General features: G+C 39.5%; 6 protein-coding genes across 6 annotated transcripts; all 6 read left to right on the top strand.

The window, feature by feature from the left end:
• Window positions 1-9,465: 9,465 nt before the first annotated feature.
• On the top strand, window positions 9,466-14,192 carry LOC148047770 (vomeronasal type-2 receptor 26-like). The gene is made up of 4 exons (XM_087708145.1): window positions 9,466-9,606; window positions 11,351-11,500; window positions 12,738-12,869; window positions 13,266-14,192. Exons 1-4 carry the CDS (start codon window positions 9,466-9,468, stop codon window positions 14,190-14,192), a joined length of 1,350 nt encoding a protein of 449 aa, XP_087564271.1.
• Window positions 14,193-51,719: 37,527 nt separating this feature from the next.
• On the top strand, window positions 51,720-86,977 carry LOC148047768 (vomeronasal type-2 receptor 26-like). Its single transcript, XM_087707773.1, has 4 exons — window positions 51,720-51,950; window positions 78,410-78,698; window positions 83,451-84,287; window positions 86,232-86,977. The coding sequence occupies exons 1-4, from the start codon at window positions 51,730-51,732 to the stop codon at window positions 86,556-86,558; spliced, it is 1,674 nt and encodes a 557-aa protein (XP_087563899.1). The 5' UTR covers window positions 51,720-51,729; the 3' UTR covers window positions 86,559-86,977.
• Window positions 53,782-67,739, top strand: LOC148047769 (vomeronasal type-2 receptor 26-like). Its single transcript, XM_087711141.1, has 4 exons — window positions 53,782-53,943; window positions 64,515-64,664; window positions 66,310-66,436; window positions 66,838-67,739. Exons 1-4 carry the CDS (start codon window positions 53,782-53,784, stop codon window positions 67,737-67,739), a joined length of 1,341 nt encoding a protein of 446 aa, XP_087567267.1.
• A 1,655-nt stretch (window positions 86,978-88,632) lies between the features above and the next one.
• On the top strand, window positions 88,633-89,541 carry LOC148047767 (vomeronasal type-2 receptor 26-like; the record flags this gene model as incomplete). Its single annotated transcript, XM_087708144.1, has 1 exon — window positions 88,633-89,541. A coding segment is annotated over one exon (909 nt), but the record flags the coding sequence as incomplete, so codon positions are not given.
• Window positions 89,542-94,959: 5,418 nt separating this feature from the next.
• Window positions 94,960-105,467, top strand: LOC148047766 (vomeronasal type-2 receptor 26-like). The gene is made up of 4 exons (XM_087708143.1): window positions 94,960-95,157; window positions 101,358-101,507; window positions 104,038-104,164; window positions 104,566-105,467. The coding sequence occupies exons 1-4, from the start codon at window positions 94,960-94,962 to the stop codon at window positions 105,465-105,467; spliced, it is 1,377 nt and encodes a 458-aa protein (XP_087564269.1).
• A 3,033-nt stretch (window positions 105,468-108,500) lies between these two features.
• LOC148047765 (uncharacterized) lies at window positions 108,501-141,130 on the top strand. Its single transcript, XM_087708142.1, has 12 exons — window positions 108,501-108,634; window positions 116,783-117,071; window positions 121,784-122,620; window positions 124,564-124,801; window positions 125,763-126,006; window positions 127,879-128,037; window positions 128,834-129,119; window positions 136,401-136,589; window positions 137,404-137,590; window positions 138,713-138,756; window positions 139,687-139,813; window positions 140,229-141,130. Exons 1-12 carry the CDS (start codon window positions 108,501-108,503, stop codon window positions 141,128-141,130), a joined length of 3,636 nt encoding a protein of 1,211 aa, XP_087564268.1.
• Window positions 141,131-144,179: the final 3,049 nt, after the last annotated feature.

Genomic DNA, 144,179 nt, shown 5'->3' with positions numbered 1-144,179 from the left:
TTGCTCCAAGGGCTCCAATTACAATTGAGACAACAACCGATTTCTTTTTCCACAGTCACTCAACTTCAATTTGCAAGTCCCGGTTCTTTGTGATTTTTTCTTGCTGTTTATCTTCCATTCGTGCATCTCAAGGTATTGTAATGTCAATGAACCATACTTTTTCTTCTTTTCAACTATTGTTATGTCAGGTGTGTTGTGGGCCAAGTGCCTGTCAGTCTGAATTCTGAAGTCCCACAAGATCTTGACTTTCTCATTCTCTAAAACCTTCTGAATCTGATGTTCCCAGTGGTTTTTGCTGTACTTAAATCCAAACTTTTGGCACAATTTCGTGTGAATGATCTTATCAACGTGGTCATGGCGTTGTAGGTAGTCAGTTTGTGAAATTTTGCTGCACCCACTGATCTAGTGGTCAACTGTCTCATCTTTCTCATTACAGAGGCAACATTTGCTGTTGGTGGTTACATGTTGAATTTTTGCCTTCATGCAGTTTGTGGCTGAGGCTTGTTCTTGAGCTTCCATAATAAAGCCTTCTGTTTCTTTTTTCAGTGCTTCTGATCTTAACCAGTTCCAAGTTAGCTTTTGATCAGCTTTGCCTTCAATACTTTTCAAGTATTGGCTATGCATAGCTTTAGTTTTTCAATTTTCAGCTCGCTTCTCAATTGCTTCTTCCTTATATTCAGCTTTTGACTTGTCTTTAAAAGGCCTCCTTTTTTTACTTAATCATTGGTTCTTCACTTTTCTGGATGTAATCATTCAAGCTGTGTCTTTCTTCTGCCACACTCTGCTTTACTTGTAGGAGTTGTCGACCACCCTCTGCTCTTAGTAGATATAATCAGTCAAAATCACTTTTAGGGTGCAAAGCATGATTCATTGTCATAGGTTTCCTTGTTTTTCTGTCCAAATTGTCCAACTCCGTCTGTGTCCAATAAATTATTCCTGCAGAGTATCGAATCACAGGTATAGCCCAGGTATTTATGGCTTTTATGATGTTTCCTCCATTCAGTTTGGACTTTAATATCTTGCAAATTCATTGAATGTACTTGGCTGAGGTTAATTTCTTGAGATGCATTAAGTTAGATGCCTCTAAAATCCCCAAGTAGTTGGAGCCTTCTTCTGGTTTTACTGTCTTTATCATTTCTTCATTCTCAAGTTCTATTCTTTTATCTTCTATGACCTTGCCTGCTTTGGTTGCCATTGTTGCACATTTGTCAATTTCAAACTTCATACCAATGGCTTGGCTAAATTATTTTGTTCCTTCAATTAATAAATTTAGTTCAGCTTCTGTTTTACCAAACAATTTCACATCATCCATGTATACCAAGTGTGAAATTTTCAGTCCTTTGCAAGTTCGTATCCACAGTTTTGGATCAAAAATGTCCTTCCAGTTGTCATCCATTCATCATTTTCAGGTGTTTTTATGATCTGGTTCATTTGGGCTGCCAATCTTCCATGCATACTTGTAAGTGCCTTTAGCCAGAAGCCATGTAGCTGATCTGGTTCAGGTGCACTCCAATTCTTTACTTTTCTTGACTGCTTTTGCACCATTTCTTTTGTTATTTTCACATCTTCCATTTTATGTACTTTAATAGAATTCTCAACTTGCTTGATCCATTTTGCATTTCTGTTGTGCTTCTTGTTGTTTTTCCACAAATTCTTCCAGAATTTCAGAACTTTCTCTTTATCACATTTTTCCTTTGTTGTAACTCTATCTCCACTTTCTAAGCTCTTATAAAACTTGTGCTGATTTGCTCTGAACTGGTTGGTAGCTGGTTGGTAGCTGAACAGCTCGAGTCCTAACCAAGGACCTAGAAACTGTTAAGGTAACATCAGAGGATGTTAACTGTTCCAAGTAGGGTGGTTTTTTGTAGTCAGAATGTTCAAGTGTGATAAATTTAGAATTTCCAAATAGTGAGGTAGCCCATTAGGTATTGCTCCAAGGGCTCCAATTACAATCAAGACAGCATTTGATTTCTTTTTCCACAGTCGCTCAACTTCAATTTGCAATTTACTTTGTGATTTTTTTCTTGCTGCTTATCTTCAATTTGTGCATCACCAGGTATTCCAATGTCAATGAATCATATTTTTTTTCTTTTCAACTATTGTTATGTCAGGTGTGTTGTAGGCCAAGTGCCTGTCAGTCTGAATTCTGAAATCCCACAAGATCTTGACTTTTTCATTCTTTAGAACCTTCTCAACCTCATGGTCCCAGTAGTTTTTGCTGTACTCAAATCCAAACTTCTGGAACAATTTCCAGTGAATGATCTTAGCAACTCAGTCATGGCATTGTAGGCAGTCAGTTTGTGAAATTTTGCTGCACCCACTGATCAAATGGTCTTTCTCATTACAGAGGCGACTTTTGCTATTGGGGGTAACATGCTGAATTTTTGCCTTCATGTAATTTGTGGCTAAAGCTTGTTCTTGAGCTGCCAAAATAAAGCCTTCTATTTCTTTTTCAGTTCTCCTGATCTTAACCAGTTCCAAGTTAGCTTTTGGTCAGTTTGCCATCAATATTTTTCAAGTATTGGCCATACATAGCTTTGCTTTTCCAATTTTCAGTTCATTTCTCAATTAGTTCTTGCTGGTATTCAGCTTTTGACTTAGTTGTCTTCAAAAGGCCTCCTTTATTTACTTCCTTAATCATTGGTTCTTCACTTTCCTGGATGAAGTCATTCAAGCTGTGTCTTTCTTCTTGACCACTCTGCTTTACTTGTAGGAGTCCTCGACCACCTTCTGCTCTTGGTAGATATAATCAGTCAACATCACTTTTAGGGTGCAGGGAATGATTCATTGTCATAAGCTTCCTTGTTTTTCCATCCAAATTGTCCAACTCCATCTGGGTCCAGTCAATTATTCCTGAAGTTGATTCCTTGACTTTATTATGCATTAAGTCAGAGACCTCTAAAATCCCCAATTACTTGTAACCTTCTTCTAGTTTTACTGCCTTTATCATTTCTTTCTTATATACTTTATTCATTAAACATGAAACTCAGCCAACTGAACATTCAAAAATGCATTACAAATACCAGTGACTAGTGCTAATGGTTGATACAGTTTGCTGGCAGCATCCTAGGTATCAACCAAGTACCAATTTGTTGATGTATCTTGTAAAATTCTTGGACATGGTGCCAAGTGCCCCAATACAACAGGTATCACAGCTTCATTCTTAGCTGTTTAGTTTTGATGGCCAGGTCGCGATATTTCATGATTTTTTCTAGTTTTCTTTGATGCTGGCATCTCCAGGAACAGTGATATCAATAAACTGTAAACTTCGTCCCTCTACAACTGTGATATCTGGCGTGTTGTGCTCCAAATGATGATCCGTTTGTATTTGAAAGTCCCACAAGATGTTCACCTTTTCATTTTCAATAAATTTTTCCACTTTATGTTCCCATGACCTTCTGGATACAGATAAATCATATATATTTTTTACATAAGGACCAGTGGATTAATTTCGCAACTTGGTCATGTCTAGCTTTGTAATCAGTTTGTGCAATTTTGCTGCATTCACATATTAAATGTGAAACAGTTTTGACTTTGTTGGCAAAAAGAACACAATTGCTTTTAAGTTGATCACATAAATCGTTGATATAGAGCAAAAAAAGCTGATGAAATTTCTTATGTTGCAGTGAAAACAACTTCTACTACATTCTGCCCTTCTGGTTGGCTGTTCATGAAGTCAACCAGAATCCTTGGCTCTTACCCAATATCACCCTGGGCTACAACATCTATCAGAACTTTTTCAGTGCAAGAATGACATATGAGGCCATGCTGGATGTGCTGTCTACAGGACAAGAGAACGTCCCAAACTACAGATGTGGAAGACAAAAGAACCTTCTGGCAGTTCTTGAAGAGATGGATTCCTAATTCTTTGATCATATATCTAATGTCATGAGCATCTATAAAATTCCACAGGTATAAGGGCAAATGAAATTAATTCCAAGTTGTAAATTGTTCAGATTTGCCTTGAAGGCATCACTTGTACATATTTCTTCAAAATAAATTTCTCCAAATAATTTGAAAGTCAGAGAGTAAATATTAGAAGAGCTGAAAGATTATAAATTCACAAAGTGTGTGAAGTGTTTGTGTGTGTCTGTATGTGTCTATGTGTGTGTGTACATACATATGTAGTTATGTAGTTCCTGTGATCAGTTGTCCACCCCACCTTCCCCCATCCTATTCTGTCTTAAATTTCTGCATTTTTCAGCTCAGCTGATTCATGCAGCACATAGGATTTTTATGCCTCAGCTGTTTTTGTTACTGGTGCTGCCCAAACGGTAAGCTGTAGAGCTTGAAATTGGTGCATATTGTACTAGTACTACAGACTCAGCAGAGGGCTAGTACTAGTAACACCAGAAAGTATGAAGCGGCTGGGTCAAAGGTAAAAGGATGCTCAGCTGTGGATGTATCTGGTGGTGAAAGGAAAGTCTGATGCTGTAAAGATCTACAGTCCATAGGAAGTTGGAATGTAAGATCCATGAATCAAGGCAAGTTGGATGTGGTCAGAGATGAGATGACAAGCAAGAGATAACAAGACTAAACATTGACATCTTAAGAATCAGCCAACTAAAATGGATATGAACAGCTGAATTTAATTCAGATGACCATCAGGTATACTACTGTGGGCAAGAATCCCTCAGAAGAAATGGACTAGGCTTCATAGTCAATAAAAGAGTAGGCAAAGCACAATCCCCAAAATGACAGAATGTTCTCAGTTCGAATCCAAGGCAAACCATTCAATATCACAGCTGTCCAAGTCAATGCCCCAACCACTGGTGCTGAAGTGGATGAAGTTGACCAGTTCTATGAAGCACTACAGTACCTTATAAAATTAACACCAAAATGATCTCCTTATCATCATGGGGAATTGAAATGCTAAAGTAGGAAGTCAAAAGATAACTGGAATAACAGGCAAGTTTGGCCTTGGAATACAAAATGAAGCAGGGCACAGGCTACAAACACTCTTTTACAACAACCCAAGAGATAACTCTACACTTGGACATCACCAGATGGTCAACACAGAAATCAGATTGATTATACAGACATTAAACATAAGACCAGTAAACATAAGACCTGACTGTGGCTCAGATCATGAGCTTCTTGTTGCAAAAGGTAGGCTTAAAATGAAGAAGATAGGGAAAAACACAAACCCACTCAGGTGTGGACTAAATCATATCCCTGATAAACATACAGTAGAAGTGACAAATAGATTTAAGGTACTAGATCTGATTCCTTACATCTATGGATGGAGGTTCACAACATTGTACAAGAGATAGCAACTAAAACCTTCCCAAAGAAAAAGAAATGCAAGAAAGCAAAATGGCTGTCTGAGGAAGCTTTACATATAGCTGAAGAAAGAAGGGAAGTGAAAGACAAGGGAGAAAGAGGAAGATACACCCAACTGAATGCAGAATTCCAGAGAATAGATAGAAGAGATAAGAATGCCTTCTTAAATGAAGTGGAAAGAAATAGAAGAAAACAATAGAACATTGAGGACCAGAGAACCTTTTGAGAAAATTGGAGACATAAAAGGGATATTTCATTCAAAGATGGGCATGATAAAGAACCAAAATGGCAGGGACTTAACAGAGGCAGAAGAGGTTAAGAAGTGGTGGCAAAATTACACAGCAGAACTATAAAAGAATGAGCTTAACATCTCTGATAATCACAATGGGGTGATCACTGACCTCAAGCCGGACATTCTGGATTGTGAAGTCAAATAGGTCTTAAGAAGTCTGAGAAACAACAAAGCTAGTGGAGGTGATAGTATTCCACCTGATATATTTATTTATTTATTTATTTATTTATTTATTTATTTATTTATTTATTTATTTATTTATTTATTTATTTATTTATTTATTTATTTATTTATTTATTAGACTTCTATACCGCTTAATATGGCTTTCAGCCCTCTCTAAACGGTTTACAAATTTTTTAGCAAATTGAGTCAGCAACTTGCCCCCACAGTCTGTGTCCTCATTTCACCCACCTCGGAAGGATGGAAGGATGAGTCGACCTTGAGCTGGTGAGATTTGAACTGCTGAACTGCAGATCACAGTCAGCTGAAGTGGCCTGCAGTACTACACCCTAAACACTGCGCCACCTCGGCACTTATTCAAAATCCTAAAAGATGATGTAATAAAAGTGCTACACTCAATTTGCCAGCAAATTTGGAAAACTCAACAGTGGCCAAAGAATTTGAAAAAGTCAGTTTAAATTCCAATTCCAAAGAACGGCAATGGCACATAATGTTCAAACTACTGTACCATTGCACTTATTTCACATGCTAGCAAAGTTATGCTCAAAATCCTACAAGCTAGGCTCCATCATTATGTGGACCGAGAACTACCAGAAGTGTAGGCAGGATTTCGAAGAGGCAGAGGAACTCGAGATCAAATTGTCAATATACGCTGGATCATAGAGAAAGCTAGCAAGTTCCAGAAAAAAATCTTCTATTGCTTCATTGGTTATGCTAAAGTCTTTGAGCGTGTGGATGACACCAAATTGTGGCAAATTCTTAAATAGATGGGAGTACCAGACCATATTATTGGCCTCTTGAGAAACAAATATGTGGGTCAAGAAGCAACAGTGAGAACTGGACTCAGAACCACTGATTGGTTCAAAATTAAGAAAGGAATTAGACAAGGCTGTATACTGTTGCCCTGCCAATTTAACTTGTATGCAGAACACAGCAGAGGTGAATTTTTGCCAGTTTGCCCCAAATCATGTGAACTGGTAGTGGCAGGGGCCGGAAGCGCTGCCTACCTGCCCAGACACTTCTTCGCATGCTCAGAAGCCTCATGTGCGAGCACATGTACAAGTGAACCTGTAGTAAAATAAATTGAAGCCCACCACTGGAACACATCATGAGAAAGGTGGGGCTAGATGAATCACAAATTGGAATTAAGATTGCCGGGAGAAATATCAACACCCTCAGATATGCAGATGATACCACTCTAATGGCAAAAAGTGAGGTGGAACTAAAGAGCCTCTTGATGTGGGTGAAGGAGGAGAGAGCAAAAGTAGGTTTGAAACCTAACATTAAGAAAACTAAAATCATGGCGTCTGGCCTTCTCAATTCTTGGCAAATAGATGGGGAAGAAATGGAGGTAGTGACAGATTTCATTTTCCTGGGCTCTATGTGTTCTCTGGGTCAGCAGCTGCTTCTCTCCATTGCTGCTCTTGGTGGGAGATCATCTTGTACAATTTAGCAGCTGTGAGCTGCATCTTTTCTCTAAGTCCCATCCAGAAAGCACTGCATCACAGAGAAGTAGCAGCCATGTTGAATGCTATTTCTCTCAGCCACAGCTCTTTCCGGATGGGACTTAGAGAAAAGAGTCGGCTCACAGCTGCTAAACAGTGTGGAGAGAAGCATCTGTTGCCCCAGAGAGCAGAGGTGGAGGGGAGCAGGCTCCCAAAGGCATTTTTGGTGAACTGGTGGTGGAATTATTTGAAACTCACCACTGCTGATACCTCATGCTCATTTACAATCCATTGGGGTCCACATAGTTCCTCCTCCCCCCCCTAAATCCCACCTTGAGTCTCCACAGGCATTGGGTCTGCTTTAAAGCAAGGTTATTAAACCAATTTGCATTTCAAATGTCTGAAAGAAATTCAGCAAATTAAAGGGTTTGTAGAGAAATATTTGAAATAAATTATATAAATGAAGACAATGAAATAATATACCAATATTAAACTATTACTGTGAGGGAGAATATAACAAACAATATTTCAAGCCCAACATATGAATGAATCAAATAAACAATATCTAGGAGAAATTAATGTGTTTGTCAGTTTAAAAAAATATTCCATGAGTGCATAGTAGTATTCTAGTTAGAGTGGCTGCCACAAAGAGGAGGATGTTAATTTATTTTCCAAAGCACCAGATTGTAGAACAAGAAACAATGGATGGAAACTAATCAAGGAGGGAAGAAACCTGGAAATAAGGCTTTGAAGGCAATTAACCATTGGAACAGGTTCCCTCCCGAAGTTGTGGTTGCTTCATCACTAGGCTTTTTTTAAAGAAAACACTGGACAGTCACTTGTCTGAAATGGTATTGGGCCTCCTGCTTGAGCAGGGGGTTGGAACGGGCAGGGGTGTCACTCGATTATATTGAGGGCTGCATCAGGGTTGTGTTTGACCTTGGGGGGAGGTGTGGTCAAGGTGGGTGTGGTCAGAATATCATCACTTGTTTCTGGGGCACCCATGGTATCCCAAATGTTCTGCCAACAAAACCAGGCTCTGGAGCTCTGTTTTCAGCTGGGATGGCCTCCTGCAACACTTTGTCAGCCAAAATGGAGCTTGAGGGGGCATGATCTAGCTCCCTTTTCGCTGGCAGAGGGACCATTGGCCGGTCTTTTGCTATTTCCAGGAGGGCCATGCGGGCCAGATCTAAGCAAGCTTTAGGCCGGATCCAGCCCCCGGGCCTTGAGGTTGATACCCTTGGATTAGGGTCTTCTGCTTGACTAGAAGACTTCCCAGCTCTATACTGATTGACTAATGGACTGAGTGGATGGGTGAATTATAATGTGACCAGGAGGGTGTGTTCTATGAGGAACACCCATGACCCTTACCCAAAGATAATTCAGAGCTCCCTGGTTTCAAAGGGAGCATAAAAAAACAACAGGACAGAACGTCAAGGGAACTAGCAAAATTCATGCAGGTATTGTTTGAAACTTCTCTCAGCCGTGGGGAAAGGCCCTTAGATTTACCATCTGACTTTTATCATTAAAACTGGCACAAACTACCAATACCTTCTCTTTTATCTTTAGATCAACTACAGTATCATCAACCAGATGACTGAGCAAAATCATCGTTTTCCTTTTTCATATCGGTTGACCCCAAACCAAGAACCTCCTTACTCAGCCATTGTCCAGCTGCTCCTGCATTTCCAATGGACGTGGATTGGCCTCCTTTCTCAGGACAATGAAAAAGGAGAAAAATTCAAAAGACGCTTGGAAATTCTTGCTCTAAAAAATGTCATTTGCATTGTCCTCTCAGGAACTGTCCCAGAAGCAAATCTGAAGACAAGTGCTGGAGAAACTGTCATTCAAGAAAAGAGAAAAATGTTCTATTCGCTTATCAAGAGTCAAATAAAAATTATAGTATGCCAACTGGATTCTCAGGCCTCAGGAATGTTAGCAGTAATAATACAAATAATTGATAAGACGAATACACCCGTTGTAGGAAGGGTGTGGATTGCAACAACTTTGACAGCTTTAAGTGTAAATATTTTTGACGTCTCGGTTGATCTCCAAAATAAATATGCTTTGTTTTCATTCCACATCCAGACAAAGAGAAGGGCTCAGTATTATGACTTTAATTTTTATTCCTCTATGGGCACATTGTATGAAAAGGAAGCATTCCAATGTTCCTATTCAAGCCCTCTTTTATCTAAGAAAGTTTGGAAGAAATGCAGAGAAAAGGAGAACTGGGAATTTCCACCCCATGATGTGATTGCAAGAATCATGTCTCAGGATTCCTCCAGTATTTCCCAAATAATTCAAATTGTGGCCTGGGTCCTCAGTGCTGCCTCTTCCTCCCAATGGAGTAACAGGAGAATGTGGGATGGATACCATCAATCACCCCAGATTGTACAGCCATGGCAGGTAAGTCTCCTCCTTTGAGGTTCCATTGATTCTCCATTTCCAATTGCTGAATATTAAATTACATGTAGAAAGAGGTGAGATATTCCAAAGACCAGTTGCTCAATTTGTGGTATTTGAGAGGGAGTGTCAACCCTGAAGCTGGCCTGACTGAGGCCATTTTGAAGGTTCAGTGTTGCCACACTTGAGTCGAGGGATAAGCGGGGTGGTGGTGGTGGTGGATATAGGTGGGGGTTTGTAGCCAAAACAAAATATTTTCTCCTTGTAACCAAGGGCATTCCCACCGATGGCTGGAGGGAGGATGGGTCTTGTTACCAGGCAACTAAATGATACCTTGATTGGACCATGTGACTGATTGTTTGGAAAGGGGAGGAAAACTTTTAATTTTAATTAGATGAAAACTGCAGGAGCTGTTAGAGTTCAGTTTTCACCAGCCTGTATGTTGATATGATATGTCCAATAAAACTGATATTTCAGGAACCTGCTTGCCTCAGAGTCCTGTAATATGGGATATTGGAATATTACTTGGAACACTGACATTAAACTTACTCTAATTTTCCCCCCATGTTTTTTTATGTTTTAATTTATTACAAACATATCAATGTGTGAACAGTGTGGCACCTGAGTGTCTTACATTTTGGTACAAATAAAATAATATTCATCATAGTTGCTACAGTTGGCAATCTTATATAGCTCCTGTAATAATACACATATTTTGTTGAATTATAATCTTTCATTATTTAGTTATTCGATATTTCAATATGTTATTTTTATGCCAATAATCATGTTCTGGGTATTGTTCCTTTTACCACCAATAGAATAGTGATAATCATATTTGTTATAATTTCAAAAACTTATATAGTTCTAATAATAATACACATATTTATGTTAAGTTATAATCTTCCATTATTTAATTATTCAATATTTCAATATGTTATATTATTCTTTTTGGATCTTGAGCTTGTCTTCTGGGGTGTTGTCTATTCCTGCCAGCTTAGTGTTGTATGCAAATTTGATGAGTTCACCTTCAATTCCCTCGCCTTGATCTTTTTTGAAGATATTGAAGAGTGCTGGGCCTAAAATGGAAGCTTGGGGTATCCCATTCCTTACTTCCTCCAAGTGGATGAGGTTCCCCAGAGGACTACATGTTGAATGTAATTTGTCAGCCAGTTACAAAGTCACTTGATGGTGGTGTTATCTATCCCATGTTTTCAAGAGTGTTTAATTTATTATTCATTTTTTATTTATTCATTCATTCTTTTTTATTGTCAAACCTGTACAAGATAGCAGATTTGGATCTGAACATGGATATGAATGAAAGAAATGAATACAAATAAATGGGGACAGTAGGACAGGGATGGTAGGCACACTGGTGTGCTTATGCACCCAAACTTTATGGACAATTTTTGGAATGCGGTGAGGTCCACATTAGACAGTTTAAGGTGGAAGCTGTGAAGGTTTGAGGATATAACAACAAAGACCACTCTGTTGCTGAAGTCATAGTTTCTGCAATTGAGTTTGGAGCTGTTTACCTTGAGTTTGTATCGATTGCTTCTCTGTTTATTATTGAGGTTCAAGCTGAGGAAGTCGTTGACAGATAAGATGTTGTAGCCAACAATTTTTTGTAATATGCTTAACTCAGAGGTTGAATTATTCAGAGAACCTCCATTCCAGAATAATAGCAAGAAAAACATTATATAAAGTCTCAAATTGTCAAATTGTCATGTTGTTTTCTATGTTTCTGCAGCTTCATAGGTTCCTGAGAAACTTCCAACATCACAATATTTCCAGAGATGGGATTTCTTTGGAAGAAAATGGAGTTCCTGTTGGTGACTTTGATATTATGCAGTGGACATCACTTTTGAACAAATCAGATGCGGCGGTGAAAATTGGATATGTAGAAAGACAAGCCTCCTCGGAAGTGAAGATTTCTGTCAATCAAAGCACCATCCAATGGCCAACATTATTTAACAATGTAGTTGAGGCTGCTTGGATTTTGCTCTTCTATTCATCTTGCACACTATCTATTTATCTAAAGCACACACAGACAACTTACTGGGAAGGGTAGCTGATGAGAGCTATATAGCTTGAAATAGATCTATACTAGTCTCCCTTTATTTATTTATCAGCACAAATAAAAAAACACAAATATAACAAAGGCAACAGTAAAAATATTGGGTTTCTGTCATGATGGACTCTTGTGACGAGCCGATAGACAGATGATGGAAGCATTTAGCTTCCTCCCATAATTGGGGCTTACCAGGGGTTGTAAAAAATCTAATAGATACCTTTCACCCTGGCTTCGCTGATGACCGATAAGAGCCTGTGGCCTAATGGCTAAGAAGTTTGCCTAGGATGTAATATAGCCCAGGTTCAAATCCCAGTAAGGGTATGGCTAGCTGATGAGAGCTAAATAGCTTGAAATAGATCTATACTAGTCTCCGTTTATTTATTTATCAGCACAAATAAAAAAACACAAATATAACAAAGGCAACAGTAAAAATATTGGGTTTCTGTCGTGATGGACTCTTGTGACGAGCCGATTGACAGATGATGGAAGCAGTTAGCTTCCTCCCATAATTGGGGCTTGCTTACCAGGGGTTGTAAAAAATCATATATATATATATATATATATATATGTATGTATGTATGTATGTATGTATGTATGTATGTATGTATGTACGTACGTACGTACGTACGTACGTACGTACGTACGTACGTACGTACATATATATATATATATATATATATATATATATATATATATATACACACACACACACACACACACACACACACATATGTACACGTAGACGTACACATACATATAAATATACATATACATATACATAAATCATTGATGAATTCTCATACATGCCCTAAGAAGAAACATTTTTTTTCAATGGAGGTACATTCCTTCGGAAGAAAGAATAAGGCAGAAAGTCTCTTTTGGGATCTACAATGGAGATTGATAGAAAAAGAGAATGGCCTTTCATTTGCCTCTTGCAAGTAGAGTAATTAAAGTTCTTGACTGATTTTGCAAAATGTGCTCCTGGGCTTCTGGAAGCAGTTGATTTCAGTAAACCCTCCGAAATCATACATTGCCCTGAAATAATCTTTCTATTTATGTTTAGATGGTGCCTTATTCAAGATGTACAGAAAGTTGCTCCCCAGGTTATGCCAAGCTTGTGAGGGAAGGTGCACCAGTTTGCTGCTACGACTGTTCTCTGTGTATGGAAGGAACATACTCTGTGCTAGAAGGTACAGTAGGTGGCTCCCAAAATAACAAAAGAAATTAGGATTTAATCAAAATTCTCTATTGCTTTTTGGGTGTATTTGATCAAGTAGCAAGATAAACATTACATTTCTTAAAGGAATCCACAACCTTTTCAAAGATTGGGCACTATCAGCAAATTTGGATGATGATGTGAGCATTAAAATAAATAATGAAATATTGCTGATATCTATTGACTTGCTTGGTTTTAGGAAAAAAGTTTGGAGAGCTGATAATAACATTCATCTTCAGTCTTTCAAAAGTGTTGATTCTATTAGCTAATGTTGTGTAATATGAATATCCCTGGGCAGAAATATTATTTTATTCCTTGAAAATGAAGTAATTTATTTCTGATGTGGTTTTCATGCTGCTACAGTTGCAGAAATAGATACATGCTAACCAATTTTTTCCAGATGCAGCCCATTGTGAAAAGTGTCCAGATGACCAGTATTCCAATAAGAAGCGAGATCAGTGTGTCCCCAAAAATATAAGCTTCTTATCTTACGATGAATTGTTGGGATTCATCCTGGCTTTCTTTGCCATTGGTTTGACCCTAACCACTGCCTTTATTCTGGGGATCTTCATTAAATACCGAGAAACTCCCATAGTCAAAGCTAACAACTGGGACCTCACCTACATTCTTCTGATCTCCCTCTTGCTTGCTTTCTTGACCCCACTTCTGTTTATTGGTCATCCCAAGAAAGTGACTTGCCTTCTTCGGCAAGTCACCTTCAGTTTTGTTTTCTCAGTTGCCGTCTCTTCCTTGCTGGCAAAGACGATTATGGTGGTAGTTGCATTTTTGGCCACGAAACCAGGCAGTGTCATGAGGAAATGGCTGGGGAAGAGTCTGGCCAACTCTATTGTTTTATCCTGCTCTGGTATTCAAGTATGCATCTGCATCATGTGGCTGGGATTCTTTGCCCCATTCCCAGATTCTGACTTTCATTCCCAACCAGGACAGATACTGCTGCAATGCAATGAAGGCTCTGTCACCATGTTCTACTGTGCTCTTGGCTACATGGGTTTGCTGGCTGCCATTTGCTTCTTTGTGGCATTTCTGGCTCGAAAGCTGCCAGGGACCTTCAATGAAGCCAAACTGATCACCTTCAGCATGTTGGTTTTTTGCAGTGTTTGGATCTCCTTCGTCCCCACCTACCTGAGCACCAAAGGGAAATATATGGTGGCCGTGCAGATTTTCTCCATCCTGGCCTCCAGCTTGGGTTTACTGGGCTGCATCTTTATCCCCAAATGCTACATTATTATCCTGAGACCTGCCCTGAACACCAAAGGACATCTGATGATGAAAACTCACTAAGGCTCCTTACATTGGGTTTTATTTTTGTTCAGTTTACATCCAGCATTAAATCACATAGTTTGAAGAAATGTTTTCTGTGTTGGTGCTTATCTTTCTTCATTCCATATGAATTTTGAATTATAATAATTCAGTAAAAAATTGCTTAAACAACTCAAACAATTTGAAATAACCGCATCCTTCAATGTGAATTCTGAATTCATATTAAATTATAATAATCGTCAATGAAATTAATAAAATTTCTAAAGCCAGGCCAGATAAACTCTGATCAGAGATGTTCTGATAAGGCTTTATATTAAATCAAAGACTATTGCTAATCATGGTGCGTGGTTTTTGTTACTATGTATTGGTGTGCTGGTGTTGTATATTATTTTCTGGGATGATGTTCTGACTTTGTTTCCAAAAATATTTAATTTTAAATACTGTATATATTTGATTGATCTCTTCTGGCTGGATAATGTTAGATCACTCATAGTTAGATAAATGAGATACATAGATACATGGGAGAGACCAGGAAAGAGAAAAACAGAGAAACAGATAACATTCTATATCTTAAGAATAGATGAAATATCAACATGCACTTCAGAGCAACTTTAACCCCCCTCCCCCGGGGGGGGAGGTTAGTAAAGGTAGAGGGGAAGCTCCAAAGACTATACGGAGAAAAGCAATCTCCTGATAGAACATAGAGAAACACCTTAGAGCCAACTGGAGAGAAGATGGTCATCATGGCCAACCCAAAGCTCTGACAGCTTGGTGAGAGACAGAAAGATAAAAATCAAAGAGCAACATGGCTGCCCTGGGTGAGAAATGTCTAATCTTCTGCAAATGAATTTACCCTGTTATAGCACTAGAAAACTGTGAAAGTGGGAAACAAAAAAAGGGGGTGGAGCAGGATTTTCGCTCCACAAGAGTAGCAGCAACTAAGCTTTCAGAGCTATTCAAATATCTGGAAAAGATTAACAGAGCAACTATAAAAAGAAACGGAGACTGTGCTAGAAAAAACTTAGACTAAGTTTTTTGAAAAAACTTTAAAAAAATTAAAGACTGCTAGGAATATGCTTTCTATTAGTGTTCTTGGACTGATGTTGGATTTCAAACACTTAAGGAGAAGCCTTTCCAGCTTTTAAAAAAGAACAAGATCACCATCTATACTGACCAGAAAAGTGCATACAAAAGGGAAGTGACTGATGCAATATTTATAAATACTCTTCCAATTTAAATGTGGAAAAGTGAAAAAAAGGGGAAAAACATTCTTGGTGAACTTAGAAACTATACATCTATCTATAATATTATTTGGGGGAAAAGCTTAGGGAGCTGATGGGTTTTGGGGCCGCAATGGATTATGAACTCTAATTTGCAAAAAGACTCCCAAAGGACTACAATAGTAACGGTGTGGATAAATTTAATGTGGATTATAAATTTGACTGCTGAATGAAGAAGAAATGGAGGAAGCGCTTACTCTTAAGATATATGAGTAATTCATTATTAATGAGTAATACTTAATTATTAATCATTAATGTTGTAATGTGTGTGTGTGTATATATGTGTGTGTGTGTGTGTGTGTGTGTGTGTGTGTGTGTGTGTGTGTGTTTGTGCTGATAAATAAATAAAGGGTGACTAGTATAGATCTATTTCAAGCTATTTAGCTCTCATCAGCTAGCCCCACCCTTACTGGGATTCGAACCTGTGCTGTATTGCATCTTAGGCAAACGTCTTAGCCATCAAGCCACAGGTCTCCTCCTTATCAGCTGAAGCCAGGGAAGAAGGTATATATTAGTGTCACAACCCCTGGTAAGCCCCAATTATGGGAGGAAGCTAACTGCTTCCAACATCTGTCAATCGGCTCGTCACAAGAGTCCATCACGACAGAAACCCAATATTTTTACTGTTGCCTTTTGTTATATTTGTGTTTTTTTATTTGTGCTGTTAAATAAATAAAGGGAGACTAGTATAGATCTATTTCAAGCTATTTAGCTCTCATCAGCTAGCCACACCCTTACTGTGATTCGAACCTGTGCTGTATTGCATCTTAGGCAAACGTCTTAGCCATCAAGCCACAGGTCTCCTCCTTATCAGCTGAAGCCATGGAAGAAGGTATATATTAGTGTCACAACCCCTGGTAAGCCCCAATTATGGGAGGAAGCTAACTTTAAATATATATATTTAATATATAGCTTTAAATATATATATATTTAAAGTCACAACCCCTGGTATGCCCAAATATGGGAGGAAGGTCACACTTCCACTCTCTGTCTTCGGCTTGTCACAAGAGACCATCCAGACAGAAACCCAATATTTTTTACTATTGCCTTTTTGTTACATTTGTTATATTTATGCTGATAAATAAACAAAGGGAGACTAGTATAGATCTATTCCCAACATAGGGTATGGTTCGATTCCCAACATAGGGTATGGCTAGCTGATGAGAGCTAAATAGCTTGAAATAGATCTATACTAGTCTCCCTTTATTTATTTATCAGCATAAATATAACATATATATGTATGTATGTATGTATGTATGTATGTATGTATGTATGTGTGTATATATATATATATATATATATATATATATATATATATATATATATATATATATATATATATATATATATATATATATATATATATATATATATATATATATATATATATATATATATATATATATATATATATATATATATATATATATATATGTAGGTCTCTAGTTGTTCGGGTTTTCTCCCACGTAGAATTGGAGATGTCTTGGCGACGTTTTGACGAAGTCACATTCGTCATCTTCAGGCTGCTGCTGACTACTTCAGGTTTGGTGTTTCCAGGAGTAGTGATATATATATATATATATATATATATATATATATAAGAGAGAGAGAGAGAGAGAGAGAGAGAGAGAGAGAGAGAGAGAGAGAGAGAGAGAGAGAGAGAGAGAGAGAGAGAGAGACTTTTGAGATTGTGGGCTTATCTTTACTGATATTTTTACTACTATAATATTAGAGAGTTGAAGGTGATACACTAGGGAGTCTAGGAAATAATTTTAAACTGTGTAAAAATAATTACTGTGTTTGCTATTTTGGAGAAGTACTTTTTGATTATCAGAGATGACAAGTACATTGAACCAGAGGTGGGTTCCTTCCGGTCCTGTCCGGTATGCCAGAAGAGGTAGTGAAAATCTGGCATACTGGACCAGTCCGGTAGTAATGGTGGTTTCCCCACACCCCCAAACCAAGAAGATGCTGAGAGATGAAATATAGAAAAGAACTAGAGATGAGCCTATGGAGTACAAAGGGAGAGAAATTCTGATCTTAAAACAAATACCTAGGAGAGTTAGAGAGAAGAGGAGAGCGGAGGAGACAATATCAATTCAGCACAACTGATTAAATATAATGTGATGTTCAATTGGCTGATACCAGAAGGAATTCTGGTTATCTGGCAAGATAAAAAAATTAGGGTAGATACCTTGGATTAATTGTAAGAATTGTAGAAGTAGAAGAAAATTTTTTAGGTCAAGAAGAAAGAGTGAGGGTGGGAAAAGGAGTGGGCAGAATGAGAAGGTGCAAAAGGACAGAAAGGACAGACAGAGATAAGAACAACTAGAAGCGTAAGACCTAAATATAAGTGAAAAGAATCCTGAAAAGAAAAAGCCTGAGAAAGACGGATCAACGGGCAACCATTCCCAAACATCCAATTTGCGCATTGGGCAGTTTTTCTCCCTCTGGAGGCATCAGAAAGCTTCCCTAAAGCCTCCAGAGGGTGAAAATCAAGACCAAAATCAGCTGGCCAGCACACATGTGTGCTGGAGCTGCCAGGGCAATGCTTCGTGTGCCCTCATAAATGCCTCTGTGTGCCACCTATCGCACGCATGCCATAGATTTACCATCACGGAAATAGAGTGATAAGTGTATAGAGTGTTATGGTATAACGATGAGATTAATGGTTATAACTATAACATTGAATATTCTGTATATTTAAAAGAGACTACATTGTATGACTATGAGTATAATGGTTATAATTATAGTGCATAATACTATATATATATTTAAAAGAGACTTGATAACGACCATAGCCTGTCATTGCAGAAATGGAAACATGATATATAATAAAGAAAAATGCATAATACAAATTATATTTTAAAAAACAAAGAAAAGACCAGGCAGTATGACAATGAGACAACCTTTAAAATAAATCTTTAAGGTTACATCTATACCACATTACAAAATTGTGGGGTTTGTGGGTTGCTTGTGTTTTTCAGATGCAGCCCATTATGGTTTTATGGTTTTACTATTTATAGGCCGCCCTTTTCCCTGAGGGGACTCAGGGCGGCTTACAATATATAGGGAGGGGAGTACAAGACAGTAAAACATAAAACAATACATAAGTAAAAATAGTACACAACATTCATCATTCGGGTGGGGACGGATTACGATCTTTATCCCCAGGCCTGACGGGATAGCCAGGTCTTGAGGGCTGTGCGGAAGGTCTGGACGGTGGTGAGGGTACGAATCTCCACGGGGAGATCGTTCCAAAGGGTCGGAGCTACTACTGAAAAGGCTCTCCTCCGTGTAGTTGCCAGTCGACACTGACTGGCGGATGGAACTCGGAGGAGGCCTAATCTGTGCGATCTAATAGGTTGTAAGGAGGTAATTGGCAGGAGGCGGTCTCTCAAGTACGCAGATCCACTACCATGAAGGGCTTTATGGGTGGTAAGTAGCACCTTGAAGCGCACCCGGAGATCAACAGGTAGCCAGCGCAGCTCGCGGAGGATAGGTGTTATGTGGGCGAACCGAGGTGCACCCACGATCACTTGCGCAGCCGCATTCTGGACTAGCTGAAGTCGCCGGGTGCTCTTCAAGGGCAGCCCCATGTAGAGCACGTTGCAGTATTCCAGCCTAGAGGTCACAAGGGCCCGAGTGACTGTTGTGAGAGCCTCCCGGTTCAGGTAGGGTCGCAACTGGTGCACCAGGCGAACCTGGGAAAATGCCCCCCTGGTCACAGCCGTCAGATGGTGGTTGAAGGTCAGCTGTGGGTCCAGGAGGACTCCCAAGTTGCGAACCGTGTCTGAGGGGTATAAAGTTTGGCCCCCCAGCCTGAGTGATAGAGCACTAGCCAAATTATTGGGAGGGAAACACAACAGCCACTCGGTCTTCTTTGGGTTGAGTACAAGCTTGTTAGCCCTCATCCAGTCCCTAACGGCTTCAAGACCCTAGTTCATCACGGTTCATTATGAAAAGTGTCCAGATGTTCCGTATTCCCAATAAGAAGCAAAATAAATGTGTCTCTAAAATTATAATTTTCTTATCTTATAAAGAAATTCTGGGGATCATCCTGACTCTTTTTGTCATAGCTTTATCCATAACCACAACTACTGCCTTTATTACAAATTTCTTAGCAAATTGAGTCAGCAACTTGCCCCCACAGTCCGGGTCATATTTCACCCACCTTGGAAGGATGGAAGGCTGAGTCGACCTTGAACCGGTGAGATTTGAACCACTGAACTGCAGATCACAGTCAGCTAAAGTGGCCTGCAGTACTGCACCCTAACCACTGCGCCACCTCGGCTGTTAGCAATGGCCCTGGGCTCAGCTCCTCAGATTTTATTTAGCCCTTCACCTTCAGCCATTGTAATTTGGTACTTCTATAGCATCATCTCCTGGTTCCCTATTAGGTCTCCTATGTAAGAGACAGGAAATATCACCACTTCATAAAGAAGTCGGTAACAAGCTATTTGTAAGATTAATGCCCCTGGAAATTTTGACCAGATCTTCTTTGTAACCATGAAGACAGGTAATCTTCCACATTCTGAAAGATATAAGACATTTAACAAAGGCCTCCAATAGATTATTCAATATTTCTTATCTGGAGTATTGAACCCACAGGTGGGTTTCACATAAATTTACCACCAGTTCGCCCTGTGTGTGCATGCTCGCTTTGTGAGCATATGCACCTTCCACACATGTGCACGACGTTCCATGCATGTGCTTTCCTCACGCACATGCCTTAAAAATTATGGCTAAATAAGACAGCATAGAGCCGGCACTGTTCCCTCTAAGGTGCGCGCTTGCGCGGCCGCTCACATGGCTGCAATACCCCGTGCAGTAGTTTCTAATTGCCGCGCAGAGGCACGTGAGGCACATTAGGTATCTGGACATGAACTACAGAGTGATCGCAATCAAAACCTCCTCCAGCTAAACCTTTTCTACTGCAGTACATTTTCATGGGGAATTAGAACAGTCAGAGAGCCCTGCCTGGAGTTTTGCGCCCCCCCTTCAGACCTGCTGCGAGATCGGCTAATTTTCTATTGCCTGGGCTGGCTCTCCCTGGTTACATTTAGCAAAAATGTAGCTCTTTTCAGCTCTTTTTCTCCATCCTCGCTTCTCGGGGCTCCACCAATGGGGGAGCAAAGCTCAGCACCAGGCTTTGGGCTAACACAGGGGTCTGCAAAGTTGGCTGTTTTAAGACTGGTGGACTTCAACTCTCAAAATTCTGGAAGTTGAAGTCCACCAGTCTTAAAAGAGCCAGCTTTGCAGATCCCTTGGCTAACATGATTGATGCCCTTGGAGTTGGAAAGAGGCGAGAGAGCCCGGCCACATGAATCATGACACGACATCAGCTTTGTGACCACATTGCTGAGTAATAAAAAGTCCAGTCCCACGTTGTAACGAAGGAGTACCTATATTTGATAACTCATTGGGATTTTCAAAGTCATTGAGAATATTTTTGCTTTTAATCTAATTAAACTTCCTATCTGTCAGTTTAAAATAGTGACTTCCATAGAGCAAACTAAAATCACTACTTTATAAACAAAAGGAAGGTGTTTTTTTCTCTTATTTGGTTATGGTAGAGCCATTTTAACAATCTATTTATATTTGCAAGTAGTATACAGTTTAGAAATTAGTTTTGCAGTAGTAGTAGGTTACTGAAACCCTCTGTACAGAGAGGAGCAAATTCCCACAAATTTTTAAACAATCAACAAGCATTGTTGAACATGCAGGCAATAAATCCTTGAGTTTACAAATTAATGATGGAAAAAAACTCTTAGATGTGAATGAGACTTTAATTATGGTGATTTTAATAATTTTACTCATTTAAAATAGCAAATTGCATATAATACATTCACAGAAGCATACAGTGTATAGACAACTTTTGCAATTGAATGTTAACTCATTAAAATGAAGTATATCAAGTGAAATTCATTAAAATGAAGTATATCAAACATTTACTATTTTAATACTAGTGGTATTAAGTGCCATTTATATATTCATTTCAAAGCTCTTTTTTATTTAATCCAAAATGAATTTGAAAAGATAATTGTAATAATTGATAAACCCTAACCCTATAGGTACATCATCAGTCAGTGCTGATGTCAAAACGTAAAGCTGGAGTAAATGTTGTTACGAAGAAAAAGTGCAGCTGGAAGTTTAAACTAGAATGGTTGGGACTCAGGCATGAAAATGTGCTGCTCAAACACTATACTTTTCCGCCCACACTGAAAAAAAATTAGAGGGAACATTGAGAGGTTTGCCTAAACCGGTCTGAACCAGCTGAATACCACCTCTGATCTAACCATTGATCTAACCTCATCCACGTGAGATAGAATAAGAAGGAAATATAGTGGCTCATTGCCTAGTTTAAGAATACTGAACTGTTTTTCCACATTTGAAGCTTTAGAATCTCAAGAATAAGTTTTCAGACTAAGAAAACAAGCAAACTTCCCCGAATTGATCCTTTCTTGATTTTCAAATTAGGATTATTCTCCTGAGTCAAATAAAACTCTTTTCTCCAACTGCACACTTTTGTGGCAATGCTCATTCCCAATTCCCCTTCTAATTTTTACAAGCATGTATTATTTATTCTCCTTTGGAATTTCCACCACCACAATTAGTTGCCAATCAATGTGACAACAAATAGGATAGACAGCACCTGATACTCTGATTTGTAACAGCCTCCTTCTGTGATGAGAGCAGAGGTTGGTGTAAAGCTGGGCAAATGCTGTAGCAATCTGAAATTGCAACTAAAACTTCCAAATCTGAGGGCAAAGTGGACTGTCTTCCCTGTAATTGTAGACTCTGAGATTTAACTCTGTGCTGAAGAAAGAACTATAGGAAGTATCTTTGCAGTCTATGTCAAATGTTGCTGATGCATATACAGCTTTTTCTGCTTCAGCTTCTGTCTCAAATACCCTGTGCCAGTATGCTGGTGAAATGCCCATTTAAGGTTATAATAGAAGAAAAGGAATGGTTCAATTACTACAAGCCAGGAGACTACTGGCTTACTGGAATAATGTCTGGAATCGTAGCTCGATTGTATGAATTTTCATTCTCAAAACCTCCAACCCACCAACTGAAAAGGTAATTGTCAGCATTTCCAGGATTCTGGTGATTGAGTTTACCTGCTCCAATGTCTTTTCTAGGAATGATTTCCATTCCCCGATTCCTCACCTTGAGAAAGGCAAATTCATTATTGCTTCTCCCAATTTCCTTTAGAGGAAAGGCTCCTGGGGAACATGATGATTTTGTAAAAAATCCTTTTAAGTTCTTCCACAAGTTTCAGCCTCAACACTGGGCATTGTCAACACTGTCCCATGATGACTCTGACCTGGATGGGGTTCTGCCTGCTTTCAAAATGATTACCTTGGTACTGTGGAGAGTCAGCAACCTGTTTATTCATACTTATTTTATTTATTTAGTAACAATAGTTAAACTTTAACTCCTATTGAACAAATACCTTAGAATAGAGGGAGATCTTGTGTATTTTCTCTCCACTGTTTCTTCCCCTTCCTTCCATTTATTCTATAATTGCTTCCACCCTCTCCACCCTTTTTGTTTCCACCCTTTATCACTTTTGCCACTTTTGTGGCTTTCCTTTTCCTTTTGGTTTAAATAAAAGGAATATCTTAGAATAGCAGAGTTGGACGGGACATTGGAGGTCTTCTTCGTTTTCCAGAAGGTCATTGAAGTTTCCATAAATTTTTGTATGTTGCTGCTGATGCCAAAGATTTTCAGGCATTTCTTGATCCAGCTGTGGAGAACTGAATCAAATGCTTTCTTATATTCTATCCAAGCCATGAACATGTTTGTTCATCTTTTCTTTGAATTCTTTAGGATTAACTTGTCAATCAGCAGTTGATCCTTTGTTCCTCTTGAATTTTTGCAGCATCCTTTCTGTTCTATAGGAAGCAAGTCATTTCTTTTCAAGTATCCCTAAATTTGATTTGCAGTGATGTGAATAAGGAGCTTGTGTGTTGTTAGCAAGCAGGTGATTGGCCTATGGTTTCCAGGGTCCTTTCCTCTTTCTTTATCTTTTTGGATCAAAAATCTCCTTCTAGTTGTCATCCATTATCATTTTTTTAAAAGATCTGTTTCATTTGGGCTGCCAATCGTTCATGCACATTTGTAAGTGCCTTTAACCAGAAGCCATGTAGCTCAACTGGTCCATGTGCACTCCAATTCTTCACTTTTCTTGACTGCCTTTGCACCATTTCTTTTTTATTTTCACATATTCCATTTTATGCACCTTAATAGACTCCTTAACCTGTTTGATCCATTTTGCATTTCTGTTGTGCTTCTTGCTGTTTTCCCACAAGTTCTTCCAGAATTTAAGAGCTTTCTCCTTATCCAGCTTTTTATTTGTTGTTACTCCATCTCCACTTTCTAAGCTCTTCTAAAACTGATGCTGATTTGCTCTGAACTGTGAGTTTTCCTTGAACTGAGTTACTCGATTTTCATATCTTTTAATCTTTTCAGCAACTGCAACAACCCTCTGCTTCAGCTCTTCAATTACTACTGCAATCTCCTTGTTTTCCAAATCGTATCTTGCTTCCAGGCTGCTTTTGACCTGTTTGTTCTTTAGCTGACCTTGCCTTAGGTTTTTCAAGTTGCTCGTCTCCCCCCAAAAAATGATCTTCAATTCCAACTGAATTTTCCACTTAGGCTTCCCCTTCTTCCCTCTTTGGTTTCTTTGTATTTTCAAATCCAATTCTTTGGTGGTTTTGAAGGCTTCTGCATACATCAGCTGGTTTGTTTCAGCTAATGTAGTGGTTTGAATGGTTTGCACAGCCTCGTTGACCTTCTTTATTACATTTCTTACATTTCCGGTTCACTTGGTTCAGCTTTGGCAAACATGTTCTTTCAGCATCTTCCATTTGATGCTTTATTTTCTCAGCTAATTGAGCAATATCTGTTGGTGCTTTTTGGTGCTACAATTACAGGGACTATAGGCCTGTTGGTGCACTTATGCACACTCCTTCTACTGACCATTTAAGTATAAAGTAAGGTCCACAGAAGTCAATTTGTGACTGAAACTGTGAAAATTTGTAGCTGAGACAACTGAATCAGGTAGGGCATGCCAGACTTCGACAACTCTATTACAGAAATCGTATTTTTTATATTCAAGTTTAGAATGATTTACATGTAGTTTAAAGCGGTTGTTTGCACGCATATCATTGTGATTAAAACAGAAGAGTGCAAGACTTTTCTCGCAAAGTACTTCTGAACCCGCTTAATTGTACTGATGTCATATATATGGTGGGGTTTCCAAACAGTTGAACAATACTCTAAAATTGGTCTAACTTAAATTTTATAAGCTCTAATAACAATACAATGTTTCCAGAAAAAAAGCTTGGCAAAATTAAGTTTACAACTCTTAATTTTTTTTTAGCAATGCTGTTATAGTGAGTTTTGGAGCATAAATCATCAGTGATAAATACACCTAGGTCCTTGACAAAGTGAGCGTAATCTGCTAGCTCAATGCCACCTAGCTTATACTTGACATTCTGATTACGTTTACCAATAGGTAAGACAGAGCATTTATTAATCAAAATTTGAAGTTGCCAAATAGATGCCATTCAGACACATAGTTGAGATCACTTTGCAAAACAACAGAATTATCTGTAGAATTGAATAATTTGATGTCATTGGCAAAAAGAACACAATTGCTGTTAAGTTGATCACATAAATCGTTGATATAGAGCAAAAAAGATGATGAAATTTCTTACGTTGCAGTGACAACAACTTTGACTACATTCTGCCCTTCTTGTTGGCTGTTCATGATGTCAACCGGAATCCTTGGCTCTTACCCAATATCACCCTAGGATACAACATCTATCAGAATTTTTTCAGTGCAAGAATGACATATGAGGCCATGCTGGATGTGCTGTCTACAGGACAAGAGAGCATCCCAAACTATAGTTGTGGGAGAGAAAAGAACCTGCTGGCAGTTCTTGAAGAGATGGATTCCGAACTCTTTGATCATATATCTAATGTCATGAGCATCTATAAAATTCCACAGGTATAAAGGCAAATGGAATTAATTCCAAGTTTTAAATTGTTCAGATTTGCCTTGAAGGCATCACTTGTAAATTTCTCCAAATAATTTGAAAGTCAGAGAGTAAATATTAGAAGAGCTGAAAGATTTTAAATTTACAAAGTATGTGAAGTGTGTGTGTGTGTATATACATACATATGTAGTTATGTAGTTCTTGAGATCAGTTGCCCCCCACCTGCCCTCATCCTAGCCTGTCCTAAATTTCTGCATGTTCAGCTCAGCTGATTCATGCAGCACAGTGGATTTCTGTGTCTTGGCTGTTTTCGTTACTGGTGCTGCCCAAACAGTAAGCTGTGGAGCTTGAAATTGGTGCATTTTGTACTAGTACTACAGACTCAGCAGAGGGCTAGTACTAGTAACACCAGAAAGTGTGAAGTGGCTGGGTCAAAGGCAAAAGGATGCTCAGCTGTGGATGTATCTGGTGGTGAAAGGAAAGTCTGATACTGTAAAGATCTACACTCTATAGGAAGTTGGAATGTAAGATCCATGGATCAAGGCAAGCTGGATGTGGTCAGATATAAGATGACAAGCAAGAGATGACAAGACTAAACATTGACATTTAAGGAATTAGTGAACTAAATGGACATGAATGGCTGAATTTAATTCAGATGACCATCAGGTATACTACTGTGGGCAAGAATCCCTCAGAAGAAATGGACTAGGCTTCATAGTCAATAAAAGAGTAGGAAAAGCACAATCCCCAAAATGACAGAATGTTCTCAGTTCGAATCCAAGGCAAACCATCCAACATCACAGTTATCCAAGTCCATGCCCCAACCACTGGTGCTGAAGTGGATGAAGTTGACCAGTTCTATGAAGCACTACAGTACCTTATAAACGTAACACCAAAATGATCCCCTTATCATCATGGGGAGTTGGAATGCTAAAATAGGAAGTCAAAAGCTAACTGGAATAACAGGCAAGTTTGGCTTTCGAGCACTGTTCCCTCTGAGGTGCGTGCTTGCACGGCCATGCACCTAACATGAAAACTCCACACAGCAGTTTCCAACGGTCGTGCAGTGAATTTCAATGTCATGCTTCCCGTTAGATGAGAGGCCACTCTCTGCTCCCGGAGCTAACTTTTGCGCTCCTGGGCTTTCTTTGCATAATGGCTGGAGTCCCTGCCGATTCTGCTCCAAGCTGCGGAGCACCCAGGGTGATTTCTGTCACAGAAGTTATACCTCTCCACTCTTGGGGTGGAGGCAGGGAAAGTTTTAGTCTGTGGTTGGTTGCGCAGCCGAACTTAGGTGGCGGGGAAGAGAAAGCGGGCGTCTCCCGCCCTCTCTTGCTCGCGCTTGCCAGTTCCCAGGAAAAATCTAGAGCCAGCAGGGAACAAGCGATGGCTGTTGGCTGCCATTCGAATTGGATTGTGCCCACCCCCTCCTGGCAGAGGCTTCACTTGACTGAAGTGGGGAAGCTCATTAACCGGCCGCTTTGGGGGGGTTCCGGCTGGCTTTTGGCGCACAGTGGTATGGGGCACCGTGTGGAGAAGGTGCCTCTTTCCCTGTTCCTCTTGATGTTGGTGGGTGAATCTTGGGGAGGGAGGAGGAAAAGTGGCTGTGGAAAGGGATAATGCTGGTATGCAGTGAGGCGGGACGGGGGGATTTTAGTGGGTGTGAGATCATGCTTTTTGCAAGACGGAGGGTGATGGTCTGGAGCCCTCAATAAACTAATAAACAATAAATACCCCTGCCCCCTCCCACCTTAGCAATGAATTAAAAACATTTATCTTGAGTTTTCACATTTCAGTAAAATGGTAGAAAATGGGTATTTGCAACGCCTCGTTTAAGAGGTGAGTGCATGTAATTATTATGAACTTTCCAGTTGAAAGATTTTTAGGAGAGGGGGAGGGAATGTTATCTTTTTTGTTCCTGCTGTGTCTCCCCCAGTTCCTGCTGTGTCTCCCCCAGTTCCTGCTGTGTCTCCCCCAGTTCCTGCTGTGTCTCCCCCAGTATGGAATATGCAGTTTTTGTGCACAACATGCAAAATACTAATTACTATAAATTACTTAAAGTCTTTAAAAAGCATAATCACTTACCGCATTTATTTGCCAACTGCAAATAGTTGTAAGATGTACTGAGTGTCAAGACAAATATTGAAATTAAGATGTACAAACAACAATAATAGCTTTAGAATAATTGGTCATCTTCTGCTGAAGCTAGCAGATATAAATATGAACTATTATTCATAAATACTAAGAAAATGTCCCTTCATGAAAAATTACTTTTTCAGTCAACTCTGCCTGGCATTAGTTGGGGGAACAGAAATATTAGTTGGCCAATTCAAAAAGAGAGCACCACAAAGAATTTAAAAGATTTTTAAGAGAGCTGGGTTTTTCATTTATATCATATGTATGAACAGAATTAACACAAATTGCAGATACCAATCAAAAATAAAGAAAAAGGATGAAATAATGCTCATTTTTAAAAACTTAATGAAAATAAAAGCAATTTACCAAGAAAGTGGCATACTGGTTGTGATTTGAACTCTTCGGGGGATCCAGGGGATCCCCTATACAAGTATTTTAATATTGCAGACTTCCAGTATTATAAGTGATACTGATATTATATAACACTTTTTAATTAAGCGGATCCCTTGAATAAACATAACTTTGAGTTTCAAATAACTCTGATTTCGTTGTTGTCTTGGGTTACATTGTGAAAAAAATTCAGGTGCTCAGGCATGAAAATATGCCGCTCAAACACTATACTTTTCCGCTCGCATTGAAAAAAAATTAGAGGGAACATTGCTTTGGAGTGAAACAGCATGGGGTCCACCATTGAACCCCAAAATACTTAATCAGGCTACTTGTCTTATTCTAATTCCAAAACTGAAAAATCAAAACTCTGCCTATGCTCTTTCACCTAACGAGCAAAAATGAGGAACATATTATTTTGCTTGAAACGCAGGAAGCGTGCTTTTCGCAAGTAGGAGAAACTTAACCACAATATCTTAGTAATAGGCACAGCTCATGCCAAGGCAAAGTTCATCTTGTAAACAAGCTATAGGTTAACCATATTTTTAGCAATATAGCTGGGTGGCATTCTGACATTTTCCTTTTTCTGCATGAGTAGCCAAGATTCACTTCTCTTTTAGCTTCACTTTACTTCCCTATTGTGGTTTGGGAATCATGTATTGTAATTTTCCTTTAATATTTGTAATTTTACCCGAAATAACTTTGTGCTGATTTAGGTGAGAAGTTATGACCTGTATTAGTGCACGCCTATATGACGTCTATATGATTTGTAATAACCATTTCAAAGGTATAAAACCTCTGTCAAAATGTACCTAAATCAGATCAGTTAGGTGCAAATCTACTGATCTCTTGAATGCATTCAATAAACCTTTCTTTTCTGGAAAAAGGCATTGTCTCCTATTCTTACGTAAGTAGAAAGGCAGACCCTGTTTTTGCCATTACATTTCTTGGCGAGCCAGCCAGGAGACGATAGGGTCTTTGGGGACCCTCTGGGACACCTAACCCGGGGGGCTGGGGGCTCATCGGGTCAGGAACCTCTCTGGCGCCAAACGGACCTTTTTGTTCCGAGGGAATTTCCCGGCAGCGAGGAGAGCTCAGCCTCGGCGGTTAAGTGGTCTCAAGAGCCTTGGAAAACCAGAGGAGAAAGGAGAAGTCTGGCCAGCACCAGAGGAGGAAAGCCACAGAAAACAGGCAAGTAATTGTGGGCTTTCTATTTAAGACCCGGTTTTTCTTTTAAACCGGAGAGTGAGGTCTGATCCACCTTGCTAGGAATAAAGGTTTTGGGAATTGGACTGTCCAGAATATATGTATGTGTTTAAAAGGTTAAAAGTGTTAAGAATTGTGTTATTCAGTATTTGGAAAATTATGGGTGGAGGTAGTAGTAGTCAGACTCCTCTGGATTCTATGTTAAAGCATTTTAAAGAAGGATTTATGAGTCAGGATTATGGAATTGTGTGGAGTAAACATGAGCTTAGGAGGTTTTGTGAATTAGAATGGCCCAAATATGACATTGGGTGGCCTGAAATAGGTACCTTTGATCCTCACTTAGTTTTGAAAGTCCATAGGTTGGTGTTTGATCCTAAGATAGGGAGCTCAACTCAGGCTCCATATATAGATGTTTGGAAGAAATTGGTTAATCAACCCCCAGCTTGGTTAAAGAAATGTAAACAACAATGTATTCTTATGGCTGTCAGAGTTACAGACCCCAAAAGTCCTAAGCAGAGACCACCAGTCTTGGCTAGTGCCCCCGAAGAATTGCCACAGCCACCTCCATATGTTGCACCTAGAGGGGTCAGTTTGCCAGTCACACCGCAATCCTTGTCCCTGACTTATTCCAGAAGAACTACACCCAGCACAAGGGGGTCTACAAGCCAGGTACCTCTTGAGGGAATTGAACAGGGATTGGATGCTGTAATTACTAGTATGGAACAAATCAGATATAAAGAGAAAGAAGAAAAAGCTCCTATAAGCTCACCTGACACCATGGGACCAGAGTTTTGGGAAAAGAAGGAGGAAGAGATGGACCAATTGTTGGGAGCTGTGGGTGGAGAAGTGGAACCAGTGTCAGCCAGAACCAGAGCAAAGATGGAGACTGTTTTTACAGCACCCCTCAGACGAGTTGACCAATTCTTAGTAAACCCAGATGACCCCTCCCAAGTTTCAACAGGGTCGTTGTTTCAGCATGTTCCTTTTACCACCTCTGATTTGCTTAATTGGAAAATGCACTATGGGCCTTATAGTGCTAAACCAAATGAAGTGGCAGAATTGGTAAAAACTATTGTGGATACTCATCACCCAACTTGGCTAGATTTACAACAACTTATGGCAACACTTTTCAATGCTGAAGAAAGGGAGAAAATCAGGAATGCAGTGTCTAATATTTTAAAACCAGATGTCCCTGCACGTACAACCTTAGCAGACTTTATTGAACAGCGTTTCCCCTCAAAAGATCCTAATTGGAGTCCTTATGATTCGCATCAATTAAACTTGTTGCTCAATTATCAACAGTTAATCATAAAAGCTGTGCGCATAGCAGGAAAGCCTGCAACAAACATGTCAAAGCCAAGTTTAATAACCCAGGAAGCTACTGAAAGTCCAGAGGCATTTTATTCTAGGTTGGTTGAAGCATATCAGATGTATACTCCTATCGACCCCACCCTTCCTGAAAATGCTCGCATGCTAGCAATGGCTTTTATTTCACAATCAGCTCCAGACATAAGGCATAAGCTTCAAAAGTTGGAAGGAGCGTTGGGAAAACCTCTTAGTGAACTCATGGAAGTTGCCAGGAAGACATTTGTCAACAGGGATTTGTTGGAGGAGAGGAAAAAAGATAAGCAGATGAAGAAAAAAGCAGAATTGCTAGCCACCGCTTTAATGACTGTGCCAGGGGGAAATAGAGGAAGTAGGGAGAGGACTGTGATCCCCTCCTTAGGTCAAAATCAGTGTGCCATTTGTCACAGGTATGGGCACTGGAAAAGGGATTGTCCCAGAAGAGAAGGAATTGAGAGAAGGGAGATTGAACAGCCAAGAGTAACTAGAAATCCTGTCCCTTTGCCAAGAAATTTCTCTCTTAGCCGACCCAACACCTTCAGGGGACGTGGAACATTCAGGAAGCCCATTAACAGCCTGCGAAAAAGAGATGCCAAGGGATTTTCCCCCGACACTCCTTTGATTGGATTGGCAGAAGCTGAGGAGTGGGATTGACGGGGCAGTGTAGGTTCGATTAGCCTCCCCGAACCTATGGTCTGTCTGAATGTGGGGGGCAAAGAAGTTTCTTTCCTTGTAGATACAGGAGCAACCCGTTCTGTATTAACTCAACCTTTGGGGCATATTTCTTCTCAATCTATCAACATTCAAGGGGCAACAGGAAAACCACAAACCCAGCCACTTTTAGAGCCTCTATTATGCACGGCGGGAGGAAAAATGTTGACTCACCGGTTTGTATACTTGCCCAGCTGCCCGCTTCCACTCATGGGTAGAGATTTACTCTGCAAACTTAGAGCACAGATATTTTTTGATGAAAAGGGATCCGTAGAAGTGAAATATGGAAATGTGAATTTGGAAATTCCTCGGGAAGAGGCTTGGAGAATCATGGTGATGCAGGAAGTCTCAGGAGACAAATGGAGGGAGTTCCGGGTTCCTGAGCTGTGGGCGGAAGATAACCCCCCTGGTTTTGCTGCTCACCACACCCCTGTCATTGTTGAGGAACTACCAATGAGTCGTCCTGTATGCATCCGCCAGAGGGGGTACCCAAGAGAAATTGTGCAGGCTATTCAGGAAGTCATACAACTGTATCTGACTTATAAGATTCTGGTGCCTACTGACTCACCATGGAATTCCCCGATTCTACCTATACCAAAAGGGGGAGGAAAATATAGAATGGCTCAGGATCTTCGTAGGGTTAATAATTCAACAGTCACAATTTATCCTACGTTGCCAAACCCTTATGTGTTGCTTGGACTAATTCCTCCAGAAGCTAAATGGTTTTCAGTTATTGACTTAAAGGATGCCTTCTTTTCTATACCCATTCATAAAAAGAGTCAGCACCTGTTTGCCTTTGAATGGGAAAATCCAACAACAGGAAGGAAACAACAATATACTTGGACACGCCTCCCACAGGGGTTTAAAAATTCGCCAACGCACTTCAGCGCGGCGTTAGCGACGGACTTGGAAATTCTGGATTTGCCCGCTCCTGATGTTGTGTTACAATATGTGGATGATCTTTTGGTGACAGGACAAACAGAAGAGGTTTGTCATGCCAATACTGCATCCCTTTTACTTCTGTTACAAGAAAAAGGCTATAAAGCTTCTAGGGCCAAAGCGCAATTGGTCCAATTGAATGTTAGGTATTTGGGATATGATATCCAGCAAGGGCAAAGAACTTTGGGACATGAAAGAAAGGAAGCCATTTGTCAATTACCAGCCCCAAGAAATAGGAAGGAATTAAGAGGCTTTTTAGGGGCAGCCGGATTTTGCCGCATCTGGATTCCTAACTTCGCCTTGTTAGCAAAGCCACTTTATGAAGCTACCAAAGGAAATGAAAAGGAACCTTTGCGATGGGAAAAAGAGGAACAGAAAAGTTTTTTAAACTTGAAACATGCTTTGACTCAAGCCCCGAGTCTGGGACTGCCTAATTTAGATAAACCTTTTCATTTATTTGTGGACACTAAACAGAATATGGCTGTGGGGGTGTTAACTCAGAAGATGGGAACGTGGTATCGACCAGTTGCATATTTGTCAAAACAATTGGATCAGGTAGCAAAAGGGTGGCCCACTTGTCTTAAGGCTGTAGCAGGCACAGCTTTACTTACTCAGGAAGCGAATAAACTTACTTTTGGACAGCAGTTGAATATCTACACCCCACATGCTCTTCGGGCTGTTCTGGATCAGAAAGGCCATTTGTGGCTTACCAATCCACGTATGTTGAAGTATCAGGGGCTTATTACCCATAACCCCCTCATCAAACTTCTTCAGTCATATGCTTTGAATCCTGCCACTCTATTACCTGAACCAGACTCTGAGATCTCTCACGATTGTCTGCAAACTATTGAGGAAACCTATGCAAGTCGCCCAGATTTGAAAGATGAACCCTTTTCCGACCCGGATGCAACTCTTTTTACTGATGGAACCAGTTTTATCCATGAAGGTGTAAGAAAAGCAGCTTATGCAATAGTTACTCTTGATGATGTATGGGAAGCTAAGCCCTTACCTGCAGGAACTAGTGCTCAGTTGGCAGAATTACATGCACTCACTAGGGCATTGGAATTAGCAAAAGGCCTACGTGTCAACATTTACACAGACTCAAAATATGCCTTTCTTACAGTTCAAGTGCATGGAGCTTTGTACAAAGAAAGAGGTCTTATTACAGCAGGAGGAAAGGACATTAAATATGGACCCCAAATTTTGCGTCTATTGGACAGTGTGTGGTCCCCCAAACAAGTTGCCATTATGCATGTACGAGGTCCTCAGAAGGGAATTTCAACAGCTGAAAGAGGAAACCACAAGGCTGACCAGGTGGCAAGAGCAACAGCTTTGGATCCATTCTCCCTGCAAGCTAACTGTCTTACTTTGTGGATCCCGAACCAGAAAGATGAACCCCCCCTCCTATAGCCACTCGGAAGTCCAGCAAGCGGAAGCTATAGGGGCAAAAACTGGTGAATGGGTGGTGGACTCTGCCGGACAACAGGGTGTTTGTACCTCAGCAGTTAGCATGGGAGGTTGTTTCTTCCCTGCATAGGCATTTACATTTAGGAAAGACAGCTTTGAGAAAGGCTTTGATAAGGGAAGTCTATATTAACAATTTGTCTAGTCTAGCAGCTGCTGTTTGTTCTCGATGTCAGGTGTGTGCTGCTAATAACCCACGTCAGGGCCCAAGTCTTCCCCCTGGGCACCAACCTAGGGGGGCTTATCCTTTTGATTATTTAATGATTGACTTTACGGACATGCCGAAAGTGGGAACGTATACTGCTATGTTAGTTGTTGTTTGTACATACACGGGGTGGCCTGAATGTGTTCCCACTAGAACGAAAAAAGCTTTGGAGGTAACTCGAACTCTGTTGAATGTAGTTATTCCACGATATGGGTTGCCCTCACGTATCTCTTCAGATAATGGGCCTGAGTTCATTCATGCAGCCACTCAGAAGGTTGCTCAGGTATTGGGGATTACCTGGAAGTTACACTGTTCTTTCCACGCCCAATCGGGGGGCGTCGTTGAAAGGGCCAATAGAACTATAAAGAATAAATTGGCTAAAATTTGTCAAGAAACTCATCTTAAATGGCCAGATGCCCTTAGCATGGCATTGCTAGCCGTGAGGTGCGCACCCACAGGAGAGTTGGGTGTCTCACCATATGAGTTAATGTATGGAAGAGTTCCTAATTTGGTTAGTCCACAGGTGTTGCCTACTACTCAAGTGGCAGACACAGTGAAAATCAAACAGTTGCAAGCTTTGAATACTGTTGTCCACCAATTACAAAAATATGTGCTGTCATGTCGTCCACATGTGATTGTAACTCCAGTACATAATTTCCGCCCAGGACAGGAGGTCTGGGTAAAGGACTGGAAAAAGGTGCCTTTGGAACCCAGATGGTGTGGACCATATACTGTTGTTATTTGTTCTCCCCTTGCTGTTAAGGTAGCTGAAATTAAGCCTTGGATCCATTGGACACGCCTGAAATTGGCTGCATCCTCGTGTGAGACTGTTTCCAAGGACTCTGTCCAGCCTCTACGCCCTGCCAAAAGGAGAAGAGAAAAGGAGGACGCCACCTCACCTGCTGATTCACGGGAGGCAATCGCTCTACGGCCAGGTGGTGAAGACCCCTCTGCAGGTGTCGCTCCAGGTGCCGCCGACACCCATCGCACAGGCAACGCATCGCGTCTCCCGTGGAACCTTCGTCCCCGTCCAACAAGGAGGACCAACCATGGAAACCAACCGCCGTCTACGCCAGACTGCCTGCATTAGGAATGGTCTGATCCCAGCAATCTTAGTCGTGATTTTTCTCTTAGCCATTTCTGTTCTTCTTAACTTTCTCTATTTCTATGCTGCCATGAAAAATGCTGCCATGAAGAATAAGATTGCTCCAGGGGCACCACCAGTGCAGATATGGGAGGTTTCCCCTGATTATGAAGACCCATTTCCTACAGGGGGGAATGAGATTAGGGGGAGTACCTCGCAGCCACCATATGTGAGGGAGGAGAGCACCCAACAAACACCAGGTGTCAGGGCCCTCACGGTGAAAAATGACTCCCCTGTAAAGGTAACTTCTGATCCACTACTAGAGGACATGGGACCAGGACCTTTTCCTCCTTGTAGGCATTGTTTCTATAAAGTCCCGAGTACACAGGGACTGGGTTTTGCCTATGTAAAGCGCTGGATAGTAGATTGTTATCCAGAGGAAGGGTTATCCCCCTGTTCCGAGGGATCAGGGAACTATTGGCAATGTAGATTGGATCCTAATGTTACTTGGGCACCAAGTGAATACTATAATTCAACCATAATGTGCCATACTTTGAGGCCTATTCAGAGACCATACCCAGAGCCCTATCCAGAAAGGACAAGGACTCGGGGTAAGCGGACACCCCTTGATTTTGGTTTGGACATGAAGTATGACATAACGAATGATCAGCTTCCGATCATGGTGAGGATATATTGTAAAATCATAGGGAATGTGAGACATGTGTGGTTGTTGCAATGGTGGTCAGGTGAAGAGAATTTGTCAAGTATGGAACCTCAGGTACTGAGCAAGACTCGGCACATGGGCGTAATACGTAACTATGATGAGAAATCTAGTTACTTGAAGGTCTGGATTACTCATTCTAATTACTCAGAATCATACCAGTGCCGAGCTGCAACAATTGGTGAGATCATAAGCAGAACGGCAACAGTCTCATTGACTGCAGAAGGAAAAGGGATGGTGGTTCTGGAGCCGCTCTTGCAACCAGGTAGGAACCTCCATCCTACACTCGTTCTTCCAAAAGATGGGAAGGATGGATTAGATGGAAAGGGACCTGTAACCCCTGCCCCATTGGAATGCACTGCATGCCTAGTAGGAACAAGAGGAAATACCTTAAAGTTCAAAATGGGAAAACCAAAATCCTGTCAGAACTTCAATCTTCCGAATTGCACTTTTGGAAGGAAGCAGCCCCGTCTCTATAGTCAATGTGAGGGATCTGAAGGGGTGGTATGTTATCTGCCTGCAACACCAGGGCTGGATGAGTGTGGCCCATGTCTTACAAAAGCTAAGGTGGGAACTCGTACCATTGTTACAATGATCTATCACACTCAGGCCCCAGTGGACTGCACCCCTCAGAAAAAGACATGTGTATCTAACGGTACCATGTATAACTATTGCATTCAGAAGAACCAGCTTGTTTGTTATCAGCCAACCACTCCAGTTCGCATCAAAGTCAGTGTATGGGCCGGCTTGGCCCTACTTGACAACCCCAAGGAATCCCAGCTTTACCACCTCACCACAGTTACTGCTTTAAAACAAGGACAAAAGCCCATCACCGTATCATTTGGTGTATGTGCTGCAATGGATAGGGTGGCATACAGAAGCTGTGGAAGTCAGGGATGGAGACAAACTTATTTCCACAATCATAAGTATCTCTGTCCCCGATCCCATGTCTACTGCCAAGGATGTAAGAATCCAAGTCGAGATATGTATTCTCCTTGTGCAGATCGCATGGATGAAAGAAACCCGTGCAGAGGATGGGATTGTGTTTGTCAACATACGGGAGGAGGGTATCCTACTTCTCCTCATCTGGGATGTCCATATATTTCCAATTTTCGCAGCCTCCATAATTCAAACTCAGTCGCTTTTGAAGTATCCCGTGATCACCCAGAGGAAGAAAGTTATGGGATAGGCATTGATGGAGATGGGGCTGACCCACTGGCGTACATTACAATAAGGGTGGAAACTTTGAAGGAAGGGGAGATAAAGTCATTAGGATGGTCTGTATATGATAACCTTAGGAAGTTAGAGGAACCTCTTCCTCTTAGCCCTAAGGCTGTGAATTTGTTTGTAGAAATGGCTGAAGAAGTAGCAAAAGCTTTAACTGTTAAAAATTGCTTTGTTTGTGGAGGAACTAACATGGGAGAAAAGTGGCCATGGGAAGCTCTCGAAGCAACCCCAGAGGTATATAACAATATGACCCAAAAAGACAACCTTGCTCAACGAACACAGCATACAGGTATTGTTTGGACCCTAACTACAAATTTGGTGGGCCACAGCTGTTTCTCTCGAAATGGATCATACCCTGTGGGTCATCTAATTTGTTTAGGGGAATGGGATGATACTTATACCAAGTGGTCATCGCCATCAAATCTCTCTCAACCCACAAAATTTGATCTCTCACTCTTACCATACCTAAAGGAGCCACAGTATTCATCTGGCCCATGGGAAGCCCCTGAGAACATGTATTGGATTTGTGGCACACTGGCCTATGAAATTCTTCCTGCAGACTGGGCGGGATCCTGTGTTCTTGGATGGATAAAACCTTCTTTCTTTTTATTGCCTCTCCAATCACGACAAGTGTTAGGAGTTCCGGTATATGACTCAATTGATCCCAGTCGTCAGAAAAGAGAGGTGAACACAGCTTTCTCTAACTTTCCTTGCAAGGAACTTACTGAATATGAGAAATCAGATACATGGAGTTCAGAGAGAATTGTATGCACGTATGGAAGAGCCACATGGGCTGAAGATGGGTCTTGGGGATACCGCACCCCGATCTACATGATAAACAGGATCATGAGGTTACAGGCAGTGTTGGACCTGGCTGGGGAGCGAATTGACAAATCCTTGAATATTCTCTCCACTGCCACGGACAAACTTCGTACTGCAGTATACCAAAATCGATTGGCTCTCGATTACCTCCTCGCAAGAGAAGGGGGAGTATGTGGGAAGTTCAACTTATCAAATTGTTGCCTTCAAATTGATGAAACTGGGAGTGTTATTAAACAGCTGACTACGGAAATGAGACAGCTCACTCATTTCCCAGGACAAGAATGGAAAGGGTTGAATCTCGCCTCATATTTTAGTTCTTGGTTGTCAAAATTGCCCGGATGGCAAGCTATCATTACTTTTGTTGGCCTGATTGCAGCAGGATGCATAATCATCCCCTGCATTATGCCTCTTTTTGTTCGTGCTATCAGCAGTACTTTATCTCTCCTAGTGGAAAAACGGGCCACTGCCAAGGTCCTAACGCTAATGGGACACACAGGAGAGGAACATGAGTATGTGGGGCTCATAGGCAATAGGGAGCCTGATACTTATGAAACTCCACAATAATCTAAGGATTGGGTGAAGTTTCAACAGGGGGGAATGAAACAGCATGGGGTCCACCATTGAACCCCAAAATACTTAATCAGGCTACTTGTCTTATTCTAATTCCAAAACTGAAAAATCAAAACTCTGCCTATGCTCTTTCACCTAACGAGCAAAAATGAGGAACATATTATTTTGCTTGAAACGCAGGAAGCGTGCTTTTCGCAAGTAGGAGAAACTTAACCACAATATCTTAGTAATAGGCACAGCTCATGCCAAGGCAAAGTTCATCTTGTAAACAAGCTATAGGTTAACCATATTTTTAGCAATATAGCTGGGTGGCATTCTGACATTTTCTTTTTTCTGCATGAGTAGCCAAGATTCACTTCTCTTTTAGCTTCACTTTACTTCCCTATTGTGGTTTGGGAATCATGTATTGTAATTTTCCTTTAATATTTGTAATTTTACCCGAAATAACTTTGTGCTGATTTAGGTGAGAAGTTATGACCTGTATTAGTGCACGCCTATATGACGTCTATATGATTTGTAATAACCATTTCAAAGGTATAAAACCTCTGTCAAAATGTACCTAAATCAGATCAGTTAGGTGCAAATCTACTGATCTCTTGAATGCATTCAATAAACCTTTCTTTTCTGGAAAAAGGCATTGTCTCCTATTCTTACGTAAGTAGAAAGGCAGACCCTGTTTTTGCCATTACAGGAGTACAAAATGAAGCAGGGCACAGGCTACAAACACTATTTTCCAACAACCCAAGAGATGACTCTACAAATGGTCATCACCAGATGGTCAACACAGAAATCAGATTGATTATGTGCTCTGCAGCCAAAGATGGAGAAGCGCTATGCAGTCAGTAAACATAAGACCGGGAGCCAACTGTGGCTCAGATCATGAGTTTCTTGTTGCAAAATTTAGGCTTAAAATGAAGAAGATAGGGAAAAACACTAAGCCACTCAGGTGTAAACTAAATCATGTCCCTGATGAATACACAGTAGAAGTGACAGATTTAAGGTATTAGATCTGATTCCTTAGATCTATAGATCGAGGTTCACAACATTGTACAAGAGGTAGCAACTAAAACCTTCCCAAAGGAAAAGAAATGCAAGAAAGCAAAATGGCTGTCTGAGGAAGCTTTCCAAATAGCTGAGGAAAGAAGGGAAGCAAAATGTAAGGGAGAAATGGGAAGATACACCCAACTGAATGCAGAATTCCAGAGAATACCTAGAAGAGATAAGAATGCTTTCTTAAATGAACAGTTGAAAGATATAGAACAAAACAATAGACTAGAGAGGACCAGAGAACTTTTTGAGAAAATTGGAGATATGAAGGGGATGTTTTATTGAAAGATGGGCATGATAGAGGACCAAAATGGCAGGAACTTAACAGAGTCAGAAGAGGTTAAGAAGAGGTGGCAAAATTACACACCAGAACTATAAAAGAATGAGCTTAACATCCTTGATAACCACAATGGGGTGATCACTGACCTGAAGCCGGACATTCTGGATTGTGAAGTCAAATGGGTCTTAGGAAGTCTGAGAAACAACAAAGCTAGGAGGGTGTGCTTTATGAGGAACACCCATGACCCTTACCCAAAGATAATTCAGAGCTCCCTGGTTTCAAAGGGAGCATAAAAAAACAGGACAGAAGATCAAGGAAACTAGCAAAATTCATGCAGTTATTGTTTGAAACTTCTCTCAGCCATGGGGAAAGGCCCTTAGATTTACCATCTGACTTTTATCATTAAAACTGGCACAAACTACCAATACCTTCTCTTTTATCTTTAGATCAACTACAGTGTCATCAACCAGATGGCTGAGAAAAATCATCATTTTCCTTTTTCATATCGGTTGACCCCAAACCAAGAACCTCCTTACTCAGCCATTGTCCAGCTGCTCCTGCATTTCCAATGGACGTGGATTGGCCTCCTTTCTCAGGACAATGAAAAAGGAGAAAAATTCAAAAGAAGCTTGGAAATTCTTGCTCTAAAAAATGTCATTTGTATTGTCCTCTCAGGAACTGTCCCAGAAGCAAATATGCAGACAAGTGCTGGAGAAACTCTCATGCAAGCAAAGAGGAAAATTTTCTCTTCACTTATCAAGAGTCAAATAAAAGTTATAGTATGCCAACTGGATTCTCAGGCCTCAGGAATATTAGCAGTAATAATACAAACAATTGATATGACTAATACCTCCCTTGTGGGAAGGGTGTGGATTGCAACAACTTTGACAGCTTTAAGTGTAGGTTATTTTCTCCACTTGGTTGATCTCCAAAATAAATATGCTTTGTTTTCCTTCCTCATCCAGAGAAAGAGAAGGACTCAGTATTATGACTTTAATTCTTATTCCTCTATGGGCACCTTGTATGGAAAGGAAACATTCCAATGTTCCTATTCGAGTCCTCTGTTATCTAAGAAAGTTTGGAAAAAATGCAGAGAAAAAGACAACTGGAAATTCCCACCCCATGATGTGATTGCAAGAATCCTGTCTCAGGATTCCTCCAGTGTTTCCCAAATAATTCAAGTTGTGGCCTGGGTCCTCAGTGCTGCCTCTTTCTCTCAATGGAGCAAGAGGAGAATACGAGCTGGATACCATCAATCACTCCAGATTGTGCAGCCATGGCAGGTAAGTCTCCTCCTTTGAGGTTCCATTGATTCTCCATTTCCAATTGCTGAATATTAAATTACATGTAGAAAGAGGTGAGATATTCCAAAGAGCAGTTGCTCAATTTGTGGTATTCGAGAGTGAGTGTCAACCCTGAAGCTGACCTGACTAAGGCCATTTTGAAGGTTCAGTGTTGCCACACTGGAGTCGAGGGATAAGAAGGGGGAAATAGAGATAGCTGGGGTTTTGTAGCCAAAACAAAATATTTTCTTCTGGGAACCCATTCCCACCCAAGGCTGGAGGGAGGATGGGTGTAGTTACCAGGCAACCAGATGATACCTTGATTGGATCATGTGACTGATTGTCTAGAAAGGAGGGGGAAACTTTTAATTTTAATTAGGTGAAAACTGCAGGAGCATTTAGAGTCAGTTTTCACCAGTCTATTTGCTGATATGATATGTCCAATAAAACTGATATTTCAGGAACCTGCTTGCCTCAGAGTCGTGTAATATGGGGATATTACTTGGAACCCTGACATTAAACTGACTCTTCATTCTTCCTTATGTTTATTTTTATGTTTTAATTTATTACAAACATATCAATGTGTGAACAGTGTGGCACCTGAGTGTCTTACATTTTGGTACAAATAAAATAATATTCATCATAGTTGCTACAGTGGGCAAACTTATATAGTTCTGGTAATAATACACATATTTTGTTGAATTATAATCTTTCATTATTTAGTTATTCAATATTTCAATATGTTACTTTTATATTATTCTTTTTCGATCTTGAGCTTGTCTTCTGGGGTGTTGTCTATTTCTACCAGCTTAGTGTTGTATGCAAATTTGATGAGTTCACCTTCAATTCCCTTGCCTAGATCTTTTTTGAAGATATTGAAGAGTGCTGGGCCTAAAATGGAAGCTTGGGGTACCCCATTGCTTACTTCCCTCCAAGTGGATGAGGTTCCCCAGAGGACTACATGTTGAATGTAATTTGTCAGCCAGTTACAAAGCCACTTGATGGTGGTGTTATCTATTCCATGTTTTCAAGAGTGTTTAATTTATTATTCATTCATTCATTCATTCATTCATTTATTTTTATTGCCAAACCTGTACAAGATAGCAGATATAGATCTGAACATGGATATGAATGAAAGAAATGATTACAAATAAATCGGGACAGTAGGACAGGGATGGTAAGCACGCTGGTGTGCTTGAGCACCCAAACGTTATGGACAATTTTTGAAATTGGGTGAGGTCCACATTAGACAGTTTAAGGTGGAAGCTGTGAAGGTTTGAGGATATAACAATGAAGACCACTCTGTTGCTGAAGTCGTAGTTTTTCCAATTGAATTTGAAGCTGTTTACCTTGAATTTGTATTGATTGCTTCTCTGTGTATTATTCAGATTCAAGCTGAGGAAGTCATTGACAGGTGAGATGTTGTAGCTGACAATTATGTGTACTATGCTTAGCTCAGACCACAGGCGGCGCAGTTCCAGATTTGCCAAGGCCAAAATTTCAAGCTATTCTAGGGATTCTATTATGAGTAGAGGAGTGGAGTACTCTTCTCATGAAATACCTCTGGACACGCTCAATCGTATTAATGTCCTGGCAGATTAGCTGTATTTGAGAATTGGTCTAGCAAAGGTTTTGTATGCCCTGGTTTGCAGTACCAAGTTACTGGAAAAGAAGCTTCACAAAATTAGGTTAACAACTCTTAATGCCTTGGGCAACATTTACCACATGAGAGAATTTTTTGAAAAAGAGCTTTAAATTCCTGGGAATGATGGAAAGAAACTTCTCATGAAATGCTGAATCAATCTTTTTCAGACGGTACTGGTGATTTGAATTATTCAGAGAACCTCCAATCCAGAATAATAGCAAGAAAAACATTAAATAAAGTCTCAAATTGTCATGTTGTTTTCTATGTTTCTGCAGCTTCATAGGTTCCTGAGAAACTTCCAACATCACAACATTTCCAGAGATGGGATTTCTTTGGAAGAAAATGGAGTTCCTGTTGGTGACTTTGATATCATGCAGTGGACATCACTTTTGAACAAATCAAATGCAGGGATGAAAATTGGGAATGTAGAAAGACAAGCCTCCTTGGAAGTGAAGATTTCTGTCAATCAAAGCACCATCCAATGGCCAACATTATTTAACAATGTAGTTGAGGCTGCTTGGATTTTGCTCTTCTATTTATCTCTCACACTATCTATTTATCTAAAGCAGTGGTCCCCAACCCCCGGTCCGCGGACCGGTGCCGGGCCGTGGAGTACCTGGCACCGGGCCGCGCAGCGACCGGGGGCCATGATCGCTGCAGCGGCCAGGGGCCATGATCGCTGCAGCGGCCGGGGGACATGATCGCTGCAGCGCAAAGGCTCCTGGGCCGTGCGCAAAGGCTCCAGGGAAGTTTAATCAAAACAATCTGATATATAAACAATCAATGTGTCGTCGCGAACAACGCCCCTCACCCCTGCGCGCGCTCAGCGGGCCACGGTAAAATTATCAAAGGCTGACTGGTCCGCGGCGATAAAAAGGTTGGGGACCACTGATCTAAAGCACACACAGATAACTCGATTCAGCTGGATTCATTAACTTCTTTATATACATAAGAATAGATGAATAAATGTATAAGACCAACAGGTGGTTTTTCCAAGTAAACACAAGGCAGGAGAGTTACAAGCAAACACAATATGAGCCGATAGACAGAGAAAGGAAGCAGTATGCCTCCTCCCATATTTGGGCATACCAGGGGTTGTGACACTTAATACATACCTATTTCCCTGGCTCAGCTGATAAAGGAGGAGAACCTTGTGGCTTAGTGGTTAACACAACTGTTTAATATGTAATACAGCACAGGTTCAAATCCCAGTAAGGGTATGGCTAGCTGATGAGAGCGAAATAGCTTGAAATAGATCTATACTAGTCTCACTTTATTTATTTATCAGCTCAAATACAACACAAACACACACACACACAAACATTGATAAAGACAATGGCCTTTCATTTGCCTCTTGCAAGTAGAGTAATTAAAGTTCTTGACTGGTTTTGTAAAATGTGCTCCTGGGCTTCTGGAAGCAGTTGATTTCAGTAAACCCTCCAAATTCATACATTGCCCTGAAATAATCTTTCTATTTATGTTTAGATGGTGCCTTATTCAAGATGTACAGAGAGTTGCTCTCCAGGTTATGCCAAGCTTGTGAGAGAAGGTGCACCAGTTTGCTGCTACGACTGTTCTTTGTGTATGGAAGGAACATACTCTGGGCAAGAAGGTACAGTAGGTGGCTCCAAAAGTAAAAATAATAATAATCTGGATTTAATCAAAATTCTCTATTACTTTTTGGGCGTATTTGATCAAGATGCAAGATAAACATTACATTTCTTGAAGGAATCCACAAACTTTTCAAAGATTGGGCACTATCAGCAAATTTGGAAGATGATGTGAGCATTAAAATAAATAATGAATCATTGCTGATATCTATTGACTTGCTTGCTTGGTTTTAGGAAAAAGGTTTGGAGAGCTGATAATAACATTCATCTTCAGCCTTTAAAAAGAGTGTTGATTCTTTTAGTTAATGTTGTATCATATGAATATCCCTTGGCAGAAATATTATTTTATTCCTTGAAAATGAAGTAAATTATTTCTGATGTGGTTTTCATGTTCCTACAGTTGCAGAAATAGATACATGTTAACCAATTTTTTCCAGATGCAGCCCATTGTGAAAAGTGTCCAGATGACCAGTATTCCAATAAGAAGCGAGATCAGTGTTTCCCCAAAAATATAAGCTTCTTATCCTTTGAAGAATTATTGGGACTTATCCTGGCTTTCTTTGCAATTGCTTTGTCCCTAACTACCGCCTTCATTCTGGGAATCTTCATTAAATACCGAGAAACTCCCATAGTCAAAGCTAACAACCGGGACCTCACCTATATTCTTCTGATCTCCCTCTTGCTTGCTTTCTTGACCCCTCTTCTGTTTATTGGTCATCCCAAGAAAGTGACTTGCCTTCTTCGGCAAGTCACCTTCAGCTTCGTTTTCTCAGTTGCCGTCTCTTCCTTGCTGGCAAAGACGATTATGGTGGTAGTTGCATTTTTGGCCACGAAGCCAGGCAGTGTCATGAGGAAATGGCTGCGGAGGAGTCTGGCCAGCTCTATTGTTTTATCCTGCTCTGGTATTCAAATATTCATCTGTATCATGTGGCTGGGATTCTTTACCCCATACCCAGATTTGGACTTTCATTCCCAACCAGGACAGATCCTGCTGCAATGCAATGAAGGCTCTGTCACCATGTTCTACTCTGCTCTTGGCTACATGGGTTTTCTGTCTGCCATTTGCTTCTTTGTGGCATTTCTGGCTCGAAAGCTGCCAGGGACCTTCAATGAAGCCAAACTGATCACCTTCAGCATGTTGGTTTTTTGCAGTGTTTGGATCTCCTTTGTCCCCACCTACCTGAGCACCAAGGGGAAATATATGGTGGCTGTGCAGATCTTCTCCATCCTGGCCTCCAGCTTGGGTTTACTGGGCTGCATCTTTATCCCCAAATGCTACATTATTATTCTGAGACCTGCCCTGAACACCAAAGAAAATCTGATGATGAAAACTCACTAAGGCTCCTTATACTGGGTTTTATTTTTGTTCAGTTTTACATTCAGCATTAAATCACATAGTTTGAAGTAAGTTTTTATGTGTTGTTGCTTATCTTTCTTCATTCCATATGAATTTTGAATTATAATAATTGAGTAAAAAGTTGTTAAAACAACTCAAACTATTTGAACTAACCATATCCTTCAATTGTCATAATCTGAAAAACATAACAATCATCAATGGCATTAATAAAAATTTCTAAAACCAGGCCAGATATACAGTTACCAGAGATGTTCTGATAAGGTTTTATATTAAATCAAAGACTATGGCTAATGATGGTGTGTGTTTTTGTTACTATATAGATTGGTGTGCTGGTGTTATATATTTTCTGCGTGATGTACTGACTTTGTTTTAAAAAAGAGTTAATGTCAAATGCTGTATGTATTAGATTGGTCTCTTCTGGCTGGATAATGTAATATCACTCATAGTTAGATAAATGAGAGAGATCAAAAAAGAGAAAAACAGAGAAATAGATAACATTAAATATACTAAGAATATATAAAATATGAAACATGAACATTAGAGCAGCTTTAATTCTGGAGGAGATAGCGAAGGTAGAGGGGAAGCCCCAAAGACTGCATGGATTAAGATAATCTCCTTCTAGAACATAGGGAAACCCTTTGGAGCCAACTGGAGATAAGATGGTCATCATGGCTGATCAGAAGCTGTGACAGCTTGGTGAGAGAGACAGGGAGATAAAAATCAAAGAGCAACATGGCTGCACTAAGTGAGAACTTTCTAATCTTCTGCAAATGAATTTACCCTGATATAGCACTAGAAAACTGTGAAAGTGGGACTCAAAAAAGGGGAGAAGCATGATTTTCACTCAACTAGGAGTAGCGGCAACTAAGCTTTCAGAGCTATTGACAGATCCAGAAAAAATTAACAGAGCGATTGTAAAAAAAACAACAACAAAGACTGAACTAGAAGAAAGCCTAGACTAATTATTTTGAAAGAACTTTTTAAAAAATAAAAGACTATTAAGAATATGCTTACTATTAATATTTATTAATACTGCTTACTGATGCAATATTTATAAATACTCCATAAAGACTCTTGTGATATTCAGAGAGGACATTAACCAATTTGAATGTGGAAAAGAGAAAAAAGAAGAGAAATATTCTTGGTGAACTTAGAAACTATACTAGATATATTTTGGGGAAAAGCTTAGGGAGCTGATGGGCTTTGGGGCCTCAATGGATTATGAACTTTAATTTGCAAAAAGACTCCCAAAGGACTACAATAGCAACAGTGTGGATAAATTTAATGTGGACTATAAATTTGACTGCTGAAGGAAGAAGAAATGGAGGAAGTGCTTACTACCAGTCTGGTAGTAATGGTGGTTTGGCCACACCCCCGAACCTCTGTAAGAAGCTTTTTTAAGTCCTTTTTCCCTGCCAGTTCAGTCAAGGGAAAAGAGGTTTTAAAACTAAAGGCGAAGGGAAAGGGAGGAAGGAAGGGAAGGGAGAAATAAAAAGAAATAAAAAGAAAGAAGGAATCCCACTTTTTAACTGGGATTCAGCAAAGTAGAAAAATGCTGTTGCTTTAAATCAGAACTGAGCATGCCTGGCTGTGGAATTCTGGGAGTTGAAGTCCACAAGTATTAAAGTTGCCAAGGTTGCTTTGCTGGCTGTGGAATTCTGGGAGTTGAAATCCAAAAGTCTTAATGCTGCAAACTTTAAATTGAAACCTTCTTTAAATTGAAAAGCTCAAAAGGACATTTGCAAAGTGAAATTCAGCAGTTTGTTTCTGGGTCAACTGAACAACAAACTGGATAAAAGGTAGGATTCTTATACGGTTCTATGTTTTTGAAGTTTAGGGGTTTGTGCAATAGGGACTTTGCGTTTCTAAAAGGGTTTGGATGATTTCCGGCTTGTGAATGGAACCAAACTTTCTATAGACGCATTATCACATTATCTATCTGGCAAGCTTGTGGAATGGGCCTTTCTGGGAGTAATATTTTATTGGGGGGTGTTGGTTGCTTCCCACAGAGGGAAGGGTAAAAAGAAAGAAAGAAAGAAAAACAGCACAGCAATTTAGGGCTAGAAGGCTACTCAGAGGTCATCTAGTCCAACTCCCTGCTGCAGCAAGAAACCTTACATTGTCTGGATTATTTTGGTGCCTCTAACAGACAGGAAAATTGCCAGAAAGGAGAAGGAGTTTACTAGCACAAGGCTGCCGTGCAGAGGAAGACAGAGATAGTCCTTGACTTATGACTACAATGGAGCCCAAAATTTTGGTTGCTAACCAAGAGCGTTGTTAAGTGGGCTTCACCACATTTTACCCAATCCATGACATCTCCTGGTGAGTGACATCAAGTTGGCCATGCCCACCCAGTCACATGACTGCTAAGCCATGGTCACAAAATAGGCCATGCCCCCAAAACAGGTGGTAAAAAAATTTGAAACCTACCCCTGCATCGAACATGTGAAAGATAGGACAGAAAACCTCATCTACATCCTCATAAGCAACATCATCGGAGGCATCAATCCCATCTAATCAACAATTGAGGCCTGTTAGTTAGGCCTGAAGAAGTCAAGCTCCATGCAGAGTATGCAAGCGAAGCTACTATCGATCCAAGTAGCCATGACCAAAAGTCAGGAAGTTATGTCAAAATGAGATCAAAAATGAAATTGGGGAGATGAAGAATGATATACGTAAAATGGATGAAAAGATAGGGAACTTCCAGCAAATGATAGCGCAGAATAAACAGAGGATACAGAAAATAGAAATAAGGGCTGAGCAAACAGGGGAAAAAATGGACGAAATGGACCCAAAGTTACCACAGGCTATTAGAAAATTAGAAGAGACAGTTATCTTTGTTGAGATGGAAAAGGCAGCTCATTCTCTGATATTTCAGAATATTGTGGAAGAGAAAGAAGAAGCTCTGGTTGAGGTGATGATAGAGCTGCTGGTTGGAGTATTACAGAAAAAGAAGCATGATGTACGAGAACTAGACAGAATATTCAGAATCCATACAAAATATACAAGAAGGCAAATATTGCCGAAAGAGATGCATGTGAGATTTACCAAGAAATGCTGAGAAATGAAATATACAAAAGAACTAGAGATGAGCCTATGAAGTACAAAGGGAGAGAAATGCTGATCTTAAAACAAATACCTAGGAGAGTTAGAGAGGAGAGGAGAGCAGAGGAGACAGTATCAATTCTTCACAGCACAACCGATTAAATATAATGTGATGTTCAATTGGCTGTTACCAGAAAGAATTCTGGTTACCTGGCAACACAAAAGAATTAGGGTAGGTATCTTGGATAAACTGCATGAATTGCAAGTAGAAGAAAAAGCTTTAAATCAAGAAGAAAGAGTGAGGGTGGAAGAAGGAGTGGGCAGAACGAGATGGTGCAAGAACAAAAGGAAAGAATGGACAGAAAGGACAGAAAGAGATAAGAATGACTAGAAGCGTAAGACCTATATATGTGAAAAGAAGCCTGAAAAGAAAAAGCCTGAGAATAACAGCCCAATGCGCAAACCAGAAGTCTGTTCCCAAATTTCCATTTTGCACGTTGAGTGGTTTTTCTCGCTCCGGAGGTTTCAAGAGACTTCCATAAAGCCTCAAGCAGGCGAAAAATAGCCAAACACACAACCCGGAACTCTATTCCCGAACTTCCGATTTGCACATTGGGCATTTTTTCTCCCTCTGGGGGCATCAGAAAGCTTCCCTAAAGCCTCCAGAGGGTGAAAATCAAGACCAAAATTAGCTGGCCAGCACATAGGTGTGCTGGAGCTGCCAGGGCAATGCCTCGTGTGCCCTCATAAACGGCTCTGCATGCCACCTATGGCACGCATACCATAGATTTACCATCACGGAAATAGAGTGATAAGTGTATAGAGTGTTATGGTATAACTATGAGATTAATGGTTATAACTATAACGTTGAAAATTCTGTATATTTAAAAGAGACAACATTGTATGACTATGAGAATAATGGTTATAATTATAGTGTATAATACTATATATATAGTTAAAAGAGATTTGATTCAGTCTGTAGCCTGTCATTGCAGAAATTGAAACGTGATGTATAATAAAGAAAAATGCATAATACAAAATATATTTTTAAACAGAAAAAAAAGACCAGGCAGTATAACAATGAACAACCTTTAAAATAAATCTTTAAGGTTACATCTATACCACATTACAAAATTGTGGGATTTGTGGGTTGCTTGTGTTTTTCAGATGTAGCCCATTGTGAAAAGTGTCCAGATGTTCCGTATTCCCAATTAGAAGCAAAATAAACATGTCCCTAAAATTATAATTTTCTTATCTTATAAAGAAATTCTGGGGATCATCCTGACTCTCTTTGTCATTGCTTTATCCATAACCATAACTACTGCCTTTATTCTGGGAATCTTCATTAAATATCGAGAAACTCCCATGGAAAAAGCCAACAATCGGGAACTCACCTACATCCTCCTGGTTTCACTCCTGCTTTCTTTCTTGATCTCCCTTCTCTTTATTGGTCACCCCATGAAAATGGCCTGTCTCCTTCAACAAACCATTTTCAGTGTTGTTTTTTCAGTTGCTGTGTCTTCCTTGCTGACCAAGACTGTAATGGTGGTGGTGGTGGACTTCCAAGTACAGAGTCCATTGTAGTAATAATTGTGGGTATGATTTTGGCATGGCACGCATGGTTTTCTATCAGTTTTGGGTGACACTGTCTTCAAACCTGACTGAAGTCTCATAGCACAGGGATCACCAATGGATTCTGTCAGGACCCACAGCTGGCCTGTATCTTTGGAGTCCATACTTTGGAGTCTACACCTTTGGAATCAGAGCTTCAGATTAATGTTCATCCTTGAAGCAACTGATTGTCCAGGCAATATATGTAGCTAATTAACTTATACTCCATTAAATAGTTTCAGAGGGTGCAATGGAGAAAGGTCTCAAATGCAGAATTAGCAAAAGGATTCATGCCTGCACATCACCTAGCAATGGCCCTGGGCTCAGCTCCTCAGATATTTTTTTAGCCCTTCACCTTCATCCAATGTGGTATTGTACTGCTATAGCATCATCTCTTGGTTCCCTATTAGAGCACCTATGTAAGAGAAAGCAAATATCACCACATCATAAAGAAGTCAGTAACAAGCTATTTTTAAGATTAGTGCCCAAGGAAATTTTGACCAGATCTTCTTTGTAACCATGAAGACAGATAATCTTCCACATTCTAAAAGATATAAGACATTTAACAGGTGCCTCTAATAGATTGTTCAATATATCATGATCTGGAGTATAGAACCCACAGGTGGGATTCACATACATTTACCACCAGTTTGCCCCATGTGTGCATGTTCACTTTGTGAGCATGTGCACCTTCCACAGATGTGCCTGACATTCCATGCATGTGCTTTCCTCACGCACGTGGCTTAAAAAATGTGGCTAAATAAAGCAGCATAGAACCGGGTGTGTGGGCGGGGCAGGGTGAGGCCGGCCCACCCACAGGTCACCATTAAAATGTGCCGCTCAAACACTATACTTTTCCGCCCACACTGAAAAAAAATTAGAGGGAACATTGAGAGCCGGGGGCGTGGGCAGGGCGGGGGCGTGGTGGGGGCGGGGCCACCCACAGGTCACCATTAACCGTTTACCTAAACCGGTCTGAACCAGCTGAATACCACCTCTGATCTAACCATTGATAAACATGGCCTCATCGACATCAGACAGAGTAAGAAGGAAATATAGTGGCTCATTGCCTAGTTTAAGAATATTTAACTGTTTTTCCACATTTGAAGCTTTATAATGTCAATAATAAGTTTTCAGACTAAGAAAACAATCAAACTTCCCCGAATTGATCCTTTCTTGATTCTCAAATTAGGATTATTCTCCTGAGTCAAATAAAACTCTTTTCTCCAACTGCACACTTTTGTGGCAATGCTCATTTCCAATTCCCCTTCTAATTTTTACAAGCATGTATTATTTATTCTCCTTTGGAATTTCCACCACCACAATTAGTTGCCAATCAATGTGACAACAAATGGGATAGACAGCACCTGATACTCTGATTTGTAACAGCCTCCTTCTGTGATGAGAGCAGAGGTTGGTGTAAAGCTGGGCAAATGCTGTAGCAATCTGAAATTGCAACTAAAACTTCCAAATCTGGGGGCAAACTGGACTGTCTTCCCTGTAATTGTAGACTCTGAGATTTAACTCTGTGCTGAAGAAATAACTATAGGAAGGATCTTTGCAGTCTATGTCAAATGTTGCTGATGCATATACAGCTTTTTCTCCTTCAGCTTCTGTCTCAAATACCCTGTGCCAGTATGCTGGTGAAATGCCCATTTAAGGTGATAATGGAAGAAAAGGAATGGTTCAATTACTACAAGCCAGGAGACTACTGGATTACTGGAATAATGTCTGGAATCGTAGCTCGATTGTATGAATTTTCGTTCTCAAAACCTCCAACCCACCAACTGAAAAGGTAATTGTCAGCATGTCCAGGATTCTGGTTATTGAGTTTACCTGCTCCAATGTCTTTTCTAGGAATGATTTCCATTCCCTGATTCCTCACCTTGAGAAAGCCAAATTCATTATTTCTCATTCCAAATTGCTTTAGAGGAAAGGCTCCTGGGGAACATGATGTTTTTGTAAAAGTTCCTTTATATACCAATATCTAGGCCTGACCGCAAGTGACACAGTTCTACGTTATCAAAAGTGAGAATTTCAAGCTTAGTAGTGTAAGGAATTCTATTGTGTACAGAAGTGTGCAAGACTTTTCTCGTGAAGTACTTCTGAACCCACTTGATTGTACTGATGTGAGACATATGGTGGGGATTCCAAACAGTTGAACAAAACTCTATAATTAATCTAGAATAAGTTTTATAAGTTCTAATTTGCAATAGAATATTTCCAGAAAAAAAGCTTTGCAAAATTTACCACTCTTCATACATTTTTTTAGCAACACTGATAAACTGAGCTTTGGAGCATAAATAGTCAGCGATAAGTACACCTAAGTCCTTCACAAAGTGAATGTCATCTACTACATCAATGCCACTTAGCTTATACTTGACATTCTGATTACGTTTACCAATAAAGACAGAGCATTTATTAATCCAAATATGAAGTTGCCAAATAGATCACCATTCAGACACATAGTCGAAATCACTTTGCAAAACAATAGAATTATCTGTAGAATTGAATAATTTTATGTGATCGGTAAAAAGAACGTAATTGCTTTTAAGTTGGTCATATAAATCGTTGGTATAGAGCAAAAAAAGATGTTGAAATTAATCTAAATTAGAGAGTAGAAGAATCAAGGGGCAGGCTTAAATTTGGAATGGTTTTGGACAGTGGTTACCTTACTTTTTAAATGCTATTTTTATGGATGGAATTTATGCAAGCCTTTTGAAATGGATGGATTAAGTTTTCTTCTTCTGTTTTTTCCTTTATTGTTCTCTGTAACCTATGGACTAAAGTTTCCCCCTTTCATTGCTGTGGGTATTTGTCTAATTCATTTAAAGATTGGACTCTTTTTTCTAACTTGAAATACAAAAAAGTTCCAAAAGGAAATTAGATTTTCAACAGTATTAACGCTCCTCAGAGGCTGGGAGGATTTGTTGATTGGAGTTTTGTGTATTGAAAATTGAACCCTTTTTTTTCTGTATGGATTGTTTTGACTTGGAAATACAAGGTTTTACTGCTTGGCTACAGAGAGTTATAAGAAGGGAAGCACACTGATGTCCTTTTGAAGTATATTTGTAATCAGAGAAAAGTGAAAACAACATTCTTTGTGAATCTATGCTTTAAAAAAACTTTTGCAAAATTAAGTTTATAACTCTTAATGCTTTTTTAGCAACGCTGATACAGTGAGCTTTGAAGCATAAATCATCAGTGATAAGAACACCTAAGTCCTTGACAAAGTGAGCGTAATATGCTAGATCAATGCCACCTAGCTTATACTTGACATTTTGATTACATTTACCAATAGGTAAGACAGAGCATTTATTAATCAAAATATGAAGTTGCCAAATAGATGACCATTCAGACACGTAGTCGAGATCACCTTGCAAAAAGCAACAGAATTATCTGTAAAATTGAATAATTTTATATCATTGGCAAAAAGAACAAAATGATCACATAAATAGTTGATATAGAGCAAAGAAAGATGATGAAATTTCTTATGTTGCAGTGACAACAACTTCTACTACATTCTTCCCTTCTTGTTGGCTGTTCATGAAGTCAACCGGAATCCTTGGCTCTTACCCAACATCACCCTGGGCTACAACATCTATCAGAACTTTTTCAGTGCAAGAATGACATATGAGGCCATGCTGGATGTGCTGTCTACAGGACAGGAGAACGTCCCAAACTATAGTTGTGGGAGACAAAAGAACCTGTTGGCAGTTCTTGAAGAGATGGATTCCGAACTCTTTGAACATATATCTAATGTCATGAGCATCTATAAAATTCCACAGGTATAAAGGCAAATGGAATTAATTCCAAGTTGTAAATTGTTCAGATTTGCCTAGAAGGCAGCACTTGTACACATTTCTCCAAATAAATTGAAAGTCAGAGAGTAAGTATTAGAAGAGCTGAAAGAATTTTTAAATCACAAAGTATGTGAAGTGTGTGTGTCTGTGTGTATGTGTGTATATTTGTGCATACATATGTAGTTATGCAGTTCCTGTGATCAGTTCGCCTTGCCCACCCGCACCTGCCCTATCCTGTCCTTAATTTCTGCATTTTTCAGCTCAGCTGATTCATGTAGCACAGAGGATTTCTGTGAGTCAGGTGTTTTACCTACTGGGGTTTCCCTAGAAGGTGAGCTGCAGAGCTTGAAATTGGTGTATTTTGAACGCTGCACATGCAAGCAAAATGCATGCTCACAGAACCGTTTGTTAAACGGGTTGCAGCTCACCACTCTATGTTCACACACACACATGTATTATATGTAGGTATGTATGTATATACATATGTTCCCTTCATGGATTACTGCCTTGACGTGACGAAGGGGCTTGAACAGCTCAATGAAGCTATGAGCTAGGCCATGCATGGCCACCCAATACAGACAGCTCATAGCAGAGAGATCTAACAAGACGTGATCCACTGGAGAAGGAAATGGCAACCCACTCCACTATCTTTGCCATGAGAACCTCATGGACAAAAAGCAAAAAGATACGACTCTGGAAGATGAGCCCTTCATGTCAGAAGGTGTCCAATATGCTACTGGGGAAGAGCAGAGGACTAATTCTAGTAGTGCCAGAAAGAGTGAAGCAGTTGGGTCAAAGCTGAAGGGATGTTCAGCTGTGGATGTATCTGGTGGTGAAAGGAAAGTCCAATGCTGTAAAGATCAACACTCCATAGGAATCTGGAATGTAAGATCCATGGATCAAGGCAAGCTGGATGTGGTCAGAGATGAGATGACAAGCAAGAGATAACAAGACTAAACATCGACATCTTAGGAATCACTGAACTAAAATGGACATGAATGGGTAAATTTAATTCAGATGATCAACAGGTATACTACTGTGGGCAATAATCCCTCAGTAGAAATGGAATAGCCACAGGGACGTGCAGTCACTAGAGGCAAGGGAGTCGGAGCCTCACCAGTCTCCTCAGGAAAAAGAAAGAAATATAAATATATTTTTTAAATAATTAAAGCCAAGATAGTTGCTACCAGATTCCAGCTCACAGTGGCTTGGTGTCTGCTTAGTGTTAACCAAAGCAGGAGGCGAGAGAACTCGGGGCCTCTTTTCCATAAGGAATTTTTCGCCTTCTAAATGTTAAGAAAGAGTTAAAAGGCAAAGAAGTTCAGATGGAAAAGAGGCACTAATTCTCCCGCCTCCTGATTTGGAAGCAGCCAATCGTGTCTTCTTGAGCACGCTTATGTTGGGCGGGGCGTGCTTCAGAGGAGAGAGGAGTGGGCGATAAGGAGGAGGCTGCCTCTTTGCTGCAGACCTGGGCGCTTGGCGGCTCCCGCAATGCAAAGTGCCCCACCATCCCCGATGCTGCCGCCCGCTGCCCTGGCCTGCTTCTCCAGGCTCCGCCGCTGGAAGTCCCAGATCGCCTCTGGGGGAAGTCTGGGTGAGAAGCGGAGTGAAGCTTCTCTGCGGCTTCCCGGCGCTGCCCAGAGGCTCTTGCAGGAGCACGTGTCAGCGGCCGGCGGCCTGGAGCGGCCCCAGCTGTGAGACAAGGGAGCACTTAAAGTAGCCGCTGCCAACACCGCCACTGCCCCTCCTTCGCCCGGTGGGGCGGTGGTGGCGGCAGCAGCAGTGGCTACTTTAAGTGCTCCCTTGTCTCACAGCCGGGGCCGCTCCAGGCCGCCGGCCGCTGACACGTGCTCCTGCAAGAGCCTCTGGGCAGCGCTGGGAAGCCGCAGAGAAATTTCGCTCCGTTTTTCAATCAGCCTTCCCCCAGAGGCGATCCGGGACTTCCAGCGGCGGAACCTGGAGAAGCAGCGGATGCAGGCTGGGACAGCGGGGGGGGGGGGACAGTGGGGCACTTTGCATCACGGGAGCCACCAACCGCCTTTGCTGCAGACCCGGGCGCTTGGTTGCTCCCGCGATGCAAATTCCCCTCCCCCACCGAGGCTGACCAGGTATCAACCTCACCGCACGTCACTAAGTAGCCATCATAGTCAATAAAAGGGTAGAAAAAGCAATACTGGGATACAATCCACAAAATGACAGAATTATCTCAATTTGAATCCAAGGCAAACCATTAAAGGTCACAGCAGTCCAAATCTATGTCCAAACCCCTGGTGCTGAAGAGGATTCTATGAAGCACTATGACACCTTATAGCACCAAAAAATGACATCATGGGAGCTTGGAATGCTAAAGTAGAAAGGCAAAACATAACTGGAATAACAGGCAAGTTTGGCTTTGGAGTAGAAAATGATGCAGGGCAAAGGCTCGTAGAATTTTGTCAAGAAAATACGATGGTCATAGCAAACACTTTTTTCCAACAACCCAAGAGATGATTCTACACTTGGACATCACCAGATGGTCAACACAGAAATCAGATTGATTATGTGCTTTGCAGCCAAAGATGGAGAAGCGCTATACAGACATTAAACATAAGACCAGGAGCTGACTGTGGCTCAGATCATGAGCTTCTTGTTGCAAAAGGTAGGCTTAAAATGAAGAAGATAGGGAAAAACACAAAGCCGCTCAGGTATGAACAGTAGAGGTGACGAATAGATTTAAAAAATTAGATCTGATTTCTTAGATCTATGGATGGAGGTTCACAACGTTGTACAAGAGGTAGCAATTAAAACCATCCAATAGAAAAAGAAATGCAGGAAAGCAAAATGACTGTCTGAGGAAGCTTTACAAATAGCTGAGGAAAGAAAGGAAGTGAAAGGCAAGAGAGAAAGGGGAAGATACACCCAACTGAAAGCAGAATTCCAGAGTATAGCTAGAAGTGATAAGAATGCCTTCTTAAATGAACAGAGGAAAGAAAAAGAAGAAAACAATAGAATATTGAGGACCAGAGAACTTTTTGAGAAAGTGCAAAGAAATAGAAAAAAAGACTAATAGAATAGGGAGGGCCAGAGATCTCTTCAAGAAATTTGGAAATATGAAAGGAACATTTCATGCAAAGATGTGCATGATAAAGGACCAAAATGGCAGGGACCTAACAGAGGCAGAAGAGGTTAAAAAGAGGTGGCAAAATTACACAGCAGAACTATACAAGAATGAGCTTAACACCCCGAATAACCACGATAGGATGATCACGGACCTCGAGCCAGACATTCTGGAATGTGAAGTCAAAAGGATCTTAGGAAGTCTGAGCAACAACAAAGCTAGTGGAGGTGATAGTATTGCAGCTGAGATATTCAAAATCTTTTTTTTATTCATTAATTTTAATCTTTTTCAGCCAATATCATATAATACTAAATAGTGATTACATCAGTTCCTCTTGTCCTCAACGCCCCAAAAAGATTAACACCCATTATTAGCTCTTCTACTCTCCCTACACCTCTTTCTTCTACCTCTCTCTTATTTCCTATCTTCCCTCCCTCTTCCTTTCCTACTCTATTTCCCCTTCCTTTCTCCTTCTTCTCTCTCTACATTCCACTCCTCCTTATCTTCAACCTCCTCATCTTCCCCCCTTACCCTCTCTCCTATCCCTCCCTTCCCACTTTTCTTCTCCCTTCTGCTTCCCACTCTTCCTTTCGTTGGTGTATTTCCACTTCCATACTACTCTATTTCCTCTTCCTTTCTCTTTCTACACTCTCCCGTTACCACTACTCCTTATACACCTCATCTTCCCCCTTCACCCGCTCTCCTATCCCTCTCTTCCTCTCTTCTACTCTTCTCTATTTCCAACTCTTCTATATCCTGACTTCCCTCCATCATTTTCTACTATACTTCCCCTTCCTTTCTCCTTCTCTTCTCTCCCTTTACCACTCCTCCTTATACACCTCATCTTCCCCCTTCACCCTCCCTCCTATCCCTCTCTTCCTATCTTTCTTCTCTCCTCTACTTCCCACTCTTCCTCTGATTCACTTAATGTGTTTCGGCATCTGAACAAAATCCCTTTTGTGTTGACGGTATTTATAATTCCATTTCAATATGCTTAAAAAGGAAAAAAAATAACAGTATACATGTACAATCATCCAACATCCCTCCTCCAGCTTCACTCCCTCCCACCCTCCCCCCAGGCCCCTAACCTTCCCCCACCCTGACTTCCCAGAACCAATACAAGGTATAGATCTTTAACTGTTTAATCTAAACAGTTTAAGATATACTTAAAAGAAAACGTAGAGAGTTAATAACATCTTTGAGTTCATATTAGCTCTCCTTGCTAGGCTAACTATAAATAATTTGTATCGTTTCTGAGCTTAGTCCTAAACTATCTAAAATTTCCTAGACCCATATTTATCCTGAATATAGTCAGTCCATTTTTCCCAGTCTGGTTTATACCTCTCATTTGAGTTATCCTTGAGATATGCAACTATTTTAGCCATCTCTGCTAAGTTTGTGATCTTCAATATCCATTCCTAACTAGTAAACAAATCTTATTTCTTCCAATATTGCACCACCAACAATCTAGCTGCAGTTATCAAATGCAAAGTCAAGTTAACGTTCTCATCCACCTCTTTATTATACAGCAAACAAGTAGCCATATACCAAATCAAACCCTTCAATACTGAGCACTCCATTTCCTGCTAAATTAATCCAATCGCTTAACATTCCATATTAGGGATTTAGTTACCATCCTTAGCCCCCTGAAACCTTTTAATAGCCATCTGAACATCTTGAAATTTAACCTTTGGCCTAGCTCCTCCCACTGTTTCTGATGTAACACCTGTATGCTCCTGAACGATGTCTTGTGTATGTTGCTTTCTTAATTCCTGTTCCATTCGCCTGGTAACCACACGGTTTTGTCTTTGTTCTTTAGCATCTTGTACCTCTGAAAGAACAAGTTGATCCTCCCTTGTTAAAACTTGAGTGGCTTGCTTTCCATCATATCCTTCTCTTTGTCTAGTTCTAGAGGAAGAGGGTTGTCCACCCATCAGTACGTTGGTGTAGAAATCTTGAGTTTTCCATACTGTATTAAGGTGATGTCTTTTTCCAAGACAGCTAAATGTGATGCCGGTTGATGCGTCCCATCTAAACTGTATCTGACGATTTTTGAGCTCTTCCACTAGAAAGGCATAATTTTTCCTCGATCTCAGCATTTTAGGTGGTATCTCCTTCAAGACAGTCACCTCCCAACCCCAGATTTGCTGATAATGGGCAAAAACCTTCGTTCTGCAACGATATTCAAAATCTTAAAAGATGATGCAGTAAAAGTGCTACACTCATTCTGCCAGCAAATTTGGAAAACTCAACAGTGGCCATAGGATTGAAAATGGCCAGTTTACATTCCAATCCCAAAGAAAAGCAATGCCAAAGAATGTTCAAACTACTGCACCATTGCACTCATTTCACATGCTAGCAAAGTAAAGGCAGGATTTCAAAGAGGCAGAGGAACTAGAGTTCAAATTGCCAACATAGACTGGATCATGGAGAAAGCTTGGGAGTTTCAGAAAAAACATCTACTTCTGTTTCCTTCACTATGCTAAAGTCTTTGATTGTATGGATCACAACAAACTGTGGCAAGTTCTTAATGAAATGGGAGTACCAGACCATCTTATTTGTCTCTGGAGATTATATGCAGGTCAAGAAGCAACAGTGAGAACCAAACATGGAACCACTGATTGGTTCAAAATTAAGAAAAGAGTTCAGCAAGGCTGCATACAGTCGCTCTGCCTATTTAACTTATATGCAGGAAACAGCAGAGGTGGGTTTCTGCCGGTTCACCCCAGATTGGGTGAACCGGTAGTAGCAGTAGCTGGGGGCTCCGCACATCTGCCTATATGCTTCCCCCCCAAACACACATCCTGCCCTGGGTCTCCACAGGAACTCGGTCTGCTTAAAAGGGAGATTATTAGACTGACTTCTGCATTTCAAATGTCTGAATGAAATTCAACCAATTAAAGAGTTTGTATAGAAATATTTGAAATCAATTATATGAATGAAAACAATGAAACAATTTCATCACTGGGGTTTTTAAAAAAGAGACTGGAAAGTCATTTGTCTGAAATGGTATTGGGTCTCCTGTTTGAGGACTAGAGCAGGGGTGTCACTCAATTTCATTGAAGGCTGCATCTGGATTGTGTTTTACTTTTGGGGTGAGGTGAGGCCAAGGTGGATGTGGCCAGCATGATGTCACGTGTGTCAGGGGGGTCTATGGTAGCCCAAATGCTCTGCCAGCAAAAATGGGCTTTCAAGCTCCATTTTCAGCTGAGACAGCCTCCTGCAATCCTCTACCAGTGAAAACAGAGCTCAATGGGGGGGGCATGCTCTAGCTCCCTTTTTGCTGGCAGAGGCATCGTGGGCTCTTTTCAGGGCAGCCCCACGGGACAGATCTAAGCACCCTGCAGGCCAGATCTGGGCCTTGAGTTTGATACCCCTGGTCTAATGTCTCCTGCTTGCCTAGAAGACTCCCCAGCTCTATTCTGATTAACTAATGGACTGAATGAATGGGTGAGTTATAATGTGACCAGGAGGGTGTGCTCTATGATTAACACCCATGAACCTTACCCACAGATAATTCAGAGCTCCCTGGTTTCAAATGAGCATACAAGGCAAAAATATAGGACATCAAGCGAACTAGCAAAGTTCATGAAGTTATTGTTTGAAACTTCTCTCAGCCGTGGGAAAAGGCCCTTAGATTTACCATCTGACTTCTATCATTAAAACTGGCACAAACTACCAATACCTTCTCTTTTATCTTTAGATCAACTACAGTGCCATCAACCAAATGGCTGAGCAAAATCATCATTGTCCTTTTTCATATCGGTTGACCCCAAACCAAGAACCTCCTTACTCAGCCATTGTCCAGCTTCTCCTGCATTTCCAATGGACGTGGATCGGCCTCCTTTCTCAAGACAATGAAAAAGGAGAAAAATTCAAAAGATGTTTGGAAGTTCTCTCTCTAAAAAATGGGATTTGCATTGTCCTGTCAGGAGCCGTCCCAGAACCAAATATGCAGACAAGTGCTGGGGATCCTGTCCTCCAAGAGAAAAGGAAAATGTTCATTTCTCTTATGAAGAGTCAAATAAAAATTATAGTATGCCAACTGGACATTCAAGCCTCAGGAATATTAGCAGCAATAATACAAACATTTGATATGACTAATACATCGACTGTGGGAAGGGTGTGGATTGCAACAACCTTGGCAGCTTTCAGTGTAGGTATTTTTGACCTCTGGGTTGATCTCCAAAATAAACATGCTTTGTTTTCCTTCCTCATCCAGAGAAAGAGAAGGACTCAGCATTATGACTATAAATCTTATGCATCTATGGTCACATTGTATGGAAAGGAAGCATTCCAATGTTCCTATTCGAGTCCTCTGTTAGCTAAGAAAGTTTGGAAAAAATGCAGAGAAAAAGACAACTGGGAATTCCCACCCCATGATGTGATTGCAAGAATCCTGTCTCAGGATTCCTCCAGTATTTCCCAAATAATTCAATTTGTTGCCTGGGTCCTCAATGCTGCCTCTTCCTCCCAACAGAGTAAGAGGAGAATGCGGGCTGGATACCATCAATCACTCCAGATTGTAAAGCCATGGCAGGTAACTCTTCTCCGTTGAGATTCCATTGATTCTCCATTTCTAATTCCGCAATATGGGCATTGTCAGCGTTCCAAGTATCATGTAGAATTAAATCAGAGTCCAAGGCAAAACGATCCTTAAAGTTCCAATTTAATAAAGCAGACATCTTAGCACATCTGTGTTAATCCAAATTCTGGAAATGACATCAGAATTCTACTCAGTTAAATGTTCATGATCTTGTCCCCACATCCACAATCCATCACATGGGCCAATCCTCTTCTTCCACAAACGCATCCACACCCAGCTGCTTCCAGTCAGGTGTAAAAGTGCGGAGACAAAAGATGACCTTGACTTCTAGAAAAGAATGAAAACAATACATTCCACCATTCTACTCCTGTCTATTCCACCTCCCATCAACTATACTAATGAAACAGCATAATGAAATAAGAGAAAGTGTGGCAGGCCAAAATTCTAAAAGGAATATAATTGTAGACCTAACAGGCATATTACTTGGAACCCTGACATTAAACTGACTCTAATTCCCCCCCCCCATGTTTTTATGTTTAAATTTATTACAAACATATCAATGTGTGAACAGTGTGGCACCTGAGTGTCTTACATTTTGGTATAAATAAAATAATATTCATCATAGTTACTACAGTTGGCAATCTTATATAGTTCCGGTAATAATACACATATTTTGTTGAATTATAATCTTTCATTATTTAGTTATTCAATATTTCAATACATTATTTTTATGCCAATAATCATGTTCTGGGTATCATTCCTTTTACTACCAATAGAATATTGATAATCATATTTGTTACATTTCACAAATGTATATTGTTCCCATAATAATGCACATATTTATGTTAGGTTATAATCTTCCATTATTTAATTATTCAATATTTCAATATGTTATTTTTATATTATTCTTTTTGGATGCTGAGCTTGTCTTCTGGGGTGTTGTCTATTCCTGTCAGTTTAGTGTTGTATGCAAATTTGATGAGTTCCCCTTCAATTCCCTCACCTAGATCTTTGTTGAAGATATTGAAGAGTGCTGGGCCTAAAATGGAAGCTTGGGATACCCCATAGCTTACTTCCCTCTAAGTGGATGAGGTTCCACAGAGGACTACATGTTGAATGGAATTTGTCAGCCAATTACAAAGCCACCAGATGGTGGTGTTACCTATTCCATGTTTTCAAGAATGATTTATTTATTTACTTGCTTGCTTGCTTGCTAACTTACTTCTTTATTTATTTATTTATTTACTTACTTACTTACATACTTACTTACTTACTTACTTACTTACTTACTTACTTACTTACTTACTTATGTATTAGTTTGTCAAACATGTACAAGATAGCAATATAAATATGAACCTGCACATGGACGAAGGAAATGGAAAGAATCAAGGTCATGTGAAGTGCTAATACCACTTGATAATGCCTTGGTAAGGCCACACTGAATACTGCATTCAGTTCTGGTCACCATGATGAAGAAAAGATGTGGAGACTCTGGAAAGAGATCAGAGAAGAGCAACAAAGTTGATTAGGGGACTGGAGACTAAAATATTTGAAGAACAGTTGCAGGAACTGGGTATGTCTAGTTTAATGAAAAGGAGGACTAGGGGAGACATGATAGCAGTCTTCCAATATCTCAGGGGTTGCCACAAATAAGAGGGAGTCAAACTATTCACCAAGGCATCTGAGGGTAGAACAAGAAGCAATGAGTGGAAACTAATCAAGGAGAGAAGCAACTTAGAAATGAAGAGAAATTTCCTGATAGTTAGAACAATTAATCAGTGGAACAGCTTGCCTCCAGAAGTTGTGAATGCCCAAACACTGCAAGTCTTTAAGATGATGTTGGATAGCCATTTGTCTGAAATGGTGTAGGGTTTCCTGCCTAAGCAGGGGGTTGGACTAGAAGACCTCCAAGATCCCTTCCAACTCTGCTATCGTATCATATCATATCATATCATATCGTATCGTAATACAAATAAATGGGGACAGTAGGACAGGGATGGTAGGCATGCTTGTGTGCTTATGCATGCCCCCTTTATGGACCTCTTAGGAATGGGGTGAGTTCCATGGTAGACAGTTTAAGGTTGAAGCTATGAAGGTATGAGGATATAACAACGGAGTCAGGTAGAGCATTGCAGGTGGTGACCACTCTGTTGCTGCAGTTGTATTTTCTGCAATTGAGTTTGGAGCGGTTTACCTTGAGTTTGTATCGATTGCTTGCCTCTGTATTGTTGAGGTTCAAGCTGAAGACGTTGTTGACAGGTAAGATGTTGTAGCCAACAATTTTGTCTACTATGCTTAGTTCTGGCTGCTCCTGGTGCAGTTCCAAATTATCCAAGCCCAAAATTTCAAGCCTATTCTAGGGATTCTATTTTGAGTAGAGGAGTGGAGTAGTCTTCTCGTGAAATACCTCTGGACCTGCTCAATTGTATTAATGTCTGATTTAGAGTGTGGATTTCAGGCAGACGAGCTGTATTTGAGAATTACTCTGGCAAACCTTTTGTATTCCCTTGTTTGCAGTACAATGTTACCGGAGAAGAAGCTTTGCAAAATTAGATTAACAACTATTAATGCTTTTTGGCAATGTTGTTAAAGTGAGCTCTGGGGCTTAGATCATTTGAGATGAGTTGTCCTTGGTCCTCGATGGAGTGAGAGTCGTGTACGAGGTCCTCTTTGCCCAACATGTCACTTTATAGGGCGAGCTTGACCATGTGACATAGGGTTTTTTTGAAAAAGATTTGTAAATTCCTGGGGAATAACTGAAAAAAACTTTCCATGAAATACTGAATCAATGTTTCAGATGGCAGTGGTGGTTTGAAGAGGTTGAATTATTCAGAGTATCTCCAAACCAGAATAATAGCAAGAATCACAGTGAATAAAGGCTCAAATTGTCATGCTTTTTCTATGTTTCTGCAGCTTCATAGGTTCCTGAGAAACTTCCAACATCACAATATTTCCAGAGATGGGATTTCTTTTGAAGAAAATGGAATTCCTGTTGGTGGCTTTGATATCATGCAGTGGACATCACTTTTGAAGAAATCAGATGCAGGGGTGAAAATTGGGACTGTAGAAAGACAAGCCTCCTTGGAAGTGAAGATTTCTGTCAATCAAAGTGCCATCCAATGGCCAACATTATTTAACAAAGTATTTGAGGCTGCTGGGATTTTGCTCTTCTGTTTATCTCCATATGTGGAATTGTTTCTGCTCAATAGGAAATAATACTTATTGAGGACAATTGAGATAACTTCCAAATAAGAGAATTTAAAGCCTCAATAATGTACTAAATATTATCAGAGTTTGTTGCACAAATTCATATTGAGAAACCACACACAGATAACTGATTCAGCTGGATTCATTAATTTCTTTATATACATAAGAATAGATGAATAAATGTACAATACCAACAGATGGTTCTTCCAAGTAAACACAAGGCAGGCGAGTTACAGCCAAACACAATTAGTTAGTTTCACAAAGTAGTTGAGGCTGCTGGGATATGTGGAATTGTTTCTGCTCAATAAGAAATAATACTTATTGAGGATGATTGAGATAATTTCCAAATAAGAGAAAGCCTCATTAATTTATTAGATATTGTCAGAGTTTGTTGCACCAATTCATATCCAGAAACCACAAACAGATAACTGATTCAGGCGGATCATTAATTTCTTTCTATACGTAAGAATAGATGAATAAATGTACAATACCAAGAGGTGGTTCTTCCAAGTAAACACAAGGCAGGAGAGTTACAGGCAAACACAAGCAGTTAATTTCATATCAGCAGACAAGCCCAGATAGACTGATAGTTTACTTCACAGAGCAGCAGACTGCTTAATACTGCTAAGCCATGCCCAGATTTCTTACTTAAGTTTACTTGCTTACTATAAGGATACAGATTCAGCAATTGCAAGAAAGTTCCACACCCATTTGCACTATTCAGATGACCCTGATGGTGGAAATAAATTCCAAGTGGCCTCAACAACTTTCAGAAACAACCAGATGACTGCAAGGAATATTATTCCTTCCATACTCCACCATTCAGTCAGAACTGAAAAAGCTTATGGAACTGAGAAGCAAAACATCTTCAATGGAAAACAAAGATCATTTGTCTGGGAGACAATCCAGAATATGAAGGGTTTAGTCCACTGAACTGCATAAGAGATGATTAAGGATGTGGTGAGGGAAATGAGGGCAGCTTAAAAAGCCATTTACATCTGTGATGGGTTTCACATTTTGTTACCACCAATTTGCCCTTCATGTGTCTGCTTGCTTTCTGGGCTCCCCTTCCATGCAAGCACCTGGCCTTGCGCGCTAGCACTTGCGTGCATGTGACGGGCCACAAAAACATGCCTAAATAGTATGGCATAGAGCCAAGGCAGGTGGGCAGGGGTGGCATATATATATAATATATATGTTATATATATTATATACATTACATATATTATATTTGTGCTAACAAAAAGGCAACAGTAAAAAATATTGGGTTTCTGTCTGGATGGTCTCTTGTGACGAGCCGAAGGACAGAGAATGGAAGTAGTGATGGGATGAAGCTTACTGCTTCCATTCTGTGTCTATCGGCTCGTCATAAATGTAATAAAGCAATATATATATATATATATATTGCTCAATGTGCTCCTGGCCTTCTGGAAGCAATTGATTTCAGTAAACCCTTCGAATTCATACATTTTCCTGAAATAATCTTTCTATTCATGTTTAGATGGTGCCTTATTCAAGATGTACAGCAAGTTGCTCCCTGGGTTACACCAAGCTTGTGAGAGAGGGAGCCCCAGTTTGCTGCTACGAATGTTCTCTGTGTATGGAAGGAACATACTCTGTGAAAGAAGGTACAGTAGATGGCTCCAAAAAGAATTTAAACAATCAGGATATAATAAATATTCTCTATTGTTTTGGGGGAATGTTGGATAAAGAAGCAAGAAAAACATAAACTTCCTTAAAGCATTCCCAAATCTTTCAAAGACACCAAAGGTTGTATGATAATGTGAGCATTTGACTTGTTACTTTCTTGTTTGGTTTTAGGAAAGAGGATAAGATTTGAGAGCTGATAATCACATTCATCTTCAGCCTTTAAAAACAGTGTAGATAATTTTAACTAATGTTGTATATTGTGGATATCCCTGGGCAGAAATATTATGTTATTTCTTGAAAATGAAGTAATCAATTTCTGATGTGGTTTTCATTCTCCTACAGTTGCAGGAACAGATACATGCTAACCATTTTTTTCCAGATGCAGCCCATTGTGAAAAGTGTCCAGATGACAAGTATTCCAATAAGAAGCGAGATCAGTGTGTCCCCAAAAGTATAAGCTTCTTATCTTATGACGAATTGTTGGGATTCATCCTGGCTTTCTTTGTCATTGCTTTGACTTTAACCACTGCCTTTATTCTGGGGATCTTCATTAAATACCAAGAAACTCCCATAGTCAAAGCTAACAACCGGGACCTCACCTACATTCTTCTGATCTCCCTCTTGCTTGCTTTCTTGACCCCCCTTCTGTTTATTGGCCATCCCAAGAAAGTGACTTGCCTTCTTAGGCAAGTCACCTTCAGTTTCATTTTCTCAGTTGCCGTCTCTTCCTTGCTGGCAAAGACGATTATGGTGGTAGTTGCATTTTTGGCCACGAAGCCAGGCAGTGTCATGAGGAAATGGCTGGGGAAGAGTCTGGCCAACTCTATTGTTTTATCCTGCTCTGGTATTCAAGTATGCATCTGTATCATATGGCTGGGAATCTTTCCCCCATTCCCAGATTCTGACTTTCATTCCCAACCAGGACAGATCCTGCTGCAATGCAATGAAGGCTCTGTCACCATGTTCTACTCTGCTCTTGGCTACATGGGTTTCCTGGCTGCCATTTGCTTCTTTGTGGCATTTCTGGCTCGGAAGCTGCCAGGGACCTTCAATGAAGCCAAACTGATCACCTTCAGCATGTTGGTTTTTTGCAGTGTTTGGATCTCCTTTGTCCCCACCTACCTAAGCACCAAGGGGAAATATATGGTGGCTGTACAGATCTTCTCCATCCTGGCCTCCAGTTTGGGTTTACTGGGCTGTATCTTTATCCCCAAATGCTACATTATAATCCTGAGACCTGCCCTGAACACCAAAGAACATCTGATGATGAAAACTCACTAAGGCTCCTTATATTGGGTTTTATTTTTGTTCAGTTTACATGCAGTATAAAATCACATAGTTTGAAGTAATGTTTTATGTGTTGTTGCTTATATTTCTTCATTCCATATGAATTTTTAATTATAATAACTAAGTAAAAATTTGTTAAAACAACTCTAACTATTTGAAATAACCATATCCGTGTTGTATATTATTTTCTTTGATGATGTTCTGACTTTGTTTCAAAAATAGTTTATTTCAAATACTGTATATATTTGAATGATCTCTTCTGGCTGGATAATATTAGATCACTCATAGTTAGATAAATGAGATAGATAGATACATGGGAGAGATCAGGAAAGAGAAAAACAGAGAAACAGATAACATTATATATATTAAGAATAGATAAAATATCAACATGAACTTCAGAGCAACTTTAACCCCAGAGGGGTTAGCAAAGGTAGAGGGGAAGCCCCAAAGACTATATGGAGAAAGGCAATCTCTTGATAGGACATAGGGAAACCCCTTGGAGCCAGCTGGAGAGAAGATGGTCATCATGGCCAACCCAAAGCTGGTGAGAGAAAGGAAGATAAAAATCAAAGAGGAACATGGCTGCCCTGGTTGAATAATCTCTAATCTTCTGCAAATAAATTTACCCTGATATAGCACTAGAAAACTGTGAAAGTGGGATTCAAAAATGGAGTGGAGCAGCATTTTTCCTCCATGAGAATAGCGGCAACTAAGCTTTCAGAGCTATTGAAATATCTGGAAAAGATTAACAGAGCGACTGTAAAAAAAAAAGGGAGACCAAACTAGAAAAAAGCCTAGACTAAGTTTTTTTAAAGAACTTTTAAAAAATCAAAGACTGCTAGGGATATGCTTCCTATTATTGTTGTTGGACTAATGTCGGATTTAAAACAGTTAAGGAGAAACCTTCCAGCTTTTAAAAAAGAACAAGGTCACCATCTATACTGACCAGAAAAGTGCATACAAAAGGGAAGTGACTGATGCAATATTTATAAATTCTCCATAAAGACTCTTGTGATATTCAGAGAGGACATTAAACAATTTGAATGTGGAAAAGTGAAAAAAGAAGAGAAATATTCTTGGTGAACTTAGAAACTATACATCTATCTAGATATTATTTTGGGGAAAAGCTTTGGGAGCTGATGGGTTTTGGGGCCTCGATGGATTATGAACTTTAATTTTGTAAAAAGACTCCCAAAGGACTACAATAGTAACAGTGTGAATAAATTTAATGTGGACTATAAATTTGACTGCTGAAGGAAGAAGAAATGGAGAAAGCGCTTACTCTTAAGGTATATGAGTAATTGATTAGTAATGATTAATACTTAATTTTTAATTATTAAATTTGCAATCTAATATATACATATACATATACATATACATATACATATACATATACATATACATATACATATACATATACATATACATATACATATACATATACATATACATATACATATACATATACGTATACGTATGTACATACATACATACTTTTGAGATTGTGGGCTTATCTTTCCTGAGATTTTTTTACTAATATAATATGAGAGAGTTGAAGGTGATACACCAGGGAGTCTGGGAAATATTTTTAAACTGTGTAAAAATAATTACTGTGGTTGCTATTTTTGAGAAGTACTTTTTGATTATCAGAGATGACAAGTACATTGAATCAGAGGTGGGTTCCATCTGGGCCTTTCCGGTATGCCATAAGAGATAGTGAAAATCTGGCGTGATGGACCAGTCCGGTAGTAATGGTGGTTTGGCCATGCCCACGAACCTCTGTCAGAAGTTTTTTAAAGCCCTGTTCAGGCAAGGGAAAAGAGGTTTTAAAACTAAAAGAGGGGGGGGGAGAGGGTGGAAGGAAGGGAAGGGAGAAATAAAAAGACATAAAAAGAAAGAAGGAATCTCACTTTTTAACTGGTATTCAGCAAAGTAGAAAAAAAATGCTATTGCTTTAAATTGGAACCGAGCATGCGTGGCTGTGGAATTCTGGGAGTTGAAGTCCATAAGTCTTAAAATTGCCAAGGTTGCTTTGCTGGCTATGGAATTCTGGGAGTTGAAATCCAAAAGTTTTAATGCTGCAAACTTTAAATTGAAACATACTTTAAATTGAAAAGCTCAAAAGGAAGTTTGTAAAGTGACATTCAACAGTTGGTTTCTGGGTCAACTGAACAACAATGGATAAAAGGTAGGATTCTTCTATGGTTCTATGTTTTTGAAGTTTAGGGGTTTGTGTAGAATGGGCTTTGCATTTCAAAAAGGGTTTGGATGATTCCCGGCTTGTGAATGGAACCAAACTTTCTATAGATGCATTATCTCATTATCAATCTGGCAGGCATGTGGAATGAGCCTTTCTGGAAGTAATATTTAATTGGGGGAGGGGTGTTGGTTGCTTCCCACAGAGTGAAGGAAAAAGAAAGAAAAACAGCACAGCAATTTAGAGCTAGAAGGCTATTCAGAGGTCATCTAGTCCAACCCCCTGCTGCAGCAGGAAACCTTACATTGTCTGGATTATTTAGGTCCCTCTAACAGGCAGGAAAATTGCCAGAAAGGAGAAGGAGTTGACTAGCACAAGGCTGCCATGCAGAGGAAGGCAGAGATAGTCTTTGACGTATGACTACAATTGAGCCCAAAATTTTGGTTGCTAAACAAGAGCGTTGTTAAGTGAGCTTCACCACATTTTACCCAATCCGTGACATCTCCTGGTGAGTGACATCAAGTTGGCCATGCCCATCCAGTCACATGACATCTAAGCCACGCCCAGGAAATAGGCCATGCCCACAGAACAGATAGTAAAAAGAATTGAAATCCACCCCTGCATTGAACATATCAAAGATAGGAAAGAAAACCTCATCTACATCCTCATCAGCAACATCATCGGAGGCATCAATCCCATCTAATCAACAATTGAGGCGTGTTAGTTGGGCCTCAAGAAGTCAAGCTCCATGCAGAATATGCAAGCGATGCTACTATTGATCCAAGAAGCCATGATCAAAAATCAGGAAGTTACGTCAAAATACCCTGATGAGACCAAAAATGAATTGGAGGAGATGAAGAGGGATATACATAATATGGATGAAAAGATAGGGAACTACCAGCAAATGATAGCGCAGAATAAATAGAGGATACAAAAAATAGAAATAAGGGCTGAGCAAACCGAGGGGAAATGGATGAAATGGACCAAAAGCCAACACAGGCTAATAGAAAATTAGAAGAGACAGTATCTTTGTTGCGATGGAAAAGGCAGCTTATTCTCTGATATTTCATAATATTGCGGAAGAGAAAGAGGAAGCTCTGGTTGAGGTGATGATAGAGCTGCTGGCTGGAGTATTACAGAAAAAAGAAGCATGATGTACAAGAACTAGACAAAATATTCAGAATCCATACAAACTATACAAGAAGGCAAACATTGCCAAAAGAGATGCATGTGAGGTTTACCAAGAAATGCTGAGAGATGAAATATACAAAAGAACTAGACATGAAAGGGAGAGAAATTCTGATCTTAAAACAAATACCAAGGGAGTTAGAGAGGAGAGGAGAGCAGAGGAGACAGTATCAATTCTTGACAGCACAACTGATTAAATATAATGTGACGTACAATTGGCTGATACCAGAAGGAATTCTGGTTACCTGGCAAGACAAAAAAATTAAGGTCGATACCTTGGATAAATTGCATGAATTTCAAGTAGAAGAAAAGCTTTAGCTCAAAAAGAAAGAGTGATGGTGGGGAAAGGAGTGGGCAGAACAAGAAAGTGCAAGAACAAAAGGACAGAAAGGACAGACAGAAATAAGAACAACTAGAAGCATAAGACCTATATGTAAGTGAAAAGAAGCCTGAAAAGAAAAAGCCTGAGAAAATCGGATCAACGGGCAACCCGGAGGTCCATTCCCAAACATCCAATTTGCGCATTGGGCAGTTTTTCTCCCTCTGGGGGCATCAGAAAGCTTCCCTAAAGCCTCCGGAGGGTGAAAATCAAGACCAAAATCAGCTGGCCAGCACACAGGTGTGCTGCAGCTGCCAGGGCAATGCTTCGTGTGCCCTCATAAATGGCTCTGCGTGCCACCTATCACACGCATGCCATAGATTTACCATGAGAGATATAGAGTGATAAGTGTATAGAGTGTTATGGTATAACTATGAGATTAATGGATATAACTATAACGTTGAATATTGTGTATATTGAAAAGAGACTACAATGTATGACTATGAGAATAATGGTTATAATTATAGTGCATAATACTATATATATTTAAAAGAGAGTTGATAACGACCGTAGCCTGTCATTGCAGAAATGGAAATGTGATGTATAATAAAGAAAAATGCATAATACAAATTATATTTTAAAAAAGAAAGAAAAGACTAGACAGTCTGACAATGAGACAACCTTTATAGTAAATCTTTAAGGTTATACCACATTACAAAATTGTGGGGATTGTGGGTTGCTTGTGTTTTTCAAATGCAGCCCATTGTGAAAAGTGTCCAGATGTTCAGTATTCCCAATTAGAAGCAAAATAAAAATGTCCCTAAAATTATAATTTTCTTATCTTACAAAGAAATTCTGGGGATCATCCTGACCCTCTTTGTCATTGCTTTATCCATAACCATAACTACGGCCTTTATTCTGGGAATCTTCATTAAATATCAAGAAACTCCCATAGAAAAAGCCAACAATCGGAAACTCAACTACATCCTCCTGATTTCACTCCTGCTTTCTTTCTTGATCTCCCTTCTCTTTATTGGTCACCCCATGAAAATGGTGTTTCTCCTTCAACAAACCATTTTCAGTGTTGTTTTTTCAGTCGCTGTGTCTTCCTTGCTGACCAAGGCTGTAATGGTGGTGGTGGTGGCCTTCCAAAGTACCGAGTCCATTGTAGTAATAATTGTGGGTATGATTTTGTCATGGCATGTTTTCCATCAGCTTTGGTGACACCTGTCTTCAAACCTGATGGAAGTCTCATAGCACAGGGATCACCAATGGATTCTGTCAGGACCCACAGCTGGCCCGTATCTTTGGAGTTCATACTTGGAGTCTACACCTTTGGAATCAGCGCTTCAGATTAATGTTCATCCTTGAAGCAACTGATTGTCCAGCCAATATATGTAACTAATTAACTTATACTCCATTAAATAGTTTTAGAGGGTGCAATGGAGAAAGGTCACAGATGCAAACTTAGCAAAAGAACTCATACCTACACGTCACATAGCAATGGCCCTGTGCTCACCTCCTCAGATTTTGTTTAGCCCTTCACCTTCAGCCATTGTGGTATTGTACTTCTATAGCGTCATCTCTTGGCTCCCCATTAGATCTTATTTATTTATTTATTAGAATTTATAGGCCGCCCTTTTCCCTGAGGGGACTCAGGGCGGCTTACATAAAATAAGGCGGGGAGGATCTCCTATGTAAGAGACAGGAAATATCACCACTTCATAAAGAAGTCAGTAACAAGCTAATTTACAGATTAGTGCCCCAGGGAAATTTTGACCAGAGCCTCTTTGTAACCATGAATACAGGTAATCTTCCACATTCTGAAAGATATAAGGCATTTAACAAAGGCCTCCAATAGATTATTCAATATTTCTTTTCTGTAGTATCAAATCCACAGGTGGGTTTCACATAAATTTACCACCGGTTTGCCCCGCATATGCATGCTCGCTTTTTGAGCATGTGTGCCTTCCACACATTGCACGACGTTCCATGCATGTGCTTTCCTCATGCACATGGCTTAAAAATTGTGGCTAAATAAGACAGCATAGAGCCGGGTTTGTGAGCAGGGCGGAGGCGTGGCAGGCGCATGGCAGGGGTATGGCGGGCCCACCCACAGGTCACCATTAATGATTTGCCTAAACATGTCAGAACCAGCTGAATACCACCTCTGTTCTTAACCATTGAGAAACATGGCCTCATCCACACCAGACAGAATAAGAAGTATATATAGTGGCTCATTGCCTGGTTTAAGAATATTGAACTGTTTTTCCACATTTGAAACTTTAGAATGTCAAGAATAAGTTTTCAGACAAAGAAAACAATCAAACTTCCGCGAATTGTTCCTTTCTTGAATCTCAAATTAGGATTATTCTCCTGAGTCAAACAAAACTCTTTTCTCCAACTGCACACTTTTGTGGCAATGCTCATTCCCAATTCCCCTTCTAATTTGTATAAGCATGTATTATTTATTCTCCTTTGGAATTTCCACCACCACAATTAGTTGCCAATCAATGTGACAGCAAATGGGAAAGTCAGCACCTGATACTCTGATTTGTAACAGCCTCCTTCTGTGATGAGAGCAGAGGTTTGGGTAAAGCTGGGCAAATGCTGTAGCAATCTGTAATTGTAGACTCTGAGATTTAACTCTGTGCTGAAGAAAGAACTATAGGAAAGATCTCTTGCAGTGTATATCAAATGTTGTTGCTGATGCATATACAGCTTTTTCTGCTTCAGCTTCTGTCTCAAATACCCTGTGCCAGTATGCTGGTGAAATGCCCATTTAAGGTGATAATAGAAGAAAAGGAATGGTTCCATTACTACAAACCAGGAGACTACTGGATTACTGGAATAATGTCTGGAATCGTAGCTCGATTGTATGAATTTTCGTTCTCAAAACCTCCAACCCATCAACTGCAAAGGTAATTGTCAGCACATCCAGGATTCTGGTGATTGAGTTTACCTGCTCCAATGTCTTTTCTAGGAATGATTTCCATTCCCTGATTCCTCACCTTGAGAAAGGCAAATTCATTATTGCTTCTCTCCTTTTCCTTTAGAGGAAAGGCTGCTTGGGAACATGATGATTCTGTAAAAGTTCCTTTTAAGTTCTTGCACATGTGTCAGCCTCAACACTGGGCACTGTGAACACTCTCCCACGATGACTCTTACCTGGATGGGGTTCTGCCTGATTTCAAAATGATTACCTTGGACAGTCAGCAACCTGTTTATTCATATTTATTTTATTTATTTATGAACAATAGTTAAACATTAACTCCTAATAAAGTGATTGAATGAATAGCTTAGAATAGAGGGAGATCTCATGTATTTTCTCCCCACTGTTTCTTCCCCTCCTTACATTTACTCTATAATTCCTACCACCCTCTCCGCTCTTTCTTTCCACCCTTTAACACTTTTGCCACTTTTGTGGCTTTCCGGTTCCTTTTGGTTTAAATAAAAGGAATATCTTAAAATAGTAGAGTTGGACGGGACCTTGGAGGTCTTCTTCGTTTTCCAGAGGTTCATTGAAGTTTCCATAAATTTTGGTATGTTGCTGCTGATGCAAAAGATTTTCAGGCATTTCTTGATCCAGCTGTGGGGAACTGAATCAAATGCTTTCTTATATTCTATCCAAGCCATGAACATGTTGGCTCGTCTTTTCTTTGAATTCTTTAGGATTACCTTGTCAATCAGCAGTTAATCCTTTGTTCCTCTTGAATTTTGCAGCACCCTTTCTGTTCTATAGAAAACAAGTCATTTCTTTCCAAGTATCCCTAAATTTGATTTGCAGTGATGTGAATAAGGAGCTTGTGTGTTCTTGGCAAGCAGGTGATTGGCCTATGGTTTCCAGGGTCCTTTCCTCTTTCTTTATCTTTTTGGATCAAAAATCTCCTTCTAGTTGTCATCCACTCATCATTTTCATTTTTTTAAAAGATCTGGTTCATTTGGGCTGCCAATCTTTCATGCACACTTGTAAGTGCCATTAGCCAGAAGCTGGTCCATGTTCACTCCAATTCTTCACTTTTCTTGACTGCCTTTGCACCTTTTTTTTTCACATATTCCATTTTATGCAATTTAATAGAATCCTCAACCTGTTTGATCCCTTTTGCATTTCTGTTCTGCTTCTTGTTGTTTTCCCACAAGTTCTTCCAGAATTTAAGAGCTTTCTCCTTATCCGGCTTTTTATTTGTTGTTACTCAATCTCCACTTTCTAACCTCTTATAAAACTGGTCCTGATTTGCTCTAAACTGTGAGTTTTCCTTGAACTGAGTTACTTGATTTTCATATCTTTTAATATTTTCAGCATCTGCAACAATCCTCCGCTTCAGCTCTTCAATTACTACTGCAACCTCTTTGTTCTCCAAATCATATCTTGCTTCCAGGCTCCTTTTGACCTGTTTGTTCTTTAGCTGACCTTGCCTTAGGTTTTTCAATTTCATTTTTTTTCTTTTTTCCTCAACTCTGGCATCTCCTGGAACAGCAATATCAATAAACTGTATGCTTTGGCCCTCTGCAACCGGGATATCTGCCATGTTGTGCTCCAAATGACGATCCGTTTGTATTCGAAAGTCCCATAAGAACTTCACCTTCTCATTTTCGATAACTTTTTCCACTTTATGTTCTACATAATGACCAGTAGATTAATTTAGCAGCTTGGTCCTGTCTAGCTTTGTAATCAGTTTGTGCAATTTTTCTGCATTCACATATTAAATATGAAACAGTTTTGACTTTGAAAGTTTCCTTCAATGTTTTTCAAGAGCTGTCCATGCAAAGCTTTGGTTTTCCATCTATTTAATCTGTCATCCAGCTGTTTTTCCTTATATTCTACCTTTGTTTCTGTTATTTTTATGCTGTTCTCCATTTTCACAGTCTGCAACAATTTTTCTGCACTTTGGTTCACATGATCATTCAAACTTCATTTTTCTTCTTCTACAGTTTGATGGTTTTTCAATAGCCCCCTGCCCTCTATTTTTCTTGGCAGGTACAACCTGTCGATGGCACTTTCTGGATGCAAAGCATGGTACACATTCAAAAATTTGTGTGTTTTCCAGTCCATGTTTTCCAGTTCAGCCAAAGTCCAGTTGATGATTCCAGCTGAGTAGTATACCACTGGAACTGCCCTTGTATTAATGCCTTTACTTATGTTTCCAGCATTCAGCTTTGATTTTCATATTTTGCGGATCCTCCTAATGTATTCTTTTGCGTTGACTCTTTGACTTTTCCATTCAAGATGTTATCTGCTTCCAATATGCATAAGTACTTGTAACCATCATCCTTTGCTAATGCTTTCAGTATATTTTCATTTTTATTTTATATTTCTATTTTCTGCTCCTTGGTAAATGACTCTCTCCAAACCGCAATACAATCCCCAGCTAGCTGTCAATAGCCATCAAAAATGCTTTTAATCCACAAAAAAATAGAATCAGATAAGAAGAAAAGAGACTTCCCCCTGGGCTCTTCCTTTTAGTTTTTAATTTTTCTTCACTTCCAAACTGCAGAAGACAAAATCCTCTGAGGCTTTGGTGTTTAACCTCCGCTGCTTCCTTTTCTCAATTTTTCAATAACATTCCCCGAATATCAGTTAGCCGCTAATTCCGCTCCAGGACTTTTTTAAAGAATAAGATCAGTTTTTCTCTTTCTCTGTGAGTTGGTCAATCACTCATTCAGTTTCAACACTCTGTTCCCAGCACCACTCCTGCACAATAACTTAGTCCAGTTGCCCCAGCTTTGTAGCGGTTATTCAATTATGACTGCTGCCCCCACTGCCAATTTAAAGGTTTTTTCTCTGACCTCCCAAGAAACTGACGGTTCCTCTAGGTCATCAGAGCCGTCCATTCTTCTCCCCAGTCTGAAGACTCCCCAACAGTGATTTGTCTGGCTGGGTTTCCGCAAGGCTCAGCAGAGCCTGCTTTTTTCCCAGCCGGTCTCGTGGCTTCTGGCTTTGCCTATTTATTTATTGGAATTGGTCAAACAAAAAGAAGAACAAGAATAAGAGAATAAAAAATGCAATTACAAGGACAATAGGCCTGTTGGTGCACTTATGCACACTCCTTCTACTGACTATTTAAGTATAAAGTAAGGTCCACAGAAGCCAATTTGTGACTGAAAACTGTGAAAATTTGTAGCTGAGACAACTGAGTCAGATAGGGCATGCCAGACTTCGACAACTCTATTACAGAAATCGTATTTTTACATTCAAGTTTAGAAACAATTTACATGGAGTTTAAAGCGGTTGTTTGCATGCATATTATTGCAATTAAAACAGAAAAAGATATTTACAGGTAAAACATTACTACGTATAATTTTGTATGGAATACCTAGATATGACTGCATGCAACGCAGTTCTAAGTTATTCAAGCTGAGAATTTTGAGCCTAGTAGCATAAGGAATTCTATTCTGTACAGAAGAGTGCAAGAAGAATGCAAGAAGCCTTTTCTCGCAAAGTACTTCTGAACCTGCTTGTTTGTACTGATGTCAGATATATGGTGCGGTTTCCAAACAGTTGAACAATACTCTAAAATTAGTCTAAGTTAAATTTTATAACGTCTAATAACAATACAATGTTTCCAGAAAAAAAACTTTGCAAAATTAAGTTGAGAACTCTTAATTCTTTTTTTAGCAATGCTGTTATAGTGAGCTTTGGAGCATAAATCATCAGTGATAAATACACTTAGGTCCTTGATAAAGTGAGTGTAATCTGTTACATTAATGCCACCTAGCTTATACTTGACACTCTGATTACATTTACCAATAGGTAAGATAGAGCATTTATTAATCAAAATTTGAAGTTGCCAAATAGATGCCATTCAGACACATAGTTGAGATCACTTTGCAAAACAACAGAATTATCTGTAGAATTGAATAATTTTATGTCATTGGCAAAAAGAACACAATTGCTTTTAAGTTGATCACATAAATCGTTGATATAGAGCAAAAAAGATGATGAAATTTCTTATGTTGCAGTGACAACAACAACTTCTACTACATTCTGCCCTTTTTGTTGGCTGTTCACGAAGTCAACCAGAATCCTTGGCTCTTATCCAACATCACTCTGGGCTACAATATCTATCAGAACTTTTTCAGTGCAAGAATGACATATGAGGCCATGCTGGATGTGCTGTCTACAGGACAGGAGAACGTCCCAAACTATAGTTGTGGAAGACAAAAGAACCAGCTAGCAGTTCTTGAAGAGATGGATTCTGAACTCTTTGATCATATATCTAATGTCATGAGCATCTATAAAATTCCACAGGTATAAAGGAAAATGGAATTAATTCCAAGTTTTAAATTGTTCAGATTTGCCTTGAAGGCATCACTTGTAAATTTCTCCAAATAATTTGAAAGTCAGAGAGTAAATATTAGAAGAGCTGAAAGATTTTAAATTCACAAAGTATGTGAAGTCTGTATGTGTGTGTGTGTGTATACATACATATGTAGTTATGTAGTTCCTGAGATCAGTTGCCCCCCACCTGCCCCCATCCTATCCTGTCCTAAATTTCTGCATGTTCAGCTCAGCTGATTCACGCAGCACATAGGATTTCTGTGCTTCAGCTGTTTTCGTTACTGGTGCTGCTCAAATGGTAAGCTGTAGAGCTTGAAATTGGTCCATTTTGTACTAGTACTAAAGACTCAGCAGAGGGCTAGTACTAGTAACACCAGAAAGTATGAAGTGGCTAGGTCAAAGGCAAAAGGATGCTCAGCTATGGATGTATCTGGTGGTGAAAGGAAAATCTGATGCTGTAAAGATCTACAGTCCATAGGAAGTTGGAATGTAAGATCCATGAATCAAGGCAAGCTGGATGTGGTCAGAGATGAGATGACAAGCAAGAGATAATAAGACTAAACATTGACGTCTTAGGAATCAGCGAATAAAAATGGACATGAATGGTGAATTTAATTCAGATGATCAACAGGTATACTACTGTGGGCAAGAATCCCTCAGAAGAAATGGAGTAGCCTTCATAGTTAATAGTAGAGAAGAAAAAGCACAATCCCCAAAATGACAGAATGTTCTCAGTTCGAATCCAAGTTAAACCACTCAACATCACAGTTGTCCAAGTCCATGCCCCAACCACTGGTGCTGAAGAGGATGAAGTTGACCAGTTCTATGAAGCACTAAAGTACCTTATAAAATTAACCCCAAAATGATCTCCTTATCATCATGGGGAGTTGGAATGCTAAAGTAGGAAGTCAAAAGGTAACTGGAATAACAGGCAAGCTTGGCCTTGGAGTACAAAATGAAGCAGGTCACAGACTACAAACACTCTTTTCCAACAACCCAAGAGATGACTCTACACTTGGACATCACCAGATGGTCAACACAGAAATCAAATTGATTATGTGCTCTGCAGCCAAAGATGGAGAAGCGCTATGCAGTCAGTAAACATAAGACCGGGAGCTGACTGTGGCTCAGATCATGAGCTTCTAGTTGCAAAATTTAGGCTTAAAATGAAGAAGATAGGGAAAAACACTAAACCACTCAGGTATGGACTAAATCATATCCCTTATGAATCCATACATCCAGTAGAAGTGACAAATAGATTCAAGGAATTAAATCTGATTCCTTAGATCTATGGATGGAGGTTCACAACATTGTACAAGAGGTAGCAACTAAAACCATCTCAAAGAAAAAGAAATTCAAGAAAGCAAAATGACTGTCTGAGGAAGCTTTACAAATAACTGAGGGAAGAAAGGAAGTGAAAGGCAAGGGAGAAAGGGGAAGATATACCCAACTGAATGCAGAATAGCTTGAAGAGATAAGAATGCCTTCTTAATTGAACAGTGGAAAGTAATAGAAGAAAACAATAGAATATTGAGCACCAGAGAACTTTTTGAGAAATTTGGAGATACGAAGAGAACATTTCATACAAAGATGTGCATGATAAAGGACCAAAATGGCAGGGACCTAACAGAGGCAGAAGAGGTTACGAAGGGTGGCAAAATTATACAGAAGAACCAAAGAAGAATGAGGTTAACATCCCCGATAACCACGATAGGATGATCACGGACCTCAAGCCAGACATTCTGGAATGTGAAGACAAAAGGATCTTAGGAAGTCTGAGTAACAACAAAGCTAGTGGAGCTGATAGTATTGCAGTTGAGCTATTCAAAATCTTAAAAGATGATGCGGGTGATCACTGACCATAAGCCAGACATTCTGGATTGTAAAGTCAAATGAATGGACCACACCAAATTGTGGTAAATTCTTAAAGAGATGGGAGTGCGAGACCATCTTATTTGTCTCTTGAGAAACCTATATGTGGGTCAAGAAGCAACAGTGAGAACTGGACTCAGAACCACTGATTGGTTCAAAATTAAGAAAAGAATTAGGCAAGACTGTATACTGTTGTCCTGCCAATTTAATTTATATGCAGAACACAGCAGAGGTGAATTTTTGCCAGTTTGCCCCAAATCGGGCAAATTGATAGTGGCAGGAGCAGGAAGCTCTGCCTACCTGCCCAGACACTTCTTCGCATGCTCAGAAGCCTCACTTGCAAGCAAATGTGTGCATGTACAAGAGAACCAGTAGTTAAATAAATTGAAACCCACCACTGGAACACATCATGAGAAAGATGGGGCTAGATGAATCACAAGTTGGAATTAAGATTGCCGGGAGAAATATCAACACCCTTAGATATGCAGATGATACCTCTCTAATGGCAAAAAGTGAGGAGGAACTAAAGAGCCTCTTTATGCGAGTGAAGGAGGAGAGTGCAAAAGTTGGCTTGAAACCTAACATTAAGAAAAGTAAGATCATGGCATCTGGCCCTCTCAATTCCTGGCATATAGATGGGGAAGAAATGGAGCTAGTGACAGATTTCATTTTCATGGGATCTATGTGTTCCCTGGGTTGGCAGCTGTTTCTCTCCATTGCTGCTCATGGTGGGAGAACATCTTGTACAATTTAGCAGATACAAGATACAATTTTGAGCTGCATCTTTTCTCTAAGTCCCATCCAGAAAGCACTGCAGCACAGAGAAGCAGCAATCATGTTGAATGCTGTTTCTCTCAGCCGCAGCACTTTTCGGATGGGACTTAGAGACAAGAGTTGGCTCACAGCTGTTAAATTGCACAAGACGCTCTCCCAACAGTGCGGAGAGAAGCATCTGTTGCCCCGGAGAGCAGAGATGGACAGGAGCAGGCCCCGAAACGCTGCTTGGCCAAGCTTTGCGCATGGTGGAAGCACACATATTAACATTTTTAGTGAACCGGTGGTGGAATTATTTGAAACTCACCACTGTTGATACTTCATGCTCATTTACAATCCATTGGGGTCCCCATAGTTCCTCCCCCACCCCAAATCTTCCCTTGAGTCTCTACAGGCACTGGGTCTGCTTTAAATAAGGTTATTAAACCAACTTCTGCATTTCAAATGTCTGAAAGAAAGTCAGCCAATTAAAGTGTATAGAAATATTTGAAATCAATTATATGAATGAAGACAATGAAATAATATACCAATATTAAACAATTGCTGTGGGGGAGAATATAACAAACAATATTTCAAGCCCAACATATGAAAGAATCAAATAAGCAATATCTATGAGGCCTTAATGTGTTTGTCAGTTTAAAAAGATATTCCATGAGTGTATAGTAGTATTCTAGTGTTTGAGTTGGTTCCCACAAAGAGGAAGATGTCACTTTATTTTCCAAAGCACCAGATTGTACAGCAAGAAACTAAAGCAGCCATAAAGTGAGATTTGGACATTAAGTGTGAAACCTACTGGGTCAGGCTGGGCAGCCTCTTAGAACCCCTTTACTTCTATATTAAAAGTCACATAGACAAGAGTTGGGACTTGCAATAGACAGGGACAGTTAGAAGTTACTTAAAGGAACTGTCCCCATTCACTAACCACAGGATGTTCTTGCCAACGTCCCTACTTGTGTTAAAAGTCCAAACCACAAAGTTCAATTAAAGTTCGTTAATAACACATAAGCCATACCTGAAACAAATGGAGAAGTAAGACCTTCATCTCCTTATAAGGTTTTCTCCTCAAGGTAACCACTAAGAAATGTGTTAAGTATTTCCATGTTGCAATGCTTTTGAGAATGTATAAGAATGCGTGCTTCGATAATTAAGGTTGTTCAGAACTTGCAATGCTAAGACATGGGCTAGCTTTTCTGAACCTGGCTGCCAAATAAACTTTTCCTGTATCCTGAGAAGTCTAACGCCTGTCATTTTCTGCAACAAAACAATGGATGGAAACAAATCAAGGGCAATTAACCATTGGAACAGCTTCCCTCCAGAAGTTGTGGTTGCTACATCACTGGAGTTTTTTAAAGAAGAGACTGGACAGTCACTAGTATGAAATGGTATTGGGCCTCCTGCTTGAGCAGGGCGTTGGAAAGGGCAGGGGTGTCACTTGATTATATTGAGGGCTGCATCAGGGTTGTGTTTGACATTGGGGGGAGGTGAGGCCAAGGTGGGTGTGGCCAGAATATCATCACTTGTGTCAGGGGGCACCCATGGTATCCCAAATGCTCTGCCAGCAAAACCAGGCTCTGGAGCTGCGTTTTCAGCTGAGATGGCCTCCTGCAACCCTTTGCCAGCCAAAACGGAGGTTGAGGGGGCATGCTCTAGCTCTCTTTTCCCTGGCAGAGGCACAATGGGCCAGTCTTTTGCTGTTTCCAGGATGGCCCTGCGGGCCAGATCTAAGTACCCTGAAAGCCGTTGATACCCTTGGATTAGGGTCTTCTGCTTGACTAGAAGACTTCCCAGCTCTATTCTGATTGTCTAATGGACTGGGTGAATAGGTGAGTTATAATGTGACCAGGAGGTTGTGCTCTATGAGAAACATCCATGAACCTTACCCACAGATAATTCAGAGCTCCCTGGTTTCAAAGGGAGCATACAAGACAACAGGACAGAACGTCAAGGGAACTAGCAAAATTCATGCAGATATTGTTTGATTCTTCTCTCAGCGTGGGGAAAGGCCATTACATTTACCATCTGATTTTTATCATTAAAACTGGCACAAACTACCAATGCCTTCTCTTTTATCTTTAGATCAACTACAGTATCCTCAACCAGATGGCTCAGCAAAATCATCATTTGCCTTTTTCATATCGGTTGACCCCAAACCAAGAACCTCCTTACTCAGCCATTGTCCAACTTCTCCTGCATTTCCGATGGACGTGGATTGGCCTCCTTTCTCAGGACAATGCAAAAGGAGAAAAATTCAAAAGCCGCTTGGAAGTTCTCGCTCTAAAAAATGGGATTTGCATTGTCCTCTCAGGAGTCGTCCCAATAGCAAATATGCCGACAAGTGCTGGAGAAACTGTCATGCAAGAAAAAAGGAAAATATTCATTTCTCTTATCAAGAGTCAAATAAAAATTATAGTATGCCCACTGGATTTTCAGGCCTTTGGAATATTAACCATAATAATACAAACATTTGATAAGACTAATACATCCATTTTGGGAAGGGTGTGGATTGCAACAACTTTGACAGCTTTAAGTGTAAATTTTTTTCAGCTCACAGTTGATCTCCAAAATAAACATGCTTTGTTTTCCTTCCTCATCCAGAAAAAGAGAAGGGCTCAATATTATGACTTTAACTCTTATGCATCTATGGTCACATCGTATGGAAAGGAAGCATTCCAATGTTCCTATCCGAGTCCTCTGTTATCTAAGATAGTTTGGAAAAAATGCAGAGAAAAAGAGAACTGGGAATTTCCACCCCATGATGTGATTGCAAGAATCCTGTCTCAGGATTCCTCCAGTGTTTCCCAAATAATTCAAGTTGTGGCCTGGGTCCTCAATGCTGCCTCTTCCTCTCAATGGAGTAAGAGGAGAATGCGAGCTGGATACCATCAATCACTCCAGATTGTGCAGCCATGGCAGGTAAGTCTTCTCCTTTGAGGTTCAATTGACTCTTCCCTTCCAATTCAACAATATTAAATTAGATGTAGAAAGGGGTGAGATATTCCATAGAGCAGTTGCTAAATTGATGGTATTTGAGAGTGAGGTCAACCCTGAAGCTGACCTGACTGAGGCCATTTTGAAGCTTCGGTGTTGCCACACTGGAGTCGAGAGATAAGCAGGGGTGGGGGTGGATATAGGTGGGGGTTTGTAGCCAAAACAAAATATCTTCTGCTGGGAACCAAGGACATTCCCACCAATGGCTGGAGGGAGGATGGGTCTAGTTACCAGGCAACCAGATGACACTTTGATTGGACCATGTGACTGATTGTTTGGAAAGGAGAGGAAAACTTTTACTTTTAATTAAGTGAAAACTGTGGAAACATTTAGAGTAAGTTTTCACCAGCCTATATGCTTATATGATATGTCCAATAAAACTGATATTTGAGCAACCTGCTTGCCTCAGAATCCTGTTTCCTATGGTCATATTACTTCCTTATTTAATTATTCAATATTTCAGTACATTATTTTTATGCCAAGCATCTGTTCTGCGTATCGCTCCTTTTACTACCAATAGAACATTGATAATCATATTTGTTAAAATTTGAAAAACTTATATAGTTCTAATAATAAAACACATATTTATGTTAAGTTATAATCTTCCATTATTTAATTATTCAATATTTCAATATGTTATTTTTATATTATTCTTTTTGAATCTTGAGCTTGTCTTCTGGAGTGTTGTCTATTCCTGCCAGCTTAATATCATCTGCAAATTTGATGACTTCCCCTTCAATTCTCTCGCCTAGATCTTTTTTGAAGATATTGAAGAGTGCTGGGCCTAAAACTGAAGCTTGTTTTACACATAGCTTACTTCCCTCCATGTGGATGAGGTTCCCCAGAGGTCTATATAATTTGAATATGATAAGTTGAATAAGTTGAATATAATTTGTCAGCCAGTTACAAAGGCACCTGATGGTGGTGTTATCTATTCCATGTTTTCAAGAGTGTTTTATTTATTATTTATTTTTTATTTATTTATTCATTCATTCTTTTTTTATTGTCAAACCTGTACAAGTTAGCAGATATAGATCTGAACATGGATATGAATGAAAGAAATGAATACAAATAAATGGGGACAATAGGAGAGGGATGGTAGACACGCTGGTGCGCTTATCCACGCAAACCTTATGGACAATTTTTGGAATGGGGTGAGGTCCACATTAGACAGTTTAAGGTGGAAGCTGTGAAGGTTTGAGGATATAACAACGAAGACCACTCTGTTGCTGAAGTTGTAGTTTCTGCAATTGAGTTTGGAGCTGTTTACCTTGAGTTTGTATCGATTGCTTCTCTGTGTATTATTCAGATTCAAGCTGAGGAAGTCGTTGACAGGTAAGATGTTGTAGTTGACAATTTTGTGTACTATGCTTAGCTCAGACCACATGTGGTGCGGTTCCAGATTTCCCAAGGCCAAAATTTCAACCTACTCTAGGGATTCTATTATGAGTAGAGGAGTGGAGAACCCTTCTCATGAAATACCGCTGGACACACTTAACCATATTCATGTCTGATATACAGAGTGGATTCCAGGCAGATTAGCTGTATTTGAGAATTGGTCTAGCAAATGTTTTGTATGCTCTAGTTTTCAGTACCAAGTTACTGGAGAAGAAGCTTCACAAAATTAGGTTAACAACTCTTAATACCTTGGGCGACCTTGACCACATGAGAGAATTTTTTGAAAAAGAGCTTTAAATTCCTGGGAATGAAGGAAAGAAACTTCTCATGAAATGCTGAATCAATCTTTTTCCCACGGTACTGGTGATTTGAAGAGGTTGAATTATTCAGAGAACCTCCATTCCAGAATAATAGCAAGAAAAACATTAAATAAAGTCTCAAATTGTCATGTTGTTTTCTATGTTTCTGCAGCTTCATAGGTTCCTGAGAAACTTTCAACATCACAACATTTCCAGAGATGGGATTTCTTTGGAAGAAAATGGAGTTCCTGTTGGTGACTTTGATATCATGCAGTGGACATCACTTTTGAACAAATCAAATGCAGGGATGAAAATTGGGAATGTAGAAAGACAAGGCTCCTTGGAAGTGAAGATTTCTGTCAATCAAAGCACCATCCAATGGCCAACATTATTTAACAATGTAATTGAGGCTGCTTGGATTTTGCTCTTCTATTTATCTCGCACACTATCTATTAATCTAAAGCACACACTGATAACTGGATTCAGCGGGATTCATTAACTTCTTTGTATACATAAGAATAGATGAATAAATGTACAAGACCAACAGGTGGTTTTTCCAAGTAAACACAAGGCAGGAGAGTTACAGGCAAACACAAGCAGATAGTTTTTATATCAGCAAACAGGCCCAGACAGACTTTACTTCACAGAGCACCAGACTGCTTAAAACTGCTAAGCCATTCCCTGACTTCTTACTTAAGTTTCTGTTTCCAATTCTTTGCACAGACTCAGATCTATTTAAGCTACCATTGCCTGACTTAGTTGCTATGCCTATTCATTGGCTGACTTTGTTCCCATGTCTCTCCCAGTCATGAATATTTTAACAGATATCATTTTACTTTAGACATTTTACAATAATCTATCACACACCGGAACCTGCTGCATTGTATTGAAGGATTTGCAATGTACATTATTAAACTGGAATATGTTTCTATTATTTATAGTACATCAACTCATCTTGTTTTCAGTAAGAGAAAATCCAGAATGTCTATTCAGATTCTCAGTCATGCAGGTCATGGTTGTGCCAAATGTGCTTTTTCAAAAGGCACATGGACTTTGCTTTCCCTTGAAGATGTTTCACTTCTCATCCAAGAAGCTTCTTCAGTTCTGACTGAATGGTGGAGGATGGAAAGATTTGGAACTGCTGAAAAGACTGTGTTGTAAACAGGATATAGATTCAGCAATTGCAGGAAGATTCCACACCCATTTGAAGTATTCAGGTGACCCTGATGGCGGAGACAAATTTCAAGTGGCCTCAACAATTTTCAAAAAGACTGCTAACGACCAGATGACTGCAAGGAACATAGATCCTTCCATACTCCACCATTCAGTCAGAACTGAAGAAGCTTCTGAAACTGAGAAGTGAAATGTCTTCAAGGGAAAACAAAGATCAGTTGTCTGGGAGACAATCCAGAATATGAAAGGTTTAGTCCACTAAATTGCATGACAGAAAGATATCATTAAGAATGTGATGAGGGAAATGAGGGCAGCTAAAAAAGTCATTTACATCAGCGGTGGGTTTCACATGTTGTTACTAACTATTTTCCCTACATGCATCCATTCGCTTTGTGGATGCCCCTTCCACGCATGGGCCTGGCCTTGCGTGCTAGCAGTTTGCATGCACGTCAGTGGTGCTCAAGTACGGGCATATCGGTGCTTCATACATGCACACACACACATACACACACAGAGACACAAATATTATATAAATCATTGATGAATTCTCATACATGCCCTAAGAAGAAACTATTTTTGCAATGGAGCTACATTCATTTGGAAGAAAGAATAAGGTAATAAGTATCTTTGGGAATCTACAATGGAGATTGATAGAGAAAGACAATGGCCTTTCATTTGCCTCTTGCAAGTAGAGTAATTAAAATTCATGCCACTGCGTCTTGACTGATTTTGCTAAATGTGCTCCTGGGCTTCTGGAAGCAGTTGACTTCAGTAAACCCTCCAAATTCATACATTGCCCTGAAATAATCTTTCTATTTATGTTTAGATGGTGCCTTATTCAAGATGTACAGAAAGTTGTTCCCCAGGTTATGCCAAGCTTGTGAGAGAAGGTGCACCAGTTTGCTGCTACGACTGTTCTCTGTGTATGGAAGGAACATACTCTAGGCAAGAAGGTAAAGTAGGTGGCTCCAAAAATAACAAAAAAAATCAGGATTTAATAAAAATTCTCTATTGCTTTTTGGGCGTATTTGATCAAGATGCAAGACAAACATTACATCCACAAACTTTTCAAAGATTGGGCACTATCAGCAAATTTGGATGATGATGTGAGCATTAAAATAAATAATGAAATATTGCTGATATCCATTGACTTGCTTGCTTGGTTTTAGGAAAAAAGTTTGGAGAGCTGATAATCTCCAATAGGGCGGCATACAAGTTTAATAAAATCAAAATCAAATCTTCAGTCTTTAAAAAGAGTGTTGATTCTTTCTAACTAATATTGTATCATATGAATATCCCTAGGCAGAAATATTATTTTATTTCTTGAAAATGAAGTAATTTATTTCTTATGTGGTTTTCATGCTCCTACAGTTGCAGAAACAGACATATGCTAACCATTTTTTCCAGATGCAGTCCATTGTAAAAAGTGTCCAGATGACCAGTATTCCAATAAGAAGCGAGATCAGTGTGTCCCGAAAAATATAAGCTTCTTATCCTTTGAAGAATTGTTGGGACTCATTCTGGCTTTCTTTTCCATTGCTTTGACCCTAACCACTGCCTTTATTCTGGGAATTTTCATTAAATACCGAGAAACTCCCATAGTCAAAGCTAACAACCGGGACCTCACCTATATTCTTCTGATCTCCCTCTTGCTTGCTTTCTTGACCCCCCTTCTGTTTATTGGTCATCCCAAGAAAGTGACTTGCCTTCTTCGGCAAGTCACCTTCAGTTTCGTTTTCTCAGTTGCCGTTTCTTCCTTGCTGGCAAAGACGATTATGGTGATAGTTGCATTTTTGGCCACGAAGCCAGGCAGTGTCATGAGGAAATGGCTGCGGAAGAGTCTGGCCAACTCTATTGTTTTATCCTGCTCTGGTATTCAAGTATGTATCTGTATCATGTGGCTGGCAATTTTTGCCCCATCCCCAGACTCTGACTTTCATTCCCAACCAGGACAGATCCTGCTGAAATGCAATGAAGGCTCTGTCACCATGTTCTACTCTGCTCTTGGCTACATGGGTTTTCTATCTGCCATTTGCTTCTTTGTAGCATTTCTGGCTCGAAAGCTGCCAGGGACCTTCAATGAAGCCAAACTGATCACCTTCAGCATGTTGGTTTTTTGCAGTGTTTGGATCTCCTTTGTCCCCACCTACCTGAGCACCAAAGGGAAATACATGGTGGCTGTGCAGATCTTCTCCATCTTGGCATCTAGCTTGGGTTTACTGGGCTGTATCTTTATCCCCAAATGCTACATTATAATCCTGAGACCTGCCCTGAACACCAAAGAATATCTGATGATGAAAACTCACTAAGGCTCTTTATATTGGGTTTTATTTTTGTTCAGTTGACATTCAGCATTAAATCACATAGTTTGAAGTAATGTTTTATGTGTTGTTACTTATATGTATTCATTCCATATGAATTTTTAATTATAATAACTGATTAAAAATTTGTTAAAACAACACAAACTATTTGAAATAACCATATCCCTCAATATGGTCATAATCTGAAAAACATAAAAATCATCAATGACAATAAAAATTTCTGAAACCAGGCCAGATAAACAGTTACCAGAGATGTTCTGATAAGGTTTTATGTTATATCAAAGACTATGGCTAATGATGTTGTGTGCTTTTGTTACTATATAGATTTGTGTGCTGGTGTTATATATTATTTTCTGTGTGGTGTTCTGACTTTGTTTTTAGAAAGAGTTAATGTCAAATGCTGTATGTATTTAATTGGTCTCTTCTGGTTGGATAGTGTAAAATCACTCATAGTTAGATAAATGAGAGAGTTCAAGAAAAAGAAAAACAGAGAAATAGATAACATTCCATATACTAAGAATAGATAAAATATGAAACATGAACTTTAGAGCAGCTTTAATTCTGGAGGAGATAGCGAAGGTAGAGGGGAAGTCCCAAAGACTGCATGGAATAAGATAATCTCCTTCTAGAACATAGGGAAACCCTTTGGAGCCAACTGAAGAGAAGATGGTCATCATGGCTGATCAGAAGCTGTGACAACTTGGCGAGAGAAAGGAAGATAAAAATCAAAGAGCAAAATGGCTGCCCTGGGTGAGAAATCTCTAATCTTCTGCAAATGAATTTACCCTGATATAGCACTAGAAAACTGTGAAAGTGGGACTCAAAAAAGGGGTGGAGCAGGATTTTCACTCAACGAGAGTAGCGGCAACTAAGCTTTCAGAGCTATTGACATATCTAGAAAATTTAACAGAGTGACTGTAAAAAAAAACAGAGACTGAACTATAAGAAAGCCTAGACTAAGTTTTTTGAAAGAATTTTTAAAAAAATCAAAGAGTCATAGGAATATGCTTACTATTAATATTTATTAATATTTCTTACTGATGCAATATTTATAAATACTCCATAAAGACTCTTGTGATATTCAGAGAGGACATTAACCAATTTGAATGTGGAAAAGTGAAAAAGAAGAGAAATGTTCTTGGTGATCTTGAAACCTATACATTTTTCTAGATATTATTTTGGGAGAAGCTTAGTGACTTGATGGGTTTTGAGGCCTTGGTGGATTATGAACTTTAATTTGCAAAAACACTTCCAAAGTACTACAATAATAACAGTGTGGACAAATTTAATGTAGACTATAAATATGACTGCTGAAGGGAAAAGAAATGGATTAAGCAATTACTCTTAATATGTATGAATAATTAATAATTAATTATTAATACTTTTAATCTAATTATTAATCTAATTATTAAGTATTAATCATTAACTTTGTAAATATATATATATACATCCTCATCAGGAACATCATTGGTGGCATCAAGCCAGTCTAATCAACAAATGAGAGAAAGCATGTTAGGCCTGAAGAAGTCAAGCTCCATGCAGAGTATGCAAGTGATGCTACTATCGATCCAAGAAGCCATGACCAAAAGTGAGGAAATTATGTCAAAAAACCATGATGAAATCAAAATGAAAGGGGGAAGATGAAGGGGATATATGTAAGATGGATGAAAAGATAGGGAACTTCCAGCAAATGATAGTGAAGAATGAACAGAGGTACAGAAAATAGAAATAAGGGCTGAGCAAACAGAGAAAGAAATGGAGGAAATGGACCAAAAGCCACCACAGGCTTATAGAAAATTAGAAGAGACAGTTATCTTTCTTGAGATGGAAAAGGCAGCTTACTATTGTAGAAGAGAAAGAGGAAGACCTGGTTGAGGGGATGATAGAGCTGCTGGCTTCAGTACTGCAGAAAAAGAAGCATGAAGTACAATGAGAAATGGATAAAATATTCAGAATCCATACGAACTATGCAAGGAGGCAAACATTACCAAAAGAGGTGCACGTGGGGTTTACCAAGAAGATGCTGAGAGATGAAATATAGAAAAGAACTAGAGATGAGCTTATGGAGTACAAAGGGAGAGGACTTCTGACTTTAAAACAAATACCTAGGAGAGTTAGAGAGGCGACGAGAGCTGTGGAGACAGTATCAATTCTTGACAACACAACTGATTAAATATAATGTGATGTTCAATTGGCTGATACAAGAAGGAATTCTGGTTACCTGACGAGACCAAAAAGGTATGGTAGGTACCTTGAAAAAAACACATGAACAAAGGGGGGGGAATGGACAAAATGGACCAAATGCTACAACAGGGTAATAGAAAATTAGAAGAGACTGACCTTTCTCGGGATGAAAAAGTTGGTATTGTACTGCTGTAGCATTATATCTTGGTTCCCTATTAGATCACCCATGAAAGAGACAGCAAATATCACCACATCATGAAGAACTCTGTAATAAGCTATTTTTTAGTTTAATTCCGCAGGGAATTTTGATTAGATTTTCTTTGTAGCCATGAAGACTGATAATCTTCTGCATTTTGAAGATACAAGACATTTAACAGGGGTCTCCAATAGGTTGTTCAATATATCATGATCTGGAATTAACCATTCTGGACTATATAACCCAGAGATGGGCGTCACATAAGTTTCCCACCGGTTCTCCCAGCAGGCACATGCCTGCTTTGTGAGCATCTATGCCTTCCACGCATGTGTGCGAACTTCCACACTTGTGCTTTGCTCACGCACATGGCTTAAAAAACATGGCTTAATAGGATGGCATATAGCGGGGGTGGGGGACTGGTTACCATTAATGGTTTGCCTGAACCAGTCTGAACCCTCTGAAAACCACCTTTTATCTAACCATTGAGGACAATGACCTCATCTACATCAGACAGAATAAGAAGGAAATATAACAGCTCATTGCCTAGTTCACGAATCTTGAACTCTTTTTCCACATTTGAAGCTTTAGAATCTCAAGAATAAGTTTTCAGACTAATAAAAACAATCAAACTTCCCTGAATAGTTCCTTTCTCGATTCTCAAATTAGGATTATTCTCCTGAGTCAAACAAAATTGTTTTCTCCAACTTCACTCTTTTGTGACAATGCTCATTCCCAATTCCCCTTCTAATTTTTATAAGCATGTATTATTTATTCTCCTTTGGAATTTCCACCACCACAATTAGTTGCAAATCAATGTGACGACAACTGGGATAGACAGCACCTGATACTCTGATTTGTAACAGCCTCCTTCTGTGATGAGAGCAGAGGTTGGGGTAAAGCTGGGCAAATACTGTAGCAATCTGAAATTGTAGACTCTGAGATTTAACCCTGTGCTGAAGAAAGAACTATAGGAAGGATCTCTTGCAGTGTATGTCAAATGTTGTTGCTGATGCATATACAGCTTTTTCTGCTTCAGTTTCTGTCCCAAATACCCTATGCCAGTATGCTGGTGAAATGCCCATTTAAGGTGATAATAGAAGAAAAGGAATGGTTCCATTACTACCATCCAGGAGACTACTGGATTACTGGAATAATGTCAGGAATCGTAGCTCGATTGTACCAATTTTCATTCTCCAAGCCTCCAACCCACCAACTGAAAAGGTAATTGTCAGCACATCCAGGATTCTAGTGATTGAGTTTACATGCTCCAATTTCTTCTCTAGGAAGGATTTCATTTGTCTTATTCCTCACTTTGAGAAAGGCAAATTCATTATTTCTCATTCCAATTTGATTTAGAGGAAAGGCTCCTGGGGATTATGATGATTTTGTAAAAGTTCCTTTATATACCAATACCTAGGCCTGACCACAACCGACACAGTTCTAAGTTATCAAAAGTGAAAGTTCCAAGCTTAGTAGCATAAGGAATTCTATTTTGTACAGAAGCGTGCAAGACGTTTCTCATGAAGTACTTCTGAACACATTTGATTGTACTGATGTGAGACATATGGTGGGGATTCCAAACAGTTGAACAAAACTCTATAATTGATCTAGCATAAGTTTTATAAGCTCTAATTAGAAATACAATGTTTCCAGAAAAAAATCTTTGCAAAATTAAGTTTATAACTCTTAATGCTTTTTTAGCAACGCTGATACAGTGAGCTTTGAAGCATAAATCATCAGTGATAAGAACACCTAAGTCCTTGACAAAGTGAGCGTAATCTTCTAGATTAATGCCACCTAGTTTATACTTGACATTCTGATTATATTTACCAATAAACACACAGCATTTATTAATAAAAATTTGAAGTTGCCAAAAAGATAACCATTCAGACACATAGTCACCTTGTAAAAAGAAACATAATTATCTGTAGAATTGAATAATTTTATATCATCGGCAAAAAGAACACAATTGCTTTTAAGTTGATCACACAAATCGTTGATATAGTGCAAAAAAAAAACAAAGATGTTGAAATTTCTTACGTTGCAGTGAGAACACTTTCTACCATATTCTGCTCTTCTTGTTGGCTGTTCATGAAGTCAACCGGAATCCTTGGCTCTTACCCAACATCACCCTGGGCTACAACAACTATCAGAACTTTTTCAGTGCAAGAATGACATATGAGGCCATGCTGGATGTGCTGTCTACAGGACAAGAGAGCATCCCAAACTACAGGTGTGGAAGTCAAAAATATATGCTGGCAGTTCTTGAAGAGATGGATTCTGAACTCTTTGATCATATATCTAATGTCATGAGCATCTATAAAATTCCACAGGTATAAAGGCAAATGTAATTAATTCCAAGTAGTAAATTGTTCAGGTTTGCCTAGAAGGCAGCACTTGTACATTTCTCTCAAAATAAATTGAAAGTCAGAGAGTAAATATTAGAAGAGCTGAAAGAATTTTTAAATCACAAAGTATGTGAAATATGTGTCTGTGTCTGTGTGTTTGTGCATACATATGTAGTTATGTAGTTCCTGTGATCAGTTTGCCTCGCCCACCCGCATCTGCCCTATCCTGTCCTAAATTTCTGCATTTTTCAGCTCAGCTGATTCACGTGGCACAGACGATTTATGTGAATCAGCTGTTTTATTTATTGGGGTTTCCCTAGAAGGTAGGCTGTAAAGTTGAAATATTTTGAACACTGCACATGCACGAAAAGCATACGCTCACCAAACCGGTTGATAAATTGGTTGCAGTTCACCACTGTATGTTCACACACACACATGTATTATATGTAGGTATGTGTGTATATACATATATTCCCTTCATGACTTACTGCCTTGACATGATGAAGGGGCTTGAACAGCACAATGAAGCTATGAGCTAGGCCATGCATGGCCACCCAAGACAGACAGCTCATAGCAGAGAGATCTAACAAGACGTGATCCACTGGAGAAGGAAATGACAACCCACTCCACTATCTTTGCCATGAAAACCCCATGGACCCTACCAAAAGGCAAAAAGATATGACTCTGGAAGATGAGCCCTTCACTTCAGAAGGTGTCCAGTATGCTACTGGGAAAGAGCAGAGGGCTAATTGTAGTAGTGCCAGAAAGAGTGAAGCAGTTGGGTCAAAGCTGAAGGGATGTTCGGCTGTGGATGTATCTGGTGGTGAAAGGAAAGTCCAATGCTGTAAAGATCAACACTCCGTAGAAACCTGGAATGTAAGATCCATGGATCAAGGCAAGCTGGATGTGGTCAAACAAGAAATGACAAAACTAAACATCGCCATCTTAGAAATCAGCGAACTAAAATGGTCATGAATTTCTGAATTTAATTCAGATGATCACCAGATATACTACTGTGGGCAAGAATCCCTCAGAAGAAATGGACTAGCCGACATAGTCAAAAAAAGGGTAGAAAAAGCAATACTGGGATACAATCCATGAAATGACAGAATGATCTCAATTTCAATCCAAGGCAAACCATTAAAGGTCACAGCAGTCCAAGTCTCTGTCCAAACCACTGGTGCTGAAGAGGATTCTATGAAGCACTACGACACCTTATAGCACCAAAAAATGACATCATGGGGGATTGGAATGCTAAAGTAGGAAGGCAAAACATAACTTGAATAACAGGCAAGTTTGGCTTTGGAGTAGAAAATGATGCAGGGCAAAGGGTCGTAGAATTTTGTCAAGAATATACGATGGTCATAACCAACACTCTTTTCCAACAATCCAAGAGATGACTCTACACTTGGACATCACCAGATTGTCAACACAGAAATCAGATTGATTATGTGCTTTGCAGCCAAAGATGGAGAAGCGCTATACAGACATTAAACATAACACCAGTAGCTGACTGTGGCTCAGATCATGAGCTTCTTGTTGCAAAATGTAGGCTTAAAATGAAGAAGATAGGGAAAAACACAAAGCCGCTCAGGTATGAACTAAATCATACCCCTTATGAATATACAGTAGAGGTGACGAATAGATTTAAAAAATTAGATCTGATTTCTTAGATCTATGGATGGAGGTTCACAACGTTGTACAAGAGGTAGCAATTAAAACCATCCAATAGAAAAAGAAATGCAGGAAAGCAAAATGACTGTCTGAAGAAGCTTTACAAATAGCTGAGGAAGGAAAGGAAGTGAAAGGCAAGGGAGAAATGGGAAGATACACCCAACTGAAAGCAGAATTCCAGAGAATAGCTAGAAGTAATAAGAACGCCTTCTTAAATGAACAGTGGAAAAAAATTGAAAACAATAGAAAAGGGAGGACCAGAGATCTCTTCAAGAAAGTTGGAAATATGAAAGGAACATTTCATGCAAAGATGGACATGATAAAGGACCAAAATGGCAGGGACCTAACAGAGGCAGAAGAGGTTAAGAAGAAGTGGCAAAATTAAACAGCAGAATTATACAAGAATGAGCTTAACATCCCTAATAACCACGATAGGATGATCACGGACCGCGAGCCAGACATTTTATAATGTGAAATCAAAAGGTTCTTAGGAAGTCTGAGCAACAACAAAGCTAGTGGAGGTGATAGTATTGCAGCTGAGATATTCAAAATCTTAAAAGATGATGCAGTAAAAGTGCTACACTCATTCTGCCAGCAAATTTGGAAAACTCAACAGTGGCCATACAATTGGAAATGGTCAGTTTACAATCCAATCCCAAAGAAGGGCAAATAATATTCAAACTACTGCACCATTGCACTCATTTCACATGCTAGCAAAGTAAAGGCAGGATTTCAAAGAGGCAGAGGAACTAGAGTTCAAATTGCCAACATAGACTGGATCATGGAGAAAGCTTGGGAGTTTCAGAAAAAACATCTACTTCTGTTTCATTCACTATGCTAAAGTCTTTGATTGTGTGGATCACAACAAACTGTGGCAAGTTCTTAAAGAAATGGGAGTACCAGACCATCTTATTTGTCTCTTGAGAAACTATATGCAGGTCAAGAAGCAACAGTGAGAACCGAACATGGAACCACTGATTGGTTCAAAATTAAGAAAAGAGTTCAGCAAGGCTGCATACAGTCGCTCTGCCTATTTAACTTATATGCAGGAAACAGCAGAGGTGGGTTTCTGCCGGTTCACCCCAGATCAGGTGAACCGGTAGTGGTGGTGGCTGGGGGCTCCGCCCATCTGCCTATATGCTTCCCCCCAAACACATATCCTGTCCTGGGTCTCCACAGGAACTCGGTGTGCTTAAAAGTGAGATTATTAGACTGACTTCTGCATTTCAAATGTCTGAACGAAATTCGGACAATTAAAGAGTTTGTATAGAAATATTTGAAATCAATTATATGAATGAAAACAATGAAACAATTTCAAATGGGCTTCCAAGCTCCATTTTCAGCTGAGACAGCCTCCTGCAATCCTCTACCAGTAAAAACAGAGCTCAATGGGGGGGAGCATACTCTAGCTCCCTTTTTCCTGGCAGAGGCACCGTGGGCTATTTTCAGGGCAGCCCCACGGGCCATGTCTAAGCACCCTGCATGCCAGATCTGGGCCTTGAGTTTGATACCCCTGGTATAAGGTCTCCTGCTTGCCTAGAAGGCTCCCCAATCTATTCTGATTGACTAATGGACTGAGTGAATGGGTGAGTTATAATGTGACCAGGAGGGTGTGCTTTATGAGTAACACCCATGAACCTTACCCACAGATAATTCAGAGCTCCCTAGTTTCAAAGGGAGCATACAAGGCAAAAATACAGGACATCAAGCGAACTAGCAAAGTTCATGAAGTTATTGTTTGAAACTTCTCTCAGCCGTGGGAAAAGGCCCTTAGATTTACCATCTGACTTTTATCATTAAAACTGGCACAAACTACCAATACCTTCTCTTTTATCTTTAGATCAACTTCAGTGTCATCAACCAAATGACTGAACAAAATCATCATTTTCCTTTTTCATATCGGTTGACCCCAAACCAAGAACCTCCTTACTCAGCCATTGTCCAGCTTCTTCTGCATTTCCAATGGACGTGGATCGGCCTCCTTTCTCAGTACAATGAAAAAGGAGAAAAATTCAAAAGATGTTTGGAAGTTTTATCTCTAAAAAATGGGATTTGCATTGTCCTCTCAGGAACCGTCCCAGAAGTAAATATGCAGACAAGTGCTGGGGATCCTGTCCTCCAAGAGAAAAGGAAAATGTTCATTTCTCTTATGAAGAGTCATATAAAAATTATAGTATGCCAACTGGACTTTCAAGCCTCAGCAACATTAGCAGCAATAATACAAACATTTGATATGACTAATACATCGACTGTGGGAAGGGTGTGGATTGCAACAACTTTGACAGATTCCAGTGTAGGTATTTTTGACCTCTGGGTTGATCTCCAAAATAAACATGCTTTGTTTTCCTTCCTCATCCAGAGAAAGAGAAGGACTCAGCATTATGACTCTAAATCTTATGAATCTATGGTCCTGTCATATGGAAAAGAAGCATTCCAATGTTCCTATTCAAGTCCTCTGTTATCTAAGAAAGTTTGGAAAAAATGCAGAGAAAAAGACAACTGGGAATTCCCACCCCGTGATGTGATTGCAAGAATCCTGTCTCAGGATTCCTCCAGTATTTCCCAAATAATTCAAGTTGTGGCCTGGGTCCTCAATGCTGCCTCTTCCTCCCAAAGGAGTAGGAGGAGAATGCGAGCTGGATACCATCAATCACCCCAGATTGTACAGCCATGGCAGGTAAGTCTTCTCCTTTGAGGTTTAATTGACTGTCCCCTTCCAATTCTGCAATATTGAATTAAATATAGAAAGGGGTGAGAGATTCCAAAGAGCAGTTGCCCAATTTGTGCTATTTGAGAGTGAGGGTCAACCCTGAAGCTGACCTGACTGAGGCCATTTTGAAGCTTCGGTGTTGCCACACTGGAGTCGACGGATAAGGAGGGGGTAAGAGATATATCTGTGGGTTTGTAGCCAAAACAAAATATTCTCTCCTGGGAACCAAGGACATTCCCACCGATGGCTGGCGGGAGGATTGGTCTAGTTACCAGAAACCAGATGACACCTTGATTGGACCATGTGACCGATTGTTTGGAAAGGGGAGGAAAACTTTTACTTTTAATTAGATGAAAACTGTGGAAACATTTAGAGTAAGTTTTCACCATCCTATATGCTTATTTGATATGTCCAATAAAACTGATATTTGAGGAACCGGCTTGCCTCAGAGTCCTGTAATATGGGGATATTACTTGGAACCCTGACATTAAACTGACTCTTCTTTCTTCCTCATGTTTTTTTTATGTTTTAATTTATTACAAACATATCAATGTGTGAACAGTGTGGCACCTGAGTGTCTTACATTTTGGTAGAAATAAAATAATATTCATCATAGTTACTACAGTTGGCAATCTTATATTGTTCCGGTAATAATACACATATTTTGTTGAATTATAATCTTTCATTATTTAGTTATTCAATATTTCAATATGTTATTTTTATATTATTCTTTTTGGATCTTGAGCTTGTCTTCTGGGGTGTTGTCTATTCCTGCCAGTTTAGTGTTGTATGCAAATTTCATGACTTCCCCCTCAATTCCATCGCCTAGATCTTTTTTGAAGACATTGAAGGGTGCTGGACCTAAAATGGAAGCTTGGGGTACCCCATAGCTTACTTCCCTCCAAGTGGATGAGGTTCCCCAGAGGACTACATGTTGAATGTAATTTGTGAGACAGTTACAAAGCCACCTGATGGTGGTGTTAACTATTCCATGTTTTCAAGAATGTTTTATTTATTTATTTATTTATTTATTTATTTATTTACTTACTTACTTACTTACTTACTTACTTACTTACTTACTTACTTCTTTACTTATTTATTTACTTACTTATTTATTTATTAGTTTGTCAAACATGTACAAGATAGCAATATAAATAGGAACCTGCATATGAACAATGAAAATGGATAGAATCAAGATCACGTGAAGTGTTAATACCAATTTATAATACCTAGGTAAGGCCACACTTGGAATACTGCATTCAGTTCTGGTCACCACATTGTAGAAAAGATGTGGAGACTCTGGAAAGAGTGCAGAGAAGAGCAACAAAGATGATTAGGGGCTGGAGACTAAAATATATGAAGAACAGTTGCAGGAACTGGGTATGTCTAGTTTAATGAAAAGGAGAACTAAGGGAGACATGATAGCAGTGTTCCAATATCTCAGGGGTCGCCACAAAGAAGAAGGAGTCAAACCATTCTCCAAGGCACCTGAGGGTAGAACAAGAAGCTAATCAAGGAGAGAAGCAATTTAGAAATGAAGAGAAATTTCCTGATAGTTAGAACAATTAATCAGTGGAACAGCTTGCCTCCAGAAGTTGTGAATGCCCCAACACTGCAAGTCTTTAAGATGATATTGGATAGCCATTTGTCTGAAATGGTATAGGGTTTCCTAGCTAGGCAGGGGGTTGGACTAGAAGACCTCCAAGGTCCCTTCCAATTCTGCTATCATATGGTATTGTATTGTATTGTATTGTAATAGAAATAAATGGGGACAGTAGGACAGGGATGGTAGGCATGCTGGTGCGCTTATGCACGCCCCATTTATGGACCTCTTAGAAATGGGGTGAGTTCCATAGTAGACAGTTTAATGTTGAAGGTGTGAAGGTCTGAGGATGTAACAACGGATTCAAGTAGAGCATTCCAGGTGGCGACCACTCTGTTTCTGAAGTTGTATTTTCTGCAATTGAGTTTGGAGCGGTTTACCTTGAGTTTGTATCGATTGCTTGCCTGTGTATTGTTGAGGTTCAAGCTGAAGACGTTGTTGACAGGTAAGATATTATAACCAACAATTTTGTCTACTATGCTTAGATCTGGCTGCTGCTGGTGCAGTTCCAAATTATCCAAGCTCAAAATTTCAAGCCTATTCTAGGGATTCTATTTTGAGTAGAGGAGTGGAGTAGTCTTCTCGTAAAATACCTCTGGACCTGCTCAATCGTATTAATGTCTGATTTAGAGTGTGGATTCCAGGCAGACGAGCTGTATTTGAGAATTACTCTGGCAAACCTTTTGTATTCCCTAGTTTGCAGTACAATGTTACCGGAGAAGAAGCTTTGCAAAATTAGATTAACAACTATTAATGCTTTTTGGCAATGTTGTTAAAGTGAGCTCTGGGGCTTAGATCATTTGAGATGAGTTGTCCTTGGTCCTTGATGGAGTGAGAGTCGTGTATGAGGTCCTCTTCGCCCAACATGTCACTTTTTAGGGCGAGCTTGACCATGTGACATAGTTTTTTGAGAAAGATCTGTAAATTCCTGGGGAATAACTGAAAAAAAACTTTCCATGAAATACTGAATCAATGTTTCAGATGGTTTGAAGAGGTTGAATTATTCAGAGTATCTCCAAACCAGAATAATAGCAAGAATCACATTGAATAAAGGCTCAAATTGTCATGTTTTTTTCTATGTTTCTGCAGCTTCATAGGTTCCTGAGAAACTTCCAACATCACAATATTTCCAGAGATGGGATTTCTTTTGAAGAAAATGGAATTCCTGTTGGTGGCTTTGATATCATGCAGTGGACATCACTTTTGAACAAATCAGATGCAGGGGTGAAAATTGGGACTGTAGAAAGACAAGCCTCCTTGGAAGTGAAGATTTCTGTCAATCAAAGTGCCATCCAATGGCCAACATTATTTAACAAAGTATTTGAGGCTGCTGGGATTTTGCTCTTCTGTTTATCTCCATATGTGGAATTGTTTCTGCTCAATAGGAAATAATACTTATTGAGGACAATTGAGATAACTTCCAAATAAGAGAATTTAAAGCCTCAATAATTTACTAGATATTGTCAGAGTTTGTTGCACAAATTCATATTGAGAAACCACACACAGATAACCAATTCAGATGGATTCATTAATTTCTTTATATACGTAAGAATAGATGAATAAATGTACAATACCAACAGATGGTTCTTCCAAGTAAACACAAGGCAGGCGAGTTACAGCCAAACACAATTAGTTAGTTTCACAAAGTAGTTGAGGCTGCTGGGATATGTGGAATTGTTTCTGCTCAATAAGAAATAATACTTATTGAGGATGATTGAGATAATTTCCAAATAAGAGAAAGCCTCATTAATTTATTAGATATTGTCAGAGTTTGTTGCACCAATTCATATCCAGAAACCACAAACAGATAACCAATTCAGCTGGATTCATTAATTTCTTTATATACGTAAGAATAGATGAATAAATGTACAATAGCAAGAGGTGGTTCTTCCAAGTAAAAACAAGGCAGGAGAGTTACAGGCAAACACAAGCAGTTAGTTTCATATCAGCAGACAAGCCCAGATAGACTGATAGTTTACTTCACAGAGCAGCAGACTGCTTAATACTGCTAAGCCATGCCCAGATTTCTTACTTAAGTTTACTTGCTTACTATAAGGATAAAAATTCAGCAATTGCAGGAAGGTTCCACACCCATTTGGACTATTCAGGTGACCCTGATGGCGGAGATAACAACTTCTCAACAACTTTGAGAAACCACCAGATGACTGCAAGGAATATAAATCCTTCCATACCCCAGTCAGAACTGAAGAAGCTCCTGGAACTGAGAAGCTAAACGTCTTCAAGGGGAAACAAAGATCAGTTGTCTGGGAGACAATCCAGAATATGAAGGGTTTAGTCCACTGAACTGCATAAGAGAAAGATATCATTAACAATGTGGTGAGGGAAGTGAGGGCACCTTAAAAAGCCATTTACATCAGTGGTGGGCTTCACATTTTGTTACCACCAATTTGCCCTACACGTGTCTGCTTGCTTTCTGGGCACCCCTTCCATGCAAGCACCTGGCCTTGCGCGCTAGCACTTGCGTGCATGTGACGGGCCACAAAAACATGCCTAAATAGTATGGCATAGAGCCAAGGCAGGTGGGCAGGGGTGGTATATATATATATATATATATATATATATATATATATATATATATATATATATATATATATATATATATATATATATATATATATATATATATATATATATATATATATATATATATATATATATATATATATATATATATATTATATACATTACATATATTATATTTGTGCTAACAAAAGGGCAACAGTAAAAAATATTGGGTTTCTGTCTGGATGGTCTCTTGTGACGAGCCGAAGGACAGAGAATGGAAGTAGTGATCTTCCTCCCATATTTGGGCATACCAGGGGTTGTAACTTTATATATATATACATATATACATATATACATATATACATATATACATATATACATATATACATATATACATATATACATATATACATATATACATATATACATATATACATATATACATGTATACATGTATACATGTATACATGTATACATGTATACATGTATACATGTATACATGTATACATGTATACATGTATACATGTATACATGTATACATATATACATATATACACATATACACATATACACATATACACATATACATATATACATATAATATATGTATGTATGTATGTATGTATGTATGTATGTATGTATGTATGTATGTATGCATGTTGTATTTGTGTTAGTATAGCACAGATCTAGATATATTTCAGCTAGCCATACCCTTACTGGGATTAGAACCTGTGCTGTATTACATCTTAGGCAGATGTGTTAACCACTAAGCCACAAGGTCCTCCTTCTTTATCAGCTGAGACAGGGAAATAGGTATGTATTTATTGTTACAATGCCTGGCATGCCCAAATATGGGAAGAAGCTAACTGCTTCCATTCTCTGTCTATCGACTCGTCACAAGAGACCATCCAGACAGAAACCCAATATTTTTACTGTTGCCTTTGTTACATTTGTGTTGTATTTGTGCTGATAAATAAATAAAGGGAGACTAATATAAATCTATTTCAAGCTATTCAGCTCTCATCAGCTAGCCATACCCTTACTGGGATTAGAACCTGTGCTATATTACATCTTAGGCAGATGTGTTAACCACTAAGCCACAAGGTCCTCCTCCTTTATCAGCTGAGCAAGGGAAATAGGTATGTATTTAGTGTTGTGCTCCTGGCCTTCTGGAAGCAATTGATTTCAGTAAACCCTTCGAATTCATACATTTTCCTGAAATAATCTTTCTATTCATGTTTAGATGGTGCCTTATTCAAGATGTACAGCAAGTTGCTCCCTGGGTTACACCAAGCTTGTGAGAGAGGGAGCCCCAGTTTGCTGCTACGAATGTTCTCTGTGTATGGAAGGAACATACTCTGTGAAAGAAGGTACAGTAGATGGCTCCAAAAAGAATTTAAACAATCAGGATATAATAAATATTCTCTATTGTTTTGGGGGAATGTTGGATAAAGAAGCAAGAAAAACATAAACTTCCTTAAAGCATTCCCAAATCTTTCAAAGACACCAAAAGTTGTATGATAATGTGAGCATTTGACTTGTTACTTTCTTGTTTGGTTTTAGGAAAGAGGATAAGATTTGAGAGCTGATAATCACATTCATCTTCAGCCTTTAAAAACAGTGTAGATAATTTTAACTAATGTTGTATATTGTGGATATCCCTGGGCAGAAATATTATGTTATTTCTTGAAAATGAAGTAATCAATTTCTGATGTGGTTTTCATTCTCCTACAGTTGCAGGAACAGATACATGCTAACCATTTTTTTCCAGATGCAGCCCATTGTGAAAAGTGTCCAGATGACAAGTATTCCAATAAGAAGCGAGATCAGTGTGTCCCCAAAACTATAAGCTTCTTATCTTATGACGAATTGTTGGGATTCATCCTGGCTTTCTTTGTCATTGCTTTGACTTTAACCACTGCCTTTATTCTGGGGATCTTCATTAAATACCAAGAAACTCCCATAGTCAAAGCTAACAACCGGGACCTCACCTACATTCTTCTGATCTCCCTCTTGCTTAGTTTCTTGACCCCCCTTCTGTTTATTGGCCATCCCAAGAAAGTGACTTGCCTTCTTAGGCAAGTCACCTTCAGTTTCATTTTCTCAGTTGCCGTCTCTTCCTTGCTGGCAAAGACGATTATGGTGGTAGTTGCATTTTTGGCCACGAAGCCAGGCAGTGTCATGAGGAAATGGCTGGGGAAGAGTCTGGCCAACTCTATTGTTTTATCCTGCTCTGGTATTCAAGTATGCATCTGTATCATATGGCTGGGAATCTTTCCCCCATTCCCAGATTCTGACTTTCATTCCCAACCAGGACAGATCCTGCTGCAATGCAATGAAGGCTCTGTCACCATGTTCTACTCTGCTCTTGGCTACATGGGTTTCCTGGCTGCCATTTGCTTCTTTGTGGCATTTCTGGCTCGGAAGCTGCCAGGGACCTTCAATGAAGCCAAACTGATCACCTTCAGCATGTTGGTTTTTTGCAGTGTTTGGATCTCCTTTGTCCCCACCTACCTAAGCACCAAGGGGAAATATATGGTGGCTGTACAGATCTTCTCCATCCTGGCCTCCAGTTTGGGTTTACTGGGCTGTATCTTTATCCCCAAATGCTACATTATAATCCTGAGACCTGCCCTGAACACCAAAGAACATCTGATGATGAAAACTCACTAAGGCTCCTTATATTGGGTTTTATTTTTGTTCAGTTTACATGCAGTATAAAATCACATAGTTTGAAGTAATGTTTTATGTGTTGTTGCTTATATTTCTTCATTCCATATGAATTTTTAATTATAATAACTAAGTAAAAATTTGTTAAAACAACTCTAACTATTTGAAATAACCATATCCGTGTTGTATATTATTTTCTTTGATGATGTTCTGACTTTGTTTCAAAAATAGTTTATTTCAAATACTGTATATATTTGAATGATCTCTTCTGGCTGGATAATATTAGATCACTCATAGTTAGATAAATGAGATAGATAGATACATGGGAGAGATCAGGAAAGAGAAAAACAGAGAAACAGATAACATTATATATATTAAGAATAGATAAAATATCAACATGAACTTCAGAGCAACTTTAACCCCAGAGGGGTTAGCAAAGGTAGAGGGGAAGCCCCAAAGACTATATGGAGAAAGGCAATCTCTTGATAGGACATAGGGAAACCCCTTGGAGCCAGCTGGAGAGAAGATGGTCATCATGGCCAACCCAAAGCTGGTGAGAGAAAGGAAGATAAAAATCAAAGAGGAACATGGCTGCCCTGGTTGAATAATCTCTAATCTTCTGCAAATAAATTTCCCCTGATATAGCACTAGAAAACTGTGAAAGTGGGATTCAAAAATGGAGTGGAGCAGCATTTTTCCTCCATGAGAATAGCGGCAACTAAGCTTTCAGAGCTATTGAAATATCTGGAAAAGATTAACAGAGCGACTGTAAAAAAAAAAGGGAGACCAAACTAGAAAAAAGCCTAGACTAAGTTTTTTTAAAGAACTTTTAAAAAATCAAAGACTGCTAGGAATATGCTTCCTATTATTGTTGTTGGACTAATGTCGGATTTAAAACAGTTAAGGAGAAACCTTCCAGCTTTTAAAAAAGAACAAGGTCACCATCTATACTGACCAGAAAAGTGCATACAAAAGGGAAGTGACTGATGCAATATTTATAAATTCTCCATAAAGACTCTTGTGATATTCAGAGAGGACATTAACCAATTTGAATGTGGAAAAGTGAAAAAAGAAGAGAAATATTCTTGGTGAACTTAGAAACTATACATCTATCTAGATATTATTTTGGGGAAAAGCTTTGGGAGCTGATGGGTTTTGGGGCCTCGATGGATTATGAACTTTAATTTTGTAAAAAGACTCCCAAAGGACTACAATAGTAACAGTGTGAATAAATTTAATGTGGACTATAAATTTGATTGTTGAAGGAAGAAGAAATGGAGAAAGCGCTTACTCTTAAGGTATATGAGTAATTGATTAGTAATGATTAATACTTAATTTTTAATTATTAAATTTGCAATCTAATATATACATATACATATACATATACATATACATATACATGTACATGTACATGTACATGTACATGTACATGTACATGTACATATACATATACATATACATATACATATACATATACATATACATATACATATACATATACATATACATATACATATACATATACATATACATATACATATACGTATACGTATGTACATACATACATACTTTTGAGATTGTGGGCTTATCTTTCCTGAGATTTTTTTACTAATATAATATGAGAGAGTTGAAGGTGATACACCAGGGAGTCTGGGAAATATTTTTAAACTGTGTAAAAATAATTACTGTGGTTGCTATTTTTGAGAAGTACTTTTTGATTATCAGAGATGACAAGTACATTGAATCAGAGGTGGGTTCCATCTGGGCCTTTCCGGTATGCCATAAGAGATAGTGAAAATCTGGCGTGATGGACCAGTCCGGTAGTAATGGTGGTTTGGCCATGCCCACGAACCTCTGTCAGAAGTTTTTTAAAGCCCTGTTCAGGCAAGGGAAAAGAGGTTTTAAAACTAAAAGAGGGGGGGAGAGGGTGGAAGGAAGGGAAGGGAGAAATAAAAAGACATAAAAAGAAAGAAGGAATCTCACTTTTTAACCGGTATTCAGCAAAGTAGAAAAAAAATGCTATTGCTTTAAATTGGAACCGAGCATGCGTGGCTGTGGAATTCTGGGAGTTGAAGTCCATAAGTCTTAAAATTGCCAAGGTTGCTTTGCTGGCTATGGAATTCTGGGAGTTGAAATCCAAAAGTTTTAATGCTGCAAACTTTAAATTGAAACATACTTTAAATTGAAAAGCTCAAAAGGAAGTTTGTAAAGTGACATTCAACAGTTGGTTTCTGGGTCAACTGAACAACAATGGATAAAAGGTAGGATTCTTCTATGGTTCTATGTTTTTGAAGTTTAGGGGTTTGTGTAGAATGGGCTTTGCATTTCAAAAAGGGTTTGGATGATTCCCGGCTTGTGAATGGAACCAAACTTTCTATAGATGCATTATCTCATCATCAATCTGGCAGGCATGTGGAATGAGCCTTTCTGGAAGTAATATTTAATTGGGGGAGGGGTGTTGGTTGCTTCCCACAGAGTGAAGGAAAAAGAAAGAAAAACAGCACAGCAATTTAGAGCTAGAAGGCTATTCAGAGGTCATCTAGTCCAAACCCCTGCTGCAGCAGGAAACCTTACATTGTCTGGATTATTTAGGTCCCTCTAACAGGCAGGAAAATTGCCAGAAAGGAGAAGGAGTTGACTAGCACAAGGCTGCCATGCAGAGGAAGGCAGAGATAGTCTTTGACGTATGACTACAATTGAGCCCAAAATTTTGGTTGCTAAACAAGAGCGTTGTTAAGTGAGCTTCACCACATTTTACCCAATCCGTGACATCTCCTGGTGAGTGACATCAAGTTGGCCATGCCCATCCAGTCACATGACATCTAAGCCACGCCCAGGAAATAGGCCATGCCCACAGAACAGATAGTAAAAAGAATTGAAATCCACCCCTGCATTGAACATATCAAAGATAGGAAAGAAAACCTCATCTACATCCTCATCAGCAACATCATCGGAGGCATCAATCCCATCTAATCAACAATTGAGGCGTGTTAGTTGGGCCTCAAGAAGTCAAGCTCCATGCAGAGTATGCAAGCGATGCTACTATTGATCCAAGAAGCCATGATCAAAAGTCAGGAAGTTACGTCAAAATACCCTGATGAGACCAAAAATGAATTGGAGGAGATGAAGAGGGATATACGTAATATGGATGAAAAGATAGGGAACTACCAGCAAATGATAGCGCAGAATAAATAGAGGATACAAAAAATAGAAATAAGGGCTGAGCAAACCGGGGGGAAATGGATGAAATGGACCAAAAGCCAACACAGGCTAATAGAAAATTAGAAGAGACAGTATCTTTGTTGCGATGGAAAAGGCAGCTTATTCTCTGATATTTCATAATATTGCGGAAGAGAAAGAGGAAGCTCTGGTTGAGGTGATGATAGAGCTGCTGGCTGGAGTATTACAGAAAAAAGAAGCATGATGTACAAGAACTAGACAAAATATTCAGAATCCATACAAACTATACAAGAAGGCAAACATTGCCAAAAGAGATGCATGTGAGGTTTACCAAGAAATGCTGAGAGATGAAATATACAAAAGAACTAGACATGAAAGGGAGAGAAATTCTGATCTTAAAACAAATACCAAGGGAGTTAGAGAGGAGAGGAGAGCAGAGGAGACAGTATCAATTCTTGACAGCACAACTGATTAAATATAATGTGACGTACAATTGGCTGATACCAGAAGGAATTCTGGTTACCTGGCAAGACAAAAAAATTAAGGTCGATACCTTGGATAAATTGCATGAATTTCAAGTAGAAGAAAAGCTTTAGCTCAAAAAGAAAGAGTGATGGTGGGGAAAGGAGTGGGCAGAACAAGAAAGTGCAAGAACAAAAGGACAGAAAGGACAGACAGAAATAAGAACAACTAGAAGCATAAGACCTATATGTAAGTGAAAAGAAGCCTGAAAAGAAAAAGCCTGAGAAAATCGGATCAACGGGCAACCCGGAGGTCCATTCCCAAACATCCAATTTGCGCATTGGGCAGTTTTTCTCCCTCTGGGGGCATCAGAAAGCTTCCCTAAAGCCTCCGGAGGGTGAAAATCAAGACCAAAATCAGCTGGCCAGCACACAGGTGTGCTGCAGCTGCCAGGGCAATGCTTCGTGTGCCCTCATAAATGGCTCTGCGTGCCACCTATCACACGCATGCCATAGATTTACCATGAGAGATATAGAGTGATAAGTGTATAGAGTGTTATGGTATAACTATGAGATTAATGGATATAACTATAACGTTGAATATTGTGTATATTGAAAAGAGACTACAATGTATGACTATGAGAATAATGGTTATAATTATAGTGCATAATACTATATATATTTAAAAGAGAGTTGATAACGACCGTAGCCTGTCATTGCAGAAATGGAAATGTGATGTATAATAAAGAAAAATGCATAATACAAATTATATTTTAAAAAAGAAAGAAAAGACTAGACAGTCTGACAATGAGACAACCTTTATAGTAAATCTTTAAGGTTATACCACATTACAAAATTGTGGGGATTGTGGGTTGCTTGTGTTTTTCAAATGCAGCCCATTGTGAAAAGTGTCCAGATGTTCAGTATTCCCAATTAGAAGCAAAATAAAAATGTCCCTAAAATTATAATTTTCTTATCTTACAAAGAAATTCTGGGGATCATCCTGACTCTCTTTGTCATTGCTTTATCCATAACCATAACTACGGCCTTTATTCTGGGAATCTTCATTAAATATCAAGAAACTCCCATAGAAAAAGCCAACAATCGGAAACTCACCTACATCCTCCTGATTTCACTCCTGCTTTCTTTCTTGATCTCCCTTCTCTTTATTGGTCACCCCATGAAAATGGTGTTTCTCCTTCAACAAACCATTTTCAGTGTTGTTTTTTCAGTCGCTGTGTCTTCCTTGCTGACCAAGGCTGTAATGGTGGTGGTGGTGGCCTTCCAAAGTACCGAGTCCATTGTAGTAATAATTGTGGGTATGATTTTGTCATGGCATGCATGGTTTTCCATCAGCTTTGGTGACACCTGTCTTCAAACCTGATGGAAGTCTCATAGCACAGGGATCACCAATGGATTCTGTCAGGACCCACAGCTGGCCCGTATCTTTGGAGTTCATACTTGGAGTCTACACCTTTGGAATCAGCGCTTCAGATTAATGTTCATCCTTGAAGCAACTGATTGTCCAGGCAATATATGTAACTAATTAACTTATACTCCATTAAATAGTTTTAGAGGGTGCAATGGAGAAAGGTCACAGATGCAAACTTAGCAAAAGAACTCATACCTACACGTCACATAGCAATGGCCCTGTGCTCACCTCCTCAGATTTTGTTTAGCCCTTCACCTTCAGCCATTGTGGTATTGTACTTCTATAGCGTCATCTCTTGGCTCCCCATTAGATCTTATTTATTTATTTATTAGAATTTATAGGCCGCCCTTTTCCCTGAGGGGACTCAGGGCGGCTTACATAAAATAAGGCGGGGAGGATCTCCTATGTAAGAGACAGGAAATATCACCACTTCATAAAGAAGTCAGTAACAAGCTAATTTACAGCGTTTACACCTGGAACAGCGATATCAATAAACTGTATGCTTTGGCCCTCTGCAACCGGGATATCTGCCATGTTGTGCTCCAAATGACGATCCGTTTGTATTCGAAAGTCCCAGAAGAACTTCACCTTCTCATTTTTGATAACTTTTTCCACTTTATGTTCTACATAATGACCAGTGGATTAATTTAGCAGCTTGGTCCTGTCTAGCTTTGTAATCAGTTTGTGCAATTTTTCTGCATTCACATATTAAATATGAAACAGTTTTGACTTTGAAACTTTCCTTCAATGTTTCTCAAGAGCTGTCCATGCAAAGCTTTGGTTTTCCATCTATTTAATCTGTCATCCAGCTGTTTTTCCTTATATTCTACCTTTGTTTCTGTTATTTTTATGCTGTTCTCCATTTTCACAGTCTGCAGCAATTTTTCTGCACTTTGGTTCACATGATCATTCAAACTTCATTTTTCTTCTTCTACAGTTTGATGGATTTGCAATAGCCCCCTGCCCTCTATTTTTCTTGGCAGGTACAACCTGTGGATGGCACTTTCTGGATGCAAAGCATGGTACACATTCAAACGTTTGTGAGTTTTCCAGTCCATGTTTTCCAGTTCAGCCAAAGTCCAGTTGATGATTCCAGCTGAGTAGCATACCACTGGAACTGCCCTTGCATTAATGCCTTTAGTTATGTTTCCAGCATTCAGCTTTGATTTTCATATTTTGCGGACCATCCTGATGTATTCCTTTTGCGTTGACTCTTTGACTTTTCCATTCAAGATGTTATCTGCTTCCAATATGTATAGGTACTTGTAACCATCATCCTTTGCTAATGCTTTCACTATATTTCCATTTTTATTTTATTTTATATTTCTATTTTCTGCTGCTCGGTAAATGACTCTCTCCAAACCGCAATACAATCCCCAGCTAGCTGTCAATGGCCATCAAAAACGCTTTTAATCCACCAAGAATAGATTCAGATAAGAAGAAAAGAGACTTCCCCCTGGGCTCTTCCTTTTAGTTGTTAATTTTTCTTCACTTCCAAATTGCAGAAGACAAAATCCTCTGAGGCTTTGGTGCTTAACCTCCGCTGCTTCCTTTTCTCAATTTTTCAATAACATTCCCTGAATATCAGTTAGCCGCTAATTCCGCTCCAGGACTTTTTTAAAGAATAAGATCAGTTTTTCTCTTTCTCTGTGAGTTGGTCAATCACTCATCCAGTTTCAACACTCTGTTCCCAGCACCACTCCTACACAATAACTTAGTCCAGTTGCCCCAGCTTTGTAGCGGTTATTCAATTATGCTAAACAAAAAATATTTTATTCAATTTTCACATTCCATTTGCAATCATTTATATACAGGGTATTTACTATATAAAAAAAAAAGAAAAAAAAGAAAAACAAAGAAAAAGGGAATAAAACGAACAAGTAAAGAGAAAACACAACTCATCATTCACAACCCCACCCTTGCATCCTCCATACACCCCATCTACCCCCTCCAACTTTCCTTTCTCCCTCTAACACTCCCCTCCTACTTCCCTTTCCCCTCAATCCTTCCTTCTCCCCTTAATCCCCGGACACCCTCCTTACCTTCCCCTTACTCCTTCCTTACTCCTCCCTCTTCTTTCCCTCTACCTCCCTCCTTGGTGTATGCCTTTATTCGAGTGTTGTTTGATCTGATAAAAGTAAAATGAACCAAGGAAAAAATAATAATAATAATGATAAAAAAAAAACCACCGTATATAAATACATTCTTGTTCTTATTAAAACTATGTTAACACCCCCCCACCCCACCCCCCACAATCCCCATCCCTAATCCTCCCGACTTCCCAGGGCCCACACCTGGCACTACCTTCTGTCTAAAATATCTTGTATACATATGAATTAAAAAATAAAAGTATATATCAAAAGAAAAGAAAAGCAGAGAAAGGAAAAAAAGAAAAGAGAAAAGAAAAAAAAGAAAAAAAAGAAACCACTCTTGTATTGATCTCAGCCCCCCATCTTTATCTATGCTTAAATAGTATAAATCATTCTATCTATATTTTATTCTCGTCTCTTACTTCTTTGCTATTTACCCCAACCTTCTGTAGACTCTCCCGTTCCCTTCCTAAACCTCATGATCCCTTCCAATAAAATTTAAGCAGCGTGGTTCATGCCATATATTCAAATATAACTTTACAGACAAGTAATCAAACTTTCCCTTCTAGTAAAATTTAAACAACGTAAATAATCTTTCTTTACCCCTTTTTCAAACAGTAATTCAAAATAATAAATAACTTAGTTCATTCCACATTCATTTTACCTTCATCCCTCACTTGTCTGATATTTACCACTATCAAATTTATACTAGCATTTGTTTAAAATATAACTCAGAATGAATTGTAGCATGAATCATTCCACATATTCCGATAATACTTTCAGCAAGAGTCAGTTAACCTTCTATTTTAAGGTAGTCCCTTCTAACAGAGTTTAAACAACATAAGTCATTCTGCATTCTTTTTACAGTTATCTTCCCAGGCGGCTTCCTGTTCTAATAAGCTTTAAACAACGTAGATTTTGCCCTCTTCCCTTGCTTGTCTGATATTTACCACAAATAACGTAGTTCATTCCACATGCATTTTACCCTCATCTCTTGCTTGTCTGATATTTACCACTATCAAATTTATACTAGCGTTTATTTAAAAAGTAACTCAGAACTATTACAACCAACTTTCCCTTCAAATAAAAGTTAAGTAGCATGGATCATATTCAAATAATACTTTCAGCAAGAGTCAGTTAACCTTCTATTTTAAAATAGTCCCATCTAACAAAGTTTAAACAACATAAATCGTTCCGCATTCTTTTAACCACTATCAAATTTATGCTAACGTTACTTTAGAATCTAGCTCAAAGTAGTTTCACCCAGCTTTCCCTTCTGATAAAAATTAGTCCACTTTTTCTACCGGAGAGAGGTCTCAAACCCCCATTCAGTCCTCAACTTTAGGAAGTCTTTTGAGGTATCTAAATTCTCGATCTGCGTTCTTCTGCTTCTCTGAGGGAGGAGGGGCTGCCCCCTCCATCTTGCAGCCGCATGACCAGCCGTTTGCTTTCTCCTTCCGCTTGTCTCTCCTCTCTTCCAAGCGCGTCAGGAAGACCCGCCTTCAGAATCCTACAATAGAAATCTTGAGCCTCCGAAACAGAGTTAAGACGAAATCTTTGATTCTCAAATGTAACTGTAATACCGGCAGGGGCCTCCCATCTGTATCGAATCTGTTGACTCCTAAGCTCCTTAGTTAAAAAGGTGTAATTCCTTCTTGCCTTCAACATCTGAAAAGGAATATCTTTGAAAACAATCAGGTCCTGGCCTTCAACTCGAAAACCGTTATTATGAAACTTTTGCACAATCGCATTTCTAGCTTCTTTTGTGGAAAAATGTATAATTATGTCCCTCGGGAGTTGTCGCTGTTCCGCTATCAATGAGTTCTGGCGATAGATTTTCCGAATCTGCCAATCAAAGTTAAGTCCCGGGCTTCCCAGCGCATGGCTGAAGGCTTCAGCAAAGGTCTGTTTCAAATCCTCTTGCTCCTTTTCACGGAATCCTCTGACTCTAATTGCAGATGCCTTCCTGTTAAAATTTAACATCATAAGCTGATCTTCGTTGTTTCTAATTTTTTCTTGTAAAATTTGAATATTGGTAGTCAAATTAAAATTAGCCTTCTCCAGACTTTCCAATTTGTTCTCTATTTCAGCAGAGTAATCTGAGAGGGCAGACACGGCTGCAAACGTATTCGCCTTCATTTGATTAACTTTAGATTTTAAATCATCATAAAGTTGCAATACAAATTCCTGAATTTCTTGTTTAAAGGCATTAAACATTTTAAAGAGATATTCCTGTGTTAAAACTTCTCCAGTAGAGGGCGTAGGAGACAAAGGCTGTGTTTCCAGAAAAGATTCTTTAAATTCCTTAGATACATTTGTAGCAAGACGCTTCTTTGATCTGGGTGCCATAATAAATAAACAAGTAAGCAGCGCTTCACTCCCCTCTATTTCCAAAGAAAAAGAGTTTATTTTGTTAAGGAGCAGTCTGCAGGAAGATAAACCCGGCTAAGTACATCCAGTAATCATCCACGGAGAGAAATCGCCATTTTGAAGTCTATTTAAACAAAGAAGTCTTTAAGACGAATGGAGCTGGTATTTAAGATAGTAATAAAAGCATAAATCTCACAGGGGTGGTACCCTCCCGTATCAATTCTAGCTTGAAAAAACTTTGTTTTGTCCTGGGGGGGGCTAGCCTGTCTGGGGCTGCCAAAAAAAAAAGGCAGCTGAGAAGAACTGGCCGGAGATAAAAGCTCCGCTTCGGCTGGATCTAATCTCTTCCACAGCCCAAAAAAAAAAAGGCTGTGGCTTACGAATAGACCCTAGTCTACGGAGCTATCCTCCCTGCCCCTTTCTTAGCCAAAAAGGGGTGCTATCTATGATCTTATTTAGATATACAGACCAGGTCTCTGAGGAGCTCGGTGGAGCGCTCCTCGGCAACAGGCCACGCCCCCAGGAAGTCCTCCGGTTATTCAATTATGGCTGCTGCCCCCACTGCCAGTTTGAAGGTTTTTCTCTGACGTCCCAAGAAACTGCCAGTTCCTCTAGGTCATCAGAGCCGTCCCTTCTTCTCCTCTGTCCCTCAAGGACAGGTTTTCAGTCTGAAGACCCCCCAACAGCGATTTGTCTGGCTGGGTTTCTGCAAGGCTCAGCAGAGCCTGATTTTTTCCCAGCCGGTCTCGTGGCTTCTGGCTTTGCCTATTTATTTATTGGAATTGGTCAAACAAAAACAAGAACAAGAATAAGAGAATAAAAAAAAACAATTACAAGGAAAATAGGCCTGTTCGTGCACTTATGCACACTCCTTCTACTGACCATTTAAGTATAAAGTAAGGTCCACAAAAGTCAATTTGTGACTGAAAACTGTGAAAATTTGTAGCTGAAAAAACTGAGTCAGGTAGTGCATGCCAGACTTCGGCAACTCTATTACAGAAATTATATTTTTTACATTCAAGTTTAGAAACAATTTACATGGAGTTTAAAGCGGTTGTTTGCATGCATATTATTGCAATTAAAACAGAAAAAGATATTTACAGGTAAAACATTACTACGTATAATTTTGTATGGAATACCTAGATATGACTGCATGCAACGCAGTTCTAAGTTATCCAAGCTGAGAATTTTGAGCCTAGTAGCATAAGGAATTCTATTCTGTACAGAAGAGTGCAAGAAGAATGCAAGAAGCCTTTTCTCGCAAAGTACTTCTGAACCTGCTTGATTGTACTGATGTCAGATATATGGTGGGGTTTCCAAACAGTTGAACAATACTCTAAAATTAGTCTAACTTAAATTTTATAACGTCTAATAACAATACAATGTTTCCAGAAAAAAAACTTTGCAAAATTAAGTTGAGAACTCTTAATTCTTTTTTTAGCAATGCTGTTATAGTGAGCTTTGGAGCATAAATCATCAGTGATAAATACACTTAGGTCCTTGATAAAGTGAGTGTAATCTGCTATATTAATGCCACCTAGCTTATACTTGACACTCTGATTACATTTACCAATAGGTAAAATAGAGCATTTATTAATCAAAATTTGAAGTTGCCAAATAGATGCCATTCAGACACATAGTTGAGATCACTTTGCAAAACAACAGAATTATCTGTAGAATTGAATAATTTGATGTCATTGGCAAAAAGAACACAATTGCTGTTAAGTTGATCACATAAATCGTTGATATAGAGCAAAAAAGATGATGAAATTTCTTATGTTGCAGTGACAACAACAACTTCTACTACATTCTGCCCTTTTTGTTGGCTGTTCATGAAGTCAACCAGAATCCTTGGCTCTTATCCAACATCACTCTGGGCTACAACATCTATCAGAACTTTTTCAGTGCAAGAATGACATATGAGGCCATGCTGGATGTGCTGTCTACAGGACAGGAGAACGTCCCAAACTATAGTTGTGGAAGACAAAAGAACCTGCTAGCAGTTCTTGAAGAGATGGATTCTGAACTCTTTGATCATATATCTAATGTCATGAGCATCTATAAAATTCCACAGGTATAAAGGAAAATGGAATTAATTCCAAGTTTTAAATTGTTCAGATTTGCCTTGAATGCATCACTTGTAAATTTCTCCAAATAATTTGAAAGTCAGAGAGTAAATATTAGAAGAGCTGAAAGGTTTTAAATTCACAAAGTATGTGAAGTGTGTGTGTGTGTGTGTATATACATACATATGTAGTTATGTAGTTCCTGAGATCAGTTGCCCCCCACCTGCCCCATCCTAGCCTGTCCTAAATTTCTGCATGTTCAGCTCAGCTGATTCACGCAGCACATAGGATTTCTATGCTTCAGCTGTTTTCGTTACTGGTGCTGCCCAAACAGTAAGCTGTAGAGCTTGAAATTGGTCCATTTTGTACTAGTACTACAGACTCAGCAGAGGGCTAGTACTAGTAACGCCAGAAAGTATGAAGTGGCTGGGTCAAAGGCAAAAGGATGCTCAGCTGTGGATGTATCTGGTGGTGAAAGGAAAGTCTGATGCTGTAAAGATCTACACTCCATAGGAAGTTGGAATGTAAGATCCATGAATCAAGGCAAGCTGGATGTGGTCAGAGATGAGATGACAAGCAAGAGATAATAAGACTAAACATTGACGTCTTAGGAATCAGCGAATAAAAATGGACATGAATGGTGAATTTAATTCAGATGATCAACAGGTATACTACTGTGGGCAAGAATCCCTCAGAAGAAATGGAGTAGTCTTCATAGTTAATAGTAGAGTAGAAAAAGCACAATTCCCAAAATGACAGAATGTTCTCAGTTTGAATCCAAGTTAAACCACTCAACATCACTGGTGCTGAAGAGGATGAAGTTGACCAGTTCTATGAAGCACTAAAGTACCTTATAAAATTAACCCCAAAATGATCTCTTTATCATCATGGGGAGTTGGAATGCTAAAGTAGGAAGTCAAAAGGTAACTGGAATAACAGGTAAGTTTGGCCTTGGAGTACAAAATGAAGCATGTCACAGACTACAAACACTCTTTTCCAACAACCCAAGAGATGACTCTACACTTGGACATCACCAGATGGTCAACACAGAAATCAAATTGATTATGTGCTCTGCAGCCAAAGATGGAGAAGCGCTATACAGTCAGTAAACATAAGACCGGGAGCTGACTGTGGCTCAGATCATGAGCTTCTTGTTGCAAAATTTAGACTTAAAATGAAGAAGATAGGGAAATACACTAAGCCACTCAGGTATGGACTAAATCATATCCCTTATGAATCCATACATCCAGTAGAAGTGACAAATAGATTCAAGGAATTAAATCTGATTCCTTAGATCTATGGATGGAGGTTCACAACATTGTACAAGAGGTAGCAACTAAAACCATCTCAAAGAAAAAGAAATTCAAGAAAGCAAAATGACTATCTGAGGAAGCTTTACAAATAACTGAGGGAAGAAAGGAAGTGAAAGGCAAGGGAGAAAGGGGAAGATATACCCAACTGAATGCAGAATAGCTTGAAGAGATAAGAATGCCTTCTTAAATGAACAGTGGAAAGTAATAGAAGAAAACAATAGAATATTGAGCACCAGAGAACTTTTTGAGAAATTTGGAGATACGAAGAGAACATTTCATACAAAGATGTGCATGATAAAGGACCAAAATGGCAGGGACCTAACAGAGGCAGAAGAGGTTACGAAGGGTGGCAAAATTATACAGAAGAACCAAAGAAGAATGAGCTTAACATCCCCAATAACCACGATAGGATGATCACGGACCTCAAGCCAGACATTCTGGAATGTGAAGTCAAAAGGATCTTAGGAAGTCTGAGCAACAACAAAGCTAGTGGAGCTGATAGTATTGCAGTTGAGCTATTCAAAATCTTAAAAGATGATGCGGGTGATCACTGACCATAAGCCAGACATTCTGGATTGTAAAGTCAAACGAGTGTGTGGACCACACCAAATTGTGGTAAATTCTTAAAGAGATGGGAGTGCGAGACCATCTTATTTGTCTCTTGAGAAACCTATATGTGGGTCAAGAAGCAACAGTGAGAACTGGACTCAGAACCACAGATTGGTTCAAAATTAAGAAAGGAATTAGGCAAGGCTGTATACTGTTGCCCTGCCAATTTAATTTATATGCAGAACACAGCACAGGTGAATTTTTGCCAGTTTGCCCCAAATCGGGCGAATTGATAGTGGCAGGAGCAGGAAGCTCTGCCTACCTGCCCAGACACTTCTTCGCATGCTCAGAAGCCTCACTTGCGAGCAAATGTGTGCATGTACAAGTGAACCAGTAGTTAAATAAATTGAAACCCACCACTGGAACACATCATGAGAAAGATGGGGCTAGATGAATCACAAGTTGGAATTAAGATTGCCGGGAGAAATATCCACACCCTCAGATATGCAGATGATACCACTCTAATGGCAAAAAGTGAGGAGGAAGAGCCTCTTGATGTGAGTGAAGGAGGAGAGTGCAAAAGTTGGCTTGAAACCTAACATTAAGAAAAGTAAGATCATGGCATCTGGCCCTCTCAATTCCTGGCATATAGATGGGGAAGAAATGGAGCTAGTGACAGATTTCATTTTCATGGGACCTATGTGTTCCCTGGGTCAGCAGCTGCTTCTCTCCATTGCTGCTCATGGTGGGAGAACATCTTGTACAATTTAGCAGCTGTGAGCTACATCTTTTCTCTAAGTCCCATCCAGAAAGCACTGCAGCACAGAGAAGCAGCAATCATGTTGAATGCTGTTTCTCTCAGCCGCAGCACTATTCGGATGGGACTTAGGGACAAGAGTTGGCTCACAGCTGTTAAAGTGCACAAGACGCTCTCCCAACAGTGCGGAGAGAAGCATCTGGTGCCCCGGAGAGCAGAGATGGACAGGAGCAGGCCCCGAAAGGCTGCTTGGCCAAGCTTTGCGCATGGTGGAAGCACACATATTAACATTTTTAGTGAACCGGTGGTGAAATTATTTGAAACTCACCACTGCTGATACTTCATGCTCATTTACAATCCATTGGGGTCCCCATAGTTCCTCCCCCACCCCAAATCTTCCCTTGAGTCTCCACAGGCACTGGGTCTGCTTTAAATAAGGTTATTAAACCAACTTCTGCATTTCAAATGTCTGAAAGAAATTCAGCCAACTAAAGAGTTTGTATAGAAATATTTGAAATCAATTATATGAATGAAGACAATGAAATAATATACCAATATTAAACAATTGCTGTGGGGGAGAATATAACAAACAATATTTCAAGCCCAACATATGAAAGAATCAAATAAGCAATATCTATGAGACCTTAATGTGTTTGTCAGTTTAAAAAGATATTCCATGAGTGTATAGTAGTATTCTAGTGTTTGAGTTGGTTCCCACAAAGAGGAAGATGTCAATTTATTTTCCAAAGCACCAGATTGTACAGCAAGAAACTAAAGCAGCCATAAAGTGAGATTTGGACATTAAGTGTGAAACCTACTGGGTCAGGCTGGGCAGCCTCTTAGAACCCCTTTACTTCTATATTAAAAGTCACATAGACAAGAGTTGGGACTTGCAATAGACAGGGACAGTTAGAAGTTACTTAAAGGAAGTGTCCCCATTCACTAACCACAGGATGTTCTTGCCATCGTCCCTACTTGTGTTAAAAGTCCAAACCACAAAGTTCAATTAAAGTTCGTTAATAACACATAAGCCATACCTGAAACAAATGGAGAAATAAGACCTTCATCTCCTTATAAGGTTTTCTCCTCAAGGTAACCACTAAGAAATGTGTTAAGTATTTCCATGTTGCAATGCTTTTGAGAATGTATAAGAATGCGTGCTTCGATAATTAAGGTTGTTCAGAACTTGCAATGCTAAGACATGGGCTAGCTTTTCTGAACCTGGCTGCCAAATAAACTTTTCCTGTATCCTGAGAAGTCTAACGCCTGTCATTTTCTGCAACAAAACAATGGATGGAAACAAATCAAGGGCAATTAACCATTGGAACAGCTTCCCTCCAGAAGTTGTGGTTGCTACATCACTGGAGTTTTTTAAAGAAGAGACTGGACAGTCACTAGTATGAAATGGTATTGGGCCTCCTGCTTGAGCAGGGCGTTGGAAAGGGCAGGGGTGTCACTTGATTATATTGAGGGCTGCATCAGGGTTGTGTTTGACATTGGGGGGAGGTGAGGCCAAGGTGGGTGTGGCCAGAATATCATCACTTGTGTCAGGGGGCACCTGTGGTAGCCCAAATGCTCTGCCAGCAAAACCAGGCTCTGGAGCTCCGTTTTCAGCTGAGATGGCCTCCTGCAACCCTTTGCCAGCCAAAACGGAGGTTGAGGGGGCATGCTCTAGCTCTCTTTTCCCTGGCAGAGGCACAATGGGCCAGTCTTTTGCTGTTTCCAGGATGGCCCTGCGGGCCAGATCTAAGTACCCTGAAAGCCGTTGATACCCTTGGATTAGGGTCTTCTGCTTGACTAGAAGACTTCCCAGTCCTATTCTGATTGTCTAATGTACTGGGCGAATAGGTGAGTTATAATGTGACCAGGAGGTTGTGCTCTATGAGAAACATCCATGAACCTTCCTGACAGATAATTCAGAGCTCCCTGGGTTCAAAGGGAGCATACAAGACAACAGGACAGAATGTCAAGGGAACTAGCAAAATTCATGCAGATATTGTTTGATTCTTCTCTCAGCATGGGGAAAGGCCATTACATTTACCATCTGACTTTTATCATTAAAACTGGCACAAACTACCAATGCCTTCTCTTTTATCTTTAGATCAACTACAGTATCCTCAACCAGATGGCTCAGCAAAATCATCATTTGCCTTTTTCATATCGGTTGACCCCAAACCAAGAACCTCCTTACTCAGCCATTGTCCAACTTCTCCTGCATTTCCGATGGACGTGGATTGGCCTCCTTTCTCAGGACAATGCAAAAGGAGAAAAATTCAAAAGCCGCTTGGAAGTTCTCGCTCTAAAAAATGGGATTTGCATTGTCCTCTCAGGAGTCGTCCCAATAGCAAATATGCCGACAAGTGCTGGAGAAACTGTCATGCAAGAAAAAAGGAAAATATTCATTTCTCTTATCAAGAGTCAAATAAAAATTATAGTATGCCCACTGGATTTTCAGGCCTTTGGAATATTAACCATAATAATACAAACATTTGATAAGACTAATACATCCATTGTGGGAAGGGTGTGGATTGCAACAACTTTGACAGCTTTAAGTGTAAGTTTTTTTGAGCTCACAGTTGATCTCCAAAATAAACATGCTTTGTTTTCCTTCCTCATCCAGAAAAAGAGAAGGGCTCAGTATTATGACTTTAACTCTTATGCATCTATGGTCACATCGTATGGAAAGGAAGCATTCCAATGTTCCTATTCGAGTCCTCTGTTATCTAAGATAGTTTGGAAAAAATGCAGAGAAAAAGAGAACTGGGAACTTCCACCCCATGATGTGATTGCAAGAATCCTGTCTCAGGATTCCTCCAGTATTTCCCAAATAATTCAAGTTGTGGCCTGGGTCCTCAATGCTGCCTCTTCCTCTCAATGGAGCAAGAGGAGAATGCGAGCTGGATACCATCAATCACTCCAGATTGTGCAGCCATGGCAGGTAAGTCTTCTCCTTTGAGGTTCAATTGACTCTCCCCTTCCAATTCAACAATATTAAATTAGATGTAGAAAGGGGTGAGATATTCCATAGAGCAGTTGCTAAATTTATGGTATTTGAGAGTGAGGGTCAGCCCTGAAGCTGACCTGACTGAAGCCATTTTGAAGGTTCAGTGTTGCCACACTGGAGTCGAGAGATAAGCAGGGGTGGGGGTGGATATAGGTGGGGGTTTGTAGCCAAAACAAAATATCTTCTGCTGGGAACCAAGGACATTCCCACCGATGGCTGGAGGGAGGATGGGCCTAGTTACCAGGCAACCAGATGACACCTTGATTGGACCATGTGACTGATTGTTTGGAAAAGAGAGGAAAACATTTACTTTTAATTAGGTGAAAACTATGGGAACATTTAGAATCAATTTTCACCAGCCTATATGCTTATATGATATGTCCAATAAAACTGATATTTGAGGAACATGCTTGCCTCAGAGTCCTGTTTCCTATGGACATATTACTTCCATATTTAATTATTCAATATTTCAGTACGATATTTTTATGCCAAGCATCATGTTCTGCGTATCGCTACTTTTACTATCAATAGAACATTGATAATCATATTTGTTAAAATTTGAAAAACTTATATAGTTCTAATAATAATACACATATTTATGTTAAGTTATAATCTTCCATTATTTAATTATTCAATATTTCAATATGTTATTTTTATATCATTCTTTTTGAATCTTGAGCTTGTCTTCTGGAGTGTTGTCTATTCCTGCCAGCTTTATGCCACCTGCAAATTTGATGACTTCCCCTTCAATTCTCTCGCCTAGATCTTTTTTGAAGATATTGAAGAGTGCTGGGCCTAAAATTGAAGCTTGTTTTACCCCTTAGCTTACTTCCCTCCATGTGGATGAGGTTCCCCAGAGGTCTATATAATTTGAATATGATAAGTTGAATAAGTTGAATATAATTTGTCAGCCAGTTACAAAGGCACCTGATGGTGGTGTTATCTATTCCATGTTTTCAAGAGTGTTTTATTTATTATTTATTATTTATTTATTCATTCATTCTTTTTTTATTGTCAAACCTGTACAAGGTAGCAGATATAGATCTGAACATGGATATGAATGAAAGAAATGAATACAAATAAATGGGGACAATAGGAGAGGGATGGTAGACACGCTGGTGCGCTTATCCACGCAAACCTTATGGACAATTTTTGGAATGGGGTGAGGTCCACATTAGACAGTTTAAGGTGGAAGCTGTGAAGGTTTGAGGATATAACAACGAAGACCACTCTGTTGCTGAAGTTGTAGTTTCTGCAATTGAGTTTGGAGCTGTTTACCTTGAGTTTATATCGATTGCTTCTCTGTGTATTATTCAGATTCAAGCTGAGGAAGTCGTTGACAGGTAAGATGTTGTAGCTGACAATTTTGTGTACTATGCTTAGCTCAGACCACAGGTGGTGCGGTTCCAGATTTCCCAAGGCCAAAATTTCAAGCTACTCTAGGGATTCTATTATGAGTAGAGGAGTGGAGAACTCTTCTCATGAAATACCTCTGGACACACTCAACCATATTAATGTCTGATATACAGAGTGGATTCCAGGCAGATTAGCTGTATTTGAGAATTGGTCTAGCAAATGTTTTGTATGCTCTAGTTTGCAGTACCAAGTTACGGGAGAAGAAGCTTCACAAAATTAGGTTAACAACCCTTAATACCTTGGGCGACCTTGACCACATGAGAGAATTTTTTGAAAAAGAGCTTTAAATTCCTGGGAATGATGGAAAGAAACTTCTCATGAAATGCTGAATCAATCTTTTTCCCAGGGTACTGGTGATTTGAAGAGGTTGAATTATTCAGAGAACCTCCATTCCAGAATAATAGCAAGAAAAACATTAAATAAAGTCTCAAATTGTCATGTTGTTTTCTATATTTCTGCAGCTTCATAGGTTCCTGAGAAACTTTCAACATCACAACCTTTCCAGAGATGGGATTTCTTTGGAAGAAAATGGAGTTCCTGTTGGTGACTTTGATATCATGCAGTGGACATCACTTTTGAACAAATCAGATGCGGGGGTGAAAATTGGGAATGTAGAAAGACAAGCCTCCTTGGAAGTGAAGATTTCTGTCAATCAAAGCACCATCCAATGGCCAACATTATTTAACAATGTAGTTGAGGGTGCTTGGATTTTGCTCTTCTATTTATCTCTCACATTATCTATTTATCTAAAGCACACACAAATAACTTGATTCAGCTGGATTCATTAACTTCTTTATATAAATAAGAATAGTTGAATAAATGTACAAGACCAACAGGTGGTTTTTCCAAGTAAACACAAGGCAGGAGAGTTAAAGGCAAACACAAGCAGATAGTTTTTATATCAGCAAACAGGCCCAGACAGACTGATAGTTTACTTCACAGAGCACCAGACTGCTTAACAGTGCTAAGCCATTCCCTGACTTCTTGCTTAAATTTCTGTTTCCAATTCTTTGCACAGACTCAGATCTATTTAAGCTTCCATTGGCTGACTTAGTTGCTATGCCTATTCATTGGTTGACCTTGTTCCCATGTCTCTCCCAGTCATGAATATTTTAACAGATATCATTTTACTTTAGACGTTTTACAATAATCTATCACACACTGGAACCTGCTGCATTGTATTGAAGGATTTGCAATGTACATTATTAAACTGGAATATGTTTCTATTATTTATAGTACATCAAATAACATTCCATATACTAAGAATAGGTAAAATATGAAACATGAGCATTAGAACAGCTTTAATTCTGGAGGAGATAGCAAAGGTAGAGGGGAAGCCCCAAAGGCTGCATGTGGAAAAGTGGAAAAAGAAGAGAAATGTTCTTGGTGAACTTGGAAACTATACATCTGTCGAGATATTATTTTGGGAAAAGGTTAGTGACTTGATGGATTTTGGGGCTTTGGTGGATTATGAACTTTAATTTTCAAAAAGACTTCCAAAGTACTACAATAGTAACAGTGTGGATAAATTTAATGTGGACTATAAATTTGACTACTGAAGGAAAAAGAAACTGAGGAAGCGCTTACTCTTAATATTTATGAATTATTAATTATTAAGTATTAATTACTAACTTTGTAACTATATATACATCCTCATCAGCGACATCAGCAGCAGCATCAAGCCAGTCTAATCAACAAATGAGAGAAAGCATGTTATGCCTGAAGAAGTCAAGCTCCATGCGGAGTATGCAAGTGATGCTACTATGGATCCAAGAAGCCATGACCAAAAGTGAGGAAGTTATATCAAAAAACCATGATGAGATCAAAAATGAAATGGGGAAGATGAAGGGGGATATACGTAAGATGGATGAAAAGATGCAAATGATAGCAAAGAATGAACAGAGGTACAGAAAATAGAAATAAGGGCTAAGCAAACAGAGAACAAAATGGGCCAAAAGCTACCACAGGTTATTAGAAAATTAGAAGAGACAGTTATCTTTCTTGAGATGGAAAGGGCAGCTTACTATTGTGGAAGAGAAAAAGGAAGATCTGGTTATGGTGATGATAGAGCTGTTGGCTGGAGTATTGCATGATATACAATGAGAAATAGATAAAATATTCAGAATCCATATGAACTATGCAAGAAGGCAAACATTACCAAAAGAGGTGCACGTGAGGTTTACCAAGAAGATATGAATTATAGAAAAGAACTAGAGATGAGCTTATGGAGTACAAAGGGAGAGAAATTCTGATTTTAAAACAAATACCTAGGAGAGTTAGAGAGGCGAGGAGAGCTGTGGAGACACAGCACAACTGATTAAATATAATGTGACGTTCAGTTGGCTGATACCAGAAGGAATTCTGTTTACCTGATGAGACAATAAAAAAGTATGGTGGGTACCTTGGAAAAAACACATGAACACAGGGAGGGAAATGGACGAAGTGGACCAAAAGCTACCATAGGCTAATAAAAAATTAGAAGAGAGTGACCTCTCTCGAGATGGAAAAGTTGGTATTCTCCTGCTATAGCATCATCTCATGGTTCCCTATTAGATCACCTATGTAAGAGACAGCAAATATCACCACTTCATGAAGAAGTCAGTAACAAGCTATTTTTCAGTTTAATTCCCCATGACTTTTGTAGTCATGAAAACTGATAGTCTTCTGCATTTTGAAAGACATTTAAGAGGGGTCTCCAATAGGTTGTTCAATATATCATGATCTGGAGTTATCCATTCTGGAGTATCTAACCTAGAGATGGGTGTCACATAAGTTTCCCACCAGTTCTCCCAGCATGCAAATGCCTGCTTTGTGAGCATCTATGCCTTCCACGCATGTCTGCGAATTTCCACGCTTGCGCTTTGCTCACGCACATGGCTTAAAAAAACATGGCTTAATAGGATGGCATAGAACTGGGGTGTGTGGGCAGGTTACCAGTAATGGTTTGCCTGAACCAGTCTCAACCGGCTGAATACCACCTCACATCTAACCATTGAGAACAATGACCTCATCCACATCAGAAAATATGGCTAAATAGGATGGCATAGAGCCAGGCTGTGTGGGCGGGGCTGGCCCATCCACAGGTCACCATTAATGGTTTACCTAAACAGATCTGAACCAGCTGAATACCACCTCTGATCTAACCATTGAGTAAGATGGCCTCATTCACATCAGACAGAATAAGAAGGAACTATAATGGCCCATTGCCTAGTTCAAGAATATTGAACTGGTTTTCCACATTTTAAGCTTTAGAATCTCAAAAATAAGTTTTCAGACTAAAAAAAAAATCAAACTTCCACGAATCGATCCTTTCTTGATTCTCAAATTAGGATTATTCTCCTGAGTCAAACAAAACTCTTTTCTCCAACTGCACACTTTTGTGGCAATGTTCATTCCCAATTCCCCTTCTAATTTTTACAAGCATGATTATTTATTCTCCTTTGGAATTTCCACACCACAATTAGTTGCCAATCAATGTGACAACAAATGGGATAGACAACATCTGATATGCTGATTTGTAACAACCTCCTTCAGTCATGAGAAGAGAGGTTGGGGTAAAGCTGGGAAAATACTGTAGCAATCTGAAATTACAGATAAAACAAATCTGGGAGCAAACTGGACCTTCTTCGCTTTAATTGTAGTCTCTGAGATTTAACTCTGTGCTGAAGTAAGAACTATAGGAACGATCTCCTGCAGTATACTGCATGTCAAATGTTGCTGCTGCTGCATATACAGCTCTTTCTGCTTCAGCTTCTGTCTCAAATACCCTGTGCCAGTATGCTGGTGAAATGCCCATTTAAGGTGATAATAGAAGAAAAGGAATGGTTCCATTACTACAAGCCAGGAGACTACTGGATTACTGGAATAATGTCAGGAATTGGAGCTCGATTGTACCAATTTTCATTCTCCAAGCCTCCAACCCACCAACTGAAAAGGTAATTGTTAGCACATCCAGGATTCTAGTGATTGAGTTTACATGCTCCAATTTCTTCTCTAGGAAGGTTTTCATTTGTCCTATTCCTCACTTTGAGAAAGGCAAATTCATTATTGCTCATTCCGATTTGCTTTAGAGGAAAGGCTTCTGGGGAACATGATGATTTTGTAAAAGTTCCTTTATATACCACAAACTGACACAGTTCTAAATTATTCAAAGTGAGAATTTCAAGCTTAGTAGCATAAGGAATTCAATTGTGTACAGAAGTGTGCAAGACTTTTCTCGCAAAGTACTTCTGAACCCACTCGATTGTTCTAATGTGAGACATATGGTGGGGATTCCAAACAGTTGAACAATACTCTAAAATTGATCTAGCATAAGTTTTATAAGCTCTAATTAGCAGCACAATGTTTCCAGGAAAAAAGCTTTGCAAAATTAAGTTTACAACTCTAAATGCTTTTTTAGCAAAGCTGTTATAGTAAGCTTTGGAGCATAAATAGTCAGCGGTAAGTACACCTAGTGAGCATAATGTACTAGATCAATTCCACCTAGCTTATACTTGACATTCTGATTACGTTTACTAATAAAGACAGAGCATTTATTAATGAAAATTTGAAGTTGCCAAACAGATGACCATTCAGACACATAGTCGAAATCGCCTTGCAAAAAGCAAGAGAATTATCTGTAGAATTGAATAATTTTATATTATTGGCAAAAAGAACACAATTGCTTTTAAGTTGATTACATAAATTGTTGATATAGAGCAAAAAAAGATGATGAAATTTCTTATGTTGCAGTGACAATAACTTCTACCATATTCTGCCCTTCTTGTTGGCTGTTCATGAAATCAACCGGAATTCTTGGCTCTTACCCAACATCACCCTGGGCTACAACATCTATGAGAACTTTTTCAGTGCAAGAATGACATATGAGGCCATGCTGGATGTGCTGTCTACAGGACAGGAGAACGTCCCAAACTACAGTTGTGGAAGACAAAAGAACCTGCTGGCAGTTCTTGAAGAGATGGATTCCGAACTCTTTGATCATATATCTAATGTCATGAGCATCTATAAAATTCCACAGGTATAAAGGCAAATGGAATTAATTCCAAGTTGTAAATTGCTCAGATTTGTTCAGATTTGCCTAGAAGGCAGCACCTGTACATATTTCTCCAAATAGTTTGAAAGTCAGAGAGTAAATATTAGAAGAGCTGAAAGAATTTTTAATTCACAAAGTATGTGAAATGTGTGTGTGTGTGTATGTGTTTGTGCATACATATGTAGTTATGTAGTTCCTGAAATCAGTTCGCCTCTCCCACCTGTCCCCGCCCTATCCTGTCCTAAATTTCTGTATTTTTCAGCTCAGCTGATTCACGCGGCACAGTGGATTTCTGTGCCTCAGCTATTTTCTTTATTGGGGTTTCCCTAGAAGTTAGGCTGTAAAGTTTGAAATTGGTATATTTTGAATGCTGCACATGCACGCAAAGCACACACTCACATAACCAGTTGATAAACAGATTGCAGCTCACCAGTGTATGTTCACACACACAAACACATATATGTATTGTATATATGTGTGCATATACATATGTTCCCTTCATGCATTACTGCCTTGTCATGGTGAAGGGGCTTGCATAGCTCAATGAAGCTATGAACTATGCCGTGCAAGACAGGCAGGTCATAGCAGAGAGGTCAGACAAAATGTGATCCACTGGAGAAGGAAATGACAACCCACTCCACTATCTTTGCCATGAAAACCTCATGGACCATACAAAAAGGCAAAAAGATATGACTCTGGAATATGAGCCCCTCAGGTTTGAAGGTGTCCAATATGCTACTGGGGAAGAGCAGAGGGCTAGTCCTAGTAGTGCCAGAAAGAGTGAAGCAGCTGTGTCAAAGCTGAAAGGATGCTCAGCTGTGGATGTATCTGGTGGTGAAAGGAAAGTCTGATGCTGTAAAAATCGATACTCCATAGTTAGCTGAAATATAAGATCCATGAATCAAGGCAACCTGCATGTGGTCCAACAAGAGATGACAAGAGTAAACATCATGAGTGAGCTAAACTGGACATGAATGGATGAATTTAATTCAGATGACCATCAGGAATACTACCATAGGCAAGAATCTCTCAGAAGAAATGGAGTAGCCTTCATAGTCAATAAAAGATTAGGAAAAGCAGAAATAGGATACAATCCCCTAAATGACAGAATGATCTCAATTTGAACCCAAGGCAAACCATTCAACATCACAGCAGTCCAAGTCTATGCCCAAACCACTGGTGCTGAAGAGGATGAAGTTGACCAGTTCTATGAAGGCCTATAGTACCTTATAGAATTAACACCAAAAAATGACATCATGTGGGATTGGAATGCTAATGTAGGAAGGCAAAACTTAACTGGAAAAACAGGCAATTTTGGCTTTGGAGTACAAAATGAAGCAGGTTACAGGCTGGTAGAATTTTGTCAAGAAAATACGATGGTCATATCAAACACTCTTTTCCAACAACCCAAGAGTGGTTTTTTCAGCAGTACAGACACTGTCTGCCACACAAGATAGAATTCAGAGAAAATTGGATTATTTGGTATTTTTGGCAACAAAGTATGAGGAAAAAACTGAGAATGTTTTTCAAATACAAAATAAGAATGTCGGAGATAAAGAATCTGAACTTGTTGATATTCGTGACGATTGGTTTACTTCTAAGGGAGGAAAGAATGGAATGTTTGAAGAGGGAGTAAACGGACAGAAAATTTACTTCAAAAGACAGGGCACAGGAGGAGTAGGAAGCATTAAAGAATTCATAGTTTATGAAATACCATCTGCAAAACATTTGATACCACTACTGAGAATTAAAGACAAACTGATAAAGGAAATAAAAAGAGGGCGGCAACATTATATGAGAGGCACTACAGACAAACAGGTGCAAAGATTTCTTCATATGGACTTGCTCATAAAGATGTTTGGAGAATTGGACCCACAAATGGCAATAGATATAAGACTGTTCTGTTATTGGAGAGATACAGGTTTGTAGATGGAAGAGTATAATTCAAAATTAGCTAAACTTAGTTAAATCCATTTGCATTAGGTATAGTTGAATAAAAATTGATTATTATGATAATAATGTATACAATGTTAGTTGATATGATAAGTAATAATTGGATATGAGAAGGGAAGGTTTGAAATATCTTTGGACTATATATAAAGATTATTAATAACAATAATAATTATTATAAAAAATAAAATAAAACTCTATGTACAGTTAAATCTTAACTAATAGGGGGAAAATGCTATGATATAGGATCTATATCCTATAGATGAATGATAATAAATTCTATACATGGAGGAGTAGAAATCTTTGGTATTAAATATTATGGATGTTTAGCTAAAACAGGATATGAGGACTTGATGTTAATGGAGGATTTTATAAATAAGTAATGGAAATGCCAGCATGTGGTTATGGATTGAATTTTTGGTATAGTTAAGGATGAAGGATGTTTAAATAACTGTAGTAAACTAAAAGTGGAGGTATGATGATGTTAATATAGTAAATATTTGAGTTAAGACATTTGAATTAATATGAGTTAATGGAAGAGATACACAAAAACTTTTTATAACCAGCTGATATACTTTTTATAACATATGTATGTTGTGGTTTTTTGTGTTTTTTTATCAAATATATAAGTATATATACAATAGAGAAGGAGCAAAGGAGAGGTAAGGGAAGAAGGAAGGGGAAGGAGAGGAGGATGGAAGAAAGTAGAGAAGGGAGAGAGGGTGAAAAGAAAGAGGTAAGGAGAGGAGGATGGAAAGGAGAGAAAGAGGAGGAGAAAGGGTAGGAAGAGGATGAGGAAGAGCAGGAGTAGGAGAAAGGTACAGGAAGAAGGAAGGGAAAGGAGAGCAGGAAGGAAGAAAGTAGAGAAGGGAGGAAGGGAGAAAAGAAAGGGAAAATAAAGTGGTGTTATAACAGGAGGAAGGAATGGTAAGCAAAGCAACCCAAACTGTATATTATAACCTATTAAATGAAATAATAAATGTATAAGAATGATAAATGTTAAAACACTTGTAACCAAACGACATGCTATATGTGATGATGGATGTTTTTCTGTTTTGCTTTTTGTTTTTTTGTTCATTGTTGTGGGTATGTGTTGTCTATGTAAGAAAATGAAATTATAAAAAAAAAAGCCGGACATTCTGGATTGCAAAGTCAAATGGGTCTTAGGAAGTCTGAGCAACAACAAAGCTAGTGGAGGTGATAGTATTCCACCTGAGATATTCAAAATCCTAAAAGATGATGCAATAAAAGTGCTACACTCAATTTGCCAGCAAATTTGGAAAACTCAAGAGGTAGCAACTAAAACCATGCCATAGAAAAAGAAATGCAGGAAAGCAAAATGGCTGTCTGAGGAAGCTTTACAAATAGCTGAGGAAAGAAGGGAAGTGAAAGGCAGAAAGAGGAAGATATACCCAATTGAATGCAGAATTCCAGAGAATAGCTAGAAGTGATAACAATGCATTTTAAAGTGAACAGGAAAGAAATAGAAAAAAAAAACAATAGAATAGGAAGGATCAAAAATATGAATGGAATGTTTCATACAAAGATGTGCATGATAAAGGACCAAAATGGCAGGGACCTAACAGAAGCAGAAGAGGTTAAGAAGTGGAGGCAAAATTATACAGAAGAACCAAAGAAAAATGAGCTTAACATCCCTGATAGCCACAATAGGATGATCACTGACCTCGAGCCAGACATTCTGGAATGTGAAGACAAAAGGATCTTAGGAAGTCTGAGCAACAACAAAGCTAGTGGAGCTGATAGTATTGCAGCTGAGCTATTCAAAATCTTAAAAGATGATGCAGTAAAAGTGCTACACTCATTCTGCCAGCAAATTTGGAAAACTCAACAGTGGCCATAGGATTGGAAATGGTCAGTTTACATTCCAATTCCAAAGAAGGGGAACACCAAAGAATGTTCAAACTACTGCACCATTGCACTCATTTCACATGCTAGGAAAGTTATGCTTACAATCCTACAAGTGAGACTACAGCAGTATGTGGACCAAGAACTTCTAGAAGTGTCGGCAGGATTTCAGAGTGGCAGAGGAACTAGAGATCAAATTGCCAATATACGCTGGATCAGAGAGAAAGCTTGGGAGTTCCAGAAAAACATCTACTTCTGCTTCTTTGACTATGCTAAAGTCTTTCATTGTGTGTATCACAACAAACTGTGGCAAGTTCTTAAAGAAATGGGAGTAACAGACCATCTTATTTGTCTCTCTAGAAACCTATATGCAGGTGCTTCTTGCAACAGTGAGAACTGGACCCGGAACCACTGATTGGTTCGGAATTATTAAAAGAGTTTGGCAAGGCTGTTTACCAGTGGTTCCCAAAGTGGGTGGTACTGCCCCCTGGGGGGCAGTGGGATGACTTAGAGGGGCGCTAAGAGACAAGGAAGTTGGCAGAGGAGTGCTGGAGGTGGGCCCCTCACAGGGCTCAAGACTCTACTTGGAATGACAGGGCTATAGAAGGGGATATAGTGTGTTGTGTGTAAATAACAAGCCCCAGAAAGGCCATCCAGCCTCGAGCGAGAGCCTCATACCAGCGATAGGGAAGAAAACAGAGATACACACACCTATGGGTGCATTTAAAAGCAAAGCAGAGAAGCCAATTCGTTTCTTTCCAAAGGCTCCTCCCTGCTTGGGAGCTCCTCTCAAAATCCTTACACACAAAGCAAAGGCTTTCCCTGGCTATTCCGTTTTGTGCCCCTCCTCCCTGATTTATTTATTTTTTAAAAACCTGGATTGAAAAAAGTGATCCAGGATCGTCATAGGAGCCGAGCTTCCTTCAGCGAGTTGAGGCACCAAAGCCCGAGCGTATCGGCCTCCTGTCTACTTTGCAGCCCGGAAGTGGGAGGTGTGTTCCTAAGCCCAGAAGGAAGAGAGAGAGAGAGAGAGAGAGAGAGAGAGAGAGAGAGAGAGAGAGAGAGAGAGAGAGAGAGAGAGAGAGAGAGAGAGAGAGAGAGAGAGAGAGAGAGAGAGAGAGAGAGAGAGAGAGAGAGAGAGAGAGAGAGAGAGAGAGAGAGAGAGAGAGAGAGAGAGAGAGAGAGAGAGAGGAGAGAGAGAGAGCCTCTCATTCTCTGCTGGTCTGTGCTGGACCAGCTGGCAGCGCAGAATGAGGATGCTGCCCATCCTGACATTAGACCCTCTGTTTCTCTCCCACTCACCCACCTTGGCCCACCACATGTCAAGCCTGCAGCGCCCCCCAGCTGCTTCAGCCCAGGCCCCGCCAGTTTCATTAAGCGCGGAGCAGGCCAAAGGTGAGGCAGAGCAGGTTTTAAGGAAAGGCAAGCATGCAAAGGGGGCTGCAGGGAGACCTTGTGATGCAATGGCAGGGGCCTTCCTGCATGACGACAGAGCTTTATTCTCCTCCAAAACCATGTCTTCCCTCCCTCCGCCCCACCTCCCCCAAAACCTCTGGCCCAGATTTTTCTCCCGCTGCCCTTCCTGCCACCGTTGCTCAGGCTGCTCCCTGGCCCCAGAGAGAAGAGCGGCCTGCCAATCACAAATACAGCAGGAAAGCTGAGAAGGCAGGTGGGAAATACATGGGGGAGGAGGAATCCATTGTACCCACAAGGGAGATTTGCGTGACAGTAAATGGAATGGTTTCATTGGAAGTCAGGAAGAAATGGGCCATTTCAATATTTAAGGTTTAAATCTAGAAATCAGGGGTTCTAGTTTTGGATACCACAAGTTCTCACTGTAGCTTGTGCAGACAAAGAGAGGATCAGTGTCTTGAGCTCTTCCTCTGCCTGTAACAAGGTTTTTAAAAACGGGGATCCTCTTGGTCCCACATCCTGGAGTTTGGCCTACAGTTTGGGAAATAGCTCATTGCCACTTCCTTTGAAAAGACATTTTTTTCTGGTATCACTTCATCAAGCCCATCCATCACATTAAGAATTTACTGAACAGTGAAGTAGTTACTAAATTTTACTGAATTTACTAAGTTACTAGTTACTAAGGTTCATGATAAATGACTATTAGACTTTGAAAACCTGGTATTACTGGATCATGTTCAACAATTTTGTTGAAATAACATTAACTAAAAAGGTTTTTAAATTGGATTTTGAATAAATGTGCAATTAATGGTTACAGTTTTGAATTTTACTATTACTATCTTCCTTTCGTCCTGCAAACCGCCCAGTCACATGACCCCCCCTGCCACACCCTCAAAGCCACGCCCACAGAACCAGTACTAAAAAAATTGAATTCCACCACTGGGTGGGGGACACTGAGGATCAGTTTGTAGCACCAAGGGGGCGGTGGACTGAAAAGGTTTGGGAACCACTGCTGTATACTGTCGCCCTGACTATTTAACATATATGCAGGATACAGAAGAGGTGGGTTTCTGCTGGTTTGCCCCAGATCGGGTGTACTGGTAGTGGCAGTGGCTGGAGGCTCCACCCACCTACCCAGATGCTTCCTTGGTCTGCTTTAAAGTGAGGTTATTAAACCAACTTCTGCATTTCAAATGGCTGAAAGAAATTCAGCCAATTAAAGAGTTTATATAGAAATATTTGAAATCAATTATATGAATGAAGACAATGAAATAATATACCAATATTAAACAATTTCATCACTGGGGGTTTTCAAAAAGAAGCAGGACAGTCATTTGTCTGAAATGGTATTGGGTCTCCTGCTTGGAGACTAGAGCAGGGGTGTCACTCGATTTCATTGAAGGCTGCATCAGGATCATGTTTGACTTTTGGGGGGAGGTGTGGCCAAGGTGGACGTGGCCCTGACTTGTGTCAGGGGGTGCCTATGGTAGCCTAAATGCTCTGCCAGGAAAAATGGGCTCCCAAGCTCTGTTTTCAGATGGGACAGCTCCTGCAACCCTCTTCCAGTGAATACAGAGCTCGGGGGGGGGGGGGGAGAATGCGCCAGCTCCCTTTTTGCTGGCGGAGATACTGTGGGCTATTTTCAGGGCAGCCCCACGGCCAGGTCTAAGTACCCTGCAGTCCAGATCTGGGCCTTGAGTTTGATACCGCTGGTCTAAGGTCTCCTGCTTGACTAGAAGAATCCCCAGCTCTATTCCGATTGACTAATGGATTGAGTGAATGGGTGTGTTATAAAGTGACCAGGAGGGTGTTCTCTATGAGGAACACCCATGAACCTTCCCCACAGATAATTCAGAGCTTCCTGGTTTCAAAGGGACCATACAAGACAACAGGACAGAACGACAAGGGAACTAGCAAAATTCATACAGTTATTGTTTGAAACTTCTCTCAGCAGTGGGGAAAGGCCCTTAGATTTATCATCTAACTTTTATCATTAAAACTGGCACAAACTACCAATACCTTCTCTTTTATCTTTAGATCAACTACAGTGCCATCAACCAGATGGCTGAGCAAAATCGTCATTTGCCTTTTTCATATCGGTTGACCCCAAACCAAGAACCACCTTACTCAGCCATTGTCCAGCTACTCCTGCATTTCCGATGGACGTGGATTGGCCTCCTTTCTCAGGACAATGAAAGAGGAGAAAAATTCAAAAGACGCTTGGAAGTTCTTGCTCTAAAATATGGGATTTGCATTGTCCTCTCAGGAACCGTTCCAGAAACAAATATGCCAACAAGTGCTAGAGAAACTGACATGCAAGAAAAAAGGAAATTGTTCATTTCTCTTATCAAGAGTCAAATAAAAATTATAATATGCCAACTGGATTTTCAGGCCTTTGCAATGTTAGCAATAATAATACAAGCAATGGATATGACTAATACATCCCTTGTGGGAAGGGTGTGGATTGCAACAACTTTGACAGCTTTAAGTGTAAATATTTTTGACCGCTCGATTGATCTCCAAAATAAATATGCTTTGTTTTCCTTCCTCCTCCAGACAAAGGGAAGGGCTCAGTATTATGACTTTAATTCTTATGCATCTATGGTCACATTGTATGGAAAGGAAGCATTCCAATGTTCCTATTCAAGTCCTCTGTTAGCTAAGAAAGTTTGGAAAAAATGCAGAGAAAAAGAGAACTGGGAATTCCCACCCCATGATGTGATTGCAAGAATCCTGTCTCAGGATTCCTCCAGTATTTCCCAAATAATTCAAGTTGTGGCCTGGGTCCTCAATGCTGCCTCTTCCTCCCAATGGAGTAAGAGGAGAATGCGAGCTGGGTACCACCAATCACCCCAGATTGTACAGCCATGGCAGGTAAGTCTTCTCCTTTGAGGTTCCATTGATGCTGAATCAATCTGTTTCAGATGGCAATAGTGATTTGAAGAGATTGAATTATTCAGAGTATCTCCAATCCAGAATAATAGCAAGAAAAATATTGAATAAAGGTTCAAATTGTCATGTTTTTTCTATGTCTCTGCAGCTTCATAGGTTCCTGAGAAACTTCCAACATCACAATATTTCCAGAGCTGAGATTTCTTTTGAAAGTCCTATTGGTGACTTTGATATCATGCAGTGGACATCACTTTTGAACAAATCAGATGCGGGGATGAAAATTGGAAATGTAGAAAGACAAGCCTCCTTGGAAGTCAAGATTTCTGTCAATCAAAGTACCATCCAATGGCCAACAGTATTTAACAAAGTAGTTGAAGCTGCTTGGATTTTGCTCTTCTACTTTTCTCCATATGTGGAATTTTTTCTCCTCAGAAATAATTCTTATTTCAGTTAACTTTCAAATAAGAGAACTTAAAGCCTCATTAATGTATTAGATATTGTTAGAGTTTGTTGCACAAATTCAAATCCAGAAAGTACACACAGATAATTGATTCAGCTGGATTCATTAACTTCTTTATATACATAAGACTAGATGAATAAATTTTCCACACCAACAGGAGGTTCTTCCAAGTAAAGACAAGGCAGGAGAGTTACAGACAAACACAAGCAGATAGTTTTTATATCAGCAAACAAACCCAGACAGACTGATAGTTTACTTCACATAGCAGCAGACTGCTTAGTGCTACTAAGCCATTCCCAGACTTCTTACATAAATTTATGTTTCCAATTCTTTGCACAGACGCAGATCTGTTTAAGCTCCCATTGGCTGACTTAGTTGCTATGCCTATTCTTTGGCTGACCTTGTTCCCATGTCTCTCCCAGTCATGAATATTCTAACAGATATAATTTTACTTTAGAAGCTTTAATCTATCACACACTGGAACCTGCTGCATTGTATTGCCGGATTCGCAATGTACATTATTAAACTGGAATATGTTGCTATTATTTATTGTACATCAAATCATCTTGTTTTCAGTAAGAGAAAATCCAGAATGTCTATGCAGATTCTCAGTCATCCAGGTCATGGTTGTGCCAAATGTGCTTTTTGAAAAGGCACATGGACTTTGTTTTCCCTTGAAGATGTTTCAATTCTCATCAAGGTGGCGCAGTGGTTAAATGCAGCACTGCAGGCTACTGCTAGATCAGCAGGTCAGCGGTTCAAATCTCACCGGCTCAGGGTTGACTCAGCCTTCCATCCTTCCGAGGTGGGTAAAATGAGGACCCAGATTGTTGGGGGCAATATGCTGACTCTCTGTAAACCGCTTAGAGAGGCCTGAAGGCCTATGAAGCGGTTATAAGTCTACTGCTATCCAAGAAGCTTCTTCAGTTCTGACTGAATGGTGGAAGATGGAAAGATTTGGATCTTCTGAAAAGACTGTGTTGTAAATGTGATATAGAATCAGCAATTGCTGAAGATTCCACAACCATTTGCACTATTCAGGTAACCATGAGGGCACAGATAACTTCCAAGTGGCCTCAACAACTTTCAGAAACCACCAGATGACTGCAAGGAATATAAATCCTTCCATACTCCACCATTCAATCAGAACTGAAGAAGCTTCTGGAATGAGAAGTGAAACGTCTTCAAGGGAAAAGAAAGATCAGTTGTCTGGGAGACAATCCGGAATATGTCGGGTTTAGTCCACTGAATTGCATGACAGAAAGTTATCATTAAGGATGTGGTGAGGGAAATGAGGGCAGCTTAAAAAGTATTTAACATCAGTGGTGGGTTGCACATTTTGTTACCACCAATTTGCTCTTTGTGTGTCCACTTGCGTTCCACACATGCACCTGACCTTGCACCTTAGCACTTTGCTTGCACGCATGCACCCGGCCACAAAAATGTGCCTAAATAGGATGGCATTGAGCCAGGACATGTGGGCAGGGGTGGTGATTCCCCACCATGATTTCCACTACCGGTATGGGGAAACCAGTCCAAACCGGCTGAATACGACCTTTGATTAACATATGATGATACAATGGTCAGTTGTTCGAGAGAAAGATAGGAACTCTAGAGAAAGCTAGATCTTGGAGGTTTCCGAGAAAGCAAAGATGGAGAAAAATATATGTATCTATATATGGTATAGCATTCTCATACATGCCATAAGGAGAAACACCTTTTGCAATGGAGCTACTTTCCTTTGGCAGAAAGAATAAGGCAATGAGTTTGTTTTGGGATCTACAATGGAGATTGATAGAGAAAGAGAATGGCCTTTCATTTGCCTGTTGCAAGTAGAGTAATTAAAGTTCATACCATTACTTCTTGACTGGTTTTGCTCAATGTGCTCTTGGGCTTCTGGAAACCAGTTGATTTCAGTAAATCCTTCTAAGTCATATATTGCTATGAAATAATCTTTCTATTTATGTTTAGTTGGTGCCTTATTCAAGATGTACAGAAAGTTGCTCCCCAGGTTACACCAAGCTTGTGAGAGAGGGAGCCCCAGTTTGCTGCTATGACTGTTCTCTGTGTATGGAAGGATCATATTCTGTGCAAGAAGGTATAGTAGGTGACTCCAAAAATAGCAAAAAAATCAGGATTCAATCAAAATTCTCTATTGCTTTTTGTGCGTATTTGATTACATTTTTTGAAGGCATCTGCAAACTTTTGAAATATTGGGAATCTATCAGGAAATTTGTATGATGATGTGAGCATTAAAATAAATAATGAAAGATTGCTGATATCTATTGAATTGCTTGCTTTGTTTTAGGAAAGACGTTTTGAGAGCAGATAATCACATTCATCTTCAGCCTTTAAAAAGAGTGTTGATTATTTTAACCAATGTTGTGTCATATGAATATCCATGGGCAGAATTATTATGTTATTTCTTGAAAATGAAGTAATTGATTTCTGATGTGGTTTTCATGGTTCCTACAGTTGCAGAAACAGATGCATGCTAACCATTTTTTTTCCAGATGCAGCCCATTGTGAAAAGTGTCCAGATGACCAGTATTCCAATAAGAAGCGAGATCAGTGTGTCCCCAAAACTATAAGCTTCTTATCCTACAACGAATTGTTGGGATTCATCCTGGCTTTCTTTGCCATTGCTTTGTCCCTAACAACCACCTTTATTCTGGGGATCTTCATTAAATACCGAGAAACTCCCATAGTCAAAGCTAACAACCGGGACCTCACCTACATTCTTCTGATCTCCCTCTTGCTTGCTTTCTTGACCCCCCTTCTTTTTATTGGTCATCCCAAAAAAGTGACTTGCCTTCTTCGGCAAGTCACCTTCAGTTTCGTTTTCTCAGTTGCCGTCTCTTCCTTGCTGGCAAAGACGATTATGGTGGTAGTTGCATTTTTGGCCACGAAGCCAGGCAGTGTCATGAGGAAATGGCTGGGGAAGAGTCTGGCCAATTCTATTGTTTTATCCTGCTCTGGTGTTCAAGTATGCATCTGTATCATGTGGCTGGTAATCTTTCCCCCATTCTCAGATTCTGACTTTCATTCCCAACGAGAACACATCCTGCTGCAATGCAATGAAGGCTCTGTCACCATGTTCTACTCTGCTCTTGGCTACATGGGTTTCCTGGCTGCCATTTGCTTCTTTGTGGCATTTCTGGCTCGAAAGCTGCCAGGGACCTTCAATGAAGCCAAACTGATCACCTTCAGCATGTTGGTTTTTTGCAGTGTTTGGATCTCCTTTATCCCCAGTTACCTGAGCACCAAGGGGAAATATATGGTGGCTGTGCAGATCTTCTCCATCCTTGCCTCCAGCTTGGGTTTACTGGGCTGCATCTTTATCCCCAAATGCTACATTATTATTCTGAGACCTGCCCTGAACACCAAAGAACATCTGATGATGAAAACTCACTAAGGCTCCTTTTATTGGGTTTTATTTTTGTTCAGTTTACATCCAGCATTAAATCACATAGTTTGAGGTAATGTTTTATGTGTTGTTGCTTAGCTTTCTTCATTCCATATGAATTTTAATTATAATCATTGAGTAAAAAGTTGTTAAAACAACTCAAACTATTTGAAATAACCATGTCCTTCAATTGTCATAATCTGAAAAACATGACAATCATCAATGACATTAATAAAAATTTCAGAAACCAGGCCAGATAAATAGTTACCAGAGATGTTCTGATAAGGTTTTATATTAAATCAAAGACTATGACTAACGATGGTGTGTGATTTTGTTACTATATAGATTGGTGTGCTGGTGTTATATATTATTTTCTGGATGATGTTCTGACTTTGTTTTAAAAAAGAGTTAATGTCAAATGTTGTATGTATTTGATTGGTCTTTCTGGCTGTATAATGTAAGATCACTCATAGTTAGATAAATGAGAGAGATCAAGAAAGAGAAAAACAGAGAAATAGATAACATTCCATATACTAAGATTAGATAACATATGTAACATGAGCATCAGAGCAGCTTTAATTCTGGAGGAGATAGCGAAGGTAGAGGGGAAGCCCCAAAGACTGCATGTGGAAAAGTGGAAAAAGAAGAGAAATGTTCTTGGTGAACTTGAAAACTATACATCTATCGAGATATTACTTTGGGAAAAGCTTAGTGACTTGATGGATTTTGGGGCTTTGGTGGATTATGAACTTTAATTTTCAAAAAGACTTCCAAAGTACTACAATAGTAACAGTGTGGATAAATTTAATGTGGACTATAAATTTGACTGCTGAAGGAAAAAGAAACCGAGGAAGCGCTTACTCTTAATATTTATGAATAATTAATTATTAAGTATTAATTACTAACTTTGTAACTATATATACATCCTCATCAGCAACATCATTGGCGGCATCAAGCCAGTCTAATCAACAAATGAAAGAAAGCATGTTAACCCTGAAGAAGTCAAGCTCCATGCAGAGTATGCAAGTGATGCTACTATGGATCCAAGAAGCCATGACCAAAAGTGAGGAAGTTATGTCAAAAAACCATGATGAGATCAAAAATGAAATGGGGAAGTTTTAAGGGGGATATATGTAAGATGGATGAAAAGATAGGGAACTTCCAGCAAATGATAGCGAAGAATGAACAGAGGTACAGAAAATAGAAATAAGGGCTGAGCAAACAGAACAAAATGGAAGAAATGGACCAAAAGCTACCACAGGCTATTAGAAAATTAGAAGAGATAGTTTTCTTTCTTGAGATGGAAAAGGCAGCTTACTATTGTAGAAGAGAAAGAGGAAGACCTGGTTGAGGTGATGATAGAGTTACTGGCTGGAGTATTGCAGAAAAAATGACATGAATTACAATGAGAAATAGATAAAATATTCAGAATCCATACGAACTATGCAAGAAGGCAAACATTACCAAAAGAGATGCACAAGAGGTTTACCAAGAGGATGCTGAGAGATGAAATATAGAAAAGAACTAGAGATGATCTTATGGAGTACAAAGGGAGAGAAATTCTGACTTTAAAACAAATACCTAGGAGAGTTAGAGAGGAGAGCAGAGCGGTGGAGAGAGTATCAATTCTTGACAGCACAACTGATTAAATATAATGTGACGTTCAGTTTGCTGATACCAGAAGGAATTCAGGTTACCTGATGAGTCAAAAAATGTATGGTAGGTACCTTGGAAAAAACACATGAACACAGGGAGGGAAATGGACGAAGTGGACTAAAAGCTACCACAGGGTAATAGAAATTAAATGAGAGTTACCTTTCTCAAGATGGAAAGGTTGGTATTCTCCTGCTATAGCATCATCTCTTGGTTCCCTATTAGATTACCTATGTAAGAGACAGCAAATATCACCACTTCATGAAGAAGTCAGCAACAAGCTATTTTTCAGTTTAATTCCCCAGGGAATTTTGACTAGAACTTTTTTGAGCCATGAAGACTGATAGTCTTCTGCATTTTGAAAGATACAAGACATTAAACAGGGGTCTTCAATAGGTTGTTCAATATATCATGATCTGGAGTTAACCATTCTGGAGTATCTAACACAGAGATTGGCATCACATAACTTTACCACCGGTTCGCTCCATGTATGCATGCCCACTTTGTGAGCATGTGTGCCTTCCACACATGTGTGCGAACTTCCACGCCTGCGCTTTGCTCATGCACATGGCTTAAAAAGGTGGCTTAATAGGATGGCATAGAACCGGGGTGTGTGGGCAGGTTACCAATAATGGTTTGCCTGAACCAGTCTCAACTGGCTGAATACCAACTCTGATCTAACCATTGAGAACAATGACCTCATCCACATCAGAAAATATGGCTAAATAGGACGGCATAGAGCCAGGATATGTGGGCGGGGCAGGCCCATCCACAGGTCAGCATTAATGGTTTACCTAAACATGTCTGAACCAGCTGAATACCACCTCTGATCTAACCATTGAGAAAGATGGCCTCATCCACACCAGACAGAATAAGAAGGAAATATAGTGGCTGATTGCCTAGTTAAAGAATATTGAACTGTTTTTCTACATTTTAAGCTTTAGAATGTCAAGAATAAGTTTTCAGACTAAGAAAACAATCAAACTTCCCAAAATTGTTCCTTTCTTGATTCTCAAATTAGGATTATTCTCCTGAGTCAAACAAAACTCTTTTCTCCAACTGCACACTTTTGTGGCAATGCTCATTCCCAATTCCCCTTCTAATTTTTACAAGCTTGTATTATTTATTCTCCTTTGGAATTTCCACCACCACAATTAGTTGCCAAACAATGTGACAACAAATGGGATAGACAGCACCTGATACTCTGATTTGCCTCCTTCTGTGATGAGAGCAGAGGTTGGGGTAAAGCTGGGCAAATACTGTAGCAATCTGAAATTGTAGACTCTGAGATTTAACTCTGTGCTGAAGAAAGAACTATAGGAAGGATCTCTTGCAGTCTATGTCCAATGTTGCTGCTGATGTATATACAGCTCTTTCTGCTTCAGTTTCTGTCTCAAGTACCCTG

The sequence above is a fragment of the Thamnophis sirtalis genome, unplaced genomic scaffold, assembly GCF_051295495.1.
Source record: "Thamnophis sirtalis isolate CommonGarterSnake01/CBP01778 unplaced genomic scaffold, rThaSir2_p1.2 scaffold_3, whole genome shotgun sequence".
Classification (NCBI taxonomy): domain Eukaryota; kingdom Metazoa; phylum Chordata; class Lepidosauria; order Squamata; family Natricidae; genus Thamnophis; species Thamnophis sirtalis.
The sequence above is the reverse complement of the archived record's forward strand: the minus strand, read 5'-3'. Positions and strand labels throughout refer to the sequence as shown.

Excerpts from the sequence above, each read along its gene's own strand:
- LOC148047770 (XM_087708145.1), top strand. The coding sequence starts at position 9,466 with ATGTCTCAGGATTCCTCCAGTATTTCCCAAATAATTCAAATTGTGGCC. Across the intron at positions 9,607-11,350 it reads AGATTGTACAGCCATGGCAG|CTTCATAGGTTCCTGAGAAA; the intron begins GTAAGTCTCCTC and ends ATGTTTCTGCAG. Across the intron at positions 11,501-12,737 it reads CGGCGGTGAAAATTGGATAT|ATGGTGCCTTATTCAAGATG; the intron begins GTAGAAAGACAA and ends ATTTATGTTTAG.
- LOC148047768 (XM_087707773.1), top strand. The coding sequence starts at position 51,730 with ATGTTGCTGATGCATATACAGCTTTTTCTCCTTCAGCTTCTGTCTCAA. Across the intron at positions 51,951-78,409 it reads CCAACCCACCAACTGAAAAG|TGACAACAACAACTTCTACT; the intron begins GTAATTGTCAGC and ends CTTATGTTGCAG. Across the intron at positions 78,699-83,450 it reads GCATCTATAAAATTCCACAG|ATCAACTACAGTATCCTCAA; the intron begins GTATAAAGGAAA and ends TTTTATCTTTAG.
- LOC148047769 (XM_087711141.1), top strand. The coding sequence starts at position 53,782 with ATGACATATGAGGCCATGCTGGATGTGCTGTCTACAGGACAGGAGAAC. Across the intron at positions 64,665-66,309 it reads CAGGGGTGAAAATTGGGACT|ATGGTGCCTTATTCAAGATG; the intron begins GTAGAAAGACAA and ends ATTCATGTTTAG. Across the intron at positions 66,437-66,837 it reads AACATACTCTGTGAAAGAAG|ATGCAGCCCATTGTGAAAAG; the intron begins GTACAGTAGATG and ends ATTTTTTTCCAG.
- LOC148047766 (XM_087708143.1), top strand. The coding sequence starts at position 94,960 with ATGACTCTGGAAGATGAGCCCTTCACTTCAGAAGGTGTCCAGTATGCT. Across the intron at positions 101,508-104,037 it reads CAGGGGTGAAAATTGGGACT|ATGGTGCCTTATTCAAGATG; the intron begins GTAGAAAGACAA and ends ATTCATGTTTAG. Across the intron at positions 104,165-104,565 it reads AACATACTCTGTGAAAGAAG|ATGCAGCCCATTGTGAAAAG; the intron begins GTACAGTAGATG and ends ATTTTTTTCCAG.
- LOC148047765 (XM_087708142.1), top strand. The coding sequence starts at position 108,501 with ATGCTACTATTGATCCAAGAAGCCATGATCAAAAGTCAGGAAGTTACG. Across the intron at positions 129,120-136,400 it reads GCATCTATAAAATTCCACAG|ATCAACTACAGTGCCATCAA; the intron begins GTATAAAGGCAA and ends TTTTATCTTTAG. Across the intron at positions 137,591-138,712 it reads CAAGATTTCTGTCAATCAAA|AATCAGCAATTGCTGAAGAT; the intron begins GTACCATCCAAT and ends AATGTGATATAG.